The following is a 121,896-nucleotide window of genomic DNA, read 5'->3' as shown; positions in this document are numbered from 1 at the left end:
AAGCTGCCACGCATTCCTTGTGTCACAGAGGTCACCAGAGTCCCGAGGGGCATGTCAGCAACACCTCCCATGGCAAAAACCAACTTCACTTCTTTCTGCAAGGTAGGATTGGGTCCAAATACCTCCAAGTTACTTCCCAAAATGTGAAAGATGCTGGTGTAGGTAACCAATTTGTCTGTGCGGGTGGACAGGCCTTTTTGTCATTCCCTCTTTCCTTCCAGGACTGCAGCAAAGATGCTGCATGTGTTTTCTTCCTGGGGAATTAGACTTCAATGATTTGGGAAATGCAGGTCTTGAGAGCTGCCTGCACAGAGAAAATGGGTAATTAGAAGCATGTGCTGTGCTGTGAGTGTTCCAGGGAGCTGTCTGGGCCAGAGTGAAAGGCTGGATTAGCACAGTGTGACAGCACTGTGCAGATGCAAACCTGGGGTGCCTTTAACCGTTCTAACCTCATTAGAAACTTAGTTGAAAACAGAGGATATTTATTCATAGGGTCTCCAGTTTTGGTGATTTTAACCCTGGCAGGATCTTAGATGAAGATCTGTATTTATATATAACTTTTTGACCAGCCTGTTGCCCAGTTATTATTGTAAGTTATTATCAGTTATTTCTGAACACTGACTTTATAAAAAGTAAAACTAAAATATTGGCATTTGACTCCAGCTGTAGGAAAGAAAGGTTATGGTTTAGTTAGGTGTCACCTAACAGCAAATTAGCCTTAAACCCAAATCTATCTAATATGTCCTGGATTGTAGATGGAAAAGGACTTCGGGTTCATTTCAAGATGCCTGTTAGATACAATCCATAAAGCAGAAAAAAGTTTCTAGGACAGTGTACATGAAATAAAATTGCACTTTTCATCTGCCAAGTCTTTCATTCTTGCTCTGTTTAAAATTGGTATTGTGGGGAGGTAGCAAATGACTTTGTGATGTGTTTCAGCCAAACATGCTAGTGGTTATGGCTGAGTAATGGGCAACTTTAACACTGATTTATTTTTTTTTGGTGGTTTTTTTTTTTTGGTGAAGGGGTTCTCTGAGTTTGATGAAATACCCTGTAAAATATTTGGTTAAATAGAGATGTCACCTCCTCTTACAGCAGAGATATGCTTTGTGCTTAGTGCTTTCCCTCATGAAAATAATCAGCATGTAATGCTAATATTTTTAATATTAGATTCTTATACAGAGGGAAGAAAGGAATTCTGCTTGTGCTACTCTAAAGATCACTCAAGTATGATCAATAATCCATTAGCAGGAATCTCTGTTCCATTTAACACCACTAACAAGTTTTTCCATCCCTTCCAAGTGTAAAGCAGGACAGAGAAGTAATCTGGAAGGTTAAACTGTGGAGGAAGTCAAAATAGCACCAAAAATAGCTTAATCTAAAGGTACTTAGCAGAAACCACATCTAAATCAACTGTATTTTTAATGTCTTGTAAGGCTGTCTGTGTCTTCTGTGCAGGGGAATATCTTCAGTAAATAGTGGAGTATCATAGCCATGAGTGCAACAAAACTGCTTTACAGAGATTTACTGCACCACACTCCTTGGAGAAGTGTGGATTGTATCCAGCCTGGAGGAGCGAGTAATGACAAAGGATGATACAAGTACTTCAGAGTTTTTAGCTGTGAGTGACTGGCAGGATGTCCAGCCCTGATGATTTAATGGATTAACTTGGTGAATTGGGGACCATGAGTTTTATCTAGTGTTGGTATGGGATTATCACTTTACTATCATTTGGGACAGCAATTTAAGGTCAAATCCCATTTTTCTCTGCATCAAGAATCCCACTATGTCCTTATGCACAGGAAGAAGTGTAGGAAAAAGATATCTTCCTATGTGTGTTACTGTTTGGCACAATCTAAAATATATCTAATGGCTTTTGCTTTTTTTTCTAGACTGAAAAATCAAGTTTGAAAGCAAACCAACAAAAGAGGCATTCATGGTTTGTTTTTTAAAAGCCACACATTGTCCTATCTTATTCAAAGCAGAATTTTTCTAATAACCAAATTCTGAGTCTGTGTCCCAAAGTTATGCAATAAAAACAATTGTCAGATCTATTATGATAGTCTAGACTAGACACAAAAGGGGAACTCTGGGGCAAACATGGAGATTTTCTCACGGAAAATGGCAGGAAGACTAAAATCTATTTTTCCTTTAAAAAAGTAGTCCAATCTCTAACCTTTCAGAATAGTTCAGTTGTTTTCTTGGTGGGGAGAAATGGCTGCAGTAGATTGTTCTAGAAGAAAATGTGCCATTGTCAGCCCTCCTCTGCTGGGTGGGTGATAAGGGCCTGTAAAAGCCCTGTGTTGTCTCCCAAGCAGTCCAGAAGCAAGGCTTTTCCTCTCCTATGTGGATCCTTGTGTGTGTGAGATAGATTAATGGCTTGTCAGAGGAGCACAAACCAAGCTATGGAGTTTAGCTGGAATGAAATGGTTCTGTTTTCAGAAATCCTCAATGGAACAGATTTTCTAAATGGGAAACAAAGGCATCGCCTCAGCTGTGCTGCCTATAGTGGCGACCAAGGAACAACATTGCAAGAAGGGCCTGGATTTTTTTGCATCTTCCCATCCTGATCCTACACTTCCCTCTGCCTCCTGACCCTGGTGGAATGAGGTGCATGTAAGGCCAGGACTGCCAAAGCAGGAGAAGTTTCTGTTTAAAGCTCACTCTGCAGAACAGCAGTAATTTGTGAGCTGGAGCCCATTGCAGATACAAACTGGGTCTCCAGGGGGATGGGAATTTGTTCATGTGTGCTGGTATTTGGGTCACAAGCCTGATGGAAGGGGACAACACAACCCATCAAGTTTGGGAATGGGAGCTGTGAAATGTTACAGCAGTGGGGTCATCCCTTGTGGCTTCTGGTAATTAGATAAAATTTGCTGATTAACGAGGCCGTAGTTTCACATACGCTTTAAGCCAGCACTGAAATCTCACCTGACAAATGTGATTAGTTTTAACCTGGATATGGAGCACTGTACATGTAGAAAACATTCTTTCCAGTAGGGATGGGTATGGAGCTAGGATTAAGTGGGAAGGAAGGTGTAGGACATGTATATTTCTGGATTTTGAGAATACAAAAAAAATTGAGGGGAAAATAAGACAATGAAATGTATCCTCTTGCTTTTAAAGATTTTTATCTTTTCAGTCTCTCTTACTCAGACCTTCTGCTGTACCTTCCATTTTAGGTTAGGTGAGGTCATTCCCAAGCCAAGGCCACCTGATCTCAGGTAGTGATGTGGTGTTTGCTCTCCCTCCTTCATACTGAGCCAATTGAAGTACAAGGCAGTATGAACCCCCCACAAAAGTAAACAGCTAAAAAGCCAAATTACATTCAAATACGCATAAAGTCACTTCAGATGCACAGGGAGATTTCAAATTAAAAATCTAAAATTATGAACTCAAAATCTTTGAGTTCAAGGGGTGTAATTTATTTTTTTTTCTACAATGCATGGTCTAGCATATTCTAATTTGGGCAGCACTGTTTAAAAGTTCATTAGTTTATGTAAGTAATTAGCAGGCTGGCTTGATGGCATAAAGATTAAACTAAAGGTACATATTGCTGATCTGTGGGATAGATATATAACCCATACAAACAGCATGCATGGATTGCTGGTTTTTTCCATAATTACTACAATGGTAACACTGAGAAAGCCAATAGGAAATAGCTTTTGGATATAAAATATTAAATGTATCTCAAGGCATGTGAGGGAGACAATGAAAATGGTAATCTTAATACGGTAGAAACCATGAAGGAGACAGTTCTATACAGGATTTAGTCATTTTCCCCAATTTTTTATCTCTAGTGACCTCAATCTTTTTCTGTCAGTTCCACCAATCCTCTAGATGGAGTGGGAGTTGGCACTTTTGAATATTTCTTCCTCTAATAGGAAGAGAGCAAGGAAAAAGAGCCTAATTACTACAGTGCTGCTGAAGGTAAGGGTTGCAGAAAATTACTTTTTCAGTAGCTGGGCAGGGTTGGTGGCACTCACAAGTTCTGGGTGCAGCCCAGTGATCAGCAGAAATGTGATGACTGTGTCAGAAATGACACAAATGTGTGGTGATGAGGCAGGCTGGAGGTCAGGAATCCAGGGAGTCCACTCGAGTCAGGCACAACAGGGACAGGACTGAGCACAGACCTCAGGGAAGAACCAAGGAATTCAGCCTGAGCTGAAATGTGTCAGTGGCCAGAGTGTGGGATGGGGGTCTCAGGGGAGGCTCTTCAGGGCTGTGATGTACTCAGGATTCAAACAGACTCTGAACTTCTCCAGATAGCTTTTATTAGCAGGATTGCCTTTTCTATAGGGGGGAAAAAAAGCCTGCTTTGCACTTGGATTAAACTTTAGCCACTTTAATTTTCGCCCCAGTAGATCTCCCTGTTACAGACAGATGAAGCAGTGCCAAGTGCTCTCACTGAGAACACCTGAACAGCACATTCTTTGTAGAAAGTTTACCCTTCCTATTAATTGAGGTTAATTGTAGCCTTGCAATTGCTACAAGAGGAAAAGAAGAGAGTTTCTACCTCTGAGCTATAATTTGTATTTATAATTTTTTTACTGTGATTGAAGGTACAACAAGTTTTAGGTAGTTGAAGGCACAGTCCACACTCAGAATCAAAGAATGATGACATCCCTCCCAGAAAATTTACCAAGTCAGAAAATAACGTAGGAAAAAAGTCTCGTAACGTCCCTACGAAGTGAGTGCTGAGAAGTCCCTGAACTCTGACTTGCTTATGCTCAGTGCATAAGAAATATTTTTGACCTGAAACTGTGAAGTCAAACATGTTTGCTACAGGACCACTGCAACAACAGGTGAGATGGTGGCCTTGGAAGGCATCCAAGATCAGTGTGTTTCAGGGAGCAGCTGGCAAGGCTCCAGAGAAATAGGTTTTATTCTGCTTTTGGGGTGCTTGTTTTTCCTCTGCAGATTGTAGCCAGCATTTATCAATTAAGTTATTTTGCATTTATTTTCATTGTTCTGAGACAATAAATTCTCAGTTGCAAGAGCTGCTAAAATACTCTAAGTATGGCATTTATTTCCCTTCTTTGACTGGAGAAAAGCTCTTTAGTTTGTAATCACTCTTTGAATAGTAGTCTGTGACCCAGGGAAGCTAATTTCAGCAGCAATAAAGGCTGTGTCTTTTGTGCCTTCAAAAAATAAAATTTTAAGGACCTTGGAAAATGTTTGGAACTTGACCAATCTGCAAATTCAATATGCCTATTTCTGTCTCCCAGCATTGGGAGAAGGAGCCCCTAAATCTTCTGAGAGACCTGGAATAGCTTTTATTTTTAAACTATCTTCCCTTTGCAATGTAGTTCATATTTCTTTTGCTAATAAAGAGAATTTTACTGAAGTTTTGGGAAGATAATAGCCACATGACTTACCTCTAAATCTTAATGTGTGACATTTCTGTGTCCTGGAGGGGTCTGTTCAGCCAGCTTTGCAATTAAACAGCCAACAAGAAGAGTATTTTACTGCTGAGCTGAGTAAATCATCAGCTCCATCATCTTGCATCTAAAACACTTCTGAATCTAATAATTATTTTTGTCAGCCAGTCCTTTGTGCTTTCCATCTCAGCAACACTCACTGTCAAATAGCAATTTCACTTGTTAATCCTCCTCCTGTCTCCTGCTGAGGTTGTCTTTTTGGCCTATTTCAGATCCAGCATGTTCCTTCTTCTTTTGACAACGGGATTTGAGTTTTGTTCAAACTCAGTTTTTTCCCCAATTGCTTCCTTGGGGGGGTTAGAAAAAAAAAAAAAAAATCTGGTTTATGGAGATTCACCTATTATAAATCTGCCCTTAGATTGACTCCTGATGCAAAATTCCAACTTGCACTTTGAAGCAAGGTGTTAGGGATGTTGATGTTTTACAATTCACTTCTCTGTCAGCAGCGTTAGGATCCTGGTCCACAAAGTTCCAGGTGTGTCCTGTAAATTTGGGTTCATAGTCTCAGTGCAGGTCTAGCCAAAGTGTTCCTATACTCTAAGTGCTTCCAGGTTATCCATGCTCCAATCCATTTCTGTGTTTGTACGGACATCTTCATGAGGTACAAATATACTCTTGGTGCAGCCATCAGAGAAATGTCCACTGCTACCACTTCCCTTGACTCCTGAAGATGCCCAGTTTGTCTGGTTTAGTTTGTTCTCTGCTTTGTGCCCCCCTCAGGAAATCCTCACTGACAGGATGCCTGGTTGGAAGCAAAACCTCATCCCTGTGACCCTCCTGCTGCTTTGGAGAGGAGCAGTGGCGGTTTGCTGAGTCTGGAAACACATTTCTCTTATCTCCAGGGCAAGCACAGTGACTGTTGCCTGGTTCCACCATGGAGGACTATCAGTGCTGTTCCATCTTGGTTACAGACATGACTAATCCCTTTTACTACTTTTTATTTTTTCCCCCAGAGCTGCCAATTAAGCTTTTTCTATGATCATTCTCTAATATAAATCAAATGGAGGTGGGTTACTATAAACAGCCCTACTAGTAGGTATTCCCAGTGCAGCTCATTTCAGCAGAAGTGTGCTACAGAGAAAGTGTGAGTTAGGTGGAGAGGCAGCACAGAGCTTCAGGCAGGAAGGAATTCACATGTCCTGGAGACAGACAGATATTTGCCTTCCTGTTCACTTTATCTCTGATTCCCTCCTCAGCCCTTTGTGGGTTGATCAGAACTGTGAAGGCTGCTATCATTGCCTTCTTCAGCAAACCAGCCCTTCAGAGCAGGAGCAATTCCATTCCATGAGTCTTCCATGGTGAGTTTTAAGATGATGTACATGGTGAAGCTTTGAGTACAAAGGATGTAACCGGTATTTGCCACCACCAGCTTCTCTAGGATCTCAATTCTCTAGCAGCAAACATGGCCAACAATCACAAGAGACATTTTTCAACTTGTTACTCCCAGACAGAATCCCAGAATGGGTTGGGTTGGAAGGGCTTTAAAGCCCATCTCATTCCAACCCCTTGCCCTGGGCAGGGACACCTTCCCCTAGATACCCTTGTGGATATCTGAGCTGCTCAGGAATTAAGGCAAACAGCCCAGCTGTCCATAGCAGCAATAAAACTGAGGTATTTACCCTGCAAAATGAGGTTGTCACAGCATTGCTCTGGGAACATGACACTAAATTTCACGAAGTCATGTGGCTGTGCCAGTATGATTTCTTTACAGTGGTGGGCAGGTCTGTTATTTCTGGGTTTATCTGTAAAATTGTTGCCATCCAAACCTTGTCTTGTCAAATGTTCCAGACTAAATTGTTGTAAATTTAATCAGTTGGGCCTTACACCTTAATCTGGGATAAGCAGGGTTTGGTGTGGAACAGTTCTTCCACTCCTGGCTGAATATTCCCTGCTCTCCCCTTGCAGCACATCTGAGTGTGTGGCACAGCCTGGCTTGGGTCAGCAGAGAAGAAACCTGCCCAAACCAAATTTGCCTTTCAGATCAACCTGTTGAGGTGATCTGCACAATCACTGGGTCTCATGAGGGGTGGGAGAGGGAGAGGCAAGCACTGCCTGGTGCTTTGCCTGCCTGGAGTTGTCCTGGATTGGAGGAAAAAAAATAAGATGTTCTTCCTATGAGCATTTTGGTCCAGGAACTCCTGGCTTAACGCAGAAAAACATTCTTGCTTTTATATTCCACCCCATTAGACCTGGCTGTTTCTTTATTTTTCACAATTATTTGGTACATGACTTTCTAGTAAAAAATAATTAAACCATGAATCTTCACCTTATTTACAGTTTTTCTCATGTTATTAAGCTGTAATTTGACCAAGAGATATGAACATAATTTACCATATGATTGCATAGCTTTTAATGTGTGCTTCTGCAGTGAATAGCAGCTATTAAGCTAAGTGGTTTGCCCTGTAAAATGACATGATGTCATAATATTTCTCTGAAAATACAGAATTAAGTATCATTAAAGCCTATAATTAGGTAGCTATAGGTTATATTTGCAACTTCAAAAATGGAGTCAGGCAGCCTGATTCCTCTTGCTGTAGTATTCCAGGAATTTTGTCAAAACTGTACAAGAGCAAGTGGTGTGCTTTACAGAACATGAACTGCTTCCCCAGCCCTGTATTTCAGTGTAATTCCCTTTTTCCTCTCTTTCCAGGAACTGGGGCTTTTCAACATGTTTGTAACAGCAAAGCAACTGCTCCAGGAGTGTGTACGTTCTTTTTTGAAATAATAAATCTCATTTTAGTGTCTATTTTTCTTGTTCTTCAGAAGTCATGTGGATTTCATAGATGATAGTGTATGATTGATCATAAACTATTATTTTATTTTTTTTTTGCTTTAGACAAATATTTAGTCTTCTTTTATCTTTGTCAAGTTTTCTTAAAGCTTTTGACAGGTTTTATTATTTACTGTTTGTTTTAAATCTTTATCTAGTTCTAAAATAGTTACTTTTTTTTGGTGAATTGAACCTGATTTGTATTAGTTCTACACCTTTAATTTATTTTCTTATTTTAAGGCACAGGATATTTTAGCAACTGCTGTAGTTAATTGATGTCTGGTGTTTCCCCTCATCTATATTAACTTTTACCTGTGAAGGTATGCAATGTACCTACATGGATATAATATAATTTTTGTTCAGTGCTATATATATTTTAAGATATTATTATATAATATATTTTTTATTTATTAATATATATTAAGGTATATATTAAGAAATTTACATTTATATTTTTAGAACAAACTATTGATTAAAAGCTTGTAACTCTTACATTGGGGGGATGTATCACAGCACTGTTTTGAAGCTGCCGGGTGATTCTGTCCCTCTGAGGCATGACAAGGACTCCGCTGACGGGTGCAGTGAAATAAATGCTTTGTGCCATCTACTGGTGCCGCTGGGAGCTGCGGGTCAGCCCGGGCCGGAGTTGTGACGGACTCAAGCGTGCAGTGTGGGAAAAGAAGGAAACTCGCTGTAAATAAGCAGAATGATGTTTATTATTTTATGTCTTTAAGTGCTAACTGATGTTAAACACGTACTAATTAACTCACGCATTAACCCTTTTCTAACCCCTGCCTTCCCAACCGTGCCCTAAAACTTTATCCCTATTTTTACAGACTCTGAAAACATTTTGTTTTACAGATAGGTCAGTCATGTTTTAACGGAGTGGAGCAGTTCAAGCTGGTAGGGTGCACTGTGAATGTGGTTTGTTGAGACCTGTTACTCTTTCCATAATAACTCCTAATTACAATATATGTCATGATCACCTATAATGAAGTATAACTTCCTCGAACACTTTCTCCCTTATGGGTTTTCTCTGGTGCTGGTTCCCTTGTTAAGCCTGGAGTGGCAAAGCTGCTGGGATGGGAGACTCCAGCCTAACTCAGTGTGGGGTTAAATAAGGCCTTTTAGCTGAAACCTCTTTGTATCCTACAGCCTCATAATAGGCTATTGTATTTTCTGGGGTTTTTATAAGGCTCAGATGTCACACTCAATTCTTGGTTGTTTCACTACCATCAGTGTTATCACTGGTGTGTTTAATACATTTGGTGTACTTTGTGATTGTAAGTATTATTTGTTCTTTCTTTGCTGGTTTTTACTTATATATCTCTCAGGGGCATAAAGAGTGGATCCACAAATGCTCCAGCAAGCCTCTAGTTATGTTTGTTCTATGTAAAGAGAGAAAATACAAGAAATTATTAGCAAAAATACCCAAAAGAAAATTTAAAAAAAACTCCAAGAAAATCCAAACCTTTTCCAGTTTAGAATATTATGTGCCTCTGTATCATGTTCAAGGGTCCAGATACTTCACTTGCTTACACACTGAAGAACTCATTCCCAGATGAAGTGTAGCCTGCAGGAGAGACACCTGGCCTAGAAATGAGGATTCTCTTGGCCTGCTTCAAGTGAAACACAGTTTACCCTGTCCAGAAGGGAGGTATTTTCCTCATTTGCAAAGGGCTTTTAGATTTTTTTTGTTAAAAACACTGTATAAACAGCTGTATAATGCATTTTTGTGCTGGTTTTGATACATGTAGCTACTGACCTAATTGTATTTCCTTTGAGAAATTGGATGGGTGGGATATTAAAATTCTTTAATTTGGAATTATCTAAATGCATATGTATGTATTAAAACATGTTGCCTGCTACAAGTACAGGTACAGAAATCTATACAGGAAATTAGTTTGATTTTATATTTCACTTCAAAGTGCAAATATCAATTTAAGCAAACAGTACTGCTTTCAGAAAAGTAGAATTTTAGCCAAGTATGAACAGGTGAATTAAATACAATGCTATAGAAAGGTATTAAAATACTCAGCTTTTTAATATATAAATTTTTTCTTCTCTTGCAGGTAAATGCCCCAAACAATCATCTTTGCTTTTTTTTGTGACTAATTGCTATGCCTGGGAAAACAAACTGCAGTAAGTGCACAGTAAACATGAATTTTTAAGGGGGGAAAAATAGTTAATTATTGCAACAGTGGAGCTACTATGATCAGAGCAGTGACTCATGCAAGTGAAGCATATAATTGTCCATGTAATTTGTTTGAAGTCAGCTGGGTTCCAACATTCTTGTTCCTGTGTGTAGCTGCTAATTTTTCTTTAGTTATTTTCCCTTCAAAGTCTGCTGGAATTTGCTGTGAGGTTGTTTTTTTATATTATTGTTAGAAAGATATCAAGTTGTGTCTGACAGGCTTAGAGGGGAAAAAACTGCTGCATTTCCATGTCCCCAGCTCCTATCAGGAGCAAGGCTGAAAATGATTCCTATAAGACTCTGGCACATCTCACAATTTTATTGTTTAAACCAGAAGAAGCTCATGATATTTATATTCCTTATTCCCTTTTTAATGACTTTTGTTACTACTCTTACACTCTGTCATCTGTAAAAGGCTGTGAATTTGGGTTAGAGTCACTCCAGTGGGAAGTATTGTAGACTGGAATTCAAATCTAACCTACTTTGTATTGCTGGAAGAGAAGAGCACACTTTTACTCTGGGCAAGCTGGAATCTGCTGCTTAGGATTGAAGCAAACTTTTACCTTCTTTGATACACTGAACACACTTTGTCTGCAGCCTCTAGGAATCAGGAGAAAATGGCTGTGGATGATCTAATATTTGCAGGTTTATATAAACAATTTTTAGTTCAGATCCTGCTGTATCCCAATAAATTAAAAGCAATGTTTTAAAAGAAATTTATACAAATGGGGAGTGCTTTTCACTAATAACTTTGTTTCTCCTAAATTCCAAATATATTTTCTGTTCCTCTGCATTTTGATCCTAAAGTCACTCTAGGACACATGGGTAGAACTGGCACAAGTCCCACAACTCCCAAATGCCATGTGTACCTATACCTGTAAGGTTTTTATACAAATCCCACACTTTATGGGCTTGTGTCCATGCAGAGCACTGTTATCTTGCTTTTGTTCCCAACACAGGTGAGTTGATTTCAAGACAATGTGATAGTAAATTTTCTTTGTGACAGGAACTGGCAGGTTCTGTTTAATTCCAGCAGCAGGGCCCCAAGGTCCACCATTGCCATAAAATCACCTGCAGAAGGATTTGGGGCTCTTAGCAGGCTTTCATCCTGCTGAGACAAGAAAAGAAGTAACAGCCACCAGTTGCTGACCTAGATTAGTCAGCACTCAGGTTTTTTAGTTTCCAGAGGACATCATGATGGAGACAAGATAAAATACTGCAGGGAGGATATGTAGAGCCTATTGGAATGACTCTTAATGCCTTCTATCATTTAGTCATGAGGTTAAAAAACAAGGAAAATTTCCTTTGGGAGGAAAGGTTGATTTGATAATACTGGTATAAAATAAAAATTACTATCAGTGGTGAAAATGTGCTCTTAGAACAGAATCAGTACTTCTGGGCCTTATGGGAATCATTGAATCTGGTGATACAGAGTCCATTAATTATTGTGGATCACTAACAAGTAGGAAAGTTTTTCTGGATACAAGAGTTCCACCTTGTATCCACAGACAAAACTCTGGGCTTTGGCAGGTGGTGTTCATCCTAAAGGAGCTCTGTTGGAGAGAAGGGATGGTAGAGCCTTGGATTGCAGGAAGTCTCATGCTGTTCCCCCTGAGTAAAACATTCACGGCTGGAACTAAAATCAAATGGAATTAATCTCTCAGGGTTATGTTTTGTGTCTGAGAACACAGTGAAGGCAACACACTGGCCATGGTAAAGCACTTGATACTCTTCTACTGCATAAAACTAAGCAAAAGCCGAATCTCTAGGGCCTAACAAGCTTGGATCAACCTCCCGAAGCCTTGCATCAAACCCTCCTCTCTATCTTGATGTCTTCCCTGACACTCTGCTCATTAGGAGCAAACTCCTCCATCCCTCCACTGTGAAACTTGCACTTTATTTTTTGCTGCCTTCTGTACTGACTGTACAGCCCTGCTTTTAGCACCAGTAGAGGAGTGATCCAGGCTCCTCCTTTGACCTCATATGGCTCCTGTTCCTGCTTTACCCAGCCAGGTCTTTCACATGCCTCCTATGGCACTGCCATCCCTTTCCATGTTCCAGGACCACAGGGAGCAGACAGCTGGCCTTGAAATCCCAGCAAACTCAGAGTCAGGCTTCTCTCTGCTCCTGGAGTTTATAACCTTAAAGGAGCTCAGCACAGGGTCCAGCCCTTTGTGCTTCTGAGGAAGGATTGTTATGTTGGAAGGTGAGAGAAGGAAAGGTGGAGGATCACAGAGGAGTGAGCATTTTTTCAAGGCAGACATCAGATTCTCTTGTTCTAGACTTGAGAGCAAAGCCCTCTGCATGGTACAGACAGTGCTAGGCAGAGCCTGGCTGCTGTCCCTGGGGGTCTGGCAGAACAAGGAGCAGGAGCTGGATTTCTCACAGGTCAAAAGAGAAACTTTGGTGGTAGGAAGAGCAGGAAAGGGAGAAGTATGTGTATCCTTCCTCCTCAAGCAGTCTTTTAAACACATGACAGATTATTAAAAAAAGCTGTGTGAAGGTAAGACATTGCTACTCCTTCCAGCAGAGGTTTTGTGTTAGGGCCTCAGTTTGCAAAATCAGTTTCAGGTCCACATGTGGCAGTTAGGCCAGAGAATTGATGAAAAGATGCCTGTTCTCTCAGTGTTGTCTGTGCTTTGCAAAATAACAGCCTGAGAGCTTGATTCTCCTTGCTTTATGGTAAACACAGCACAAACTTCACTCCAAACTGCATCAGGGTCTCATTTATTTGCAGCAGGAACTGTGTAACAAACCACCTCACTCCCCGATTTCCTCTCCTGCTGGAATTTTCACTTCTCTGTCCCACCGGCTTCACTCCCGGCTTCACCCTGGCTGCTGGAATGTGCTCGAGCACGGCCCAAAGAGAGGGGCTGAGCTGGGAAAGGTCAGGGCAGCCTGGGGCACAGCGAGGAGCCGGCTGGGCAGTGGAAAGTTACAGCCCTGAGCTCCTGCAGGAACTGCCCCGCTCCTTGGGAAATGTGATACCTGCTCGGCAGAGTCCGTGCGGAAAAGGCTGAGTGCTCTTCTTCGAAGTGCTCCTCTCGTTTGAGGGGAGGAGGGAGTTTAGGGTGATCTATCATGTGTCTTTACTAGAGGAAATTTGCTTTAATCCCCCTAATCTAAATCTGCTACTTATAGACTGCAAATATTTGTGCTTTAACAGTATTCCTTTACTGAAAACTGTCATGATCCCAAGCATGATAATTCTGCATAAAAATGATAACAAGCATGACTCAGTATGAGAAGAGTGATGGACAAAAATAGAATGGGACTGAATAAGAATTGACCTGTCTTTATTCCTTCCCTGTCTATTGCATCAGAGCCCAGAAACGCAGCTGGGCAATAATATTTGCTAGCAGCTGTTAGTGTTTCAGAAGGATATGCAGTGGAAATCAGTGGTAAATCCCAGTGTAAAACTGTCTTTCATCCACAAGAAAGAGCTGTTTGTCTAAATTTCATATGGATGAATGTGGATGTAATGTGGAATTTGTCTTTCTACTTTTTGTAGGAACTCATTCAATGGCGTTTAATTTATTTTACATCACATTCTAGTAACTGGTATAAAAAAAGATCAGGGTGAAGGTTCATGACAACAGTCCAGCTATTTGGCACAGGTTTTCTGTAAACAAATCAGTGAATTGTTCAACCAGTGTGAAGTAAGAATTCCCCAATGCCTTCTGAATGAATGTGCTGCAGTTACAAGGAGATTTCATTAACTAATGTGAACCTCCAAAAGAAAATGTAGTACGAAAAGAAAACCTTGCAAAATGCATGTGGCAATTGTAGCTGGAGCTGTGGGTCATGCAGCATGTTTTGGGTCTGGTTATTTGGGAAGGATGAATTTTTCCTTACTGCAGACTGACTTTTCTGCTTATATTTCAGTAATGCCTCAAGTCTGATAAAACAAGGACGTGACCAGGAACTTATTGGTCTTGGGAACCCTGTGATACCTAAAGCAGCAGTACTCTGGGCTGTCATGGACCTCAAAGTGGTTTGGCCATTCTGTTTAGAGACACACACAAATATAGATATATTTTATAGTGTTTGAAATACCAGCATGTTTCTAGAAACTTTTATCAGAAAAGATAAGGGTTGGAGCTATTCAAAGTTTATTGGACAAGGCACGTTGTCAGTTCAGGGTGACTTTAAAATACAGGGCAATCTGTATGAATCTAGGAAGTGCATTACTCACTGATGACTAAACTCTGACACTGCACAGAGACAATTCAGAATATGAGTTTAGAGTATCACTAGAGATGTGATTTACAATGCTGGTCAGAACAAGCTGATAGCAGCCATGAAAATGAAACTATATAGATAAGCTTTGGTAATATACCCCACACGTATCTTGCAAGCTGCTGAGCATTTAGCACCTGCTTGCTACTGTTTTTCACATCCCTTCACTGTGAGAGGCCATGTGTTAACACAGAGTCTAGCAAATGACTCAGAAATGACAATCTTATGCAATAACTGCAGCATTTCAAATGTTGCTTTGATGCTTTTAGTGCTTCTAACATTCTGTTCACACAGGAAGTCAGGCAGGCTGGTTTAAGTGACTGCCCAGCTTTGTGGTAATGGGAGCAAGAGAACCTCTAGACAGGAATCCAGCTCCAAAACTCTGTGCTGTCCATGAAATTCTCAGCTTTAGGTCTTCCTCATGAACTGCTCCATAAAATACCATGGTGATAAGGTCTGTGGATTAAACCAAGTGACCATATTGAGAAAGGGCTGAGACCTACATTCCAGCCTTGTTCCTGATCACTTGACTGGACATGAACAGCTTTTCAGGAGCTTTTCACCCATATCAGTGAAAGAGAGAAAAGCAATGTTCTGAGCTGGATCTGTGTCCTCATTTAGTTAAATATCTAATCATGCACTTTTCCATGAAGACTGGGGTAAAGATGACATTTGTCACTTCATTGAGACATCTCAGTATGTTCAGGAAAGTGTCTGTTCTGAGAAACTTGCAGGACAAAAAAAGTTCACACACAAATTCTGCACTTGGGAAGCTTCCTTCTGTGTGGAAATTCTGTTCTCTAACAGGAATTAGAGTTATCTATCCAGTTACCTCATGTGGAAAGAGAACTTTTGCTCAACAGGCAGATGGCTAAAACGCAAGGAGAGGAATCTCCTTGTTCTCAACATCCTTCTCTTTTTGTGAGCTATACAGCCAAATTATTCTTCCATTTGAAAACTTAGTTCTCAGTTCTGGCTGCACCTGCACCACCACAACTTTTGTGTGATATTAAATGAATAAAGGAAGATATGTCAGACTTGCAGCATACAACACTTGGAGGTGACACTGAGACATGAGTGTGTAGTTCATTAATAAAGGCAAGTAGGAGGATGATCTTCTATTGCTCTTTAGAATACCTTGGGTAGGCTCTGAGAAGGCAAAGTCTTCCTTTTTCATAAAGCTTAAACAGTTCTAGATGCCTTTAAGACAAGAAATAAGCAGCAGGTGAGTGTTGCTTTTCCTGTTCAAACAGACTCCCCTTGAGATGCCAGGGATTGTTTGTGATGACTCTTTCAATGGGGCTGCAGAGCCAATATTAGCCCAGGCTGCTCTCAGAGTGCCTTGGATACTATCAGTGTCCATGGAGCTGTTCAGTGTGAGCCTGGCAGGGTGGCAGTGACTTGCAGGGCTTGTTTAGCATTCCTTGAGGCTGCAGGAGGTCAGCTCCAGCACTTACAGAACCCACTGCAGTTCACAGTGCTATGTTTTGGCCATGGCTTGTGCTTAAAGTCCATCCCTGGCCAGTAAGTGGCCACAGATTAAAGGAATAACACACTGGTAGTGATTAGGAGTGCTCTGTGACCTACTTGGGACAGCAGAAGGGATCTACCATCAGGCTCAGCTGGAGACTGTAAAAAATGGATTGAATTTATCCCTGTAGTCAGCCAATGGTATGGGAAAAGAAATCTTGCTGAAGGCAACAGATTGTTTCAAAGTTAAAAAAAAAAAACAACTACCAACAAGCTATATGGATTTGGATGGACAACTTTGTCTCTTAAACTGGACCCCCACACCGAGAAAGCGCAAATTTTCCTTTTTACTGTTTTAGGAGCTGGTAACTATTTTTTTTTTTTTTCCCCATTTGACTCCAAAATTAGTATCTTGACTTTGGTGGGTTTAAAACAAACAATTGGAATATGTGTACTTAGAGCCAATTCTATAGTTCTAGGAAATGCAAAGTTGGTTCATATAGTTTGAGCTTCCTGTAGGAATAGAAAATATTAGTCCCCACTACATACAGCAGTGTATGGCTGTATTGAAATTGGATTTATTGTTCCCTGAGCTTGCTGGGTCACAGTGTGTACCACAGTGCTCTAAATATCCTCCAACTTAACACTGGGGTGGTTGCAGGGCAGAGAAGGAAAAAGAGGAAGGTCAGACATGTTCTGCTTTGATAAACCTGACACAAAGCCTATATGGAAGAGCCAGTGATTAAAAGGATCCTGATTAACTCTGCATGGCCCTGTGGTGGGCCTGTGAAGGAGCAAAGCCTGGGGTCTGTCTTCTTTTTAACTGGTGGTGCCAGCTGGAACTTTTCTGTTAACTTTAGTATTAGATCCCCACATGACTGTGGAGTTTGATGTTTAACTGTATCATGTGTCCCTTCTAGCAAACTCTGAAATGACTGAATAAAAGTATAGCCACACAGGAGTAATGGGAATTTTGATTTTGTTGTTTGGGTTTTTTGTTGTTTTTTTTTAAGAACACTATAAAATCTTTTGCAAATTGTGAAGAAATCCGAAGTGCTGCATGTGAGGCTTTGCTGCCACTCTTTTCAGCACAGGGCTGATATTCTGCAGCTCTGGGCATTGAGTGACTCGACATCCTGGGAGAAAATGCTGTCCTGGTCAGGGGGGCTGCTCCCTGCATTTAAACTGAGAGCTGCCTGACCCACCCAGGTCATTTTTTATTGAGATTACTCTTGGTTCTAGCAGAGTCAGCTTCCCTTTCTCCTGAGCTGGCTGTAGCACAGCTACCAATGACCATTGTCATCTATTAACTTCATTTTTGGGTGAAAAGCTAAAGAAAGCCTTAATCTGTGTTCATGTCTGTGTCCTGGCCTGAAATGTTATTGAGCCTGAGATTAGCAATATGTGCATTTTGAAAGCAGTGGGTTGAAGGCCCAAATTATGAATTGCAACATTTTTAGGCCCTTATTAAAAATATAACCCAGCAATTTCAAGGGAAAACAGCTCCCACACCAAGCAATGCAACTGTAGGAGCCCCATTTGTGTGTATGTAGTTGGATCCAAGTAAAATTAAATCCAAAGTGGCAGTGGCCCAGGATGAAACTTGATGCTAGTTGTACATAAATAGCAGAAGGACTGTCATATGACAGGCTATAATCAATAAAACATTCCTGTTGGGACTAATCTGCATGTCAGGTGTCCTGACTGGGATGGAGTGCTGGCATTGCTGTGCACCCTGAATTAAGAGTTGTTCAGGATTTATTTCTTACAGAAAATTAATTTCTATTTCTTTTCACTAAAAGATCTGGACCAAGCAAAGGAATTAAAGGTTCTGTGGTGTAGCTGCTAGATACTGTATCTATAGCTCTGATAAAATTATGTGTGTAGAAGTGCATTCTTTGAGTAAAATTGACCTTTTTCCCCCTAATAAGAAATTTAAGATCTTTTGTTTTGCCTAATTAGAAAACAGAGCTCAGCCTTGGTAGATATTATGCGTGGGTTTTTTTCTTTGCACAATGTCACATGTCTGGAATTGTTCTGACACAAGTGTGTTCAGTAGATAAGATTTTTTAATTTTTTTTTTTCAAGGAACAGTTTGGTGCTCTTTGTGATCACAAATAGCACATTGAGAATTTGCTGATTTTTTTTTTTTTTTTAGATCCCTATTTCTAATAATTTGCAGCTACAGTTGCTTGTAGCTCTAATACTATAATTATTTCTGAAACTTGACATGTAGGGAATTTTTTTCCTTACTAAAATTGTGTAGAGCTGTATTAGAATGATAATGGGAAAAAAGAAGTGGTGGCTGCAAAGGAAACTCTAGAACCAGGGTTAAGGGGGAAGGTCTGTTAGAGGCTAAAAAGTGCCAGATGTGTGATTTCATTTAAATGAAGAGGAGGAACTAACCTAAATAGAGGTGTCAAGAAGATGGGCACCTGAACCAGAGCCATAAAATATTCTGACAGAGAACACTTTGTGCTTGTGGGAGTTCCACTGGCTAAAGTCAGTGTGATCAGATTTATTTTTTTAAAAATACCATCTTTCTTTTCATTCTCATACAGATTTTTTGTTACAGGAGTTTCCTACAACAAAGTTCTAGTCTTATTGTGTAAGTGCTTGGAGGGCCAGGGAATTGTATGAAAATCTGTACATTATGAAAGGATGTTGCAGGAATTTTCCTCCAACTTGATAAGTTTTAAAACTACCAAAAGGAATAAATTTTAGTTCTCTACGCCAAATAATCAAAAATGCCTGCACAGAGAAGTGGCTCATGAGATGAGCCCTGTTAAGAGCTGCCCCTTCATGTGACGATTCCTGCTCTCCCCTGGCTGTGGAGATGTTTTTGGCATCCTGCAGGTTTGGGGCTTGCTGCAGCTCCCAGCTGACAGCTCCATCTGCAGCCACTTCTGGCAGGAGGCAAAAGTTTTTGGTAATTAGGACAGAGTGAGGCAGTGCAGGAGCTGTTGTGCTGTTCTCTCAGAATATCCAGTGTTCTCCTCTCTTCCCTGTGCTTGTTTTTCCCTGTTTCACAAGGGCTGGGTGAGGCTCTTTTGGAACAGAGCACAGATGAAGGTCCCTGGGACCTTGAGCTCTTCTCAGAAGGGTACAAATGAGGCTCGAAGGGTGCTCTGACTTGGACCAGGCAAGAATTTATCAGGGATTGGAAGAATCCTTGGGGATTATCCAGCTAAATATTTAGTTACTGAAGAAAACTTTCTGTTCTCATTTGTACCACCATTTATCATTTTTGCTGCTGAGTCCTTTATTTAAGACTAAATTTATGAGACCTTCTATTAGACCCAGTTTCCATTTGTAATCCTGAGATATCAAAAGCAAAAATTTTTTTTTATTATTATTATTGTTGTTTTATTTTATTCCAGGCAATGCTGCAATCTCTTCCCTGGCCCTCGGAGCACAGTGCCCCACATCAGGTATTATTTACAACTTCCTTCTCATCCAACCAGAGAATCCCTGAGCTTTATTTCCTCATTTCCCTTCTCTTCATAGTCCATTTTCCTTCTCCACCTTCTCACATTGCTGTCCTGGCATTCTCTTGCATGTGATATTTATATAGTTCTTAGCTGTAAAAGGATTTCTTCTGGAGCTAGAATGGGCTGGGAATTGCATTACACTCCAAGGTGACTTTCCCTGTAGTTACAGCTGTGTTCCCTGTGCTAGCAGGCACCAAAGTCCTGGCTCTACCCTGCTCTTGTCATCTGATGCATTTTTCCTCTTAAACAAGGAATTTCCTTGAAACAATTGTTATTTTTAGCCTAAAATCACCTGACAATTTCTGATGTCATGTTGTGATTCAGCTCTTTCATCCAAACAGGTGAAGAAACCGTCGCTGTTTCACCACAAAACTGTTGGTGTTTGCTATTTAGAAGTCTTGAGCTTCTGGAATTGTCACAGAAATCCTGGGATGAAATCCTAATATAATTCTGAAAGAGGAATACAGATTTAATTAGTGTAATTTGCCTTTAAAAGTTTTCCCTTTCATGTGATAATCTGATTAGAACTGAGGCACTGTTTCATATTTTATTAGCCACACAGGAGAGGTTTATGCCAGGTTCTTGCCTCATGTTTGATTCACATGTTTGTGAACTGTTGGTAACTGGGAAAACATCTCAAAAGGATTATTTGCATGGACCTTTCTGAGCCCCTGTTTCAGCATTATTAATATTTCTCTAGAAAGAAACCTTTTTCTAAAGGTTCAGAGGCTTTATTTTGTTTGGATAAACACGTAACATTTCACGTCATTTCCAAAGTGCAGCAAGAACATTTCTCTCATGAATTTTTTTTTCTTTTTTCTTTATGAATTGCCATGAATAATGATGGAGTTGTGACTCTGCAGCTCAGTGTCAGTCCACTGCATAAACTCACCTGGGCTATTGGAGAGGTCAGGGTGGTGACTGAATCATAACTTTTTTTTCTTTCTAGGGAAGATTATTTTACAAATTTCAAGTAACATTTTCAAGCTGGTTTAAAGAAAGCATTTGGGTTTGAACCTTAGATAAATGACAGGCATTTGACCTCAGGTGCAACCCAAACATAAACAATACTTGAAGTGAGGGGGGATCAAAACTATATTAGCTTCAACTTGAAATTATTTACATTAGTACTCACTTCTTCACGGTGTTGCATTTTTTATTAACCTGCTTTGTCTCCTTAAATTTCTTTGTCTGGACAACAGAACATGGTGAAGAACATTTTAGTGGAGTTACTGGAGGTGATGGGCCTGACTCAGCATGACTGAAACTTGTGAAGAGTGATCATCTTTGTAAAAGCTAGTCACAACAGAACTGAACAGAACAAATCTTATTTGGGTATCTAAGAGAGATGAGAATCCCTCTGCCCAGGCTACAAAAGTGGTACCACTCCATGTAGCAGGGAAGAATTCCATAAGATCCAGAGTTATTGTGTGTGTTTCTGGTTGAGGCCAGTGATATGGGTGTGCCCTATCCCACAGCCTTTATTGCAGGCACTGTGAACTTCTTAAGGCAAGAACAGAGTGTTTGGAAAGTCCTTGGCATGTTATGGATCCTACTGGGAATAATAATAATTAGGAAAAAAAAGATTTTTTGGTTTTTAGCATGAGGCAAACTTCTTGTCAAATGTGCTGGGGAAAGTGCTGACAAATTGAGTTAAAATACGCTTACATTTGGTGCGGGATCTGAAAGTGTTAAACCTTAAAAAAGTTTTTGTGCTGCTGAATTCATCCTTCAGGGAAAGTCACTGGGAGGTTGGGACCTGTTGCTCAGCACAGAAAGAAGCAGAGCACAGTAAAGTTTTGAGCATCTTCTCCTTAGGCCTCGAAGCTCCAAATCCTGTGAGAAGTTTGGGTTTTGCTGAATGATGGGGTGATAATGTTGCATTCCCTGCTCAGAGTGCACCTGCTGGGGCTGGCATTGGGATATGGCTGGGAAGTGGAGAGGAATCCAGAGTCCTGGGGATCTTCTGGCTCCTCTCCTGCTTCACAAGACATTTAGAGAAGCACATTTTCTGCAGCAGTAAGGATGGCACGTGGGTGGAGCTGTGCTCCCAGGAATGCTCTTGGAGCATGTGGGATGCTGGGCTTTGTTTTCCCCTCTTGCCTCGTTCTTCCGGTGCCCACAGCCATTCTCAGGTAAACAGGGTTGTGATTTCTCTCTCCCTTCTCCTGTAGAACTGGAACATGTGTTCCACTGGGCACTTTCAAACTAGGTTAAGGGGTTGTCTGGTGCTGAAACATCAAAATCATGTTGTGACCTAGTAGGTAAAAGTGGGTTTTGAGGCAATGGTGTGATTCCAGGTAGTTCTTGTGGAACAGAACTGAAATCAGCCCCTTGGATCTTCCTCCTCTGGGAAATTATCTGTTCTAAGGTTATGCCAGCCAGTTGTAAATGTTGCTACTTGTTCACATTACCCTGCAATTCCTTCATTTTGGTCTTCTGCTTGGCTGGGGCTGCTGCATAGTTCTGACACAATTGGTTGCATCACAGCAAGGGTAAGGAAAAAATATTTTCAGATGTCACCAATCACCACATTGGTTCATACAGACCTTAACTCCCAGTCCTCAAGTGCTGCCGTTTTTGACAAAATAAATGGGGTGTGTTGATAGCTGTTCATTTATACACAAGTTTGTGGTGAGAGAATGGGGGAAATTTTGTGCACATCAATTTTAAATCCTTTATTTTAGCTCTTATCAAACAACAGAGAAAAGGATTCAGGGGAATAAAGTTCTGTGGAGGGGAAAAATACTGATGGTTTGAGGTGTTCATTATCCATAGATATGACTGTGTTCCCTGCTTAGTGCTTCACTTTCTCTATGATTCTGAGCCTGTAAACCTGATTAATTTTCACACTGAGAACTGGAGCATGTGTAGTTTATAGTTTTATATACACATTTTATAGCATGAGCAGTAGGTTCCCTCCAGCTTGCTTTATTAGTACTGTTTTTCGCATGGCTGGAGTTTTCTTCTTGTAACAGATAATCCCTTCTGAGATGAGTAATGACACAGAATATTGGAGTGGGTTTTTCCCTGAGCAGTCAAGGACAAATCAAAACAAAAGAAATGTGAGCAGTCACACCCAGTGTTGCATATTTTGATCATTATATACAGGGCACTGCTCTTGAGAATACACTTGGAGTCAGTCTGTTATTTTCAACTTCACTGCTTTTGATGTGGCCAGAACTGGATTTAAGATTTTTAGTATTTATCATGTGTAATATCTCTTAAACACCAGTTTAAGGGAGATATTCACACAAGAAGTTCCCCTGGTGTTCTGTGTGTGCACATCTTTGATTACTTGGAGGTTGGGTCCTTATGCTGTAAGGCATTGAGGTGCTGAGCATCCTTTTTTTCTCCAAAAAAGAAAACCCCAACAAACCAACTTTCATTATCACTTTGCAATAAATAACTTTTCATATCACTTCTTAAAAAAACCCCTTTCTTCCTCCTGTTTGATTTTGTCAAAGGCCCAATTAAAAGTGGCATTCAGTGGTCACATTTTGAGATCTATTTAGGCACAGAAAGACACCTCAGAGAGTTTTCAGAAGTGTTTAGTATTTGGAATGTTTTCCCACATCCAGGTCTCTTTTCTGCTGCATGGAAAACAACCCCTGTTGAGAGAAAAGAGCAGCTGAATTCCAGTGACTCTCTCCCTGGAGAGTGTGAGGCTGTTAGAACTTGTTCTCAGTTTCAGCTCAGTAATTCAGTGTTTACTTCCCTGCTCTCTGGGATCCTGAGGAGGAAGTTCATAATATGGGTGTAATTTGAGTACCACTCTCTAGTCCTACTCTTTCTGTCAAGACTGACAAGAAAACTGCTTTAGATCATGGAGGAGCTCTCAAATTCATTTGGGCTCCTGTGCAGGGATACTCCCTGTGTTTATTTAACAGCATTTCGAGTTTCCAAAATAAATTATTTGCTGAAAGAACCTTGAAATTTGTCTGTGATAAACGTGAACCTGAAGACTTCCCCTGAACTATGTCTAGCATGAACTTTATTCACTGTAGGGATCATGTTTATATAATTGAAATTTTTGACAAGATTTTTTAGGATGTAACATTTTGTTTCCCATTACATGAGCAAAACAGATTATTGATTATGAAAAAAACTCAAGGTTTTGATTTACAATTTGTTTGCTGCTTCATTTTTTTTTCATTATTCAGTATCCTACATTTACAAGTGTTTAGCAAGAACTGAAACACTTTAAATGAAAGATTGTTCATAGAAGTAAATAAAATACTGGCAGAACCTTCCTCTCACGCTGTCCATGGGTGTGTCAGACAGTATGCACATTTACCAGATTCATTTCCATCAAGATAATTAATTGCAGAGTTTTGATGAATTGTAGTGTGACCAGAGATGGTCAGTGTTGGTAAATATTACCAAATTTGTGAGGGTTTTAATTATTATTTGGTTAAAAATACTAAGAGTTCATATTAAGACTGCAGTTCCAGGAATTTGGTGATTTTTTTTTCCCCCCCAAACCATGTATCTGGCATTTGTTATTTGTCCTTTTATACTGACAGTGTTTATAAACAGTAATGCATCTGTACAAAAGTGTGCACTAAAAATAAGTCATTAAGGGTTTTCAGCCTTCAACTCTTTTAAATCAATGCTAGAATAAACTTGGCAGTAGATCACAGGTTTGTTTAGAAGATGAGGCTGAGAATTACCTACAAAATTATCTCTTTAGCACTACCCTTAATTTGTGGGTGTGATTTCTAGTGTCAGTAGACACCAATTCTCTTCTCTGATTATGTGAGCACAGCTGAAAGGTGCAGCCAGGAATAGTTGGTTAAAGGTAATGAAGACTTCATGGCATTTCATCGGGGGTTTGTGGATAGTTGCTCTGCTTCTCCCAGAGGAACCACAGGAAAGCATCTGAAGTTTTGAGAAACTCCAGAATTCAGGTTTGAATAAATAATTGCTCAACAATTAACCCACAAATATTTTGCTACATGTCAAACTTCCTAATTACCAGTTTGCCACACTACAAAGCAGACTGGCAGCCTATCTGAAGTACTGGAAAGGCTCTGAGCTTTAAAGTTTTATTGTATTGGGATGGTCAAACAGAGCCTTTGTGCAGAGCTGTCACCTTCCCTGGGTTTAGGAGTTCACAGAGGTTTGAAATTTTAAGGTTGGAACAGCTGCTGTAAAGTTGGGTGATGTCACACTGAGTGTTTTGGATGTGAAAGCCCTCTGAGCGTTCAGAAGCCTCTTAAATGTTTGTACTGTTCAAGCTTTTCAGAAAAGCTGTGAGAGCCTCATTAAGGAGCTGCTACTCTCTGCTACAGAGGAAGTTTTGCATGAGAGTGGTGAGCAGGACAAACAGCAGCAGCTCTGAGGCAGCTGTGAGCAGCCCCTTTTAACCTCATTGCAGTGTCACTTACACAATGGCCATTAATAAAGTTAAACTTTGACAATTGGAACACCGCTTGTTTCTAAAAATGAAGAATTAAATCTTAGCCTAATCTGATCCCCCTGGCTTTTTTATGCCACACCACCCTCTGGCTATTGCTGAGGGGGACTCCTTCTGGAAGAGCAGGCATCTATTTTAATTTAAACTTTTATATAAGAAGAAAATACCTCAAATATATTTGTCTTTACATTTTGGTCTTTAAACAGAGAAATCTACTGACGTGTTGTAACTTTACCTGGTCAGCAGAAGAATTTATTTTGCCATTGGCTGAAGAACTGTGCCTTTGCAGGGTGGCTTAGCACATCTTGCAAACACTTCACTTTCACCTTTGCTTGCAGCAGCAGTGTCAATCACTGCAGCCTGTGAAAACTGCATGGAAAATTCCTTCCAGTGCAGCCGTTTGGAAAAGATCCCTTTCCCCTGCAAGCAGAACAGATCCCATTCGTATCCTGGAAGGAAGGACTGCTCCAGAACAACTTGTCTTTGTTTCAATGGCAGCTTTGAAATTTTTTGAATTTTCAGTGGGGTTTCTCTGGGTTCTTTGGGCAGATTTATTAGTGATGTACAAACCCATTAACTTTTGTTTTGCCGTGACGTTGCCTGTATCTACAGCCACATGGAATCCAAGAGCTTTGTTTGCAGTCTTGGATTCCAAATAATTCTGTGGTTTCCAGCATCCTCAGAAGCCAAGGATATATAGAATCATTTGGATAAGAGGGGAAAAAAAAAATAAAAAATCACAAATCAGCTATAAACTGAAAGTGGCACCCAGTGGTCATTTAGAAGTGATTCTTGAATATTTACTTTGTGGTAATAGGCACTGGGAAATATTTTTTCCTCTTATGCTAATTTACTTATTCTGTTTTAAAGCAATAAGAATCTAAACCCATAAGAAGTTACTATAACAACAGTGACATCTTGTTAAAATAATCATTTTAGCAGTGGGCCCAGTGGTGACACAAACACAAGGACTCCTTATTTTATTGGAAGAGTTTTTTTGCACAGAATCCTGCATTATTTGCAGCATGTTAACTCTGTTCCAGACATTTTACATCCTACCTGATAATCATAAGTTGTGACATGAAAGAAATACCAAAATAACTGCAACTCTGACTCTTTTTCTGTTGATCTCATGAAGGTGTGTGCTCAAGTCAGCCACACCTGATCATATTGCTTGGGAAAGCAAGGGAGCAGAAATAAATGCCTCAATTAATCATTGTAGAAAAAAATCCAGATCTGTAAGCATTTTGCCCAAGTGAGGAATTGAGGATTAAACCTCAGGAGCAGCCAATGCTTTAAACATTTCAATGAAAAGGTCATGTCCAAGTGGCTTGTAGCCAATATCACTTATCCTGGCTTTTGTATTCCCTGTCAGTCACAAAGGGGGAACACACACATGCTGGAAAAAGGTAATTGTTGCAGATTAAAGCCTCATGCGAAATGAAAGAGCCATCAAAATTCTTTATAGTTGCTTGGCATGAGTTCTGATAATGCAGAGTTCTCTTTTATTAGTATTTTAAAATGCAGCCATCTACCACAGACTAAACAAAAGTCCCCCAAGACAATAGGAGCAGCCAGTGAGCAGAGTGTCTGGAACTGCTGTGCACAGCTGGAGCTGGCAGGTGAAACACAGGCACACAAGTGCTTGTTCAAATAGGAAGATTTAGATTTCTTTTACTTTCCCCCCCCACCCTGTTTAAGACCACCTCATATTTTAGCTGCAGATCAGATTTTTTTTTTGTTCTGCCATATTTTAAATCTATCTACCAGGCTTTATTTTACAGAGAAACATCTTTTTCTCTTGTTGAGAGAACAAAAAATGCCCAATTCCCTGATGCTGCATGGCTGTTTATCACAGAAACTTAAAAAATAATAGTGATTAAACATATTTTTCATGAAGCTCACACGCAACAACTATTTTTGACACATTGTATGTGGTAACAGCATTAAGACATTTATAAAAGACATGTAGATAATTTTCTGGAGGGTTGTGCTGGAGTAAGTTCCACACCAAGGAGGAATACAGGACATTTTCTTGCAGTCAATAGACATTGTGCAGCTTTACTTCTTGTTCCACTTGAATTTTTGCACAGGTGTTGACCTCTCTGTGCTCCCTGTTTCAGGTTCTGTTGTTCCTGGTTGAAGTCAATGGGTGCTCTTAGTGCACACAAAAAATGCAGCCCAGGGAAGCTTCCACCTGCCCAGTCCTCAAGGAAATATCAGATGGGAAGAGGCCTCCTAAATTCAGAGGTGATTATTTTTGCTTTGATGCTTTTTAGTGCCTTTGTTGGCATATTCTGATCAGCATGATCCCAAAATAAAACTAATTGAGGCTGACAGATGCTGTCACACATTCAGCGTGGATGGAGTTCACTGAGATTTTGCAGCTTTAAGTTACCTAATACAGAAAAACAAAAAACAACTCTAAAACATTATCAGCAACTGCTTTAAGTGAAAAAACCCCAAAATGTTATGCTCAAGTATGTAAACGCAAGATATTCTCTCAACAAAGCATTGAAATAAAATGCCAATAAGAAAAATATCTTAAAGAGAATGTTTTAAAGAAATCACAAAAATGTCAGCTGGACTCAATTTTTCTGCTTGAATTTCTGCCAAATCATTCCAATTTTTGTCATTTCCCTTTTTTTTTCCTGAGCACTTTTTGATTCAGACAACTGTGGAATTTCCTGTTCTGTTTTTGTTTTGCTACTACAGCTAAAGCAGCCAACAGCCAAGGTCACTGTAGAAAACCAAACTTTCAGTAAAATTTGAACAAATACATTCCCTCCCCATGTCTGCAGTTTCTGTTCTCTGACCCATTTCCTTTCGTGGTGTTTTGGTCTTTCCAGAGTCTGCATGTTCACTCATCTTCATGTTTCTTCTTGACCACAGTGAGCCTGTTTTCCTTTGCAGTGCCTGTTCCAGTGGGGGATGTGTATTTTTAATTATCTGCTGTCCTTAGTTGAAGAGATTTGTCCCTGCACTATATAAGTGTACTTCTGCTCGGTGAGTACCCATGCACAGCAGTTTTATTAAAATGGTAATTTGCTTTCTCCGAACATTTGTAGCTATCACTGCTACATCTGTAACAGAAATTCCTGGGTAAGAGCACTTGAAACTAGTCCAGGGTTGCTTTAATTTTTGAATTGTGCCTGTGCAGAGATCAGTTTCAGATTTTAAAGAACTTTTTCTGTAGATACTGAGATTCATTTTTCCTGACACTTTTCCATAGCTAATGCCCTCAGCAGTGGGAAATAAGAACACAGTATGATGATGATAACAATAATAATAACAACTTATTTATTTATCCTTAAGACACAGTTCTTTCTGTTTGTTTTCAAGATGTTTTTCAAAAAATAAGAAGACCATCTGGAGAAGATATATTTGTTAGTAATATAGTTTAAATATGGATGTTTATCTACCAGTGTTAAAGCAACTGTTGGGAGGAGGAAGCCTTGAAATGTTTTTGGTTCATTACTGACTTTAGGCTCCCCCAGAATTCAGAACTGATCCAAAGCCCTCAAATCCTTGGGATCCCTTCCTATAGCCTTGGTATATTTTGGAGAAATTTGCACCCACAATGTTCTCCCTTCCTGAGTAAGGGCAGATCTGACAGCGTGTTTGGGAGATACCAATGCCCAAATTTCCTTTGTCTGGGGCTGCTTGGCCAGCAGCATCATTTATCCCAGTTCTAGGGGAGCTGTTAAGCTTTCTGTGGGAATCAGAACTCTCCCTCTTACATAACACCAACGTTTTGTAAGAAGAATTATGAAAAACTGGGCAAAAAATGCACCAAAAAAGCTGCTTCTCCAAGTTCTGGTTGTAACTGCTTGGAATTAACAACAAGGTGTTGTACTGGATTCTTGGGCTTTATCAATTGCTTGTAAACAACCTTAAGCACTTGGTGCTGAGGAATCAAAGTGTTCTTCTTTTAGTGCTATTTTTACACACAAAAAAGCCTCTATGATAGGTAGCAAAAGGATTTTAACTTCCACTGGATGTGTTAGAAGAAGAAAATACCTCTTAAGCCACCGGTTGCTGCCTGTATATTAATGCCGAGCAGGTTATTAATGCATGCAAGTTAAATTCATATTCTGTATTTGTTGCTGATGAATGATGCAGTGATAATTGTGAGCTTTTGTGGAAGGGGACTTAAGTTCTTGGGGGCATTTCTGTCCATAGCTGAGTAGAACTGCAGATTATGCAAGCTTTTCCAGTTGCCAACAAAATGATGGATCAAGTTCACAGCACAAGTAGCCCGTGAAGCAGAGCAGGAACTGCAGGAGAATTATCTTGATACCTGCAGGTTACAAAGGATCTGCTTTTTAATAAAAAAGTGCAAAACCTCTTTGAACTCTTGTGCCTGTAAATAAATCCCCTGAGCTCAGCAGGGATGTCTGGGAGATTGTGAGGACTGGGCAGGACTGGCGTGCCTGGGGACGAGATGTGATTCCCCATATCTCAATCGGGGTCAGCAAAGTCAAATAAGGGAATGGGAGACAGGGAGAAATGTCTGATACTTCAGGCATGCTGCCTGCCAACATTAAGCAGAGCTGCCCTGGAAAAGGATTTAGTAATTTGCCCTGCTGGATTTGAGATCCAGTGTTTCACTGGAAATTGGAGCGGTTCATTCCTTAATCAGGATGTTTTGAGTGGAAAGTGTTCCCCCTGTACCCACTAAAGTCATGCAATAGGAGTTTTGCTGTAATGACTCTAATGAGGCTAAGATTTGATTGCACATCTTCTAATCCCACATTTCTGGGCTGATTCATGGCTCCATTTATTCCTCTGTGACCTTCTGGAGCCTGGAGGAGGCAGATTTGGCTTTTTGCCATATTTGTCGGCATTAGTAAAAACAGCATCTCTAAAACTTCTTGAATTCTGGGTAGTTCAACAGAATATTTTAAGCACAAGAAATCTGAAAAACACTGATGTGCCTAAATCATTCTGTCATTTAAAAAATGTGTAGTTTGAGAGCATTTTGGTGTAGTGTTTAGCTTGAAAGATGCCGCTAAGAACTTCTTGGTGCTTGGTTTGAGGAAAAAAGACTGGGAAGACAGATTGCAATCCTGAAAATTGATGAGACAATTGCATAATTAGGCTGTAGTTAATAATTGTTTGTCAATAGGCATTGTCTTAATTACAAAACCTGCCTTTAAATTTTGGGCTTGCAGCATTATTTTACCTGATAGTAAAATAAATGGAGCTGAGCTTGATTTAGGTTTGGTGCTTTATTGGGCTAGGATAGATGAGATGCCTGTTCCTGAAATATCAAAGCAAGAAGGTGTCTGAGATCTTTGAAAATAAAACTGTAGGGAGAAATTAGAAGGAAAAGCTGTGTGAATGACTTAAAATCACAGTCAATGCTTGGGAAAACTATTATTTTTCTTTCTAGTAGTCTTTAATAGCATTTATACTGTATTCTGAGGTACAGTTTGGTAATTTGAAAATGCCAACTTTGTTGTTTTATGGTGAAAATTTTCACTCTTCAGTGACAAATAATTTCCCCTTTCCCAGCTTTCTTTTTTCAACCAGGAGCCTCGTGCAGCTCACTGCTGTCTGTGAAACTTTTGTAACCAATTCTGAAATTCTTCAAAGCACACTCAAATCTTGTCAGCCCCAGAGCTCTTTGACAGGACAAAAGATGCACATGCAGGAGAGCATAAGGTCATTTGATCAGTGTGCTGCCTTCTGAAGGGGTGGGTGACCCTCTGAGGGCTGGGCTGAGGTGTGAGTGCTTCACAGTGAGATGAAATTTCACTTTATAACTCCTTGAGGATACGTGGATGTTTTAACTGCCCCTCCCCTGCCTTGGGTATCCTGTCCAAACCTCATGTCTGCTTCTGCCGGGGACAAACCTGTTCCCCACTGCTCCTGCCATTGAACAGAACAATCCAAGGGATGTGTGCAAGCACCTGCAAAACAGGCAAGTCTTTAGGCTGACTTGGGTTGGGTTTGAAATAGGTTCAGCAGAATCTGCCACCTTAATATGTTGAATTCAATAACACAGAAAAATTGCAGCGCCTGGAAAATTAAAAGCTTGATCTCCAATTAACTCCTGTGTGTTCAGCATCAGGCAAGAAAAAAATAATCCAAATTAAACAGCACCATGTTTCTCATCCAGAAAATTTTTGACTAGAAATGCCATGAGCTGATGTTTTGAATCATCACACCAAATACAGGTCTGCATGTAAGGCTCTGGTTGGGCCAAACTCCACATTTCAGTGAACTGCATGTTAAATTGAGGGGTGTTTGTTCTGAATTTTTTTCCACATATTGAAATTACGCTGCCTTTAAATTCTGTATCTTTAACAGGGAATTCTGTGTCAGTAATGAATGGATGAAAGTGGGAAGTTTGAGGACAGCATGCAACTAGAGAGGCACAGACACCTTCTGGCCCTCTTCAGGAAATCTGTCTTGTCTGGTACAATTTGGCTTTTTGAAACATTTTTCTAGTACTTGTGGGCTGAAAGGGATTTTGGTTACTGTATCTGGAAAACGCTGGGATGAAAATTACCCTGGAAAGTCCTTCTAAGACCTTTGCAAGTAAAGTTTTCCTTTGTCATATCATCAGAAAATGCTGTGTAAGAGAATGTTTGCACCTGCTGTGTCTCCCATAACTGTCCTGAACTCAGCACTGGATTTTGTGTTCCTATTTTTAAAAGCCATCTTGCTAAATAGGTACAGAGAATGTTCCCTCTGGAAGGGGAAGGGAACAGCAGTGCAGCATTAGGGGAGCACTGTGAACTTGGTGTGCCTCATATCAGCTGAGAGAGCAAAGGAGGCAGATAAGAGAGCTGAATAAATTAGCATGGGTTTTGTGTACAAGATACTGACTTGCAACTCTGGCAATGTCATCGAGGAAAAACTCTTTTTTAAGTCTTTCATGTAGTGTGAATCACCTAAGGGAGGGCTGGAATCCTCTCTGAAGGAATTTATCTTACCCACTGCTTAAGATGGAACAGATAAACCTAAGGAAAATACCTTGCTTGGCTTGCAAGCATTGGAATAAGCGTCTGCAGAAAGAGATGGCAAAGCAGGGATATTGCAAGCAGACTTGTGCCTGCTGCCTGCCAGCTTTGGAGTCCCTTTATAGAAGCTAGCAGCCTTGCCTGGAAAAAGAGCCAAGGAGTTGTTACAGCTTTGGAGAAAGCTGGGAAAACAAAGAGAAGGGAGAGCCACGCAGAGCTCCTGTTTGGACAAACTGCATATGATTGGGCTGAGTGTGTTCAGGGAAAGAAGTGGGGAAAAGGAGTTACAGCTTAGTGCTTCCACCCCCCCTCCCCTGCCTTTTTTTAATACGCGTTCAGTGGTGATTCACTGCAGGGCTTGTCTGTGCTTAAACTTGCCTGCTTTAATTAAACTGATCATTTAAATTGATGTTAATACCTGAGTGTGTGCAAGCACTCAGTACTTGGGTTTTACAGAGCTCTGTGTGCCTCTGTAAAGTACAAAGCGGATTTAACCAGTCTGATGAATATTCCCAAATGTGTTTGGAGAGTCTAAATTACCAGCAAGCAGTTTTTCCCATTCTTTCACTCTGTGTGTGGGTAAATGTTCTGTTTTGGGAAGTGTGTTGCGCTGACAGTTCATTTGGGATTATTCATGACTGCAGAGATTCATTCTGAAACTCTGGAAGTAGTAGGAAGTCTTTTTGTGTCTTTATCTTTGAGTCTTTTCTTGATTTATGTTGACTTCTGGGAACTGGGCAAAGATACTGGCCTGGAATTCCAGGGAAAAGGAATTGCTTGCTTACGTTTGTTTGACATTTTGTAGTCTGTGTGCATATAAAGGATCTAGAATCTGTCATTGATTTCTCCTCCAGCATGAGACTGGCAAAACTGCAGCTTGCTGCTTGGCAAAATGCTGATCATGATGTCAGAGCACGCACGCACACACCCCATTTATATATATATATATATATATATTGAAAAATGGAAGTGGTAGCTACATTAAATGAAATGGCTTTTAAGGGAGAAAAGCAATAATGAATCTAAATAAATGATACAGAACTCCTCTAAAAGGATCATAAAAATATAAGAAGGTAGAAGCGTAGGCTGTTTCAGTGGTGTGATTTAAGAGTACAAATCCATACGAGATGAAATATTTAGAGCTGGAAACTTGTAGTTGCAATAAATATTATCAGGTGAAAACAAACGTGGAGAACGTGGAAAAGTTCTCACCACTTGTATTTGTAATAACGTGGGGGAGTTTTATGCCTATTTGTCCTGACACTCGTGCATGTATCTGGTGTTAACTAACAAAAGTACATTAAAGTACTTTATAGTTCAGCTGCAGGGTGGCAGATGCACAATAGAGTAGGAGAAAAGGAGCAGTGGTAGCAAGTTCTGGGTGGTGTGAGTGGAATCGTTCCAATGTGAGAAATACTTTCATCTCCTCTATTAATTTGACTGGAGGCTTTTATTTGCTTTTGTTTGTTGTACATTTAATGAGCAGGAGGGAAATTGAGAGGAAAGCAGCTGTGAAAACTATTTCATTTTTTAATATGAACCAACCTAAGCTGTAGTCTGGGTTTGTCTGCCACCACCATCAAAAATAATAATTTTTCTTTTGGGTAAAGAAAATCCCCAGCGGGGCTGTGTTCCGCAGGGTGTCTCATCCAGCGAAAAAGGCTTTGGAAAGGATCTCCACGCTTTACTTCCACACGAGGTAACTCGGAACAGGACTGGGAGCAGACAGACCTCAGCCTAGATCGTGGAATGCACAAAGCAGCTGTTTTGCCTATAAATAAACCAAGAGCCTCCTCTCGAGTGAGCCTTTTTTTCCCAGATATGCCATGGAAATGAGCTGCCGCTTTAACTGCTGGTGTTTAGAGTTTAAGTATGTGGTAGTAGCAGCATTCACATTCTGGTGTGTGAAAGTCACGCTGGCATCAGGTTTCAGCCTTATCGCGTTGATAATCACGCTGTGGTGAAACCACTTGTGCTGCAAGGGTTAAATCTGTCAGCCTTTCTCTTCCTAATCCCCCCGAGTGCCACAAGGCTATGTTTTAGGTAAAAAGCAAAACTCCGCTGCCGTTCATCAAAAACATCTCCGTGCACCACTGATTATTTTTGTAAATTCCTACATATTTTTAATAATTTAACAGATAATTTTACTGGGGGGTGGGGTGTGTGGAATATCTATTTGATCTCCTGGGCTGGTTGGCTTGCTTTCTTTTTTTTTTTTTTTCTCTTCGGTTTGTGGTTTGGTTTTGGTTTGTTTCGTGTGGCTTTTTCCTTCTTGTTTCTCCTGTGAATCCAGGGAGAAGCAGCAGTAGGAATTGCAGGGATCTTGTGGGCTGGCTCAGCGCCCGGGGACAGCCACGGTGACCAGGTGGCTCTGGTGGCTCTGCTCAGCCCTTGGCACTCGCCACCACCAGTGACTCAGGTTCCTGCACCTATTGAATGCCGTAAATCCGCCCTTTGGTTACCCCCAGAACAGCAGGCTCCCACTTTGTGTTCCCCTGCCTCTGATCACCTGTTCCCAGGCGGGTGTTCCCACTCCCGCTGCATCCGCGCAGGTGGGAAACCAGCGGTTTTCCTCCATTCGGAATAAAGCAGGAGCTCGGGATGGAAACAGCCTGGCAAGAGGAGAAAGCACCGAGAGCGTTCGATCCCCACGGGGCAGAGCCGCAGCTCCCGGATCCTGGCGGGAGGGAGGAGCAGCCGCAGCGCCGGGAGCGCAGCGACTGCTGCCGGCCAGGGCTGGCAGATCCCGCTGCCTTTCCAGGGGCTGGCTCGGGGCCACGGCTGCAGCTTCTGTCAGCTCCTCTCCTGATTGCTCGGCTGGGAGGGAGGCGAGAAGTTTGTACCCTGAGTCCCTTCTCTCTCCTGAGCGGCAGCTGCACACCGAGGATGGCACAGCGCCTTTTAAAGGAGCCTCTCAGGCAGTTTTGGACACAAGGCACGGCTCCTCCTCTGAGGAGCTCTGAACGCCTTCACACTCTCTCCCTCTGTTCGCTCCGAGCTGTGAACGCCCCCTCTTCTCAACAGGATAGCCAATCCCAAAAATAAAAGAGGAAAAAAAAAGTTTTAGTTCTATTTAATAGGTCTTGGAGTTCTTGTATTTCCTTTGTTCCTTCCGAGCTTTTGCGCTCACTTGGAGGAAAATTTGAAGGGGTGGAAGTAGATGATCTTTAAGGTCCCTTCCAAACCAAAGCATTTTATGATTATATTTCTTTGATTTCTCTGTCCAAAATGGCAATCCAATTCTTCCTTCTCTGCCTTAAGAAAATCAACCAAACCAAAAATTCCACAGTTGATGTTTTTCTCAATTGAAAACCCCCAAACAACAACCGAACAAAAATAAAAACAGCCACACAAACTACACTAAAATACTAAAATACTTTAACCATAGTGGCTGTTCACACAGGCAGTTCTAGCCAGGTATTAGTTCTAAATTTAATATTAGCTCAAAGAAAGTTCTTTAAGCTTTTCTTCTCAGTTTAGCCACTCAGATCCCAGAATGCAGTTTACATGCTGACAGCCCGGTTGTTAATAGAATATCCATTCTGTTATTTCTCTGACAAAAGAGCCCCTCCTTCTCTGATACAACCTCTTGTGTCAGAGGTGTTAATGACGGTACTTTAATAATTACAGTTCTGCATTGCTTGAAAGGGTCTTTCAAACAAATCTGCTCTCCTTCCAATAGGGAGAGGCTGCAATGGGCCAAATTTCTGCCAGCACGTTTTTGCTGTGGGAAAGGGCATTTCTGAGTTCTCTGCAGCTGTGTCCAGCCAAGCCTCACTCGGGACAGGCTTTTGCTGGGGCTGGCAGCTGTGGCTTTCATTGCCACATTGAATGCTCTCCCTGCACGGGGTGTGCACAGGGAAGGAGGCAGTGCCCAGGCTGGGGGCTCAGGGGAGGAAGGATGCTCTGTTGATAAGGTAACAGGCATCTGCAGCCTCGGGGGAAACTTGCCAAAACCTTTCTCCAGTAACTGCGGGGGATTATCTAAAAATCAATAATAAAGGCGGTCACCAGGGAAAAGGAAAATACATCTTCAAGGGAAGCCAAATTCTGTGAATGCTTCATGAGAGCAATCATGGCAGGATCTAGGGTAATTGTGAGGCAAATCAGATTGAGGAAAATTGTTTTAAAAGGGACCCTTAGCTGACAATAAGGACCATATGTTCTTTCTTATCTCTGCAGAAATAGCCACCTTGTTTAGCATATTGACCCATGTGAGTAGCTGCCACAGTCTCTATTTTTAGCATCTACAAACATGTAGTGAAAATAATAAATTGTCCTGTATGAATACGTTAAATCAGTTTTTGTGGCTTTAGCCTTGTTTCACCTCTACTAGGCTGTGAAGTGTGTCATTGTAACCTGAAACACGCAGGAACACTGGGATAAATTTCCTGAAGTCAGTGGAACTCTCTTCTTTTATGCCAGGAGTGATTTTGGCTCATCTGTTGCTCCCTGTTCTTCCTCCCAGATGGGCTGGAGTGATGATGTCATCTCCTCTCACAGCACTTTAGAACACTAATTTGGTTTGTCTGTGTTTTAACACTTTATCCTTCCAGAAATTGCTCTGAACACTGAAATCTTGCTTTGTCTGCAGTGCTGTTGCAGTCAGGAATATCAGCGATCAAAGGAAGCTCCAATTATGTCATTTAATGCTGCTTTAATAATTGAATCTGGGTAGGACTTCAGAAACACTGACTTTTGTTTTGTTTCTAGGGGCAGGGTTTGTACTCAAGTTACTTCATTTTAGTGTTCAGGAGCATCATACCTCAGGATCCCTGAAAAATATAAGAGATACATCTACCTCCTCATAACTGGTGACCTGTAAGGCATTTTTGTGGCCTTTTAAAATTTCTGCTTCCACAGAATAAGAATTTATAGAAAGTTAGGCTGGGTGTTTTAGAAGACATCTACATGCTGTTAAAAAAAACCAAAAAACCATCAGTTTATCTCAGAAGGAGCAAGGAATTGTGGTTTATTGTATTTTTTCATGACTTTGTTCTGGCAACTGTATCAAATCCAAAAAATTCAGTAACCAGCAGTGTGAAGATCAGCTTCACATCTACCCCTGAGTCTTCCCAGACCTGTGACATTAGTACTCCTTCTTTCCTTTGCCTTTCCTCCCTCTCTCCTGTGCTCATTTCAAAGATTATTAAATAAAATCAATTTCAGCCTTCCCTTAGCTTAATGCTTTCCAATTTTTCTCTTCCCTGGCTCAGTGTGTCTCATCCTACAGGGATATTCTTGTCTCCATTTTAACCAGCTCCTTGCTTCAAGTGCTTTCCTGAAGTCCAGACTGATGAGAAAAGTGATTCTTCTAAATATAGGTAATAAAATAAATCTAATCAAAGGCACATGTCTGGTTAGCTGAGAACTGGCCTTTTACAAATTAGTGTTATGTTATATTGGATTAAGATTCAATATTCATTTGGCTGGGACACTTCCCTACATTTTTGTTCTGTTTTTGTTGAGGATACAAGTTTGAGAGCGTTAGGAATTTTTATGCAAGGAAATTCCAAGCTTTCTGCTTCTGACTCTAGCAATTCTTTATGTAATATTGTAAATATTAGGTGCATTAATTTCCTTCTTAATTGCAGAACTGTACCTCATGAATCCCTAATTTTATTTATTCAGATTCCTTAATTTCACATAGGCCTAAATTGCACCTGGATCTTGGCAGCCAGACAGCTGGGTAGAAAATTACTGATACAATTTTAACACCTCAGTCTTTGACAGAGGATATTGCTGGCCCAAAGGACTTATTTTTTAATTATATTAAAAGAAAACTTTGAAATGCTTGTTTGTTTGCTGAAAGCCATATTGCAGTAAGGAGACCTGCAGGTGAGGTGTGAATCTGGGCTTTGCCATTTCCCTAATAGCAGGAGTTTTAATAAAACATTAAAGCATTGATTAAGAGGGTACTGTTTCTATTGAAATGTGCTGTTCTTAATTCCTTTTCTTTTTCCCTTGGGGGGAATTAGTCACGCTGTAGTATTTTTCTGAAGTAGACAGTAAAAACACTGATAAAATCAATTTGGAATCAAGGCTAGGTCATTATTTAAATTTATGATACTGTGCCTATAAGGCTTATTTTTAATAAGAATGTGACTTTTTCTGCCTTAACCACTTAGATTATAAACTCTTGGGAACTATTTTTGCACTGTAATTCCCAGCACAGCCTCGGGCTCAATGGTCATGAGGTGCTTCTGCTCTGTGGATGTGATTAAACCTGGTGATTTTGTCATATGCAAACCTCTTCCATGCAGCAATGAGAATTTGGATTAAGATTCCAGAAGCATTTATTTCATTTGGCATCTTTTCAGGAGCCCAGTCCTGCTCAGGGTGCTGTCAGGAGCAGTCCCATGGAACCACAATTTGGGATCTCTTAACTAAGGAAGCAGAACTTGGTTCTTGGATGATGATCCACTGATGATGGTCCTGACAAAACACTTCTTTATTGAAGTGCTGCATTCCTTGGGCTGCCTAAAGCTTTAACAGGAAGTGCTGTAGAAATAATAAGATCATTTATACATCTCCACTTCAGCATTCTCAGCTCCAGGTGGTTTTCCTAGTGTACTGATCCTACCAGTATCAAAACTTACATTTCTCAGATTTTTTCCGCTCCCCTGGAACCTTCTTTTTATCACTTCTTCTGACTACACAGGTATGTCAGTCAAGTGAGATGGATCAAAAATCAAACTATGGAGACCTTCCTATTTCAAGGTAGTGCTTGTCAGGCATAATGTGTTGGTTTTTTTCTGTGTTCTTGGCAATGTTTTTATGGCAAATTGTGAAAACTCATAGGTTTGTGATGGATAGGTGGCTTTACCAGGTGAGTTCACCCAATTCCTAACTGAAACTTATTCATGAAGAAAGTCTTATTGACTTTGCCAATAGAAAATCACCTCTGTAGAGAGTATAAATTATGGTTCCATAAGACATATTGGATTTTGTTGTTATTGATCTGATGAAAACCTGTATTGATCTTCTGCTATTTCTGTTTTAGCTGAAGAAAAACTGTGCACTTTATGCTCAGAAGGATCCAAGAGTAAAGAAAACTTGGAAATTAAAATGAAAGAAAAGTAATAAAGCCAAAGTTTTTGCCATTACATTAATTGTAATTAAATTGTGGTTGGTAAATATGCCTTTTGTCCTTCCTAGAAATAGCAAGCAGGGGCATGTGCTGACATGCAGCTTGTGCTACATCTGAAGAGTGAAATTCTGTTCACTTCAAACTGCTGTTCCTGACTTTTACTGCTACAAAATGAGATTTATAAAAGCTCCATAACACCAAAGTAAATGTGAGGCTGTTTGTTACTCATGAGGAACAAGACTGCCTAAAAATTCACCTTAATTCTGTTGGTGCTTATTAATTTTATTTTGTTTTGCTTCTGGGGCCCACGTTGATCTGTTACAGAAATCCTAGTGTTTCCTTCATCTTCTCCTCAAAAATTAAGAGTTATATTTCCTTTTCTGCTTTTATACCTGCTCTCTGTTCATGTATAAAAGAGAGAAAAAAGTGGTGTTTCTTCTGTTCCTCTATGAATGCTTCTTAGAGAAGCAGGTTTACTGCTTAAGTGAAGAGCTCTAAAATTGTGTGTTTAAAAGTTTTACTTTTGATAGTACTAGAAGAGAGTAAGCTGGCCAAAAAACCCCAAATTAGTTACCCACTTCAAAAAAATCCCACTTTTTAGTTATGTTTGAGATGAAGTGAAGTGTTAAGAGAATATAGTATTGATAGTATGGATTATATCTGCTAGGTATATTTTGCTTTTTAATAGATATTCTTAGATATTCAAACATGGCAGCTTGCCAACATTTTCACTTCTTGATGACATCAGTGGTAACAAAAGGCCCATCGTTCATTATTTATTTGGTCTGTTGACAAAACTGATTACTTGGAATAATACCACTGAGTTTGTCTCGTGCTGTGAATCCCACCTTAATAAAATATCTCTTCAAGGAATAGGTGAGGTGAAAGTCAGATGTTCCTTCTTGAAATGTTTGCAAGCTTTCACATCCTTAAGAAAATATTTTCTCCATCACATCAAGTAAGTCTTTTTGCACAGTAGGTGCCAGCTTTGAACTCAAAAAGAGAGTAGTAAGTAGATAGTGTGAAACTTAATTATTTTTGTGCCCAGCACTGTCTTCCTCTTTAAGACTGTGCTGTGCCCCTTGCAGGGCTTTGCCCACATCTCCTTTAGGTGTGGCAGTCTGGAGAGGGGAATGCTCAGTGCCACAGGCTCAGGGTTGGTCTGTCCATGTCTCAAGGGATTTAGCCCTTTAGTCCTTGGGACCAGCTTCCCTCTAATGGTTGGGATGCATCTCTTGGTGGGCTTGATCCAAAACAAATCCAGTTTGCGTTTTTCCAGAGTACTCCACATGCGCGAGGCCTGTCTGCCCAACACCTCAGTGAGTATTGGGAATGTGGATGGATATTGTTTCTGCTTTAGGGATGGAGGAGCAGAAAGTCAAAGTCACTGTCCTGCCACCCCACAGTGGGTCAGAAGGAGAAGCCTGAATCCCTGTTTTCCTGCTCAGTGGATTCTGAGTAGTCACTGCATCCACCACCTTAAACTTTGTACACCAGGCCCCCTGCTCATTATAGAGGAAGTTCCTAACCCTGTTCCCTGTCTCCCCTTTCCCCCACAGGTGTTAGAGCCATTCCTGAGAAGGAAACAACAAAAGAAAGGAATATTTTAAATCCTAAAACACTCTAGATGTCTGTGAGTGAGACAATATTAATTATACATGTAGCTGTGTGTTTAGAAACTCAATAAAACTCTGCCATTTCTCAGTGATCCAGAAGAACAGCTTGTTCTGTAAAAGGCATTTTCTAACTATAGACAGGTATCAATTCCATTATTGACTGGATTGATTCCTTCCCCTGCTAATGCATCTGCTGTCCTGATAAGGTGACTCTGACCTGTAATTTTCTCTTCTTTGGTGGAGGGGTTGAAGAAAAGTTGTGTTTTTTCAGGGTGCTGTCAATGTACAGGAGCTGCTCATCAGTGCTTTGAAACATCAGTTGTGAAAACAACTTGTCATCCCCAAAGTTCCCTCAGTTCTGGTCACTTAAGCAACACACCACTCTATTCTATTTCTTCCAACAGCCAGATACATTAAGAGAATGAAAGCAGTCAGTCTTGGATACTCCCTGATGTTATTTTTGTCTCTGACTACAGAATTTCATTTATTCAAAAGCTGACGAGTTTTATGTCTTTGTGGGGATCCCCCCACTGGAATGAACTCCAGGTTCCCCTTGCCTGGGAAACATTTGCCAGAACTGCTGATGTGATTAAGCAGTTGGGAGGAACTTCAGTGCAGGTGAATTCCAACCTTTGGAATTCCTTGAGGGAATGGTTGGAGTGAGTGTGAAGTCAGTCTTGGGTTTTTTTAAACATGGTCTAAATTTTTTTTATTATTTTAAAGGATTCCAGAGTTTTGAAGATGCTTGTAAATCATCCCAGCAGGAATATTAAGCATCATAGTCTTAAGAGCATTCTCTTGGCCAGAATATTCCCCTACAGCTCTGGGGAAGAGGAAAGTTGGGAAGGAATGCTAATGGAGAGACAAGAAGTGAAGAGCTGCAGTCTCCAGCAGCCTCAGCTGAGAGGCACAGAGAGCTCTGAGTGTGAAACTTTGCCGCAGATCTGGAGAAAGATGGATCTGCTCTGTATCCCTCACAGCTGGGGGAGGCACTCAGCCTTTGGACATGGTGAGTGCTGTGGCTGCCAACAGCTCGCTGCTTCAGGATGGAATCAGCTCTGCACTTGGGCAGAGCCAGGGCTGGGGAAACACAGATGGGATGTCATTAACATTAATGGACTGGCTAAGGAAGAGTTCTGCATGCTGACAAGATAATGTACAGCTTTAATATAGCAAATTTCTACAGCTGGTGGGGACTCTGGTGCCTTTCTTGTGGAACGTGCCCAGCTATAACATTTATTTTCACTGTTTAAAATCAGTCCTGAGGAAGATGTGGGTGAGATCCTGTTCCCTGTTTCCATCAAAGCACCCACTTCTCTGACAAGGACCTGACCTCCCACCTCACTTTTTCAAATGATTGCTCAGACTCCTTCTGCTGAGCAGAAAATATTTAAACTGTTGTTCAAAATGAACGCTTATCAGGTGGTGTCTTTCCCCCTTCCCAGAGCAGAGCATTAATTAAATTGGAGGACTCAAGGGCCTGTCTGGAAGGGATTCTGGATGGAGAGGAAGTGCAAACCCAGAGGACCAACATGAAATGCATCCAGATGTTCTTCTGAAATGGAAGAGTTAAAAATCCAAGCTCAAAAGGACAAAGAAAGGAAAAAAAGGAGAAATCTTGACTCTGGAAAACAAGAAGCTGCTTATCAGAGGAGATGTGGATGTGTGATGCCAGGGTGGGGCAGTTTTCTCTTCAATTCCTGTGCTTCCTCTGAGGTGGTTTGACTTTTGAAATATAGGAAAGAAAAGTGACTTGTTTGTTTCCTGCACTGGGAAAGATGGAATAGGAAGAGGGGGCAGATTTTGCACCATTAATGTTGCAGGAGTAGAGGAATTCCCTGTCTGTTGATATTCAAAACAGCATGAAATGGCTTTTTAACTTTTTACTGGGAAAACTAACAGGGATATCAAAGGACCATATTAATTAGGAAAGAAGCAAGAAGCCTCAATATGAATTTTGTGTTTGTTTGGTGTGAAGAGCAGCACTATATTGGTGGTGGCAGTGAAGATGAGTTCTGGAGATGCAGGTAAGATATCCTAATGCTTCCATGCTCTCCAGGGATGTCAGTTTGCAGATCACAGTTCTGGTCTGGGGCTAAGGGGAATGGATAGATTAAAAAAAACCCGGAACTCTAACATGTCAGATGCTGAGAACTGAGCTGTAATTCCTGTGGAGTCAGTGGCAGGGATCTTCCTGGGAATAAGTGCTTGGAAATGCTCTGTTAAGTGCTTTTCTGCCACACATCCTTCTCCTATGAAGCTGGGATCCAGGCCTGATCAACAAACAGCTGGTCACTGAACATCTGCCCCAGTGAAAAATGAGCAAGTTTATCCAGAGAGCTCAGATGCTCCAACAAGTCAGCCTCACTTTCCTGACCTGCAGAGCCTTCCAGTGCTCTGGAGCACTGGAGCATGGTTGGAATTGTGCTCTAGGAAAATGTTACCCCTGCAGCAGCTCTGTTAACCTCTAGCAATCTCTTGAAACCTGCAGTGCTGGCCCAGGCAAACAAAGCACAAGCTGCTGTAGCACATTTGTGCCAGGGTTTCCTGATTCCAAGAGCAGTCAGATATGGCCTAAAATGAACCATTGTTGTAACAATGACAAGAGAGGCTGGGGTGAAAATCATGTTATTTCCTTTGGAAAGAAAAGAGTTCTATTTTTAACTATTTCTCCCTTAATCTTACTATTTTGTTCTACCAGTGTTTATAGTAGAGAGTACAATACCTCTTGTTGTGATTGTTCTTTGTGTGACTGGGATATAAGTAGATATTCTGCAGCAAATTGTCTGGGATACAGAGTCCAAAGAGATTATGCTGCAGGAAGTTCTAAAAAAAACCCCAAACCCTTACACAATCCCCCACTCACTCCCTCCCTCCAAAAAGCCATAACCCAAACAAATAAAAACCCTAAAAGACTGTCATAGTTCCAAAATAACTATAAAAAATGTGTGCTAGGCTTAAAACAGAAGTCTGGGGGAAATGATTGTCAGATCCCTCGGTGTATTTGAGAACTGATTTATGTACATTAAACAGAAAATAAGAAACACACACTTGGGCTGTGCTTGTGTGTTCTCACTGAGATAAATGAACAGCTCCTCTCCTTCTTTGCTTCCCCATCTTTATTAGCAGTCATCTGATCTTCCCTCCCCTTCTGCATCCACCAATCCTCACCAAAATGAGGAAAGAAGAAAGAAAGAAACAGAAAGAACTTCTGTTGTGGTCTGGAGTGTTTTCCTGAGATTATTTCTACTATTTCAGCAAGCTCAGTAGAGTTACTGAATGCTCAGAAAGACTTTTTGATCTGGACTGGACCAGCCTTGGATTCTTTTCAACAGTAAGTAGCCAGGAGAGAGGAGAGGGACTGCTCCCTGTCACCTGAAACAAACTTTCAATTCATTTCAAACAGTTCTTTGAAACCACAGATTGGTAAGGGATAAAAAAATTCACAGGTACTTTATCAAGTACGTCCTTCTGCCTCAGCTCTTTGTTCTCATTGATGTATCCACAGCCATCTATGCACAAATTACAAATAATTTATCAGGTTATAATCTTTTCCATATTTTGCAGAATGCTGCTTGAAGGAAACAGCAGAGCTGGAGGCTTGTGTTGAGTGGGTGATGTATGAAAGGGGCTTTTGGCAGTGAGTTAGGATGGAGCACAACTCACAAATAAAAGGGAAGCAGATTTTCAGCGTTTCTCTGCCATTGTTTAGATAATGTGTTTTACTGAGGTTTTGACAAAACTGGGATTTAAAGAAAAATCCCCAAATCTAACCCCATCATGGAAACTACCTGCTTCTTGCAAGATGATTTGCCTAAGCAGACAAATTCCAATGTGCAGCTTCTTTGGGTAATTTTGTGCTCTGATCTGAGAAACCTTCAGGCATCTCATCTACAGACTTGACTCTTTTATCCTAATATTTGGCCCTTCCAGAATTTCTTTTGCTTGAGGAATTCAAAGCTTTTTACAGACTTTGTAGAGTTTTCTTTGTGAAGACACAAGACTTGTGAGAACAGGGTGGAAAGTAGGGAGAGTGCTGGAAGGTCCTTAGGTACCTGGATGTTCCCCTCGTGGTTTCCCTGCCCCTTTGGCTGCCAGCAGTAGCAGGGAATGGAAATTCTTTTGGGATGTGGCAACTCTGACTCAAAAAGAAGAGTTCTATTCCACAGAACCATCTTCCAGGGTGAATTTTATTTTCATTTAGTGTTAAATAGAGTGCAGTCACAGGTAACCAGTGCAGAGTTCAGCTGTGTGCCCTCGAATGGATTTTGGAATTTTCCACATTTTGGAAGTGTTGGCTCTGCCTTAGGGTGGGAGTGCAGAGAGCTGAGTTGGGTGTGGTGCTGCCAGCGAGGTGTCTGAGAGAGAACTGACTGTTGCATAAAAATGAACAGCTTTTTCCTAGTTACCCTTTCCACAAAGTTGAATATTACCCTGTTGTGTGGCTGGTTGGAAACTGAGGGCTTTTTCTGGGCAGCACTGAGCTGCCTTTCAGTGGGAAAGGGAGGAGAGGGAGCTGTGGGAACAGGAGGGGCTGTGTGCCAGCTCTCAGGGTCAGGAACAAGCTGGAGCAGGCAAACAGGTACCCAGCCAGCTCCACGAGCAGAGTTAAACTCAGCCTCAGCTTGTTAGGCCTGAATTAAATCAGCATTAGCAGAGCACCAGGAGAAGGAAGGTTTCACCAGGAATAAGCTGTGGGTCTGGTTAACAAGCAAGGGATATAGGGAACTCTCACTGCCCTGGGGAGTCTCATAGGTTTCAGTATCACAAACTTTATGAACCCATTGATAGGTTAGGGTTATCCCATGTGTTAGGAGTGGATGTTTTGCAGTGGCACCACGAACAGCCTGTGTGTGTCAGACAGGTGAGCTGCAGCACTTTGGGCCAGAATTCTGCTGTGCAATGTTTTTGGTTAGAAAACTCCGAGTTCAAAACCCCAAAGTGGTCCCTTTCAAGTGCTGTTGCCTCACACTCAGCTGTTTGTGTGGCCCCTAGTGTCGGATGTGAGTAGCTGGGATGGTGCCCTTGGCAGTTCCAGTGCCTTGGGGATAAAGGTGTTACAGGATGGAGATCCCCAGAGCAGAGCTTAATCACAATGACACACACTAAAAACTGATTTTTGTTTGCTTTTACTACTTATTACAAGCATAATTTGTGTGTCTTTTACCCATCTTAGAAAATGTGGGATGGCACGGAACACACATTAAAAAGTGTGCAGCAAGTTAACCTGACAACCAGGTACACCTACAAGCGTGGAAAGCTGTGCCTGAAATCATCTGAATAATTTGGTTTGTAACAATTCATTATCCTGGCAACCAGAATTTGCTGGCTGTGTTGGTAGTGTGGTTGTTAGAGCTAATCAGCAACCTGCCTAATCTTACTAACCTTCTTATTGTAACCTGCCTAACTATTGTGTAATCTGCTTATGGCACTAAGCCCTGACTATTAGTAGCAAGTTTAGAGCTGTGCAGGTGCAAATATTCTTGTTTTCAGTCCTGTTGACAACTGACTTCCAGTGTTTGTGCTGGTGAAATTAAACATGATCTCACGGTGTTTATTATCAGAAAATAAGATTATTTCTTGCTTGTTCACATCTGCCTCTGTGCTAAAGCCACAGAAGCATGTGAGGGATTGTTCCACTGGCTAATCCTGGGATGCAGTTCTGTGGGACACGGATCATAACTGGCCAGAAGTGATGGGGGATGTCCTGCTGTCCCTGTCACCTCCTGACCTTCAGCCCCTACGAGTCTCTTCATGTCTGGGTGCTTTGCCTTGTCCCTGGCACCCCTGATTTCTCTGCTCCATCAGATTGCTGTGATTTCAGTAGTCAGGAGAGACAGGAATTTTTCTGGTATTTTTAAGTCTCGGTTCATTCCTCAAATACCTGGAATTCCTATTGAAGAAAGAAGCAATTTTGAGTTTTGCTGGAGTATGAAGGGTTTTTGTTTGGTTTTTTTTTCCTAGAGTCAGGTAATTACCAAAAGAGATGTAAAACTATAATTCGACTGAAGGGTGAGGAGGACAGACACCAAACTATTTTTAATTTTATCTCATTATATCTAATTTACCTGATTTCATTATTTTATTGTTTGTAAGCCAGCAGCTGCCATATCTTATAATAATGGACCAGACAGTATTCCTGGAGAAATGTATTCTGTATACAAAACTCATGTTTGACTTCAAGCTGTGAGCAATGGGACAGACACACTGTTAGAAATAATTTTTAATAATATATCTTGATCTTTAGAGTGCCTATTATCTGCCAAACTCAGGCAAATGTTTTGCTTGCTGCCATTGGAGAAGCCTTGAGGATTCTACATGAGACCATAATTCATTCCAAAACAGGGATGGCTTTAAACATTTTCTTCAAGAATTTGAATTCTTTTGTTACTCTCCTTATCTGGAACAGCTGTAAAAGGTAATGATGTAATAATTTTTTCCTCAAAGGAAAAGAGAATGCAACCTCCTTGGTGTTGTGATAACTACGTACAGGAGGGGATGGTTTCTAGAGGAAACAATATTGTAAACACAAAAAAATGCTTCAAAAAGCCCAATATCCAAACTTCTGGCTTCTTATTTCAGAATATAAATATAATTCTTATATAGAAACACTATTCTTGCACTTCAGAATTATTTCATACTACAGTTCACATGCAAAGTTACCCCCTTCTTCCCATGTGGTATTTTTAATCCTTTTTTCAGATACACCTTTCTCATTTTCTTTGCAAATTTTTGAGCTTGTTCCTACTTTTGTGCTGTGGCCATTAATTAAAATATTAAAGACAGAATATTCAATAATCTGTGAGAAACTTTCCTATTCCTCTCCCTCCTGCTAGGTGGCTTCCCTGAAAGCATAACTCATCAGCATTTCTCCTCTAATCGGCTTTGTGCCTTAAAATGCTTTATTACACCTTTGGATTTTGATTTTCATGTTGAATTTAGTGGGATTTTTTTTCTTTAAATGTAATTTTGGGGATTTTTCCAGTGCTCTCATCCTGTTAGTTATTCTGGTTAAATCTAGTTAAATCTTCCTCCTTGCAAAAGAAAAAAAAAAAAAGGAAAAAAAGAGGTCAAATCATGACTTGGTTTTTAGGCCAGAATATTTTTCATCTCCTAACAGGTGTACATGGCTGTCCTTTGTTTGAAATACTTTTTACTGCTGTACTTTTATTCACAAAGTTTAATTCACCCTGACCCGTCTGTCTCCATTTCTGTCCTGTCATCTCTGATTTTTCTTTGCTTTTTAATTCCTTATTGGAATGTTTATCCCTTTATGTTTGTAATGCAATTTCTGAACAGCTTTTTTTGACTTTAAATCTCATTATCCTCCTCTTCTGAAAACCTTTGCTGCTCCAAGTGATTTCCGTAAGTGGTTCTTTTAGTACCTCAAGGTTTGATCTCCCATTCAGGAGGATCTTTCTTTTCCTACAAAAAGGTTGGTTTCTTTAAGATCTTTTCCTAGTGATTTATGTCCTAGAAATGCTTCCTGGAAATCTTGGGAAACCACAATCAATTGGATCTCCTTAGTTCACACAATTCTGGTTTTCTTTTGCAGAAATGCTAAAAAAGCTGAGGCATAACCTCCAAAAGCTGTCCTAACTCTTCCTGTTTATATAATATTTATCATGTTCATTAATTCTGTTGTTATTATTTAGGTTTATATTTAAAATATTTAAAAATTTGGTGACAATCTAAATTATACACAGGTCCCCAACTGTGCTGGTTTTGCTAAACCCACTACACCAACTCCTTCTAAAACCTTAAAAAAGCATCGATTTCTCTACTTTTTTTAAGTTCAGAGGAATTTTAGTGATATTTTTAATCCCTATCTTAGTAGTTCAACAATTACATATTTGTTCTGTGAGAACACTTAGACTGCTATCAAATCTTAGAAACAGGTTTGACTTTTTTTCCCCTTTGAAATCACTTCAAACTATCAGGGAAAAAAACCCCATAACTTAAGAGCTCCTCTGCCTTCTTTCAGAAAAGGATTTGATTTCCTAAAGAGACACCAGTCATATGTGATTAGTAATTTTACAGCTCTTCAGAATTACAGAATACTGACAACCACAAGCAAACTTCCTTGTGGAATGAGAATTAATATTTTCACAGACATTTTATTCAAGTTTAAAAAAAAAAGTTTAAAATTCACATTTAGTTATGTTCATAAATAAATAAAAGTAAAAATGCTTTAAAAACTTCCAAACACGGAGAAATTGTGTGATAAAATAAGGAAGAAAAAATAATAACAGATTTTTTAGCAAGAAAGTCAGTAATAGTAGGAGAAGTACTACTGATATAAGAAAAAAACCAAATCCCCAACATTTTTTGTGAGTTTTTTTGTGGAGTAGCTGAAGTCCTGAGTAGCCAGTGAGTAAGAAGAGGTATTAAAGCACTTCCTTGCATAGTTTCATACAACTAGAGTTACCTGAGGTAAAAAGATTCCCCTTTTCCAGGGATAAAATGGCAATTCCTGCTCCAAAACCTCCCCTGGCTTTGCCTCACTAGTGGCCAGTCCCTGAAAGAAGCAGGCACTCACATTCAGGCAGAGACAGCAAATGCAACTTTGCGCCAAAGTGGACACAGAGGTATTTAATTAGGGCAAGACTACTGGGTCTTGGTTTTTAATTTATTTTTTTTATTATTTTATTAACCTCTTTGCAGGTGTTTCATGAGGTTTTTGCTCTGGTTTGTGGGTGGAGGCTTTTTTCTCTCAGTTTCTCTCAGTTTCCATGAAAATTTTGTCTGTAAGTTAGTTTTTTTGATGACATGTTAAGAATTAAGCACCTGATTGCCATTAATTTTCTCTGGAAATTGAAACCATACTCTGAATTTATTCCTTTCTTTCTTTAAATCCCACTCAGTAATTCATATTACTTTGAGAAGCTGCTTTGGGTTTTAAAAGGTTTTTCTGTCCCAAGAACAGAAAATTCACTTATCTCAAAAATATATTATCTATGAGCAATAATGTTAACCTTTTACTATAAATCAAATTTATTTTAAAATCTGAGCCCTAAGTAGTTACACAGCACACTGTGTAATTTATTATTAAACAATGAGGTTGCAGCTCATTTTAAGAACAGAGATGCACTGATGTCTCAGAAGAGTGTAACAAAGAAGGTTAATACAAAACTAAATTATTTTCTTGGTGAAAACTACTAACCTGAGCTTTCTTACTGGAAAACAAATGGAATTCCTGCACTGGCAGGGTTTTTTAAGCTAAGAGGTAAAAATTCACAGAATTTTGGATGTGTAGCAAAGCACCAAGTTGTTCTCCCAGGCAGCAGGGAGAGGTTCCTGAGTTCCAGCCTCTCCTGTCACTCCCCTTCCTCATCGCTGGGCTTCCCCTCGAAATCATCGCTCTCATACTCCTCATCCTCATACTGGAAGGCACCCTCAGCTTCAGGGTCTGACTGAGCTGCTTCATCGTGCTCATGGGACCTGTCAGACCCAGAGCTGGCTCTGGACTCATCCTCCTCCTCCTCCTCCTCCTCCTCTTCCTCTTCCTCTTCCTCCTGGGACTGGCCCCGGGATGGGCCCGCCTTTGCTTCCTCTTCTTCCTCCTCCTGGGAATGGTCAAGAGACAGGCCTGCTTTAGCTTCCTCCTCCTCCTCCTCCTCTTCCTCCTGGGAGTAGCCAAGTGACAGGTCTGCCTTGTCTTCTTCCTCCTCCTCCTCCTCTTCCTGCTGGGAATGACCAAGTGATGGGCCTGACTTTGCTTCCTCCTCCTCCTCCTCCTCCCTGTGCCAGCTGGATTCAGGCTCCAGGACATCAGGGCTGGCTCTGGCCTCGTCCCCATCCTCCAGGTCACTGCCCTGCTCATCTGGGGTGGAGGTTTTGACACCTCTTCCCTTCTCTTCCTCCTCCTCCTCCCAGGACTGCTCAGACTGGGGGTTGTCACCAGCTGCTTCCTCAAAGGATTTCCTTTTTTTCTTTTTAACCTTGATGATGCTGAAAAGACAAATTGCATGTGGGGTTTTATTTTGTGGGAAGATGCTTTCCAGGAGGTGTTAAACCACCTTTGTGTAATCCAGGATAAAGCCTGGTAGTCTTGGCTGGGGTGGAACTGGGAAAAGGGAAGGGGGGACACAAGAGTCTCTTTTTATGCTAGAAAGTAACTCAACAATATTGTTCATATATTCCTTTTTTAAAATTAATTTCTTTAATTAATTAAATTTAATTTCTGCTTCCTTTTAAATCATAACATCCAATAGATATTAAAAACTATTTTTAATAAGGTTCATTTAAAAAATTTAAAATTTAAAGGTGGTGACTTACAGCAACCTGCCAGAATTTTTGATGAAAGGAACAAACAAGAAATGTTTCTCTTCATTTTTCTTTGAAGTGCATTACATAACACAACCAGTTTGGTTAAGTAGCTCTCCTCTGTTTTACAAAATAATATTTAATTCAGGAAAAACAGTCAAAAATACATACTAATGCTAACATACCACATAGTCAAATAATTCCACGGGAAATACTGAAAATCATTAAAAAACCCTTAAATCTACACATGAAAAAAATTCCAGTTATTAGATATATAGTGGGTAAAAAGAGAAAAGCCTTCACTCATCTGTACCTTTGTCTGAGAGCCACAGAGGTAAAATCTCTAGGAGTGGAGAATTGCAGTGATTTGGCTGCTCCTCCTTTCTTTGAAACAAACTCTGGGCAGATCCCCAGTGCTTTCAGTCTGTTTGAATAATACTTTTCTGCAGCTATTCTGGCATTTTTCTGTAAAAAAAACCCACAACGGTTAACTGTTATCTTTTGCATTAAATGCCTGGCTTTTGGTACTTTTATTTATATGAATCCTCTGATTCAATTGCAGCTCACAAGTGGAAATGATTATTCACTGCAGGTAAGAATGGAAAACAATACTTGAAAATTTTACACCAGATTTTACTTTTCTGTACCATCAGTGTTTGGTTGTGGTCAGAGTTCCTCATGTTGTAAGTGAACCTGACACATTTACAACAATTCTCTGTTCCCTGTGCAAGCATATCTCAAAATTACTGATATTTATATGGAGATGGGGCAACAGAGATTGAAAGGGAGAAATACTGCCCTGAAAAGTGTTTTTGAAGTATCCTCTAAAAATGTCAGACTACAAATCTCTTTTTCAGTATCACTCCAGATTAATTAGTAGTTCAGAAACAAGGCAACCTGAGTGACTCTTTCAAAAAGCAGCGGCATTTGTTTCACTCTTTCTTCCATTTCTCGCAATTCTTTCAAATATTCCCGCCTTCTCTGCTTCTCGTTGTTCCTAAAGGGAGCAGAGAAATCATTATTAATTTATAGTACAAGGAATAATTTTGTACAGCAGTTAAATTGCTCGTAACAAATTGAATCTTGTCATACTTCAAGATACATAAAAGGTCCTGAACAATTCATCTCTGAAGGAGTCACTTTGGCTAAGCAGAGGCAGGCCCTGGCTACTGGAGTTAAATAGAGGCTGAGTTTGGATTCTGGGGGATTTTTGGTAAAAAAATTTGGATACTTAGGGTTTTTTACATGCTGATTTCATATAGATCTTCCAGCTGTTCTATGCAAAATTAAATAGAATACACCATAGGAGAATAAGAGCATTAAATGAAAATCAGTATTTTTAAAGTCTGATGCTGAGAATTTTGCTGCTTTAGCAGTTGATCCATCAGAGAGAGGTGGCCACGTTCTGGATCATGGAACACTTTTTCCTGGGTCGGTTTGTCAAGGACCCAGTCAATAGAGCAGGACAATGAACCTGTTGATTCTTAATTGAAATGATCTCTGGGATCACAGGGAGCACTGGGTGATCCAGGTGGAACGGGCTGTAACCCCTCCTCAGCGGGGGACAGGCAGCCCTGTGATGTGCCTCTGAACTGGGCACATCTGGCATTGCAGGTCAGGCACTTCAGGGTGAGGATGAGATCAAGGGGTGGCATTTTACACTTCTGCTTCCTCCAGCCTCTCTCTCTGACCATCTCTGAACTCCTCACCACGCTGGGAAGTGAACTTCCATGTTGCTCCTTGCTTTGAAAGAGCACTGACAATGACAGAGCTCATTGCCCAGCTGTGCTGAAATGAGCATTATCAGGTTAAACACTTGCACCAGGGGAGTCACCTGGCTTTTTACACCCAAACAAGAGCTCCTGAAATCTGATTCAACTGAGCACTGCAATGTGAAATTTGCTGTTGAACACACTCAAATCACATCTACAGTCACCTACTGTCTCTTTAAATTCTCCACCTGCTCTGACTCCTGTTGTTTTCTGCTTCAATCCCAGAGTCAGCAGATCACGTGCTCGAGGGCACACAGATTATAAAGCTCCTGTTATTAACAGTATGCCAGGCTACTGGAAATTAGGATTTGTGCTTGCTGCCCAGGCATGAAGCAACAGGGGCAGAGCAGTCAGTGCCTCTCACCATCCCCACATAACAGCACCTTAAATTGACAATACTGCAGCAGCACCGCCGTGCCAAGCCAGATCACAAACCTCACAAAAGGCTTCTTCAAACAGGATTAATTTTTCTTAGGATTAGAAAAGCAGATAGGGTTAAATTAGCCCCAAACATGAGGCAAAGCAGCAGTCATGGGGTTAGAGCTGTGTCAGAGCTGGAGCCATCTGGAGTGGCAGCTTACAGCACTCTGAGAACGCCCTGGTGTTCCTCCCTGTGGGCTCAGTCACACACAAACAGCTTTTGCACTGCATCTCTACTCCAGGGAACCTTGGATCCCATTCCTCCTGAACACCAGCAGCTCCCTCAGTCCCTGCTGTTACACTGTAAAGTTAAAATATTCCTGCTTTAATTTCCCTCTTCAGTGGGGACCTGCTGGGGACAAAGAAGTGAATTGTTAAATGTTCACTGCAGCACCAAATCTGTGCAGTATCCAGCTCTGCAAGGATATTCTGTATCCACACTGTTCCCTTTCCTCTCCATTTTTATAACCTTTTCCTCTTTAGCTGATACATCAATGGAGAAAACACTGTTACTGATCTAAAATAATCTAATATGGAATATATATATATATATATATTTCTACCTGCTATATATTTCTATACTCCGAGTTCAATATAGGCTGGCAACAATTTCCCAGCTGAAATGCTAAATTTGGCCACTTTTTAACCAGCTGTTTGCACTGTGTTTAATTTATCATGTGTAAGTATCTAAACTGAGACTATGCTATTTTTTTACACATTGTATGTTTAACATACAGTGCAATCCCAAACCTCTCCTTCTCACTGCTGAATGAGGTGTTCAGGATTCAGGGGAATGCAACAAAATACCTGAGTGTTTTTAAGCTGGTTTTAGACATCTGAGCTAGGCTCTGATGTGGGTCATTGGCCTCAGCCCGAGCCATCACAATTTTCTGGAATTTTTTCGTTCTTTGTTTCTGCTTGGTTCTGTTCCTTTTTTGTTGTTCTTCCAGCTTTCTCTTTTCCTCAAGGGAATTCCTAGTGGGGAAAATAAACTAAGGCTGAATTAATTTTCAATCTAGAGCAAGACTTCAAAGGAAGCTTTGGCAAAGATGATTCCAAAGAGAAAAACAGGGTGAAAACAGGGTTGCTATGAGAGGACAGAAGGTATGTGCCATTTTAAGGGATTCAGGATATCCTGGGAAACAGCAGTCATTTGTCTTCTTCTTAGGGACATGCTGACAAAAATGCACTAATGTTCCTTTAACAATAATAAATACTAATTAAGCCCTGTATTTAAATATTTTAAGATTTCTTTTATAAGCTTTTATATTAGCAAATTAAATCCTATATTCACCGCATGGAAGAATTAACTACATATGTAGAAGTATCAAAAATAACACCAAATAAAATACCAAATATACACTAATACCATAAAACCCCCCTACTTTTCATGTACATAGAAAGCAGAGCATCTCTAAGCAGTCACCTTATGGCTTGTAGCCGTTGTCTCGTGGATTCAGTGTTTTTGGGAGATTTGGATTTTCCTCCCAAGAGAAATGGGTTTGCCCCTGACTGCCCCATCTGAGGTTTCCGTCTTGGAGAGGCAAACGGCCATCGTGTCTCCTTCAATTTTTCTTCATCCTCTTGAATGTCCTTTAAGATCTTGTCCTTTTTTGAGGGAATGTATGAAGTACAAAGGTCGAAAGGCTCACAGACCGTGAGGGGTTTCACTTTCTTTTTTTTCAGGAGGCGTTTCTGGAATTTCTCATGTAGGAGTTCAAAATCGGGAACGCTTGGTTTGACCTTGGGTTTGTGTTCCGGTCGCTTTGGTTCAGTGCTCTTGTGTTTCTTCTTTTTGTTGGTCTCTTTTAAGGCCAGTCTGCTGTTGGGTACAGATGAATTCTGTAGCAGTTCCTCAGCTCTCATCCTGATCCTGATTTCCCTGCAGAGCTCCTCCTCCTTTAGCCTGTCATTGAAATCCGGACTATAAACACATTTTGGGACTGGCTTCGCTCTGAACACTTTGGTTTTATTTTCAGGTAGGGAAATGTCTTTTAACTGCATTTTCCTCATTTCACTCCTTTGCCTCTCTCGCTCAATGAATTTGAACGGCTTTTGGGAAGCCAGGAGCTTGAGTTTGCACCTCTCCTTCACAGACCTCCTGCGCTCCTCGTTCCGCTGCACGATGTCGTGGTAGAGCGGCAGGAAAACGGCGGCAGGCACGGGATTGGCTCGGAATTTTTTCTGACACTCTGCTTCCTCCTCCAGCTGCTTCTTCAGTAAGTGATTTTCCAGCTCGATCTGTGACTTGGATTTGATGTTCTGCTCTTTCTTCTGAGCTTCTCTGATGGTCATCTGGAAAGGCTTGGGCACGGTGACTCTAGGGGACCACACTTTGTGTTTCTTGCGCACCTTCCTGCCTGTTGGTGAGCTGGGCAAGCTGTGCTTGGCACGGGAGATGTAGTCTTCCAGACAGAACCCATCCCACATTTTTTCAATCTGCTGCTTAGCAAATGAGGATGATCCAGTTTCACTGCCGTTTCCTTCAAAGGCTAATTCTTTATCAGACTCGTCGGATACGCTTGAGCCCAAGGGATCACTCAAGTCTGAGTCTGAAAAGGATTTGTGTAGGTTAAGAGGCTGATATGAACTCTTGTCCCAAGTTGGCCTTGAAAATAAAGGGGAAAAAAACAAACTTGGTTTGAGCTAGTCCAACATCGATGCAAAGCCGGTGACTTCCACCTAAGGAATCATCACTAGAAACAAGAATGAGTGGCTGAGAGGGGAGAGAAAAGAGCAGCTCACAGGGCACTCAGAGCAGATCCTGATCACCAAGTCAGCACCTCCTGACTGGGAAAGGCCCTGTGCTTTCCTGGATGTGCTGCCCAATCCCTGCTGCACACCCACCTCTAAACCTCACAGACCATTAGCAAGGTAATCAGCATTTCTATCATCAAAACTGACTTTTCTCTGATTATGAGAGATGGGGAGTGTAACACTTTCCAGCCCAGAAACACACCCTGCTGTTTTACAGCTGCCTGCAAAGCATTTGGGAATCTTCAGCTAAAAAGTGCTCCCAAACTCACCTACAGCACTTTGGAGAGGCGTCATTGCTCTTATCCAATGTTTGTACTCCTTTTAAATACAGTTTGTTCTGATACATACTTTCCAGTTTTGCCATGGTCTCCATGTGGGCATTCTTCAACTCTTCCAGCTTCAAGTAGTACTCTTGATTTGAATTGTACACTTTGGAAAAGTCTATCCACTCGTCACAGTCTCTCTTTGGAGGGCTGGTCTGCTCTCTGCTGGTATTTGAATCCAAGTCAAAGCCATCCTAGAACAGATGTTTGTAAATTTTTTTTCTGCTAGAAGGAAGTAGAACAAGGTTCTTAATATTGCTTTATCCTAATTAAGTCTAATGAATGGTAAAGTAACACAAATAGAGATACCTGTAAACAAATGTTAATGTAGAAGTACATGGAATAATCATATTGCATGTTAATTTATATCCTAAGGGTCCTATTTAAAGCCTGTAAAATTTCCCTAGTCTGCCCTGTAATCAATATGTTTATAACAGGAAATATGATCAAAAGGACTTACCAAAAGAAAAAAAATTAAGTGTTTTGTAAAGCATAATTTTTCCTTGATTACTATGCAGCTTTAAAAATGCCTTTATTTACAGGCAAACAGAACCTTCTCTGCCTCCTACTTCCACAACCACTCTAAAAATAAGTCCTCAGAGATATGGTGCATAAATGTTTATTCCATTTCCATAACTTACTGTGAAATGAGAGGGATTCTGCACAGCTTATATTTCCAATATTGTTTGGCAGTTGGCAGCTGTGTGCAGTTAATATTCTTTAAGTATTTTTAAAGCTTACACAAGGCAGAGAAGTTACTAAAGCCAGGTTAGTCAAGCATCACAAAAGCTTCAATTTGTTCTAAGCAGCATGTTTTAAAAAGTAATTTTTAAAAATGTTTCTTTATAAAAAATTAGAGTACTACTTTTCCACACAGGGGTATTTTAGTAAGCTTTGACTTACTAAAACAAAATAAAAGCATCTCATTTATGTTTTGTCAGGCTTTTACTGCAAAAATATCTTTAAATATTTTTTCCCCAGCAGTGACCGAACGCAGTAGGAATTACGGGATCGAAGCAGCGAATTTAAAGAACCTCCAGCGCCAGCACCTCCCTGAATCTGCCGCTGCCACCAGCGTGTATAAACCCAGTTTCTTTTCTGGATCGCTGGAAGGACCCCGGTCCCTTTCCCGGGCCATTCCTCCATCTGCCGCGGTGCCACAAGCTCATTAGAGGATCTGCAGCAGGGCCATCTGCCAGGTGTCCCCGGTGTGTGTGCGTGTCCCCGGTGCCGCAGGGAGGCCGGGGGAGCGCGGAGACCCCTCTGCGGATCAGCTCCGGCTGCAGCCGCCGGCCCCGCGTTCCCCCCAGCCCCTCCCGGCCGTGCCCGCGGTACCTGCGCGGCTGCGGGCGGCGCTCCCCGCTCGTAGAGCGCGGCGGGGGCCCGTGTGCGGGGGTCGAGCGGCGTGCGGAGGCAGGAGGCGGCCAGGAGGGCGGCCCGGTGCGCCTCCTCCATGCCGGGCATGCCGGGCATCCCTCCCAGGCGGGGCCGGGAGCGCAGGCAGGGCCGGGAGGCGGCTCCCGCTCCGCCCCCGCGGAGGCGGCCCCGGGGCGCGTTAACCGCCCGGCCCGAGCCGCCCCAGCCGGGCAGGGCTGAGCCCAGCACCTCCCCTCCCGCAGCCCCTGCGGGCTTCTGGACACCTTTTTGCAGCATTTTAGTCGGAACCGCCAAGGCTCGCTGGCGAGACCACGTTTTTCCCAACCTCAAGTTATCAAAAGTTTCTGCCATCCTGAAGCTTGTACTTCAGGTAAGCAGTTGCAGGGCAAGGCTAAACCGGGATAAGCAGGAACATTCTGTCCGAGGAATATTCTCTCCCAAACCAGGTTAAACAGCGGTATTCTGTCCTAGGAATATTCTATCCTAAACCAGGATAAACAGCGATATTCTGTCCTAGGAATATTCTATCCTAAACCAGGATAGACAGCAATATTCTGCCCTAGGAATATTCTATCCTAAACCAGGATAAGCAGGAATATTCTGTCCTAGGAATATTCTATCCCAAATCAGGATAAGCAGGAACGTTCTGCTTCTACAAGGAGGCATTAATGCTGGATGAACCTATTTACTGTAGTGAAATTACAAATTCTTTTTGTGATGAAATCACACAGGATAGTTGTTGTTTTTGTCAAGAATTGTAGCTCTGTGATAATGGGGGATGAAAGATTTAATCAAAGTACCTAAACTAAGAGATCATTGTTGGATGTGACCCTGTGGGGTAAGGCACCATTTGCAATTTTAAACAATCAACGAATAATTGATGCAGAGCATTAGTGCCTTAAATCAATTGTCTAATGTATTAATTAGTACTTGAGTTATTCTGTTTGTTCTGCTTAGCAAGTTACAACAACAGCAACATGGTGGAAATTTACTCAAAAGCTCCAGCTCCAACCAATCATGAATGGAAATGTGAGAAGAAATGGAAGAAACACTCTCCTTTAAACATTAAGAGGAATGAGGTTGTTTCAGTATAGCAAGAAGAGAGATGAAAGGGTTAATTCAAAATGTCAGGCTAAGAATTAGAAGTTGGGAAGCTAATTTGCATTATTATAGAACAGTGTACTTTTGACTTCTCAGCCAGCTTTGGGAAAACCCATTTATTCTGGGATCAGGGGGAAGAAACTGTGAACACCCTTTGTAGGGCTCTGGATCATGTGATGGCATCAGGAATCCCTGCAGACATCAGGAGAGCAAGGAATGGGATGTGCTCCCACTGCAAAGATCCTCCTCACCTCTAGCCTGGCAGCACTGAGGACAGCAACACCACTCCTTCAGGGAAAGCTTTGGGAGAAGCAGCTCCAAGGGTGTTTTTGGAATGTATCACAGATGATTGTTTGCCTTAAACTTTTTAGCCACGAAGAGGAGTAGAGAAAAGCCAATGTCCCAAAATGTAACAAATTCAAACAAAATTATACAGCAAAGAGTCAGGTAGACTACTGCATGTTTATTGATAAAACAGCATTTTCTTTTTGAAAACAAACTGTTTTTAAAGTTAAACCTGATCAAAGTACATCAGTCTTGGTGGAGCTTAAGACAATTCACACAGGCGCTTTTGGCGAGGAATCCATATTCCAGCTACAGGGCAGGAGCTCGAGGCCATGGTCCCCACCTCTCTGCTCAGCTTATCCTCGAGTGTTCACCTGCAGGGAGGACACACAGTCAGGCACAAGAAATCACAGGATACATCACAATTCCTTCTTTGTTTAAGGCTTTTAGTGACACTGATTCCTTGCTTTATGGTGCTGTATTTGTCATGGTTTAGGGACAAGTATTTATACTGCGTTTAATTTCAGCTGCAGTTATTAAAAGGCTGAATGGTCTCAAGTAGCACACAAACTGAGAACACACAGTAACTGCATTTTGAAGCACAGCAAATGAATGACAATATCCTGGTGCTTGTGAAGGAAGGATAACCCAAAGCACGATGCCAGCCCCACTCACCACATCATCAATCTTGAGAATGCTGCGCACGGTTTCTGTCGCCAGGGTCAGTGCACTCAGAGACACCAGCAGAGGCTGCACCACCAGCTCCTCCAGGATGTTGGAAATGCCACCCTAGGGGAACAAGGAGCCTTCACTTTGTGCAAGACAGACTACAGTCACCTTTAGCATGTTTTCTTTTAGCAGAATCCTGAGGAAAGTCAACTCCTAGACTATCACAGGGCTTACACCTGTAAGAGGGGGGCATTACAACACTCATCTTTTCTCCCCAAGCATTTGACATATCCAGTCAAAATGAGCCAACAGGAAAGGTCAACAGTGCCAACTGAGAAAAAGCTGTGGTGCTACTTCTGACTTATGACCACATTCCACTGCAGATCCTACTGATGGATCTATTGTTGTAGCTGAAACACTTCTGTAAAGACATGAGATGTTTCTTGTCCTGTGGATACAGCATTTAGTATCTGGTACTATCAATGCTCAGGGTGAGCTCTTGTGAGAACAAGCTGTAATTTCCCTCTTTTAAGGAGGGGATTTCCCTAAATTTTCCCTAATTTTAGGGAGGCTACCACTGTGAGACACCACCTTGCTCTCCCCTAGTCCTAGGTTAAGCATTTCCCAGGTACTCTAACCCCTCCTTACCTTTCTGACGTTAATGCCAGCTGTTTTCTCTCCTTGGGCATGTCTGTTTCTGAGCTCTGTAACTGTGGAGATGGGATTGAGCCCTGCATTCTCAGCCAGGGTGGAGGGAATGACCTCAAGTGCATCCCCGTAGGCACGGACACAGTAGGACTCCATCCCCTTCAGCGTCCGGGCGTACTCGGTCAGCCGCAGCGCCAGCTCAATCTCCGGGGCTCCACCGCCAGCAATCAAAGCCCTGAGAGCACAGAAACGAACATCAAACCTCACTCAGAAGTGCACACACAGTCAGGCTTTGTGTGGTGCTAATTAACCCAACTGAGACATTACCTTTTCTTCACTAAGCACCTTATGACACACAGGGCATCGTGAATGGAGCGCTCGGCTTCTTCCAGGACGAGTTTGTTGGATCCACGGACCACGATGCTCACAGTTTTCCCAGGGTTTGTGCAGCCTGTAATCTAAAACATAAAACCAAATACTGACACTGGGGAACAAATGAAAGTTTGGGACAAAAAGACACTGCCACTGGCACTTTGGAATTCTGTAACAGCCCTGATGCCTGGCCAAGCAAAACCACTGCACTGCCAGAGTCAGTGGCTACTCAGAGCTTAGAAATAGGTACTTAAATATAGTAAATTCCATAGTAAAAAACATCAAAGGTACCAGTTATTAAAATAAGAGACAGATATTGAGTAGGTATTAACATTGTTTCCCTCACCCACCTTTATTAGTTTCCCAGAACCGTTCAAGTTGACCTCCTCTGCCAGCTCAGCAGAGCCCAGCATGTCAGGGGTGAACTGGTCAATGTGAGCCACAGGCTTAGTTCCAATTGTCTGAAAAAATAATGGGAAAAGAAATTAATCCAGAGGCTGACTGCAGAGTCAGCAAGTACACTGCATGTTGCTCTTTTGCAAGGGACAGTAAAATGCACAAGGGACTGTAGATTTTACATTTGTTCTGAATCTTTCTATAGAAGTGTGACTGCTCAGCAGAGCAGGAATATTTTTTACGGAAATGTCTGCTCTTGCATTATAGTCAAAACATGAAACCTGTGAAAATGTCACAATAAACTGGCCCTGGCTGGACAGATAGTTTTGGGGTAGATTTTAAGCACTGCTGCTCATTTATATGACCCACCTTACCTTACCTTACATATAAACTCAATGTCCTCTCTTTCAATGTCTTTAACCACCATGATCTTAACTTTGTTCAGAAAATGGAGGGCCAGGTCACTGAGAGCATCCCTGAAAATGAAAGGGAAGGAGTCAGGTCCCAGTGCTCACATTCTTCAGAGTACAAAGTAAGGATGTCATCAAACTCAAAATACAGCCAGTGCTGGTGCTTTCCAAAGCTACTGTTACTCTGCCAAGCGTGACTGTGTTTGGCTGCAGTTTTCCAAACAATTCCAACTGTGTCCCCAAGCACCCGCAGAGAGCCGGTGCCTGGGTATCAACGTACCGCAGGATGGACTTCTGAATGAGCAGCACATTGCACCCAGCCTTCTTGATCTGCTTCACCAGGTTCAGGATGTAGGCTCTCTCCTCACGCAGCACTCTGTCCATTTGAGCATAATCAGAAACAACGATCTGGTTGTCCATCTATTTCAAATAAAAAAGAGAAAAGCAAGTGTCAAAATGTGCCATGTTCTTCAATGTACGATGCTGTCATTCTAAACAAAGAAGCTTCACAGCAAAATGCTGTTAGAAACACTTCAGCTAACACTGAATTAAACATAAACATTTTTAAACATAATTTAAACAATTCTTTTTAAACAAACTAATTTTTTTTAGGACCCAGTAGCCCTTTGCTCTAGCTGTGGCACAGAGTTGACCCCACAGTATCTTACAAAAAACACCTTTTATTCCATTTGCTTGTCCCATGTCCTAGAGCATGAGGCTTTGCTCTAGCCACAGTCTGACTTACATCTGTCTTTGGAGCAGACAAGCAGAACTGAATGAGGCCAATTTTGGCTTTTTCCACTCTGGTTACGCCGGTATTTGCCACTTTCTGAGTCAGGACGAGTCCCTCAACCAGTTCACAATCATCAATTGTGCCTCTGGAAACAAACACAACCCATTACTGGAGCACTCTGGGAAACTGAGTTCACACAGACAAAATCTTTCTAATTACAAATTGTTCCTTACCCCAACTTCTTAACAATTTTAATATCTCTGAGGTCCACACTATTGGCTGTGGTTGGGTCAATCACCTTCATCACTGCATCCACGCTCATTGGAGAAAGTAAACTGGAATACTGACACACAACCTAAGGGATTGAACAGTAAAGAAAACATGGTGAGAGACCTCACACTGATGAACAGCAGTTTCACAACAATCTTGTCATTGTGTTTCAGTGTTTGACATCAGAACTTTGAAGCAAAGATGTCTTAACAAGGCATCTTCTTAATGGCTGCTCCAGGGCAAGGACAGAGCAGTGATGCTGGGGGGAAAACCCACACTCAGAGATGTAAAGGAAATGGAACTGCTCCTTCTTACACTTGACAAACTGAAAGGCCTGGCTGGGCTGGAGCTGCCAGTGCAAGTGCAGCTGTACCTTGGAGTTAAGGGAAGTTGTTGCACTGTTCAGCAGAGTCTCCCTGTCACTGAGCTCCACAGGCTGGGCCATGTTGGTCAGCACCTCGATACCTTTATCCAGAGCCTTCTGGAATGACTCTGAAATGATGGTGGGGTGAATTCCTGTGCAAAGCATAAAAAAATGCCTGTTAGACAAGCCATGCTTGCAAACATACTTATTTTGTTTTTTCTTCACCAGCTCTTTCCATTTTAAAACTCCAGGTACTCAGGTCAGAGTAAATTTAAGGCATTTCAGCAGAATGTTCTTCACTGATGTATGACCTCCCTTCTTATTTTCTGCTATTAAAACCGAGGGAAAAAGCTGTAACATTCCAAGGGATTTGTCCTCACAGACAAGACCTGCACATCTCCCTACGATCCCTGAAACTCTTTCTCCAAGTTCTCTTGGCATTCCTAAAGCTGCTGATGCCCAGGAGGAGGCTGACCCTAATTCAATTTCAGATTTCCAAAAACTGTTTTCTCACAGTCCTGTATGAAACTCCCCAATTTCCCTGGAGTGTGGGATACACCCTTTATCCTTCCAAATGATTACAGCTACTTTAAGCTTCATCCCACACATGGCAAGAGGACAAAAAGCCTTCAGTACCTACAGTGTTAAATGAATGTTAAATGAATAGATTTACCTTTCTGAAGGAGTCTGGAACAGGCATCCAAAAGAGCTCCAGCGATGACAACGACAGAGGTTGTGCCATCACCAGCTTCAATATCTTGTGCTTTTGACAGCTCTACTAACTAAAGCAGAAATTATTACAGAAAATAAATACATAGAGTGCTGTTAACCCACACCCAGACACTTCTTTGGCCAGAGCACAGCTATGGTACAACAAGTCACTTCCAGAAGCAAAGCTTTCTTTCCTGTATTTAAAACTGAACACGCCTATCTAACAGGTTTACCTCTTCCTTCCCTGGAGGAGGGTCACAGGAAGCTCATTTCCATCTCTGATCACAACCAAAACCAAGAATATTGAACATCTCAAAGGACCAGCTATCCTCAGACCACCTGGCCATATCTTCACTCACTCCCTTCTCTCCTAATGGTTTGGGGCATGAGTTTTTCCTGCTTAAATGACAGAATGGAGGTTTGCCCTACATTTTTTTATGCCTTAAAACATGTCCAGAGAGATCGTGCATAAGGAACACTGGGCAACAAATAAAGGTTTGTAACTTTTAAGCACGTGCCACAATAAAAATAAATGTTTCTGGAGCACAATGAACAAAATTTCCTGCTCTGCCACTATGCTGGGTAATGCTCCTCAAATCCAGACAAAAATGGAAAAGAAACCACTCACCATTTTGGCTGCAGGGTGCAGAACCTGCATTTGTTTCAGGATAGTGGCACCATCGTTAGTGATTGTCACATCTCCCTTAGCATCCTGAATCTGGGAATAAAGGGCAGGAAAACAGTTCCAATCAGCAGCTGCAAATCATTCATTTGTGCCTCAAAATATTTTTAAACATAATTTTCAAAACCAAGATGTCCATTTAGTTCCCACTTTCCCTTAAATGCATGAAGCATGGGAAAGAATTAAGGCAAAAAGTGGCATCCTCTATGAGACACATTGAACGTACAGCATTTCCAGTAAGCTTAATACTTTGAGAATTTAAACCACAAAGTTTACCATTTTATCCATTCCCTTTGGTCCAAGGCTGGTTCTAATGGCATCAGCAACAGCTGGGAAGAGAAGAAAACATTTGCAAGCTGATCTAAAGAACTACAAACACTCCAGCATTTAAACGTGTTTTCTAAAAAGAAAATTCCTCCCACTTTTCAGCAAATCTCAGACAGATTAAAGGATCCCAAATAGTGGAATGATGTAAAATCAGGCCTGATTTCCACAGTTCTTTATTTTTTTAAGCAATCAGCCTCTGAGCACTTGATTGCAGCCATTTTAAATCTGGGGAATCACAAAGGAACAGAACACAGCTCGCAGTGCGGCCGGGGCTCCTGTCAGTGACAGCATCGCATTCCCTACAGGCGCCGGCCCATCCCGGGCAGCTCCCAGCCACCAAACCCCCGGAATTCCTGCTCGTATCCCTGAGGCACGGCCCGCCCGGGGCCCAGCACCGGGGCATCCATCGCCCCCCGCCCCAACCGCGGCCCACGCGGGGCCCGGCCCGGCTCCCCCCGCGGTCGCCGCACCTTTGCCGGCGGCGATGTTGCTGAAGCGGATCTGGGAGGGTTTGTCGCGGTCCTGGTAGGCGCCCTTGGCCCTGCCGCCGGCCCCGCCGGGGGCTCTGCCGGGCGCGCTCTCGGGCATGGCCGGGATAGACCGGGATGGGCCCGGGATGCTTCCAGAACGGGGCCTTCCGGCCTCGCGTCACGCCGGGCTGCCCGTCCCGCGCCTGCGCGCTGCTCAACCGACCAGCGGAACGCCCCCTTCCAGCTGCCTGCCGGCGAATGGCGAGGACGCCTATAAAAGAGCCGCGCGCTCGCTTGGGGGCTTCGGGGAGGTTTTCCCGCCTGGCGGGGCCGGGCTTGTCTCGCGCTGCGCTCGTGGCCGCTGGGGGGCGCCAGGGCGCGGCCGCGGGTTCGCGCCCTGAGGGAGGGATGGTGCGGGATGGGGCTCACAGACCCCGGGATTCCACCCTCAGCCCTGAGGGAGAGATGGTGCGGGATGGGGGTCACAGACCCCGGGATTCCACCCTCAGCTCCCGGGATTCCGCCCTGAGGGAGAGATGGTGCGGGATGGGGCTCACAGACCCCGGGATTCCACCCTCAGCTCCCGGGATTCCGCCCTCAGCCCTGAGGGAGCCGGGAAGTGAGGGAGAGATGGTGCGGGATGGGGGTCACAGACCCCGGGATTCCACCCTCAGCTCCCGGGATTCCGCCCTCAGTCCTGAGGGAGAGAGGAACTGAGGGAGGGGTGGTGCGGGATGGGGCTCACAGCCCCCGGGATTCCACCCTCAGCCGTGAGGGAGACAGGAACTGAGGGAGGGATGGTTTGACTCAACGCCAGGCGGCCCCGGCGTTTCATTTTTATAAATCTCGGTGTGTCACCTTGTAGCTTTTCCCTGCTAAGTCCAGGACCTGCTGTGCCATCCCACCTGTCCTGGGTAGGTTTTGAACACCAGTTTTTTTCAGAACCCTTTGCCAAAAAGGGGTTTAAACAGCACCTTTGTCACAGGTGAACTTAGACAAGAGTGAATTACAGGAAAAGAACAAATACAAGGTAATTTTTTTGTAACAGCCTGAATTTGCCATGTGTCTGAGAGGCTCAGCTTGTATCTCCACTGTAGAGCTGTAGGCTTTACCATCACTAAAAATAAAGCTAGAGTTGAAAAATAGCTTATACCTATTGGATTGAGCTTAACTACTGTGTTTCTATAAGAAGCTCTTGTTTTGTTTGGTTTTTTTTTATTTTACATTTCTGAACAGCTGTTTAAGTTATTTTCTTCACCCTAAACAGAGTACAAATGTAATGCAGTTCAGATGCAAAGCATAAACTTGAATCCACAAAGTGAATTAATTTTGTATTGTGTTCACGGTAAAACACAGCAGCTCAAAAAAATCTCTGACTGAAAGGAAAGTGCCCACATAGTACCTAAACCCTATAACTTTGATGGCATATCTTTGTCTGGGTATGAAAAGTCGGGGTTTCAAGTGCTCCTATGTAAAGAAAATTATCCAAGAAATGTTCCCTTTCACCAGCAAAGTGTAAAAAACAGGCAGAGAATGGGACCTCTCAAGGCTCTTTTCCATTTTCAAGTTCCTGTAGCTGTACCAGGAGCTCATTGCAAGTGAAACACATCCTCGTGGTGAGCAGTGTTCCAGTGCCAGCAACAGCTTTGTATGGTCAGACATCAAAATTCAGCATTTGGACAGTTGTCAAAACAAATAAATAGGGAAAACATGACTCTATCAGTCATGTTTTAACATCTTTCAACCATTTTTAGCAGTTGCTTTTGATTTTTTTTTTTTTTTGCTGGATTTATTCACCTTTAAAACAGCTGAGAAGAGGATTTGGAAATGGACGATCTTTGGCTTTTTATATTCCATTTTTAGCAGGCAGAGAGGAAACCAATTTTTGTATAAAGGCAGAGAAATGCACACCATGGTCATATACAGGGAAAAGGTCTACCTAGTAATAGTCTGGATATGTCTGGATTTATATCACCTCTAAAATGATCCAAACACACCCTAAATGGCAAAAAATCACTGTGAACTCTGACCCTGCTCTTAAATTCCACCAGGCAAGGATGACAGCAGTACCAAATCCTGGATATTTAGCACTAATGCAGTGTTATAGCTGGAATCAATAAAGACCTAAGCTTTTAAAGAAGCTGTTGGGGAAGATTTAGGTTGTGGTTGGCCACCTCCTTGTTCCCTCAGGTTAGGGATCATTTCGAGTTTGTTGTGGTATCCCAGGAAGTTCCTGGTTTCTCCTGGGTGTGTATAATCAGTGGCACAGGTAAATCCGAGGATATTGTGTAAATTTGGGTGGTGGCAGATGTCATTTCTCTGGTGCTGAGCTGGGCTTTGGGTTTGGTTTTGCCACAGCATGCCACAAAGGACCTGAGAGGAAAACACAGAGAGACTGTGTGCTGTTACCAGCAGTTGTGCTGCTCAGAGGTGCCCCAGGGCTGGGAGCAAGAATTTTCCAGGATTTTGAAGGAAATAAAGGTTAGAGCTGGTGCTGTCCCAGCCACCCAGCTACACAGGGCTCTGTGCTTGGCAGAAGCAGCTCCTCCAGTGCTGAGAATCATTGGAGTCAGTTCGTGCCGTTGCTGGGTGGAGCCTGCATTCTGAGTTGGTGGGTAGTGAGCTGCTGAGCTAAGTTTAGAGCTGCTGTGGTCAGTGGGTTCCTTGCTAACAATTTTGGTCTGGCATGATTCCTTCCCTGAAGGGTTTTGTCAGCCCTCAAGGATGTCCTGGATTTGAGATGTGTTGTCTGGCTAACTTAGGGGGGTTTTGTTATCCACTTTTGTTATCCTGCCACTCTCATCTGCCTTGTTCTGTGTCCAGTATGAGCTCCCTGGCCATGGCTTGGTTTCATCTGAGGCCCTTGCAGGTGTGAAGGTGGCATCAGATGGGGACTGACCCAGAGCAGGCTCTGGGGTTTAGGACTTGTCATGTCAGGATGGAGGCTGAACTTCCAGCCAGGGCTGAAACCCAAGGACCAAATGTGTCATTAGGTCACGTTGAAAGCCAGCACTCCCTGAAGCCTTTTGGATTTGTCTTAAGAGCCAAGTTTAGACTTGGAGTTGCCTGCACTTTATATTGTTATATATCCTTACCCTCTTATCATAATTTCTGGCTGTTCTGACCCTTTCCAGCATCTCCAAGAAGCAAGGAGACAATAACAAGTCCCACAATAAACATCCCCATGCAAGATCCTGGAGTTGTAACGGAGTTCTTTAGCTTAGTTTCTTGAAAAAAAAAATGGTTTGTATGCTTTGTCCTTCAAATAGAACTTGAACCTAATTTTGACTAAATGTGGTAGAAACCCTGCATTTTCTGGCTTTGTGTGACTAGGCAGCTGCAGGAAGAAGTGAGATTTTTAGTTAGAGCTGCACTGAGGACATAGCTCAGTGCTTTGGGGGTGTTTGTTGCTGGCACAATTGTTCCTGAAGTGGAGGATAATCTTCCAGGGGGTCTTTTTTGCTTTTCCCTGGAGATGACTCACCAAGAATCCTCGAGGCAGCAGTGATGGCAGCAGAAGGGATGAATGCCACAAATAGGGTGACATCATTTCACCCCATGGCCTTAGATAAGTTATTAAGTACCATTCCTTAATCATGCTCTGATAAGAGTGAGTGGCTTCTAAACATTTAATAAATGCAATACTCAAGTCTTCCCAGCATGAAGTTTTTGCATGAGTAAATTTTAGTTTTTCAGAGAAGAAGAAAGTCTCTACCTAGAGAATATATTTTTCTTCTATCTGGAGTTTCATGCCAGAAGTTTTGGCTTGTGGTGCCTGAGGCTGAGCCCTGCAGGAGCTGCCAGCCCTGCCTGCATGGAATGGCTGCATGGCTGCTTCCACCTCCTGGAGCGGACACTGAATGAGGGATTCTGCTTTTTATGGATTTTCTTGGGATTCTTTTACTTGATTTCTTCTGATTTTCTTTGTTTCATTCCTGCTCTGGACTAAGTATAGCAGAGTTTTTGTCCCTTTCATCCTCCTCCATTACTTGTTAATATTTTCTGAGGTGTTTTTCTCCCTTATGTTCCTTGAAAAAATACAATTTGACATCCATACATGGAAAGGTTGCTCACACATCCTTTTTAGCAAAGAATCTAGGAAAAATGAGGACACATTTTGTGGGAGGAAATGCATGCAGTGCTATACAAGTATTACCTTATTACTTGTACTTGTAGGTAATGTCACCCAGCACAGAAGGGTGAGGGATCTGCAGCAGCACAACATACAGGGCTGGCCTCTGGTTTGGGAGGGAAGGAAAACACTTTATCCATAGTGATTTTGTTCTGCTAAGATATCAGTGTAAACATTGCTATTTAATTTTCTCTAAGTGCAATGAATGCCATCTGATCTCTGCTTCTAAATCTACAAATTTTTTTTAAAAAAATAATCTTACTTTACTACACTTGTGGACTGACTTTCCAGTTTTTCCAGGCACTAATTCCCTCCTTGCTCTTACCAAAAAAAAATTAAATTTTTCCTTTTCAGTGTCAAGTTGGCAGAAAAGTTCCTGGTCATAAGGCTACAAATTAGAGGCAGGGACGGAAGAGCTGCTGAATGAGTTTGTGGGACTGGGACTGTTGCTGCTGTGAATTCAGCACTTTTCCCTTCACACAGGAGGAGGTGAGGACACACAGGAGCACACTGGTAGTGTTAGTCAGTGACCCTTGGTCTGCAGGATGCAGGTGGAAGCTGTCTGGTGAAAGAATGAGTATTTCTCTGTGGGAATACCTGGGGAGATGATTCCCCCCTCTCCCTCTAGATGCCAGCAGAGCACTAGCCTTGCTGTGAGGCGTTGCCTCCTGGATGTATTTCAGAAGAGTGTTAATTTGTAATGCTGCTTGATCACTTTTTAGAGAGGTTGGGATTAACGGATTGTCCTGTTTGTTCCAAAGAACAAACTTTGCATCCTTTGGAGAGCTGATGAAAAGAAGAAGCACCTGGAGTTTAAACATGTTTTTATGAATATCTGTTTCTGCAAATACAAAACATGTTCTCACCTGTGATACATCTCTCTCTATTTCACAGGTAAAGAACGAATCACTGGCTTCTTGGCAAGCACCATCCTGAGCCCTCAGAGGCATCCTCGTTTGTATCTCCACATAAAGGTGTTGTTCCAGAGATCCCTGTGGAGGAGTATGGCTGTTCCAGGGCAGTGCTTGCTGAGGGAGCATCGTGGTTGAACTTGTGCATCCTTCCATGAAGAGACTGATGGAGCCTGGGATGTGGTGTGAGCTCCCTGCCTTGGGCTGTGTCATCTCCCAGCTGGCCCATTTAGCGTCTGTCACCCCTCTGGCCTGTGTGACTGGAAAGTGGGATCCCTTCTGGTGCTGAGATGGATCAGGCTGAATCACCTTGTCCTGCTCTCTGGGCTTTCCCACATGCTGGCTTACAGGCATGCCTGCTCTCAGGGACTGCTTCTCTAATGGCATTTCTTGCACCAAAAGCAAGGTGTCCCTCCCTGCTCCCGCACCGCCAGCAACAGTTCTGGCCCCAAAGAGGCTTTTTTTTACCTGTATGGAGGGGACCAGCTCCATTTCCCAGGGTGTTTCTGCTGGGAGACTCTGTGAGACTCAGTGACTGATCTTCAAGTGCTGTTAGAGACAGAGCATCATGCACTTCTGCCGTGACAACCAGGGATGCACCCACAGGCACCCTTGGCTGCTGTGGACTCTTTGCTTGGACTTGCTTCTTTGGAAAGAGGACAAACACAAGGGAATGGAGAAGGATCTTGATAAGACTGTCTTCCAAGAAAGGACATAGGAAAAGCTACACAAACTGTTCAAAAACTGTATTTCGATGCTCTCTGCACGTCCCCCAAGTGATCTTCCTCTCAGAGAAACAGAATAAGTGGAACTGCACAGCAGTAAGTGAAGTATTAGTTATATATTTTTTTATATTTTGGCTTTTTATAGCTCTTAAAAATTGTTTCAGAGATGTTTGGATATTCCAGTCACGCTGCCAAAGGTTTATGTCTTTGAAGCTGGAGTACAGATGGGATTTGCTGTTGGGTGCAATCAGGAAAAAGGGGGAGGAACAAGCAGGTGGAGCAAAGCAGGACAGCTTCTTAACATGGCTTTATTGGGAAAGTTTCTGTGCAGCCCCTGGGTTGCTTTGTTCCCCTCACTGCCCCAGTCCTGAGCAGCACTCTGAGAGCTCCCTCCACTGGAAAAAATTTAGTTGGTCACTACTAAAATGAATCCTGGTGAAAATACAAAGTGGTAGTAGGAAAAAAAAAATAAATCTGCATTTTGAAGCACTGATACTTCTCATAGATGTTGATAAATACAAATCCCATGTTTTTGACCCTGCTGCTACATCCCATAGATTCCACTTTCCACCTGTGGAAGGGTTGAGGGTTACTAGGCAAGAGAGGGGCACTGCCCCTGGCTGGGGCATCTGTGCTTCAGGATGGTTCATCAGCTCAGAGGGAATTGGGCTGCTGAGGGTCACTTTAAGCTGGAACAAGTGGGGATTTTGGGAGCAGGACTTGTATATTTGTGTGGCTCCCAGAAAGGGCACTTTAAATGGGAGGCTCTGATGTGTTCCCTTGGCTGTGAAATTCAGGAGAGGCTGGATGGAGAACTGATTGGAGAAATCAATTGTGATGGACTTCCTAGTTCAGTGATTATCAACTGCAGTGTGGTAAAGGGTAGTGAGATATGTCCTCTCAATATCTCATTTAAAATGATGTCCTCTTGCTTTGGACTAACACATATTTAAGTGGGAGCAATCTTTATTTTCAGTTCCAGTATCTTTTTTTCCTGCCCTTCTCTGGAGCTAATCTTTGAGACAATATAAATTGCTCTTCACAAATCTCTTATTTTGCTTTGTTTCTGGTAAAACCAAACACCCCAACCAAGGTCTCCTAGAGTTATGCTGTGCAAACACAAGGGAATATATGATCTCTGCCCCAGTTTGGCATAGTGAGTCTTTGGCAATTTGCTCACTTCAAATGACAATCATCTGTACCTGTTTACTAAACCCTCCCAGAAAATGCAGGAAAAACCAGGCCAGAAATAAGTGGGAAAACCTAGCTTCAAACAGAGGAAGGTCCAAACTACCAGAATGAGAAAATAAAAGAGATTTTCAAACTGAAAAGGTGACACCATCCTGTCTTCTTCATTTGCATTTCACTTCCATTGAGAGTTTGAATCATGGGCTCAGGACAGACATGGCAGGAATTTGTATCTGTCCAGTCAGTCATTCCCAGACCAGTGCTGGGGAGAAAACAAATTTCCAGGAAAGGTTTGTAAGTCCATAGTGGTGAGAAGGCACAAGCCTCCTGCTGCTACATACGAAATGAAAGCACTTGGGACATCAGAGAACACAACTACCATAATAAAAACATTTCTTTACTATGTTGAAAGTTCATTCTAAAACAACAAAAGGAGTTAATTTTTCAGGCTAAACATTGTAGATGGTAAAGACAACACCAAGATCCATGTCTTTAAAAAACAGAGTATAGCTCTGTAGCTTTTATTTCTGTAATACTGAAAGCATTAAAAACCCCAAAAGAATAGAACTTCTACACAGTACAGCACCTTCCCCTCAGAGTCCAGGGGGTTTTATGCACTGTGTTTGTACAGCACTGTACAGCAGCAGGAACAGGCAGCTCCTGGAACTGAAACCTATGGGGAAACATCAGATTGGGACACCTCCTTGAATTCTAATGGCATCTCAAAGTTGGGATTGTCAGCATCTCTTATTATTGTACAGAAATTGGCACCCAGGAGTTCATTTGAAAGGTGTCTGCAGAACTGTTTGCTGCTAGTGCAACAAAAAACTAGGGTTTTTCAGGTCTCAGCAGCACATGCATTAAATTGCTTCATTACTTGGCTCTTTGCCTCTGTATGAGGTAAATTTTGGGACAGAACATCCTCTCTGCTTAAAATCCACTGGGAAGCAAATATTAATATGCTCCCCTCGGCCGTTCTGTGGGTCACTGCTGTACTGCAAACCCCCCACTGCCTGTCAGCTTGCTTTGGAGGCTCAGTTGTGGACAAACTCATAAAAAAGTCAGAACAAAACAATTACCTCTGTCCTCAGGATCCTGCACAACCTGTGACTACAATTAAATTTCATGTTTCTTTTTCCTGAACGGGTTAGGTTGATGATCTGCATCCACTGCATTTCCTTGGAGGAGTTAGAGCTGCACAGCACCTTGTCACTGAGCCCGCTCACTCCTTTCAGCTGCACTCTCTTCATGGAGAATACCTTTAAAAAATTGAACCCCAGCTCTGCTCTGTGAATAAAAGCAGTGTGTCTTGCTCAGCTTAATGCACCTTGGATTACAGCTCTCATCACACAGACTGTGCTCATGAGAGATACTGGAGGCAGACAGCTGGCCAGGCAGCCTCTCACTGTGTCAAATTTATGCTACTCCATTTGTAGGTGATTACAAAAACAACTTTTCAAGGTTAGTGTCCAGGCTTGCTGCTGCTTAGCACAGGAACAGGAGTCCAAAGCCTTTTTTCTGGTTGACTACCTTCATTATTAGTTTTTCTTTTTGTTTTGGTGCTTTTCTCTCCCTTAGAAACGTCAGGGTTATGGAATCTGATGGTTCATAGTTTTGCTGAAGGACATTTTCAGAGTCTCACAAAAACACGCCAAGGTGATGGAGATAGTGAACTTTGAATGCGTAGAAGAATCACCCAGAGCTAATTAGTTGTTTGTACTTTTAAGGGATAATCAAATGCTGGGTTCTTGTAGGAGACTAAGTGTGTACCATACTGCTCACTCTGAGGCTTTTTACATGCCTTACACAGGCACACAGACAAAATAATTGTGGTAATGAGAAAGAATCCACTTGCTGCAGACAGACCAGCAAAAACATACTTGTAGCTGGGTTTTGTTTTAAAGCTGGTGCACGAATTACCTGGAATTTCCTGGCCTGTTGTCTGGCTTGACCCTGCTTTGTTGGAGGCAGTCACACAGATTTGGTAAGTGGTGAATGGTAGCAGGTTATACAGAGTGTACTGCCTGGCTGTGGGGTAGATGTTGTCCATGACAAGCTGCCTGTCATCGCTGTCCTGGGCACGAATCATCAGCTCATAGCTGTGAACAACTGAATAAGGGGCACACCAGCGTACCTGTGCAGAGCTGTCAGTGATTTCAATCACCTCTCTGAGCCTGGGTGGGTCTGGAATCTCATCTTCCCTCGACGTGCCGGGACATGAACACTGGGATATGTTCTGGAGTTCCCTGCATGGCTTCTGCAGGTGCCTGCAAGGATTGTAGTCACAGGCGATGTGCACTTGTGGGCCTTGCACCGGGGTTTCCTTTGCTGCTTCTTCGTAGTCATAGTCATCGATGTAATGTGGTGATGGCGTGGTGGGTGCAGGCTCTGAGTGGGCACTGCTCCTTGTGGAGTTCAGCTGTGGGGGGCTCGTCTGGGGGGCACCTTCCTTGGCATGGGTGGCAAAGGAGTGAACGTGGTGGTTGGTGGTGTGGGGAACTCCTGTTCCTCCAGTGGAATAATCACTGGTGGTCTGGTTGAATTGCCCTTCCTGAGGGAATGTCGTGTCAGTTGTTCTGAGCCCTCTCTGTAGCTGTTCTGTTCCAGCTGGACTTGTGGAGCTGTGATCTGGGGACTGAGCAAAGAGCTCTTGGAGGAAAACTGGGAAGGAGGTTACAGATGCCAAGGAAGGGGGATTGCTTGTGGATTCAGAAACTGCCTCCTCCTCATGGGAGGAACTGTTGGCTTTTGTTAGGATCAGCTCCGTTGTGTTGGATGCTGCAGTGCTCATCACATCCCTCTGGATTAGGGAGCTGGTATAAGTGTCTTTGGTTAGCATTGGGTTGGATGCTGCAGTGCTCATCAGATCCCTCTGGATAAGGGAGCTGGTATAGGTGTCTTTGGTCAGTGTTGGGTTAGGTGTTGCTGTGCTCCTTACATTCCTCTGGGTAAGGGAGCTGGTGTGAGTCAAATCTTTGGTGAACAGAGCTGAGTCTGTTGTTACTGTAGCAGAGGCATCATCACTGGTGAAGCTGAAAGCATCGTGATTGGGAAGGGCTGTGTTTGAATCAGGCAGTGTATCATTGCTCTCTGAATGGCATTTATCGTAGAGCTCCAGCAGTGAAAAAGATGTTGGAGGTCTGCCAGAATCTTCCTGGGATGTGCAAAAAGTCTCCCGAGCCCTGCAGGGGGAAACCAGAATAGTCAAGATCCAGAAGAACATCACAGGTGTCTGTAGGCTGCTTGGACTGGAATTGATGACCTGCTGTCAAAACAGTCTACGTTAGTGAGAATGTGAAACCTAGATCAAAACTAGATTGTCTTTACAATAGTCTGGGCAGATTTCCACAGCACTGACTGTGAAATTTAACTGGAACTGGCTTTTTGGTTTTGTAAGGTGCAGGGATATCTTTTGCCCGAGGGGAAGTGTCCTTTGGTACAACAATGGCTGTGAACTTTAGCAAAGGGCATCGGGATTCAAGGCAAGTTGTCGTAAAGGGTCAGATTTTAATGCCACAGTAACAGGGGAACACATGCAGAGAGATGTAACAGGATTCCAAGGATTCTTAATCCATCTGGTTTAGGCAGTGGGAGGTGGGACTTTTCAGTGACTAAGATCGAATTCTTTATTTACTCAGACACTGAAGTTTTGGTAAAGAATGCAACTGCTAAACCCATCCCGGTGAAAAACTAATTTCAACAACCTAAACAATCTACTTCCCTGCTCTCTGAGAGATTTGATGACAAATCTTCTCGGTGGCCTTTCAAAAGGAAGAAAGACCATTTATATGCAAATATTTCTTTTAACTGCAGCTTATTGTAATTAGTCTGTAAAACTGTAGGGGAGCATGAAAACAATAGGTGAGAAATGGTGCTATTTGCAAGGGGTTTTGTTGACTGGTGGTGGTGATGTAAGCGTTTGGAATAGCAGGGTTAGAAGAAAATAATTCGTTAGAGATATTCTAAAGTTTTCCAGTTACTGCTCCCAGAGCAGGTCCATCAAGACAGCTCATTTTCTGTCTTCAGCTTATAGTGAAATATGGTCCAAAACAGAAAATATTCTCCCCTTAACGTAGAATCCACAGCTAATAACACTTAATGCTTTGTCCCTGAAAGGGACATTATTTTGCACTTCTGCCTCTTGTGGAAGGGAAGAACACACAAGGAATTTGAATCACTTAGTGAATGGTGGTGAATGTCTGCCCCCCAAACAACTCTGCACATTGCAGTTGCGTCTGAGGAGCATTACTTGATCTCCTTGAGCTCACTTACTTTTGCAGAACGACTTTCTTGGGCTTGGACAGCAGCCAGGAGAGCTGGCAGTTGCACAGCAGAGGATTCCCATACAAGTTGATGGTGGTGATGCCATCCGATGAATTGGTGTTCCAAGGATTAAAGGAACTCAGGTTACAGCTACAAGAGATCAAATGCAGTAATTAAAAAATGCTGAGCTACCTTAAACAGCTGGAGTGTGCTTAGTATCCCTTATCCTTAGTGTGTGTAAGGCACAAAGCAATATTCCCAGTTCCCTTGGCAGTAACCAGTTATTAAACCCACCATCCTGCACTCTGCAGGCTCAGAAGATGCTCTCTTTTTTTCTAGGATTTTAACAGCAATTTCTTTAAGTTTGGGCATGATTTTTAGGGGTATGGGCATGATACTTTGGACTGGTATTCCTGCAAGTGTTGGAAAGTGCTGTGTAAATCCCATAGGGCAGAGTCAAGGGGGGATGGGTTCCATAGGGTTTTTGTTTTGTATGGGTTTATGTTCCTGAAATTGGTTTCTAGGCACAGCCAGTGCTCTAGTGTTTGTTTTCTGATATGCTTGTATCTGGATTGGTATTATAAAAATGTTTCAAAGTGCTTTCCAGATTTTTTCCTTTGTGCTGACTGCTCTGTACGCATTTTACCTGCTCTTTATCTTTTGATAAATCACTTTTGGACTTTTGTTCCTCTTAGTATTTCAGGTATGTAACATACCAAGAGGTGCTACCCCTAGAATGAGGACTAAAACATTGCATTCATCCTTGCAGAGCAGGGGACCCTCAGTGAGCTGCTTCTCCTCTGATGGGATATTGCCACTGTAGGTGCTGGAAGCCCAGTCTGTATCACAGGTGGGATTCAGTGGATCTGTGCTGATCTAAACAGTGCTGGGTGAATTCATCCATAGGCCAGGGAGATAAGGCAGAGGAGAGGGAACACAATGGATACAACCTCAAGCAAACAATTAATTGTGCTATGAGTCCCATGCTGCTCTTTGAGCTGTATCAGCTCTATCAGGCCAGATCACAGGTTTTACATGGCAAAGACAGCAAGTCCACACCTCCTTCCTAAATCTGATAACAAAATGTTTGAGTCAGTGCCCAGGCACCACAGCACTGTGAGGCAAAGGCAGCATTATGTGAGGAAGGACAAAAAAAACCAACTCACTTCTCAAATGAGAGATGGCTCAGATGAGGAGCACTGGCAAACGTCTCTGTCTGCACAAAACCCAGGGAACGGGAGTTCTGACACTGCAGCTCTTGGAGACCAGGTAGAGACTTGAAGATGTCGCTGTCAAGGCTTCTTAACCGTGGCATGTTGGTCAGGTGAAGTGATCTGAGGTTGGCCAAGTCTCTGACCCACTCTGGCTGAACTGAAACAGAAAAATACTTAAACCTATTGCCTAAACAGAGCATTCCTGTGGATTTCTGCCTAGAAAAAGAGTTTGAATTCATAGATATAATGTATCTGTCACTTTCTGCAGCTATTCTCTTTGGGAAAGGAATAGAACAAAAGTCAATACATCAGTGTATAAACACTCATGCAGCTGCATTTTTGTAATAGTCCCTGCAAGTCGGGCTGTCATAGGGCAGGGGAAAAGAGGGAAAAAAAGGACAACAAAGCTGATAAGAGATATGGAATAGATTTCTCGTTGGGTGAGATTAAATGAACGAGGATTTCTCTACTCAGGAAGGTGGTCTACGAGGTCCTGACTGGTGCAAGAAAGGCAAATCACTTATTTCTCCTAGCACAGGAAGAAGAGCCAAGAGGCATGAAACAGAAGGAGTAGGTCTTGTACAAAAGGGCCTTTCCATCCCATGACTCAATAGGATAATTCACTACCACAAGAGGGATTAGGCAAATTCATGGAGGAAATTTGGTGGTGCAGATGTTTAATGTGAGTTGAAGTGAAGCCTCTGGCTTGAGGAGGCCCTGGCCCTGCCCCAGGCTGAGCAGCTGGGCAAGGCATCTCACATCTGTGTGTCTCAGCACCTCAGGTGTAAACTGAGGCTGGCAGGGGAGGCCGGCAAAAGGGAAAAATCCTCCTGTGGATTGTTCGGGGCAGGGATTGTCTCCCCCCTCAGCGGAAGTATCCAGGCTGTGGATGGCACAAAAAGCCTCTCTCTGTGCTACTTCAGTGCAGCACTAAAAGCTGAGTGTAGCTGTGGGGACAAAGAAAGATTTCAACAGCCTGTTTGGAAAGAAACTAATTTCCTCCTGTGCTTCCCAAAACTAATCCCGGGGCTGACAGGGGGATGACTGTCAGTAGCAGACAGTGGGATTAGGATGGAAGTGGGTGACTACACTGGGATAAATCGTCCTGTCTCATGGTGTTTGGTCTCTGCCCTTCCTTTGGGAGGCTGGTTTGCATGAGAGTGCCTTGCACGCTTGGACCAGCTGTTTGCAGCTTTCAGTGTGGGGTGTTCCCCCTGCACTCCAGGCTCAGCCAGGATGGGAGCCATCGTCCCAGCAAGGTTTCTGCTCCCCTGGCCTGACCAAGCCCCATGCCTACAGTGGGAAACCCAGAAACTTACTTTTCTCAAAAAAGGTCCTGCTTAGATCAAGCACGTTGATGGAGTTTCCAGGCCTGTTCATGGCCTCGTGGGGATCTGTGCTGATGGCAAAAGCAGAGTCCCTAATTCCTCTGCTGTCATCCTGCCCAAGCAGTGTTGCAGAGAGGTTCAAGACCTGCAGCTGAGGGTAGCAGGAAAAAGCCAGTGGCTGGATTTCCATCAGTGGATTTCCAGCCAAGGACAACCACCTCAGGTTAGGCAGGGCAGAGCCGTGGCAGGATGGCACAGATGACAGCTTATTAAAGCTCAAGTCCAGCTTGAGGAGACTGCTGAGGGCTTCAGATCCCCACCTCACTGACCAGAGGTGGTTGTGCCTCAGCGAGAGGACATGCAGCTGTCGGAGGTTTGCTATCTCTGTGCCGTTCACCTCTTCCAGGAGGTTATTGCTGAGATCCAAGGTCTCCAGGGCCTCTGGAAGGCAGACAGGAAAAGCTGTCAGGCTGCTGTTGGTCAGCTGCAGAGTGATCCAGGTCTTGTTCTTCCGATCCTCACAGGACATGCTGGTAAGATTAACATTCTTCCAAGTGTCTTCCTGAGCCAGCTGGAAAAAGGTGGTGACATCCCTGGATGCTGCTCTGCTCACGGGGCCTTGTGCTGTGGTCCCCAGCAGCAGAAGGAGAATGAGCAAGGGCAACAACATCCTTCTCCAAGGTGCCTGCAGTTTGCAAGGTCTGTTTCCTTTTTGTTTCAGGAAGGGGAAAACAAAACATCAACATTTAGATTAAAATTCTTCCAGGTATCTACAAACTATTTAAAAGAAAAACAGTTATAAGCCCTTTCCTATTATATTTGGACAGTGATAAGTGATAATTAATAGCTCTTTTGTAATTGAACCTAAGTAAACATGTTTTTCACACGTGAATCCTTGGGGACAGAAGTATCATGCAGTCTCAGTCATGCAGGAAGCATGAACCGAGTTGTATCCCACACCAGGACCCTCAGTGCCAGCAGGCTGTCCTGCATAGTGTCCAGTTTGGCCAGCCCAGTGGGAAGAGTTTTCCTGTGGGGTGATGCCCAAACAACGGGGTCAAGCCTATGGCACGGGACTGTTTCCTGTGATATTGTGCAAAGCAAATCAGTGGATCTGAGGACAGAGGAGAGTTGCCAAACTTTAAAGCACAGGATCCCAAACTGGGCTGAGTTGTGTTGGAGTGGGCAGGTAAAAGTTTCTTTCCTGTATTTGGAAGTACTTTCGTTAGCAAAACCAGGGACTTGTGTGGGCTCAGCCAGGGCAGTTCTGTCCCATTCTGAGGACGGTCACAGTGGGGACCCCACAGGGGTTTGGGGATACTGAGCAGCTGGCAGTGCCCCACAGCCTGTCTGCCAGGCAGCGGCAGGGCTGTGCCCTGCTGGAGATGAGAGCTACAGACAGGCTGCACAGCCCAGCTGCTGGGAAAGGATGCACTGAAAATGCAGCTCCCGAACCACATGTCAGTGGAAGTGGTCAGAAATCGAGTATGCTCCTGGATCAGGGCCCTAAAGGCCTGAGCGCCAAGAAACATGTTATTTAGTGTTACAGCTCCGTCCTCCTCCCAGCCCTGCTTTTGCCTTCGTAAAAAAAAATGTCCTTAATGACCTGTGCGAGGTCCCCACAGGTACTCTGTGTCAGAGGAAGGAATTAACCCCAGCCCCAAACCCGTGCTTTTTTAAATGAGCTGTCTTTTGTGCTTCCCGGCATCAAAACGATCATTCCTAGTCCAGAAATATATTACAGTGTAGGGGATAACTGAAGCCCCACGTATTATAAAATATCTCCGACCTATTCCAAAGTTTAATTGCTCCTTGCTGTTCCCTGAATGATGCCAGGTCTTGCCCAGACTGTTACCCTTTGCTGCCATCCCAGGTTTGAAGTAGGGACCAGTAAAATAGCATAGACCAGACCACCAAAGTAATGTGTTGTGTTTGCCCGTGTCGTTTTCGTCAGATGGAACCGTGCAAGAGCCAAGCAGCCTCAGGGCTTCCCGGTCACCGCTGGATCCCCTGCTCCGCAGCACTGGGAGGGAGAGGATGGGAGGAATTGGGCTGCCGTATTCCAATCTTAGATTTAATCTTAATCCTTGTATCTAAACCGCATCCGCTTGCACGTACCTGTCCTAAAGTCCTGGTGCCTCGTGCCTCCGCTCGGAGTGGCTCCGACTGCCTGGCCTTGATTTTATACGCTTGGTGTGACTCAGCCGACGGCGTGAAATGCCTCTTTTCTGTTCCCAGCTTTCCCTGCTCCCGGCTCTGCCCACAAACTCAGGCGAGGTTTGTTCCAGGCTCACTCCCCCGCATCCAGCTTTGAGAGGGGGCGGCTCCGGGCAGCTTTCCCCGCTCCCTTGGCCCTAGCAGGAGGTGGGTGGGAGGGCTCTTATTTCCCAACACTCAGGCAGGGCTGCTCCTGCCTGTCTTTGTCCAAGCAGAGGGGGGTAAAGGGAACAGATCAGTGTCAATAGTCCCAACTCTCACGTCTTCCACTAACGGGGGGAGGGAGACGAATTGTGCTCCTTTGTTGGCAGGTCAGGATGATGTAAAGCTGGGGCTCTGCCTGCTGACATGAGCTTGGCTCTCTCTTTAGGCGCCAATGAGGGGTTTCAAGTGTTTAAATTTCTAAGACTATTGCTCTTGGGGAGTAAATCCTACAAAAGTTCACGCAGGACAAATTACTTTTCTAAGGAGGCCCTTAGGATATGTCAAAAGTGAAACTCTCACCTGCTCCCGCAGAGAGGAATTCTCTGCCGATGGAGAGGGCGTGGATGTCACACATTCCCCGTGTGACAGTCCTGGGAGGCCGCTCTTGGTCCCGCTGTGCGTGGGTTGTGCTCTCCGTTCTGCAGCTGTGTACCACATGGCTTGGGAGAATTCCCTTCCTGCTACTTCTCTCATCCTTTGCTGGATAAGTAAAACTGACAACATAAACCATCTCCCACTGAGAGACCTGCCCTTGAGCTGGGTTTTTCAGCATTCCCACAATTCAAACAATAATTAGGTCTAGAGCAGAGAATAAAGTCAGAGAAATGATCCCAGAAAGGGATTAGTTGATGGAGACTGTTCCAAAGTAAAAGCAAAAGGTGGATGTCCTGTTGCTACTGTAGGACAACTAATTGTTCAAATTTCCATTAGAACAGTAGTCAGCGCTTTTCCTTTATCGAGGCAACAACAGACCCCTGACATGAAGGCAGCAACGACCTGTAAACTTTGGTGCTAAAGTGCAGATAAAGGTCTTGCTTGACCAAAAACCTTGAGCCTGCAAGTAAACTTTACGCAGACCTTATCTATTGACCGCGTGGGTTATTATGTGCGTGGGGAGAGAGCCTTGAAAAACACCAGGACATCCACAGAGCAGAGATAGGGGCTCCCAGTAGGACTCTCTGGAGCCATTGCGGTTCCCTTGGAGGCTGGGCGAGGTGCACATGTTGTTCCCCCGTGGAATGGCTCCAGGGCAAGATAAATGGTTTCCTCAATGAGGGGCTAATCCCACCGCTGACCCTGGAGGGGCGGCCGGGCCCGGCACGTGCGCGCCCGCAGGTACCTTCAGAGCTCTGCACTCGCTGCGGTTCAAAGGGTGAAGTGGAGCAGGTTACAAAAATCTGAAGAATTTGGTATAAGAGGAGGAAAGTTCAGCTCCAGACAGGCCGGTGGAAAACCTTGCATTCCCTCTGGCTTCGCAGAGCTGCGGCTCTCCTCTTTGGGAAGCCGAGGAGCAGGGAGGTGGCCTGGCTTTGCCCTGGGCTATTAAATACTTGTGTTTGCTGCCCTTAGCTTAGTATTTACAGGCAGTGGATTTTTATTGCTTATTTTAGGGTTATTGGTTATCTTACTGATTTTAATATCTTACAAAAATACTCCAGGAAACTCCGTGAGCCAAAAGCTGCCTTAATTTGAATGAGTTCATCCTTACTGACTTCATTTTAGAGACTCATTTGAGCAGACTGTCAGACTGGGAGAGCGGCTGCTCGTTTTGGTGAAGGTGGAAGGGAGGTGGAGGTTTTGTTTGCCCAGAGGCCCTTGATTTCTGAGTGATAAAGAGAACCTGTTGCAAGGGGTAGAGCACCCTTGGAAAACGAGCTTTTGTTATTTTTATTTTCCATCGTTGTTTCTGGCTTTTTGCATGGCCAGTTTTTTTTGTGGCAGGTATTGCATCTTCCCAGCTCTTGCTTAGCTGCAAACTCCCATCATCTGAAATATTTCTGCTATGGTGCTACATCTCAGGCAGCTGCCCAGGTACTGGCAGGTTTCCCAGGGCAGGCAGTAGCCCTCAGTTCACAAGTTTCTTTGAAATACCTACTAACAGCAGGCATAGATTTCCCCTTTGTGAGTCACTTTGGCTTGTTCTCATGTCGCCTTTTATTCTTTTTTTCCGCTTTTCTGAGAGTTTCAGTGACAACCTGAGGGAGCGGTTAGCAAAGGCAGGCGTTCCTGTCAGCCTTTTCACACGCTGATGCGCAGAGAGCTGAAGCAGACGCCCCCTCCCCGGGGGCGATTCAGGGCTGCACAAAGCCCCTCTGCCCGCAGGAATTCTCAGGCTGAGCCCTGCATTCCTTAGTGACACCAAGATAAGCAGAACTGGGGTGAGCAGAAAGGTGAGGATGGTACCAGGCTGTAAAGTTTAAGAGGTGAATGTTTATTACTGGCCATGATCCAGGTGATGTTTAACAATGAAAATATCTTGAAAAAAAATCTGGAGAATGGCTTTTAAAGCCAGCAAATGAACTGTTTCACAGGTCTGCCCACAGAGCAAGCACAAGCAAGACATTTTCCCACAGAGAAAGGAGAGAGTATGGAAGAACAGGATAATTTAGCCTGAGGTTTGAGAAAACTATGGGGTGTGTGTCTCCTAACACAGGATGAAGGCAATGGTGAAATCCTCTACGGAATTTGATGTAAGAGCAGCAGGATCCTTCTGACATCGGCAGTGCTTTACCCTGACCTGGCTTGGGTTTAATTAAGCACTGTGTATAGAATAGGGTAGCAGCTGAGCTGAGATATGAGTTTCCTAAAGGTTTGTTTTCATCTAACAACATTCCTGTCCAGGATTTCATCTCTGTATTGCAAAACTCCAGGGCAGATGCCCCTGTCCTGCTTTCACTCATTCTGGGAAACCTCTCCCACATCTGGCACTGTGCAATTAATAACAGTTTCTACAGCCCACTGAGCCCGTGGTCTTCAGCCCTGTGCATAAATAGTTGTGATGAGCTCAGGAGAGCCAAGTGTGATCAGGTTATTGCACAAGTAAGGGAAGCTGTGGAACCCCACGTGCATTAAGGGAATGTCTGGAGCTGGCTGGGACGTGCTCGGTGACATGGGATGAAAGATGACTCGAAGCTGTGGCTGGTGCAGGGGTCAGGCAGAGCAGGCTGGGCCAGGCCTCCTCTCAGGTGCTGCCCACCATGTCCAGCCTGGAATTATGGAAGTGCAGGAATGCCCTGGGTCATGCCTTCCCACTCCTACCTCTCCAAGGAGCCTTCCTACTGAAATCCCTCCTCTGCTTGTAGGAAGGGGAGCTACAGTCACATGCAACACTCCAAGCCACCGGATAAAAGCAGTTTCCTTTCCTACCTGTTCCTTACCTATTGTGAAAAAGCCTTGCAAAGTGAGTGGGGCAAGGAGAAGAGAGTTTCCTGGAATGACCTAAGGAAATATGGAGAGAGGGCATCAGCAGGGGATCACTCTCTTAAACCTAAAATGGCAAAGGATAAGGCTTACAGCCAGCTGGGATGAGCTGGCAGAACTCCTCCTTGCAAAGCAGCAGCGGAGGATTTAGTCGAAAGGCAGTGACACATGAGGTAAGATTGAAGGAGGGGCAGGAAAGAAAATGGAAATATTTGTCTAGTTTTTCTGAAATCCCAGTAGAGACAGTTTGAACTGCAAGTGAACATGCTTGTTTAGCAATGAAATGAGCCACACACTCATACTAATGAGAGCTATGCTCAGATTTCCCGTCTCTGCATTCCTGTGCTCAGGTCACGTAGGCAAGTGCAACAACAGGGTCTCCATGCAGCACTCCGAGACAAGCTCTGCTCCCAGAGTCCCAGGCATGGGCTGTGCTTCCCATGGAGACATCCACAGGAATCTGGCATTGCTCACTGCCAAATGAGGGCTCCCATGCAGGCATGGTCAAGATCCTCACTGCGAAGCCTAAGTGGAGCCTGATCTGGAAGGCTGCTGTCTGTGGAAGAGGTGCTGGCACTAATATGAGCATTTAGCTCTCCCATGGCACACTTAGGCAGGCTTTAAATATGGCCAGTGTTTGGACTTGGGTGGATCTCACAACATGAGGAACATACTTGGCTTGTGTCAAGCAGGTCACAAGTGAGTTCTCTACTGAAGGAAACTGAATGGTCCTTCAGCCTGTGCAAAATGTGCTGAGGAGAGAGAAGAACAGAGGGCTGGGAAGCAGACCATATTTTTATCTTTTTGCAAATGTAAAGCTGTAGTTTGAACTGCACAAACAGAGTGATTGCACTGAAGCCCATTGACAGGGGCTGGGGAAAAGCAGAGCACATGGCATGAAAATCAGGGCTCTCAGTTTCCAGTAATGTTTATGAATTTATGCAGTGATTTCTGCAGCATCCCTTTATGATACGACAGTACCTTTCCATTGTATTTCTTCAGATATGTGAAACCAGTTTTGGTTTGTCCAGTAGTTTCATGAATTCTCCCAGCTTTACTGTGTCCTTGCTTTACAGGGTAATACTAAATTTCATTCACTTTGGTGGATGTGTGTGGCTCCTTCCAGCAGGCAGAGCTGCTGGCTTCAGATCTGGTTCCTCAGAGACATCCCCAGCTCCTCTGGACAACCTGTGCCAGGGCCTTACCACCCTCACTCACAGGGAAGAATTTCTCCCCAGTATCCAACCCAGCCCTGCCCTCTGTCAATGGGAAGCCATCCCCCCTTGTCCTGTCACCGTGTGCCCTTGGCAAAAGTCCCTCTCCAGCTCTCTTGTAGCCCTTCCAGGGGCTCCAAGGTCCTCCCAGAGCCTCTTCTCCAGGCTGAGCACCCCCATCTCTCTCAGCTGTCTCCAGAGCAGAGGGGCTCCGGCCCTTTGAGCATCACTCTCTGCATTCTGCATTACACACATCACATCATTTCTACAGGCTTTCCAGATCCTCAGCTGAACAGCTTAGTTCAGTGAGATGTCACAGTGAAACAGAGTAACAGGGACAGAAAATAGAAACACTCACACTCAGAGGCCTCTTTAATAGTTTTAGGTAGTTCCTAAAGCTTATTTTTCAACCAGATAAGTAACAATGTTCCTCAAAAGTTGAACCTTTTGGATCTAGTTTTGCCAAGATGAATGCTCTGCAGCTTGTCCAGCTTTCAGGATTCCACTTCAGTGAATGAAGGTAGACACGGGTACTACATTTTTGAGCAACTAAGTAATCTCTACAGGAGTTTCGATAGCTTAGTCTGCAGGACTTTGGAATGTTTTGTGTTCTCAGGGCAAGTGTTAGACAAGCCATGGAGCTTTAAAATAGGTATTTATTCAGCTTCAGTTCTGATACATGCTGGGATCTTTAACAATGGCCAGTTTAACAATGGAAGTTGCCTGGCTGTAACAGAGAAGAAAATTCACTGTACCATATCCTCAAGTTAAATGCCCTGAATGCTTAAACAGATTGCTGCAATTAAAAATACTAGATTAAAAAAAATGTCCAGTAGCTAGACACTGTTTATTTAAAAACATTGAGCTGTACAAAAGGAAAACAAAGACAATTAAATTTTCTCAAGTATTGATGATGGAGTTGCCATACTGCATCCAGTGACCTTAGCTTCAGTATTTAAAAAAAACTATCAACAGTCCCAGTCATAGTACTAGACTGACATGTACAATAATTAGTAGCCAGCAATTAACAATCAGAGATATTTTTGTTTAATCTCTGGTAGTCTTAGCTATAAGAAGAAGCAGGCAGTGGGAAAAGAGTTTACTTCAACTCATTCCTGACCTCCAGTTAATTTGTGGAAGAGTTCTTCATCCAGTGTTTCATTATGGTCCTTGGAACGTGTTGACAAGAAGATGTAGCCCCCAATATATTCATGGACGATTTTGCAGTCTGCACTCAGGCACGTGAAAGCGATGGACACATTCTGGTCAAACTCGATGGCAACCTAAGGAGAACATGTGGCAAAATCAGACAGAGATAAGGTGGGAAGAAGGAGAAGTGTGAGAGCACAGCTGGATCACAAATACCATGACAAAGCACTATCTGCTCCTGCTAACCAAGAGTTCTGGGTCTGCTGGATGCTCAGGGCTTTGGCTGCTTGGTTTTGGATTTGCTGCTGCATCAGGGCCCTCTTGTGGTGAGATCTTTGTGCTTGTTCAAGCAAGCAACGAAATCTTTTAGCTTTTTTCCAATGGCATATAAAGTGAACGCTGGGAAAAGCAGGAATGACACTCCCAACTCTTTGTCTAAGGAATAATGTTTAATCTGTCCATTGCTGACCTTAAATCAGCCTTTGGGGTCCCGGTTTTGGTTTCCAGCTACCATTAGTTTTAAAATGCAGCAAACTGTGGTCAGTTGATCACTGTGGATTTTGCCTTTTTTGAGAATGATTTAATATAAACCCAGCAACCTGACCCAGAATTACAGGCTGTGGTGCAGGGAGTACTGCAGGAGAGCAGTGGGGAGTGTATCCGATCTCTCCTGGTTCCTGCAGATGGATGTGTAAAACTCCTTAAGCAGGAACAGTTCCCAGGCTGCTTCAATTTACATCAGGTCACGCTGGTTCCACCCCAGAAATCTATAATTTATAGAGCTGGATGCAAACTTTGAAACCCCAAATCAGGCACCACACATTGACACAGTTGCAGGCTTTGCAATCTCCATTCGGGATTTGAAAGACAAACTGTAATAGTCTGTAATAGAGACTGAGCCACCACAATGTAGAGTATGATGCATTAGAGTTAAAATGAGATTTTTACTGACAGATATAAACAAATATGCTGGTATTCACCTTGGAGTCTCTATTTCATCCCATTAAAATCACGGACAACTTGTAAAGAGTGAGCTTGGTAGGAACCTTTAAAACTGGCAATCTTTTAATTTCTGATTTTTGACTAGAGACTCCACTAAGAAAAACTGCAGACAGCTTGTTTAATCACATGTCACAACACGTTCAAAATCTCTTCACTGAGGTTTGAAAATATTTTCTGAAAGCATCCTTGAGTGTGTGAAATGCAAGGACTGAACACAGAGCTGTTCCAGGTTTACCTGGCGAATTTCCCAGTTCACATTCCACTGCTTCATGTTGGAGAACCTCCACGTTGTGATAGGATCTCCTGTGGCCATGTCTATCCGTATCAGCCTGTTATAGGACACCCCAAGCACATCATCCTTCTTGCTTCCCTTAAACCTGAAAAAAACCCAAAACCTTTCAGCAGATCTGCTTTGCAATGATTTCTGGCCAGAGAAACATTCCAGCTGCTCTCCTCTGGAAGTGCAAAAAATGTGGGAAAAGTCACAATGGCCTGGGATTGAGGAGAGCTCGGACCCATCTTTAGAACAGGATTTATTATAAAGCAAAAGTGTAGGCTGGTGAGCCATGGTGTAAGATGGAAAATAATCAGGAAGGTAGATCTGGCTGAAATCTTTCCAAATCATTGTTTCCTGCTAAAAAAAATACTGTTCTTCCCAAATGCATGAACTTGATTATATTTTTACTGGAAAAAATGCCAACAATAATTTTTGTTGCTTTATTGCTTTTATGTTGAAACATGTTCCTCTAGTTATATTAACCTATATTAACCTAAATTATATAATCAAAACAACTGATATATACATGTTTCTGAGTATAAATCACATTACAAAATTTCTGAGGCATTTTAGCATTTCAACTTTTTTCTGATTAGAGATGAATAAATAAGTAAATAAAGCATCAGAATCTTTGAGGGACAGATTTTTTTCACTTGGGAATGACTAGGAATAGATTACCCTGGTAAAGAAACATTCTTCCTCTACCTTCATGCTGAAAGCTGAAAGAAATCTCATCTGCCAGTTTGAATATTTTCAGTATTTCTAATAGTTTATGAACCTTCTCTCTTTAGATGTAACTGGACCTTAAGGAAAAAATGTGACCAGGACACAATTTGTGCTTTGCATAATGATCCACTGAGATACTGCCCAGCAGTTTGTAGCAATTCACCACTACAAAATGCAGTTTAGGTGTTGGGTTTATTTGTGTTTTTAACAGGATTAATGCTGACAGATGGGGCAAAAAATCTGTACCTGTGTTAGTAAATTCAACAGGATCAGGGAGCATTTTTGGGCATGGAATTCAGGGAGAATTCTGGCTCCAAACAAGTAGTGCTCTCTCAAGTGACTCCCAGGTACAGTTTGGAAGCTGGAATATCCAAGGATCTCACAGTTCATGTGAGGCTGCTGGATTTTGGGAAGTCAGAATTTAATAGTGCCCATGTGGGCTGTTCTGTGCCAGCTGGCCTCTGTGCCAGAGCACAGTTCCCAGCTGGTTCAGTTTATACCACAGATGATTCCGAGCTAGCCCTGGAAGTGGTGCTAAGCACAAATTAAGGAAGGTGCCTCCAAGTATGGTTGTGTCAGTGCTTTCCAGCTTTTTGGTGTTTTGTCAAGAGAAAAGGCTGCAGGTCAGATCACTGCTGTGTCCAAGGAAGCTGCTGTGAACACAATGGGACCTTTCATGTGCTCACTGCTCTTCCGGATTAACCTTAAAAAGGGATAATTTGCTGTTTTCTTAATTAAATACAAAAGAAATCACCATTCTATCATACAGCAATGAACAAAGGTCAAGAGTGAACACATCCTGCAAGCCTGAGAACACCAATTAGACATGCATTTTATACATTTTGTAGAGTTTATGACAGTAAGGGTTTAATGCTAGTGAGAGGTTTCTTCAGGCTAAACCCAAGAGGTCTGTACAGATGTAATGCAGATTATGAGTCCAGGATTGGAGCTACTGGGTGCTACTACTGTAGAAAAAACCAGCAGTATGGAAATCACTAAAATTAAAAAAAGTTGGGGGGGGGGGGTGGGAAATAGAAAATGTTTTTGGAACAGGGTGTCAAGTCAAAGAACTTCCTGCAAATCACTGAGCATGAACACGTTACAACAGCTTGACATGACTGAGAGTGCAATTACCTTACAATGTAGTAGGATAAACCAAACTCAGGGAGAGACTGCCAGGCTTGGATAAAACGCAGCTTGGCCTCCACCAGGGACATCTGGGATACATTTTGGTGGGCTTCCAGAATACGGGCAGTCAGCTGGGAAACACAGGAAGAGAGAAAGTTTTCAGCTGACTGGAGAATAAAAATCCTGTTGCTTTCACTAAATCAGAAATCATGAGGTCTGATGCTGTGTTCAGACACTTTGTTGTCACTGTTTGTGCAGACACAGCACAGAGGGCACTTGGGGACACATCCCAAGGGCAAAGGGTAGAATGGACAGCAAGGTTTCAGGTTTGGGTTTATGCAGCACTGCCCTGGCTCCATACACTGCTCTGGGGACCCTCCTCAGGATGGGCAGGCTGAGCTCTTGCACAGCAAAAGCAGGACAAGGAATTAGGTGGAAGGAAAGACTTGAAGGGCATGAGGACCTGAAGACCCTGTTGATTCAGATGCAAACAGTAGCTTGCAGTCCCCAAAATCCTTCCTTTGTTCCTCTGAAGAGAGTTTCAGGAACAGTGTTACCAGGAGCAGAACATCATGGGTGACTTAAGCCAGGGTGTGGATGTAGGAGACATACTTGGAGAGGGTGCCAAAACACCTGTCCCTGTGTTCAGTTTGAAGAAAAGACCTCTTGTAAAGGAACAAATGATTTTTGCAGGGTGTTGTACTGCATGGATTCCAAATGCTGCTTCCAGCTGCATCCCTAAGCAACCACCGGAATCACCCACGCCCAGCCATTGAGCCATACTCAGGATACCTGCTTGGACTTGAATTTTTTGGTATAGCGTGGTGAGACGAAGCATTCAGGTTTCATATCTACATTCTCTGGCTCAGAGGCAGCCTGGGAACACATGGTCCAGTTCTTCATCTGGAGGAAGGAAAGGATCTTTTGGACCTCGGGCTGGTAGGAGCTGTCGGCCATGGTTCTGCCCTTGGAGGCTAAAACACAAGCAGCCATCCACCGAGCGTACTGATCCTCCTGAAACAAAGATAATTGTTTGGTACTGTTCTTCCTTCCTGATTGGACTACTTCCAATAACACCTTGGTTTTAAATTTTCTAAGAAATCCAGTACCTTGAAATAGATTCTCTTGGAAATTAATTGCATGACTGGTTTTCACCTATTGAACACCTCTTACATGATTTGATCTGATACATTTTGATAAAATGAAAACTAATGTGAAATCCTTATCATGCTCTCCTCATCTGAATGGGGAGAGCTCTAATTAAGAAAAAGAAAACAAAATCCAAACATCAATTCTCTGACAACATTGGAACAAAATACTGTAACTTCTTTTTATTTTATTTTATTTTTTTTAGATAGTTTGTTCTGGCTTTTTTCCTACCAGTTTTACTTGGCAACTGATGATAAACAGATTACTTACTGTCCTTATGTCACCAGAACAATTACGTATTTGTTAGGCCACCACATCATTCTTAAATTTTCTAAAGATTTAGATTATAAACTCTCTGCAGCATCCTCATTTTTCTATTCAAATTCTAGAACAGGACAATCTGCCATAAATCTTGAATCCAAATTTTCTCTTGTCTTTTTACTCACGTTATCACATCTTAAATGTACTTCATTCATGCCATCCGCAACAGGAATTAGTAATTTGATTCCAAACTTCTTCGCTGCAACATTTACATCTGGTACAACTTCACATCCTGGATCACAGGGAATCAGAAGGAAATTGATTTATGTCATTATTATGTCAGTAACTTTAATTACTGCTTTAACACTAAGGAACAGTACTTCGTGTTTGCTTTACTTTGAGACTAGGGGCCAACACTTTTGAAGCTTAGGCCCTAATGAAAGGGTTTTGTTCCAGTTCACTGTCTGGTCTGGCTTGCCAGGGTGATGAATGCTCCGAGCTCAGGGAGCACGTGAGTCAACGTGGAAGTGATGGGATGTGAGTGCTCCCAAAACCTCAGCCTGATCTTAGGAAGCACTCGGCACTTAAAATGGAGGGGAGCTGGTGGGAGAGGCTACTTGGTGAGGTTCCAGCCACCTTGGCTGTTTGTCCCATGCATTCTCTGACCTACTGAGGATATGCAGACTGGGATGCAGAGCCATTTGTTCACAGGGGTCAATCTTCTATTTCAAAGGTTTCTTCTAGGATGAGTCCTGGCCATCACTGATTCCCTGATGCTGAACAAAGGATGTTCCTGCAGGAGCAGATGTAGATGGAGGCTGTACAGGGTGCTGGTGTCTGTGTGCATACCTGGGGCTCCTCTTCCAGCAGCCGGTTGTAGCCATGGGAATCCCCATGCACAACACAAGCGAGGCCCAGAGAAGCTCCTGCAGCTGTCCCTGCACAGCAGAATGCAGGGACAGCCTCTGGCATTCCTGCCCATGGCGTCATCCCTGATCCTCTGCTGCCAGTGTGGTTTGCCAAGGACATGGGGGAACACCCCCACTGAATGCAGAGTGAAAGTATTTGGAAATAAAGCATCCCACAAGTCACATTCCCTACCTGACTCATCTTGAAGAATTCAGTAGTACAGGGGATTTTACAAATCAGGCTCTGATAATCTCAGCTCAGGTTAAACTATTGACTCCTTTCTGTTTAAGCCTCTTCTGCAGGTGCAGTCTGCCTGCTGAAGAGTCTCAGGAACTGAAAAAGCTCCCAGACTAAATGCTGCTGTGAGTCTAAATGCTGCCTTCCTGAGTCTAGCAGGGATTTCTTGTTTTATTCACAGATGCAACAGAAAAAACAAAGAGTTCTTACCTTTTAGGTTTAATTTCTCAATAGGTTCTCCCTGTGCAGATTCCTTGTTTTTAAAATAAGATATTGAAGTGTCTCTGAAGACAAACCAATATGTCTTGATAGCTTTGAGTGCCAGCTTCTTGGGCCTACCATTAAAAAAGAAATCTCATTTGTTTATATCAACACATACAAATTGCTAAGTGCCTCACAAATATTACAGAGCCTCTGAAATTCAAGGTCATACCCATGTCTTTGGTTGGATATGACACCCTGTGTCAGTGAGGAGGTGGGAAATGCCTGGATCCAATCCAGGTTATCCCAGGTATGGATGTGGTTTTTACTCCAGATTTTACCCATCTATGATTTTTCTCATTTATTTCTTCCATTACTAATAAAAGCCATTCCCTTCTAACAGACTAATTTTTCCCATGAACTCAGTAATAGAAATGTAAGCCTGATTTATTAACATGAATTGGCATCAGTTTTTCATAGTTCCTTATCTTGAATATCTGCACCCATAAAACCAACTCATATTCATTATAAGGAAGCCGAGACCAGCTTTTTTTGGCTTAATCTGAGTATTATCTAACACAATAAAATTGTATTCCTTCACTAAGTTTATAGAAGCTCTGTAGCCCTCTGGGAGAGAAAACCAGAGGTATTAGCACTATTTGAGTAGAGAAATACTTCACAGCTAGTGACAAAGGTTGTCAATGAAGTGAAAAAGAAGAAAAAAGAAAAAGAAATTCCAGTATTTCCCTTTAAATCTAAGAGGATGAATAGATTATAGAAGAATATAGAACTATCTGGAAAACAGTGATGTACTATATATCCTCTTATTATATGTACCTCCAGACCCTTCCTAAAAATCTGAGTTTAGAATCCTTTCTAGAAAATGGCACTTTTTATGTTTAAATTAAAAAAACTCATATTTTCAAAACTACCAAATAAATTTGGCTTTTAGTTTTCCAATCTAGCTACATTCTTCAAAGATAAGGGACTATCATTTTTTTAGACAGATAAAATTCTTTTCTATCCCTGAAAAAGTTGCTGAAAACTTTCTAGAAAGCTTTTTCTTGTTTTTGAAAGAAAAGGTTGCAATTCTCCACAATACTGTCCCCATGTGAAAGCAGCATTTACTGTGGTGCACACTGTGAATAAATAGGAATAAAGCTCACCATAGGAACAGTAAACAATAGGACACACACAGCTTTGCATTCAGGTTTATAATTAATCAAATAATTACAGCCACGAAGTATTGTTGTTTAAAGAATAAAGTTTTACACCCTACATGGATTCTACAATACTTTAGGTTTGGTAAGTGATTTATCGTTTATATAGGAACTTTTTCATGATGAAAAATAACTGCTGAATGCTTAGAAAAGCAAACTGCTCTACTGCTGGGGAAAATCAAATAACCCATTGTTAAAAGCCTTAATTCCCTTTCATCTTAAGCCACATTCATAGTCAAAATTCCAAATTGGAAATTAATAATTAACAATTGTCAGCAGTTAACAACAGTTAACATTTTTCAGGTGCAGTTTTCAGTTCCCAGATTAAAAATACCATCTGTCAACGAATGAATCTGATAAATATTTGTACAATGGAACACTTTATCTTTCTAAAACACAAAGACTGTTTTGTGATAAAAGGCATTACAGACTTGAGGTCTCCATAGTCATTTAAATCACCCATAAAGCAAGATAGTATATAATGGGATCACAGAAACTCATTTTGATATTAGAAAAAACAGACTCTGTGTTTGGTGAGAAAGGGGTAATTTGGATGTTTCTTTTGTTTAAAAAATACATTCCCTGGGGTTACTTTCAGAAATTGTTTTCAGGGAGAACTGCAAGTTTCTTCTGTTTTTTTTTTTTCTACTGGCAAAAAAAAAAGTAAACGTGATTGAAAATAAAACTTAGGCTCTTTTGTTTAGAGATGATGACTGATGTGCACTAGGAAATACAGACAGCAGGATATTTTAATAAGTACAAATATTGTTACCCAGCATCCCAGGAGTGGGAAAGATTTGCCAAGGAACATTGTCAGAAGCAGGAAAAGAAAGACTGGAAGAAAATATTAGGCTGGTTAGACCTATCTGGGGTATTTGTCAATTTATAACTGTCAGATTATTTTATTAAGATTGTTACATTGGAATGAAAAACTCAAGGGATCTCTTGTAAGGTTAAGCTTTTGGTTTTGTATGTTTTATTATTAATTTTAACAACTCACCTAACTAGCTTGAGACTATCAGCAAGTTTTGGGATGTCTGTGATGTCCTCCTATCAGGAATAATTAGGAATAATTTTAGTACAATGCACTCTGTAATCAACCGTTAAAAAAATCAAGAATCAGGAAGTCTCAAGAGAGTCAACAGATTTGGCACAGCAAAAGGAATTCTGGGATCTCAGAGGACATACCAAAATGTTACTTTTATTTCCACCTTCCAGTGTCACTTCCAGATTGGAAAGGGCAGCTTCTACTTCATCTACTTCTGGTTCACAGGTGGAATCTTGTGTCTCTGATGATAATGATAACTTGCTTACATGGTACTAAAATAAAACATCAGTATCCAATAGTCAGTACATCAATTATCAACACACAATCACAGGGTTTGAAAACAGATCATTTGGTCTCCTGGGTCTTGGGTAACTGTGTGCAGTTCTGCAGGAATCAGGGGGTGTTCCCAGGGAAGCAGCCATGCCCACTGGGATTCCTGTGCAATGGCTGATAATGGTTTCCTATTTTATTTATCAGTGTTTGTATTCCTTTGCTGAATAATTGCCCCTGTTCTGGGAGGCTGACTCAGTGCTACATTTGGATCCCTAGTCCTGCCATCCATAGAAGGTGGAAACTTGGAAGCAAGGTTCTCTGGTGTTTTGCAGTGACAGGCTGTGAATTCTTGGCAGCTCCATTTCTATTTAGAAGGAAGGAATCTATTATTAATGAAGGTTTGTGCTTTATTGCCTATGGTCAGAGACTAAGCCATGCTCAGTCATGTTAAATTTCCAAGTACTCCATGGTGTCCCTCTCTTCACATTGTGCTGTGGCTTTTTTCCTGTCTGTTGGGAAATGTCCACATGGCGTACACATGGTACATTATAGGAATTTTCAGGAAGAAGAGGTGAAGGGATGGTAGCTGGTATAGGAAGCAACACCTCATACTAATACTGATATCAAAGTTACATTCTGGTTGCAGGTAATGTTAGTAAAATGTTTCCATAATTGTGTGAATAATGGTGTTAGTGCTGCTACTGAGTTTAGTTTCTTTAGCTGATGGATGCTGCTGCTTTTTTCTCACCCCAAGAGCAGACCCCCAATCCAAGCAGAGCTTCTGGCCTGGGCTCTGTCCTAGTCTTGTCCTAACCTGAGCCTGCCTCTTGAGGGAACAGGTTTTGCAATGTGGCTCAAGTACGTGCCTGTAGCGCAGCGAAGATGAGCATTTCTTCCTCCGTGCAATCGATTTCCTCCAGCAGGATGGCCCAGCGGGCTTGCTCGTATATTTGGTTGATGCGCACTGCGTCGTACTGCAGGAAAGGGCAAACACTGCTCACTCATCAGTGACCCCCAAGGCACAAACTCACAATCAGCTGCAGCTGATCTAACGCTGGGCTGAACCGCCGTGGCTGTTTCCTTCCTCCTCCCACCTCTGCCATGTTCCCCTCCTTGCCTGGTACCAGCTCATGTGATTGTGTGCACGGTCCCAGGGCTTGCTGAGCCAACAGAAAAACAACCAGGAGCCCCTGGCTGAGGCAGAAGGTGAGGCTCAACATCCCCTTTTGGGGCAGGAAGCCTTGGACTGGTGCAACCAAGATGTGAAACCACACGTGACACGGCTGACTCGAATGTGACCTGCAGAACTCTCTTGTTCCTCACTTCCTTTCTTCCTCTCTTGGCTTTTTCAGTTCTGGTTCTGTCTTTGCACTGGCTTGAGATTTGCCAGATCTGCTTTAATTCACTATCTGGTTTTTGGATAGTGATTATTCCTTATTATGTACTTGATTAATAAGCTGGAGTGACTCACAGCAATGTTCAAGCCCCAGAGCTGGTGAAATGTAGGTGATGGGAGGGTAAAGCCTGGAGTGTGACCTCTCCCAGCAGAGGTGAGATGTAAGGTAGCCTGAAGCTCTTTTGGGTTATTTCATCCTATGGCTTCAGGGCTGGCTAGGGCAAAGAAGGGAAATGTTTGGGCTGCTGAAGTTGAGACATGTACTTGGATTTTAGTGGGGGTGCTATTTCACCCAAAAACATGCCAGATAAACTGAAAAATGCCCTGATTTCTTGTGAGGGCTTCAGCCCAAAAAACCTGTGAAATTCAATGAAGGCAGCGCAATATGAATGTCATTGTTAAGGCAAATTCCAAAATCAGGACTCCTTACATCACTTAGGATACTGCTAGTCGAGTTTTCCCCTTAATTTTTCCTGTTAAAAGAGACTCAGAAAGTAAATCAGCACCTCTGGAAATAGGGATACTGCTTCTGGTGCTCTTCAGCTCCCATCTTTACATTTAAGATCTCATTTCACTTGAGAAACAGTGATTCAGTGTCCAGAGGGTAAAAGTGCAGCCGTAGCTGAGGGGAAGAAGCTGAATTTGATCGCTCTGAAGGACTTGTTACAAATTCCAGCTAAAATTCTACATAGAGCTATATATATTCTATATTACTGTATAACTCCTTGACATGAAAGCTGGCAAACAATGAATAGCAATAAAAACAAGGCTCTTACTTTTGGATTCAAATCAAAGAAAGTGTAATATTTAAAGCGTAGAAGAAGTTGATCTTCCTCCAGAACACCTTGTTCCATAAGTGATCGAGATGAATCCAGCCAGCTGTGGAAGAAAACAACCCACAGATTCATCTGCACAGGAAAAACCATCACACCTGCAGAGCTCCAGTGCAATTGTGAAACAAAAGTGGGAACAAACATCTCTAATTCCTCTAAATCTAGGGAACATTCATGTAACTCAAAAAGGTGGAGCATTCATATAGACTTCCAACATCCATTTTCTATGTATATACAATAAGCAGCGTTTACCTGTGCACAGCTCAGTCATCTATTTTTAATGCAAAATGATTGAACTTATCCACATGTCTCTTTCCACTGTCTACTTAGAGCCTTTGGAGTTTGCCATCCAAACTGTCCTTTAGCTGTGCCCACCGTGCTCAACTGAATTTGCCTTCATGTAACAACAGACTTTAGCCCAGAGCCTGCACAATGACATCATTCCTCATTTTGAACCCAAAGGATGTCAGGAGATGCACCTTACCCTGCATTGAGTTTGGCTTTGTCAGCCAAAGTCCGTGGCTGGTACATCTCTGCCAGCATCTCCGGAGAACAGGTGGGATGACTGAGGGCCAGGATGCTGCAGCTCTGCTCAGTCAAGGAGCCATCACTGAACCAAGTAATTGTGGAAGAAGCTGGTGACCCACTGACAGGATCATAAATGGGTGTCATGGTTTTACTGTATAAACCTGGATTGGCTGTAAGTTAAGAGTATAACGTTATTTCCATGAAAAATGCTCCTGTCCACTACTTTCTATCATAAAAACTGAACTCTTTTCTTTCAAGACAGTCTCCTATCTCTCCTGTTTTCAGCTGGCCTTGTCCTTTCACAGGTAAGGTGACCTCAAGGACAGAAATGCTCTTTCTTGCTCTGTGAGATCTCAGTTGTGTTGGACATGGGAAACACACGGTTTCAAGCCTTTATTCCTCATTTTCCTTGCAGGCTGCCAAATTTCATGATTATTTTTCAAAGGGCAGAAGCACACCCTGTGTGCAGGGCCACAACCTGTTTTCTAGTGTGGAAATGTAAGGAAAACATTTCTAGAGACAAGAGGGAAATACTGACATTGGAGATTTCTGAAGCCACTGATTTCAGGCCCACTGTGTCTCCAAGACCATCCTACGTGAAACTGGCCTCCTTTGCATAACAAAGAATTTCTTCCTCTTTTTGACTTCCAGTCAGAACAATAAAATCCTATTGATTTTTCATTACCTGGTAATCCAGAACTCACTGGAGAGTTGCACAGGTTTAAGATATCTTCTGTAGCTGGTTCTTTGCTGTTCTTGTCTTTTTTCTTTTTCTTTTTGAGTGTGCCTTCTGACTGCTTCAACAAAGAGAGTTCTTCTGACCGTCTGATATCTACAAAGGCAGTTTGGGAAGTGAAGCAAGATGATGACATCCTAAAGAGCACCCATGGTTGGTAACAGCATTTCAGGAAGCTTCATGTTGCAATCTGGACTTTATTTTTAGCAGGTTGAAAGTAGTAGCTGTAGAAAATCCACTAATTTTATAACAAGGCCAAAGACTTTGGGCCGTAAGAGTGAGTTTGGACAGGATTTAAATCTTCTTTTGTAGGAAGTGTAACTGCATTTTAGAATGCCAGGAAAAAGCTCTTCCTCCCTAACAGCTCTGCAGTCACCTATAAGTATAATAACCTCTGTGAAATATCTAAATTATGAATAAGCAGAAACCACTGCAATTGAGGTTGATGCCTTTTATTATTCAACATATTTCTCATACAAGATACTGTCTTGGTTTTCACTGTTCTCTAATGCACTACTAATTCAGCCAGTCACAAACCTGGCACTTCATTTCTGAAAAACACTTTTACCCTGGGGGAAGTGAAGACATTTTTGACAGTATTCACTCATTCAAAGTTACAGTGTTTCTGTACTGACTCACTCTGGAGGAAAAATATAGGAATATTTAATTTGGCCAAGTGCCAGTTGGACAATTATGGCATCATTATATCAGAGCTGTTAGGTGTAATAAAGACACTACACCTTTCACAATCCACTGCTAGGAGATGAAATTGAAAGTGGATCAATATGAGGCAGTAAATTCCTTCTGAAGATGAGCATGTTAATGGATTAAGCTTTGAAGATCTAAATTAAGATGAGGAATTTAATCCCTATTTTACCCTAAACCAAAGGGATTTTGAAGACTGCTTGTGGATTCAACTGATTCCCATTGATGACAGGCACACATCGGGCATGCTCCAAACTCTGAACTTGGAAATACTCCATTATTGGAAAGATTTCCCCCAGTCAAGACTGGAGGACTCAGTGCTGTGAGACATTCATGGGCTGGGGTGGGGTTGTTAGGTATACCCTGACCTGAACAGATCTGGGCATACAGAAGTTTTGAACATTTAAAACACACTACATCTGAAGTGAACACATATAACAGGCAGAGTTGGATATCATGAATGTTTGTGAAAGTAGGTGATAAATCAGTTGACACCAGTAAAATTGCCTGAGGTGATGGCTGGTGTAGGACATTGATTGGTGTAGGACATTGGTAAAATTGACTGTGGTCATGATGGCATGTTGTAGGACAATCTCAAACTCTTAGTCAAAATGCTACAGAATAATCAGGACCAAGTCCTGCTTCAAGAGGACAAGAAACACATTCCTAGAAAGTTCTGACTATTCAGTTATTAGCCAGCTTTGATATCCAGTACTCCTGCAGCTCATGGGACACGTTCCACCAGAGACCAAGAACCACTGACGTGCACTGCATACTGAAACCCTCACAAATCTGTCTCAAATTCCTCTTTCAGCTAAACAGTTTTGAGAGGAAGGACTTTACATCAAAACAAAGTCACCCAATGAAATGCTCCAGCTTAGTTGCCAGAGGAGATTTGTCATTACTTACTGAGCATTTTGCAGATGTCACTGACAGCTCTGAACACCATGGAAGAGAAGCTGACTTTCAGTCTCACAGTCTTCATGTTTGGCAAGCGAAGCCGCAGCATTTTGTGCTGAGTAGTGAAGATCAGCTTTGCATCTGCTTGCACCCCACATTTATCCAGTGTCCAGTGGGTTTTCAGAAGCCAACATTTTTTTTGCTCCCACCAAAAAGCATAGTCTGACCAATCTTGTGCTATTTCTAGGAAAATACAAAATGGTTACTAACAAACTATAGAGCAAATATACAAAACACTTGGCTCAGAAACAGGTCTCTGCAAACAGGAATATTTCTTTAGACTAAAGCAGCAACTACAGGTCCCAATCTAGACTCTGTTTGCTGAATTCTTGTGGCAGTCACTGGGAATCAACTTTGTTTTCCCTGAAGATCTAACCTAGGTGCTGACTGTGGCGCTGCCTCGGTCCTGTGGATATCCACAGGGAAAGAACATCTCCTGAATCTGGTGCTAAATATGGTGCAATACACAATGGATTGTGCTGGGACAAGGACTAACAACAAAGGGGTCTAGTTCAGAACTTGTCAGGGCAAGCTGAAAATCCTCCTACAAAATGTCCTGTACACCCAGATGGGCACAAGCTCTTCCACAGCCTCCTGGCAGCAGCACTGAGCAGCTCATCTCCAGAGTGTTAAGAACCAGCTCTGAGTCCATGGAAGTCTTGGTTACACGCAGCTAAGTAGCAGCACGTGCACAGGGAAAGGGATAAAGTATAGCTGCTCTCAGTTCCATGGGAATTCCAAGATTAGATGACTTTCCAGATATCAAAATATCAAAAATATCAATATCAAAATGCCTCTGTGTGATCTTGGTCAAGCTGTTTCAGTCTTTCCATCAATCCTTGTTCCTCATCAGCTCCATGAGGCAGAGGCTATTCCTCAGCATGTCCATAACACAGCAGAGCCCTGTCCTGTTTTGGACTCCCCTGGTAAGAGCTGTGTCTCAAGAGAGCTGCTGACACAAGTCAGTTACAGATTTGCTTTAAATATTAATATAATTTTTTTCACACCAGATGAGTATTTAAAAAGAAATTACTGTGAAAAATTATTCTTCTGACTCAGTGGAAACTCTGGCTACCATCAGCTTCTGGCTGAACCGTGTGTCTGAGTGTGCACAGAGGGTGACAGAAGTGACCTCAGATTCTCTTCCTGTGCTCCCTTGCTGTGCTTGTACACAGGGGATTTTACTTTTAATTTCCTAACTTTGACTTGGCCAGTCTTGACTTTTCCCAGCTCTTCCCTACTGTATCTATGCAATGGGTAACATAGCCCAGACTTAGGCTGGAATGCCACAATAGCACAGGAAACAGGAATTTCTGAAGTGCCTTTTAACAACTCATCCTCTCTGACTGCCATGGACAAACAGGGTACCACCCACCTCTCCTGCCCCCCAAAGCACACACCTGTAACATCCTTCTGGAGAGGGAGTTAAATCTTTAGCCTGGTTTAATTATTTTTGTCTAACTGAAAGGCAAACCCAAAGTTTTGTTGGCACTATGGTAACACAGGGGGTAGAACACAGGGAGGGGTTCTGACCACAAAAACCCTGAGTCTGAGAACCTCCACGCTCTGTGCCGTGACACAGAAGTGAGGCAGTACCATTTCAAAACACACAGAAGCCTTTCTTCATAGAGGGAAAGCTGCACATACGGCTCAGTAACTCTGTGTAAATTAAACAGGTCTTTACTCACTGATTTGTTCTACTAATTTCAGCATCAGTCCTCCAACATGAAGGTCTCCTGTGACCTGTAGTAAAAACTCCTTTTCTACATCTTCATGTTGATGATCAACTGTCAGCAAGAGGTCCCAGGTGTGTGACCCATATTCAGTTGAGGAAACCATCTCAGGAAAGGTCTGTGTAAGCTCTGCAAAAGCAAACCAGCCAAACAAACAGGATGTTTTTCCTCCACTCTCTGAAACAAATGCATTTCTCCATAGTCTCAACATCATTCCATGCTGCCAGGACTTTGCAGCAGCCTTGGATGGAACTTCGGAAGTGTTATCTTCTTACCTCTGAACTAGACTCTGCTCTTGCGATTGCTCTTGCAAGATAGGAATGTGGGATTTTTTGGTTTTATTCTGACTTTGCCACACCCCCAACCCAGACGCCTCGATTTGGGTAGAGACAGCTCAGTTTTAGGTAGGTTTGCCCACCATCCAGTGCTAATCTGCCAGCCTGGACACTGTAAAGCCTGCAGTGTGGGTGGGATCTCTCCAGTGAACCATGGCATTTTGCTGACTTGTACACTCAGGGCTGTAATTTTCACTGCAAATCAAAGTTTACACTTGCAGTTCTGCCAGCTTGATCCCATGGGACCAAATCCAGAGAGTAGTTTTACCTATTTGGGTACATACAAGGGGAGACAGCTTTAGTGGCTCTCTGCCAGCACTATCCAGGCACAGATCTGCAGTTCCTGCTGACTTGCACAGGGATGTGGGCACGTGTCCTTCTCAGCAGGGTGAATCGTCTGAGATCCCACCAGGCTCCTGCCAGGACAGGTGAACAGTAATCATGCCAAGACAAACTAGAGAAGATGCTCCAAGTAGAAGCTTTGGTTATCATCAGCTGGGTTCTGCTGTAGAAAGAGCTTGTAGGTGTAAGGTAACTGATGCTGCAGGCAGGATTTGTGATATTTAACCAGTGAGAGAAGGCACATGAGCTCTCAGTCCTGAAACAAACCTTTGTAGCTAAGGCATAAGCACTAAAATGGATGAAATCCATTTATTGCAAACTTTCAGCAACACACAAGAACTCAGGTCACAGACTGTTGCTGAAGGGGCTCTACACAGACTCCTTTTAACGTAGAAAATAACTAAGCCAGCATGGATGTAACAACGTTACAGGTTGTTGCAGATCTTCTTAAAAACAAGTATTTTGTAATTTAAAACCTGATGTCAATGCCATTGATAGAAACTTTGTTATCAAAGGGATAATAATAGAGATAGGGTGGAAATGACAAAGTTGACTAATATGGAAAGTGATTCCAAACATAAAGGCAATTAAAGTGTATATGTTAAAGATTAGATTGATTTCCCCTTAAACAAATAACATTATAAATGAACAATCTAACCAGTTCAAAGCCATCCTTTTGGAGGGAAATCACTTTCCCAGTGAGTTTCACTGGGATGGGACTGGGAGTCTGTCCTGAAGTTCCAAAATTATAGACACACATAGAGAGCCCTAAGTCAGAAAACTGCAGCTTCATAACTGTGTGACTCCGAGAGGCCAATTCACACTGTGGAACAAGCACTGCTGTTAATTGGGTTCTTACATGTGCCAGCCTACACCTATACACCAGTTACTAAACCAACAAGGCTTGACACTTATCCAAGAAGTTTGCTTGGCTTGCCTTGGTAAATAAAGGCATTGTATTGGACACTGGGAACACTGGCTCTCCTGCCTCTGGGATAAAGGATTTTGAACTTGTGCTGCTGTGTGCCACATGGATTTATGAGCTTAGGTATGCCCTAGACCAGGGGGTACCCGTGGAGGGGAAGGGCTGTGGCTCTCCTAAAGCATCCAAGACCCAGCTCCCAAGAGGGTCTCCCAGGCAGGTGAGGCTTTCAGCACAAGTGCAGTACAAGGTGCACACGACAGCTGTCCTTGCAATGTATTCACAGCAAAACAAAAATCTTGACTTTAGAAAAGTCAAAATTCCCCTAGTCGTGCTCTTAGGCATCAATAAACAACTTCAAAAGTAATCTGTAGCCAAAGGATGAGAACTATGGGATTTTATTTCAGTAGCACAGGGGTGCAATCCAGCAGATGAACTTTGCTTTTGCCCACTCTTGTTCCACTGTAAATCATTATTGTTACAGCAAAGCAGTAGTCTCATCTGCCCTCTTGGGCCAGTGAAAACATTTAGGAACTGATCTGGATTTTTTGGGCGTCTTTTTAAATATGGTTTCGCTTCCCAATCTAATTCTACACACAGATACCTGTGCTGACATGGATGAAAATGAGCAGCCCAAGGGGTGGGTGAAACCCTTGCTTTCACCGGCTTGGAAAACCATGACCTCAGAGCACTAATCCTGGCACCCCATCATTCCCTAAAGCCGCGCGCTTCCCCACTTCCTCTTCCAACCAGCAGCTTTCAGTTTGAAGATAAGGCAACACAAACACTTGTAAATCTACTGGAGTACGCAGCACAAACAAAGCCTGGTCTCGAAAACGGGGCAAGCAAAGCAACGAGGACAACGAACCCCTCAGTATTAAACCCCAAAAGAACCCAAACTGTCAGGGCTCCACATCTTACAGCCTTCAGGTCAAGCCTGGATCTGCTCGGGAACGCGCCCCAGCTCCTGGGCTCCACGTGGGAGCTGCAAGGCCTGGCACGGGTGGATCAAACAGGCCAGAAACGTGTCCTCAGGCCACTGCTGTCTCCATTCGGGATTTCTGCAGCGCATTTTGGCCAACGCGGCTATCGAAAAGCAGCAATGGCTCTACAGATCGAGCTCTCGGCAGATTTTAGCCCTTTACAGCCCCAAACTTCAAACGCTGAGTGGGAACGGAGGAAGATGTGAATCGTGCTGGAGCAACGTGCTAACGACGCGGGGTTAAGGTCGAGAGGGGTGAGGCGATGTTACCCGAAGTGTCTCTGGGGCTGGCGGTGCCTTGCACAGCTCGGAGGGTGCCCGGGGGTCCGTCCTGCAGCGCCCACGCCAGCGCCCCTTGCACTTTGAGGAAGTGCCGGGCGGCCGCGGCCCCGCGGAGGCGGCGCCCGCGGGGGCCCGGAGAGCGCCGAAGCGCAGCGAGAAGGGCTGGGAGAGAAGCGAGCCCGGCTCTCGGGCACTGCCGCAGGTGCCGCGGGCAGCGCAGAGCCGCCCGCGGGTGCCCCGTGCCGGGGGCGCTCCGACATCGCCCCGCGCTCCCGACGGGCGCCCCGCGCTCCTCACCTGCCGTCCCCGCCGGCAGCGCTCCCCTCTCCTCCCGCGCCCTTCGCCGCCACCTGGCCTCTGAGAGACGGCGAGGGGAGGAGCGGCACCCCCGGGGGAGGCGGCCCTTCCTCCCTTCCCCTTCCCTCCGCCCGCGGTGGGAGAAGGCGGCGAGGAGCGCTGTCCGCCCGCCGGGTGATCGGGGTCACCCAGAGCCACCACCTCACCGGTGACCCCAGGCCATCGAGCAGCTTCAGGTGTTGCTTTTACAAGTTCGAGGTTACCCGGAGAAAATCAGTTCCGGGGTGCAGTGGCAAAGAAAAGAAGGGTGTGTTTGTGAGGTGGGGTGTGTTAGAAGAGGCACAGCATAAAAGTGGATTGAACCGACGGGAAAGGGGCAAAAGCTTCTCCGCGAGCCAGATTTCCGCAGAAAGCTCTTCTTGCCTTGAGCTTTTGAGTTACACGGTGGTACAAGGACGAGGTAAAACATGGTAGAAGAAACAAACCAATGACAGAAAAGAGAAACAGAGAGAATAAAGGAAGAAAATCTTTCAGATTAAACTCGTATCCTGGAAAAAGACTGCAGAGATATAAAGGATGAATCTTTAAGGCACCATGGGCAACAGTTACTCTCGTGAGAACAACGCAGCTGTGAAGCTGTCAAACCACAGATAGTATCACAGGATATTTGCTCCCCTAGGCTCGCTCCCTGAGCTGCTCTGATCATCTCTTTAGATTGTCTATGCATGCACTTGTCATATCAGGCATCCTTGGAGACAGGAACTTGAGAACTCATGAAGACTTTTAGGGCTTTCTGTCACCTGGGGGCACACAGAGGCCTTTAATCTCTCCATCTTGACCCAGCTGGGACCAGTTTCAGGCATTCTAGTTAAGCTCAGGCTCAGTGGGTATTTTGTCTCTGCCTGAGGCCATGTGGAGTAACTCTACTTGTGCTGCTCCTTGACACTGTTTTGTCTCAGTGACTTTTTAGACCTTTGTAGGACAGCTTGGTAACCTGCTTATTGCTATTTAAATAAAGGTACCTGTATAGATGAGCAAATAGCTTTGTATGGACCATGGGGTAATATAAAATTCAGGTGTGAGTTACTTTAAATAGTTGAGAAAGCAATTGTAAAAATTTGAAAAGTTCTTAGGCCAGAATATTCTGGTGTGTGCTCCACAGCTACATGAGCTTGTACTTTTACCTGGCTAGTTTTGCATCCTTACTTATGGGGCTAGGATGTCAAACTAAGGTTTTCTTCCATTCAGCCTAAGCAGAGGTCCAGGGAAAAATTTAAACAGCCAAGCCTGCTCAGCTCAGAAAGACATCCTTGGGTTTTGTTCTCTAAACAAATAAAGCAAAATCACAAGCTCTTGATCAAATTGGAAAAAAAATAGTACTTGGGAAAAAATCAATAAAAACTAAGATGGTTGCCAGGCCAGTCAGTAAACATTGCCTCTTATCTCCAGGCTGGTCCAAATCCTGACCTCTTCTAAGTGTAAGCACTATTTCCACCCCAGCTGCTGTGAGTAGCTAACTTGAGAGAAGAGATTGTAGAGTTTGATGTCAGCCTAGTCCTGCTGTACCAGGAGGGCTGGGGCTCATGTTCCGTCTGAAATGCCCTGGGACTGCTGGAAAAATCTCTGTCACCTACCTGCCAGATCCCCTGGAGAGGGAAATGGACTTGCTAGATGAAGAAAAGAAGATCTGGGAAAAAAGCCAGAAGATAAGGAGGTCGGGGTAAGTTCTCTGTGAATGTAGCATAAAGTGTTGCAAGAAAATAGGTGGGTTTTCAGTCAACAATGATCATACCCCCAGCATCTGAGGCAGTGATGGTTTACATCTGAAGAATTGCAAATTAGGGAATGTTTTGGAGGCAGTGTGTTCATTTTCAGTCATCTCTCAGGGGGCTGAGGAAACCAGATTTGGAGACTTGTAATTCTCTTATCCTTTGAGAGGTGAGTTGGGAAAACTGTAATTGAGCAACAACTTTTCCAGAGTTCCCATGGAAAAGGACAGGAAATGAAACCTCCATTTGCAGCTTCTTAACAGTTTATATGCTGAAAGCCTCCTTTGGTCACAAAGGATAACAGGTAGTGTTAATTTATTTGGGTTACTCAGTTAAGGCTGAATGTGATCTGTTTAGAGTTTGATTCCTTTTCCAAAGGGTCTATTAAACACCTATAGCTGAGAGTCTCTTAGTAGACAAATATATTTTTGGGAGCATGAGAAAGTAACTTGACAAAGACAGAATAATAAATACTGAATTTTTGGTAAAATGTTTATTTCTTATTCCAATATACTTTTAGTAGCTTCTCTGTAGTTTTCTTAGGCCAGTGTTATAAATTATCACTTGGTGATAATTTAATCATGTAAGACTGGCTCTATTGTGTTAATGCTCTTGTTAACAAATATGAGGTCTGGAGAAATGCCTTCTCTTTTTTCATAGGCCTCTGTATTTCTGTCATGATCTTTCATTAACTATAGGAAAAAAAAATGTCCAGTATTTAATTTTGGGTGCTTTTGGGCTCACCCTAGTTTGTAGATGCACGTTTTCCAAATTCCCATTCCACTCTAACTTGCCTTACTTAGATTCTCTGCATTCTCCATGCAATTGCTGTGACAGTTCCTCCTTCTCCCAAAGCAGTATTTCCCACTCGGGGTTTGCCAGGCAGTGCCAAAAGCGGATCTAGAGCAGAGCCACGGGGGGATGGGGAACAGCAGCAGCTTGTTGCAAGTGCTGCATTTCCCCCACATCTCTTTGGACACTCATTAACTTCAACTTTTCCAAGGAATTACTTGTGGGAGTGCCAAGAGTTTGGGGGGCAGTTGGTGAGTTCTCAGTGTAGGAAGAGTTACGTAAAGAAGTTTGTAAAATATTCAAATGCTCCTGCAAGTACCTGGCACTTGTAAATTTACTAAAGCCTTGAAGAAGCTACTGTTGTTGTGCTGAGTGTCTGGGCTTAGGTTGCAGGTGAAGACTAAAGCTGAGGAGAGAATGTCAGCATCATGCTCTCATATCCTACAGCTGGTCCGTGGAGACCTTTGTTCATATAATGGCATCAGAACCAAAAAGGGGAGATGTAAAAGAGTGGTGCCCGCTCTCCCCATGGAAAATTTGTTATTTTGTGATGTAATTTCTGAAATCTATGCTCAGCAGACAGATGATTTTTATTGTGCTAAGTCAAAGTATTTTCCTCTTGCTGTAGGCAAAGAAGTAAAGTGTGTGTCTCTGTTTCCCCCCATTACTGACAGAGTGCAAACCCTAGCATGAGCACCAGGTATTACTGACAAAGCTGTTGAGAAAAGCTGGTCTGTACCACAGAGGGTCTTCATGTTGAAAATCTGCTCTCTGATAAATGTCCACAGTGAGAGGTGGCAGTACTTTTTATCTTCTGGTATCCCTTGCCTGTGCTGCTGGTTGGTGGCACCAACAGCCATGGTCTAAATATCTGAAGCTCTGGAAAAATTCAGTTCCTGTAAGAGAAAATCTAAGTCTTTTAAGTGGTACTTGGATTAAGAGGAGCAATAAAAACCTCTTGATCTCTTGGTTTAGGAGAGTTGAAGCTGCTTTTGTAGATCTGAACTGGGGTCTGAGGCTGATGCACTGGGCTGCACCTTGGTACAGCACAGGTAGCACTGACCCATCATGAGTCAGGTGTTGGGACTCCTGAGGGTTTTTAAAGTTTGCTTTCTGTCTCTGGCTGGCTCATGCTTGAAAAGCACCTCATAGAAAAACACTTCCCTGCCTGGTGCAGAGGGTGAGTCAACATTGCTACAAAAACCCCCTTCCTTAGGAGGAACTGAGAAGGGTGAGAGGGAGGGATCAGGGCAAAGCCAGGAGGGAACTGCCCAAAAAGGACCATCACAGTGAGCATGTTCCCCAGGCAGCTGACTGGTGATACAGACCTCTGTCATGCTGCTTTCAGCTGAAGCAATGAAGCTTTCCAAAGCCATGGTTGCAAGCAGAGCTGTTTTTTCATGACCAAGGATGAACTCATCCTACTATTCAGCCTTTTTACCTTCTTTCAGTCTGGTGGTTACAAAATAGAGCAGGAAAAAAAAAAAAAAGTGGTTTAGACTGTCTTTTAGGCTTTTAAAAAAAGTGGCGTGGTTGTCAAACCTGTTACGTGGTGTAAGACTTTCAGAAATTCTTGGTGTTACCTTTTCTGTGCTCCTGTAAATCCGGGCTACAGGGAGATGGTACCAAGCTAATTTTGATTATTTTCCTCTTAAATATGTATCTGCATGGGTAATTAAAGGAAATACATTTTCTTTCTCCACCCTTGGAGCCCAAGCACCTGCTGTGAGGCTGTAAAAGTTACGAGTTTAAAGTTGCTATGCCTGGCTGTGTACATAAAACTTAAAGACTACGAGAGACAGCATTGAATGAGGGCCAGTGGGTTGAGTCTGCATTCCGATTGTGGGGTGTTTCTTGTGGATTCTGTGTCACATCTGATGGGAATGTCTTGTGATTGTAATCTCAGCTGTAGGAACAAGTGAAGAAAGAGTCCCAAAGGCAAGGTACTATCCTTGGCAAAACAGGAATGAGAGAGGCTGGGTTCAAAATAATTGTCTGATCACATGCTGTTACTATAACTATTTTCTTTAGGATACTGTTTCTCAGTTGGAGTGACACTCTGAGATATTATCTCATGCTGGATTGAGGCTATTTGGACAGGAGCTTTTAAGATAAATAGACTCACCTTTGTTTGACCTCTTCAGTTAAAAATTGCTCATATTAATAGTACCCTAAGTAATTTTTCATCCTTTTTAGATGCTTTAAATATAACAGCTGTACTTACATGATCTAAACGAAACTGAAAGTTCTGTGTCTGTGCAGATGAACTAGTATTTTGCCCCGAGGAGACTGAAACTGAAATGGGGGGCAGGGTGCAATGTAAAAGCGGCCTCACTTCATTCCCAGCAGCAGCAGAATGGCTGGAGATTGCAGAGTGGCTCTGTTCTACATCAGCTGTTTCTGAGCCGCAGGTGGCAGGGACAGAGTTGTACAGGTGTCCCCTGCTCCAGCCCTGGCTCTGGGTCAGGCTGGTGGGAACCAAGCGCTGCTCCCTCAGGGCAGAGTTTGGGAATGCAGCCCAGAGTATCTCCAGGGCTCTGGTGCAGGTGGGATCTGTGCTGCCTCCCAAGGAGCTCTGTGACCTGCTCCTGCCATCTCCTGACCTTTGGGCCACAGCCCTGGAGAGAGCAGAGCTGTTCCTGCCACAATTCTCCCTCTGCGTGGGCCACACAAGCGTGCCCTGGGGGCTGGATTAGACACGTGGGGCTGGGTTTGGTTTCGAGGGAAGAGCTCTTCCCTGCTCCCTACAGCCAACTCGTGTGGAGGAGAAGGCAGCACTGAGTCTGAGTTATGCAATGCATTAGCAAGCTCGGGATGCTGCTGTGAACGGGGGTTGTGCAACCTTCCTGCATGAATAATGCCTGATGAAAGCAACGCAAGTGCTCTGTTGCTAAAGACAACATCTTTAGTTTCCATCCAAATTTGCAAATATACTTTTATTTTTTTTTTTTTTATGCTAGACCCAGCCTTTTAAATATAGAAGCTTTAAATAAGACTTCCTTGTGTCTATTCCTGCACCTAAATCAGCATTTTGCAGAGGCTGAGCAGCACCTGGAGTTCCCCTAAGGCATGTGACTTGTGAAAGCTGTAGTGTAATTAACACTCTGAAAAATCATGTTGCAGATTCATGTGCCTAAGGGTAGGGTTTTTCCCCTTGTTTTTTCTTTTTCTCTCCCCCACCCCTTCCAGTCTCTGGTTGGATTACCAACTCTTACAATTTTATTGTTGCCCTTGTGTTAATTCATGTTTCTTAGAGCTTCCTCTCTAAAAGCCAGGCTGGACTTTGAGAACAGTGAGGAAAACCTCACAATATGGATTCAGGTATGTTCCAAACCCATTAGCAAATGTTTTACTGATTATTTAAAAACTAATTTGATGAAGAAGAGAGTCTTGTCAGGGTGGAGATCCTTAAAAACTGGTGATGTTTTCAATCCTTGAAGTACTGCTTTAAATATTTATTTAAAAAGGAGCAGTCTGTGAAGATGCCTAAAACAGCAGTTGTTATAATAGTGGTGTTATTTCATCTCTTTTCTGGCCCTGACCCAATGTTGAGTTTCTTGCCTGTGCTTGCTGAAGGACCAGTCATTATTTTATTTGCTGTGACAGAAGAAAACTCTGATTTCTTTGTAAGACCAAGAGTTGGATACTTTAATATGATCCTTTAACTGCTTTTTTTCAAAGCTGGGCCGTGTTTATTATTGCTTTGCAGTTAAAGCTGAGCACTGATAAAAGAGAAACTCCCTAAAGGCAAACTTCTCCCTTGTCCTGCCACACTGTACACAAACCTCATCGAGTTCAGCTTTTTCTTCTCTACCTGTGACTGAATCACATCCTGTCGCTCACCCATGCAGATCTGTCTGAGGACTGAAGAAATCAAACTCAGCAAGATGTGGTCATCTGAAATACCAAGGGAGCTCCGAATGTCCCAGGTCAGGGGCTGGAAATAATGGGTATCGTGAGCCTTTCCAGCATCCCAGCTGTGCCAGGCATCCAAAGGCATCCTGGTGCTGCTGCTGGGATACAGACAGATCACAGGCTGGCTGCAGAGGTACTTTCACATTCTAAGGTTTTACATCTCCACGGGTCACAGGCAGCTGGAGCTTCTGCTGCTGTAACATCTCCATAGCAACGCAACAGCAACAACAACAAATGACAACAACCGGGAGCAGCAGCGGAGAGCAAACAGTTGTGCAAGAAGCGTGAGAAACTTGGGTCTGGTAACAATTGTGGCTGTGTGCGACCAGCAGATGCCACTGCAGCCCCGGGAACGGGGCCTGAGCGCTGTAACTGCGGCACAGGGGACACCTGGTGGCCTTCTCGGTCCTCTGAGCTGATGAGAGCTTGTGCTTTGCCTCCTGATACAGGGGGTGTAAAGGGCACACTTGGGGAAAAACCCCCTTACAGACACATCTGCGTGATTAACTCTTAGGGCAGGGAACACTCTTCCTATGTAGGACTCTCTGAAATGGTTGTTCTTCCTGTCTGAGTTTCTTGCCTCATGATAAAGTGAAATCCATCGTGGTGTTTCTGCCCCTGCATGAAGGTGTGCAGTTAATATTTCCTCCAGGTCACTGTTTTGGGCCCAGCAAGTGCTGGAGGTTTCTGTCCCAACCAGTGTGCTTGGCATTGTATTCAGGATTTCATAAACACTGGCTATAGCATGTTCACAAAATGGTGTGAGCAATCTGCTTTCTTTCGTATAAAGATGATATCCAGGAGAAAAGATCTTCCATTGAAATATTACTTAATAAAAAAATGAAATAATGATAAATTTTTTATATACATTTTTTTTATTAGTTTTTTGTTGTTGTTTTTGTGGGTTTTTTTCAGGGAAAGCAAATAGCAGCAGCCATGCAGTTTCTTCTTTAATTCTAACTTCTAGATATATAGAAAAATATATTTTTAACCCCCTTGACTGAAGTCTGTCTGGAGCATTATCTATTTAAAAGGTGTTTCTTGTTATTCATATAAACCCCACCCTCATCAGAGGCCTTAAATTGCTGGGAGAACATTCTGGGATTCAAACTGGTGCAGCTGTACTGTACAGATGTCAGGAGAGTTTGAGGATGTGGTGGTGGCAGGTCTATGTCATTTAAGCTTTTGTGTGGGATTTGTTAACAGCAAAAGAAGTTGGCTGTGGTATCAATTTGTCTTTGGGCTTTTACAAGTTTTTTATAGCCTGCTGCTGCTATTCCAGCCACTTTCCTTCACGTGGAAGTGTCCCCCTCACCATCTCTATCAGACAGGTGTGTGCAGGGTTCTGGTGGGAGGAGCCCTGCTCTGAGCACCCATAACCTGTTCAGGCAGCCTTCAAGGGGCCCCCCACCAGTGGGTTCTTCATTCCTACCTGAATTCCTCTTAACGTGATCCCTTGTTCCTAAGGGTAAGATTGTGTATTCCAGGCCACTTTGAAAAAGCACTTCTGGATATGAGTGGTCCTGTTGTGACTCTTGCTGGACATTCATGGATCAAACCATGAGTGACTTTTACCTTGGCTGACACTGAAAAGGTGGATTGCTGTTTTGGCTGAACAATACTGTAGTTCAAGCAGTGCAGATCCCTTAGAATTTGAACAGATACCCTCTCATCCTTACAAATATACTCCCTTTTGTAAAAGTCCCCCTTCACAAGCTTTTAAGATCTTAAGCCATGAGCTGCACTGCTCTAAAAATTAAATTTCATCCCAATATTTTAGCAAAGTTGTTCTGTCTAGTTTTGTTATTTTACTTGCCACTTTGGTTTTCTATTTGAAATCTAAGCACTTTTATGCAATCAAGTTGTATTGTTAGTCTTTACCGTGTAGCTGAAAGGAAGGGAGATACACCTTGCTGAAATGGATGGTAACATTAATGAGTGACTATGTGAGTAGAAGAAAGGAAGAAATATAAATACAAAGTATCTGGAGAATGGGATCAAGGGTTGTGGTAGTCTTTCAAGGATTTGATTAAACTGGATTGAATGAGGATCTTTTTCCTCCAGAAGAAAGCACATGAGTCTGTTTAACAAAGGAAGAGTAACACAGTTTAAATGAAGCTCTTTTTTTCATAGATAGATCTTGAAAAATCTTTTGTCTCTCTATGTGGCTTCTTCTAAACTGATTACACTAATGTGGTTGTTTCTGTAATTTAATTATCTCTGCACTCAATGAGAACAAGTTAATTAAAAGTCTCTTCTTTTGTTGGCTGAAATGTATTAGTTTTTCCTACGTGGAACTTCATGGCTTTTGTTTTCTCCTTGTGTCACGGGCTGGTTTTGTTCAGTGCAGCTGTGCTCTCTACTGCATAACAACTCAATATAGCTGGCTTTGTAGCCCCTCCTTTTTATGGGCTGGACAAAATTACCTCCAGGGATTTGCAAATGTAGGTCAGTAGTGTAAAAACCCAAGTCCCACTCCTATATTAAAGTTTGCTCCCAAGTGGGAAATCAGGTTATCTTCAGCAGGTTGGATTGCAGACGCTTTGATGTTGGAAGGCTGAGCGTGCATGCAGGGAAGTCGCTGGGCTTCTAAGCATGGTCCCGGTAGCCTGGGTTTAGAAATCATATTTTGCTTATAACCAGAAAGGTTTTTATTTTAGAAAGCTCTTGGGATATGAGCTTAACCCTGGGCTACGGTAATGTCAGGACTGAACAGGGCTGGGCATAGTTTGTATTTGGGTTGGTGGCGGCCAATTCTGCAGAGCTGCGTGACTCAGTAGCTGACACACTTCCTCCTGGGTATGAGTGCCACAGCACGTTGGTAGGAGGTGCTGCATGCTCCATGAGTCATTAAACCCAAAGCACTGAATTTTTCCTGGTCATTAAACATCACTTGGCTGCCTTGGTCGGAGCGCGGCTTTTGCCTTCTGACTAACCCGGCTCCAGCTCCCTCTCTCGCCGGCAGTCAGGGCTCATCGTGTGCTCTTTGCTTTCCTGCTGAAGTGCTGCAGATCCCTGGTGCTGGCACAGAGTATCTGGTCCTGTTTTGTGCTGGGGCCATCCATGCACTTCAACAGCTCCGAAACCAGAAGGGCAAATGCAGCCTCACCTAGTGTGAGGTGTCCCTGCCCATGCACAGAGCTGGAAATAGATCATATTGAGAGTCCCTTCCCACCCAAACCATCCTGTGATTCTGTGAGATAATCAGACAATATAAACTGGATGATTTCTTGTTTGTCAGTGCATGCAGGACCAGGGATCTTGTGCTGTTATTTTTTTTATCTCCTTCTTAAGATAACTCCTTGGAGTGAAATCCACCAACCTGAAACTCAAATATTTCATGTCCATTTCAGGAATTGGCAGGAGTTTCCCCTTACCTACAGCAGCATCCAGAGGAGCTTTGAGCTTTGCAGGTTCCTAAGGACCTGCTATACCATGGTAGCCACAGATGTGGCTCCTTGTTCATCCATTACCTGGAGTGAGCTGCTCCTCATGTCCCTGCCATGACAGGAGTGAAACATTTGCATTGTACCTGGCAGATGAGCCACATGCCAAGGCCAACGTGACTTGAGGATATTGTATCAGTTCTGTGCTAAAATGTTCTTTATAGGCAATGGCTCTAAGCTTGACTAGAGGTGTTGATGGTCAGGTCATAACCTGGAGCAGGGAGCTCTCCTTTCTGACCCCTGCAGATCTGCAGGACTTCTGTAGTTTTAGGAATTGCAGGTTCTGAACTGATGAGGATGAAAGAGGGAAAACACAGAAAGGAGAAATAGGCAGTCATTCTCCCTGAGCCCTGGATAATTTCTGAGATCTGCATCTACTCTAATTTACCATCTGTGTGGATTCTTGGTGGCTTTTGGAGATGTCATTTCTAGGAAGTTTCATGTGGTAATCATGAAGATTTGTAAGCAAAAATTTTCTTTTATGTTATGTGTTGTACCCTGCCAGCTCTGACTTTCATTTGAGCTGGAGAATTTTTGGAAATACCCAAGTATGAAGGAAATGCCTGTCCTTTAGATACGAGTAAAGGAGACACTCCATTTCTAGGTGAATATCCCACAATCTTTACAAACATCTTATTTGTAAAGGTTGTATTTTGATAAAATATTTTAAAGTTACTTTTGCAAGAGCCACAGTTCTGTATTTATTGGAATTTTGACTTACTGAGTGGATGGCCTATTTTTTTTTGGTATATCAGACAAGGGTCTCAGTAAGGTTTCCAGCACAGAGATAAATGGGAACTATTATTTCAAATATATTCTTTCCAATGTTGATTTCAGAAACAAAAGCTTAGAAGGAAGTGCCTACACAGAAAATGTAAATCTTAGAGCTGTAATTATTTTAATCCTCCCCTTAATTTTTTTTCTGGAAATTAAGGTGACTGTCATTCCACTGTTTGGAATCTCCTGGTGTATTGTAATCACTTGTTGCCTGTTGTCAGATGTTATTCAGTGGCCATCCAGTACATACCTGCTTAATCAGAGCCTCTAAAGGCTCTGTTATATTTCTTAGAGGAGAGGTGAGCAGTTAATAAGTCTTTGACAGCAACAGGAGTCTTGTCTTAACCCACTCACTAACTCAGTACGTGGAAAACTCCTCAAAGTCTTGGATTCAGGATTGCTTTTAAGTGGATACCTGCAATAATATTTGCAGCTCACACGCTGATTCCATGCTGTGCTTGTTCTGCCCTCCCTTCAAGGACCTGATCCAAAACCAATTTTGAAATGAGCAGAAAGTCTTCTATTGATGTTGTGCTTGAGAGCAGATCGTGAAGAAACTGCAGAGGAAGCGATAACATAGTGGTGGGTCATGTGTCTTGTGTCTGCTGTGCTGGGGAGCTGATGTCATGTTTATTAGAAGCCAAGATCAGAGTTCACAGGCTCAGGAAATGTCTGCAGAGTTTAGGAATGGTTTGTAACTTCTATCCCAATGACAGGTTTATTTGGCACTTTTTGATAAGTGGCCTGTTTGAAATTTCCTCTCCAAGTAAGCAATTTGTAATTCCCACTTGAAAGGGCTACTGTGGGGGATGGTGATGGGGCCATATTTGAAAACCATTTATGGTTACTAACATCCTGGCATCTGTCATCCAGGAGTCCTGTGCCTTTATTGTTTTGATCTGTCCAAAATGATTTCTTTATACAGAAACTGGAAAGCTTTCTTTGTGTCCTGAGCGCTGATAAAAATAGTCACGGTCCCTTAAAACATATAAATAGAATTGGTGACTAAATTAAAGGATCATTAGAAATAGTTCCACAGTTTTCCCATCATGAAATTTGCTCAATTATTTGGGTCACCTTGTCTCATTCAACCTTACAGTGCATTTTTCTCTATCCATTGTCAAAATATCATCATCATGGCATTCAAATTCTGCCAGTTCTGTGCCATTGCACTGATTCCCAATCCTCATTTCCTGAGCCCAGTTCCTGCTTCCATAAGCAACAATGCAGTTGGTTTGCAGGTGTTAGAGGTTTCTTCCACTGATGGCTTCTATTGACTCCCAAAGAAAGCTGCGAGAACTCTTGTTGTACTGGTGATGTAGCTGCAGTCCTTAAAGGATGTTAACTAATGGAAGCACTTAAATAATTGGGATTGTTCAGCCTGGAGAAGAGAAGCTTCAGGGTGACCTCACTGTGGTGGCCTTCCAATACCTGAATGGAGCCAACAAGAAACATGGAGAGAGACCATTTACAAGGACATTTAGTGACAGGACAAGGGGGAATGGCTTCAAACTGAGAGTAGGTTTAGGCTGGATATTTTAACAAGGTTCTTTTTTGTGAGAGTGGTGAGGCACTGGATTCCTCATCCCTGGAAGTGTTCAAGGTGAGGCAGCAAATTTAAACTTGGCTTTCAACTACTGATTTTTATTTAAAGAATTAAAGCAGGTATTCTGGGAAGTGTCACAGAAACATAAGCTCTTCAGAATCAGCACTTAGAGACATGGAGGAACCCAGCTCCACGGTGTTTAAAGAGTATTAGCAGGAGTTATGTTGTTACCAGAGCTTCTGAGACACCCAAGTCTCCTGTAACAGGAATACTCTGAAAATCTACTCTTTAGTACATGTGTAACACTTGGAAATAAGTCCCAGTCTACTGTGTCATTTGTGTGCTCTTGAAACCATCTCAGCTCCTTTTTTAGGGTAAGGCCTGGTTGGGAAAATGATGCCTTCCCTGTTCTGATGCTTTCAAAATCCAAATAGGTGGAAGAGACCTGATTTGCATGGAGGCACCCTGAGAAGCTGTAAGGTTGGGAGGACAATCTGGATCCCTTTTCCAAGCTGCTGCACTGTTTGCTCAGGTTTGGAGTCACATAGGCCAGTCTTGAATCGGATTCAAATTTATTTCTCGTCGTCAGAGGTTTTTTGCATCAAATATCCCTGACCTCTGTCCTCATCGGTGGTAAACCAGACAAGAGCATCCAAGTGGCACTTTGTGTTAGTCTTGATTTTGGTCTGTTCTTGGCTTCCTGTTCAGACTGTTCAATGCCTGCTGAGGATGATGTCCCAGAATCCCCGGGAAGGTGCTGCAGCTCAGCGGTACAAGGTGAGTCTGGTTCCTGCCAGCAGAGGACATTGTTGTTCAATAAATTTCTCCAGGAGCCTCTTGGCTCTTTAGCCTGATGTTTTATAGGGTTTTGATATATTTGGACTATTTGTTACACTTACAAAGCTTATTTTGGTTGAGAACTGAAAACTTTTGAGATTTTAGAACACAAATTGCAACTTTACTATTCCCCAGGTCCTGGAAGGAGAGAGCTTTTTGTCATGCCAGTTTTCAGCCAAGAATGCACTGCTCATCGAAGTGCTGCTGACTGGCACCAGCAGTGCAAGGATTGTGTGTTTTGGGTAAGTGATCAGCAGGAGGAATTGAAATCTAGGAGTACATTATGGATCTGTTATTAGTAAAAGTTTTACCTGCACATGAAGTATAAGAAAATATTGTGCAGAATTTGAAATTAAGGAGGCTGATGCTGCTGCAGAAAGTTTGGTGGAAAAAATTGGGTTTGTTCAACCATTTCCTGATATCAGATGTGGAGGTGGGAGCTGGGGAATCAAGCTGTTAGTATAAAGGGCCAACAGGAGAAATGGGAGCTCCCACAGACACAGGGCAGCCTCAAGCCATGTGCAGAAGAGAGGAGGAGCTCTGAGGTGGTGCTGAACCTGGAAAGGAGTCCTTGCTTGTGTGCCATAGCTGTACTTGGAGCTGAGAGCTTACATCTGGTCAAGTGTCTTCTCTAGGAGGTCAGTCCCAAAATTTAGAGGACTTTTGAAGGGCACAAATATCTTTTTTGCCAAAACCAACCCCCAAAATCCTCCCGTCTCCCCCACTTTGAGGGTAAAAATAGAGATTTAACCATTTTTTATTTCATCTGAAATTTCACCTGGTTTTGCAAAATAAGTTGCAGAATAAAAATAACGTGAAAGCTAATATTTGCTGTTTTATAAATGCTTCTGATCTTCACTGTAGCAGAAAATCCTTTAATTCACAGTTAAGTTTTAAAATGAAGGTGGGAGGGAAGGTTTTAAACTGACTTCAGCTGAAATGTTTTCTTGCTTCTGAGTCTGTTGAGCCAACAGGGAGGATTCACCTCTTTGGTATCAAGCTGGTGCACATCCTTTTTGTCCTGCTTCTCCTTCAGTGCTCCTGATGCCTGCCTTCAGCCATGGCTCTGTTTCTGCTGAACACTCGAATGAAGATGCCCTGATACCACTGCAAGCTCCTCACTGTGGTCTCCTATCCTAGACATGCAAACAGAGCAATGCTGTTTCCTTCCCTCCTGAGTTAGGGAAGATATTCTGCCTCAGCTCTGTTTGAAAGGACAGGGGTGTGTTGGACAGGCCTCGCTCTATCAGCTTCAGTTATACCATATTTATATTAGCTGAGGATGTGGCTTTGGGTTCTGATTGCAGTTGCTGGTTGAGTCAGAAAACCCCAGTTTCTCCACTGTGATGCTTTTTTTTTTTCCATTTGTTTACATGGAATCCAAGTGTTGGAGATGGGTCTTTAAACAGAAAAATATGATGGCTAAAAAGAAAAAATATGAATCTCCTTTCACAGGTGAAAAGAAAATGACAGGCTTACAAGGAAAGATGTGGTGAACTTCATCTTTGCAGCTTCCTTTTCCCATTTTCTACTGCAGAAGTTCAAGAGGGCTGTAAAACCTCAGGTTCCACAAAATATGACTGTCCCTAATTATAAGGTTAAAGGATTAATATTGCATACACTAATAGGAAGTGTGAGGAGGAAGTACTACCCTCTTGGCTGAACACCCCCTTTTCAATAAAAATAGCAAACTCCAAATTTATATTAGGAAATGTGAAAGTCCCAAGAGTCTCAGCGTCCTCTGAAGTAATTTCTTCCACTTCTGGGTAGTGAGCTTCCTATTTATTCAGCAACACTGTACCATCTGTGGGAGAGAGAAAGCCAGGCTGGTTTGTGTGGCCTCCTCCGCTGAACCTCAGGGAAAAAGCGACGTCTTCCGCACCGCTGTTTTTTCAGGTTTGATTTAACACTTGCACAGACCTGGTGATGGCTAAGGAAGAAAAATGCAGTTGGGGCTACTGAAACCAAAGAGTTGGCAGCTGTCATGCTGCTTTTAGGGAGGAAGCACTGGTTTTGGGACCTTGTTGGGACAGGTAGCAGGGCTGGGCTGGCCCCTCTGTCTTGGGCAGAGCCGTGGTTAAAGTCAGTAGGTCTCAGCTGATAGGGATAGGATTTGAAGTGGATGTTATAGTTCAGTGATTGAGAAGAATTAAAACCCCTAAGATTGATTTACTTAATGGACTTTATTATGTCACAGAGACTGGGTCATTTCATGGTGAAGAGAGGAGAATGCAAGGAGTTTTTGAAATCCCATTGTCCTTGAGTTTTCCTTGCTGAGTGGTTTAATGAGTGGCCAAAGGCACAGAATGGCTCTTGCTTCCAGCACCTATTGGAAGTGGCAAGTTCCAGATGAGACCTTCCTTTGTGATGGAATTGGTGTGTTCTCCCTGCTCACTGGGAAAGAGCAGGACACACATTGGTACCTGGTTGTGCTTAAGAGACTGGCTTATATATGACTGATGGGCACTTATGCCTTGAGCACATACCAACCACATCAGCTTTTGGATGTATAAAACCAGCTGGGGTGGGTATGACAGAGGAGGCAGGAAATGTATTTGCCTCTTCCATGTTTTTAAAGCTTTATCCCAAGCTACTGACCCCTCATTTAAACATTCATTTGCTTAATAATTTTATATAGCTTTGTTTTGCAGGTATGCCTAGTCTCTGTCTGTGTGAGACTCACACATCTGGCCCCTCTGTCCTGCCCTCCCATCTCCCTGCAGACAGCGTGTACATTTTATGCATCTCAGCTTTCCTCCTAATTCCCCAGCTGCCCCTGCTCCCAACACCCACATCTGGCATTTGTTAGTGGCAATTTATGGCATCACAGCTCTCCAGCCATCCACAAATGCAGACCTGTGCTATTGCTTTGTCCAGTTGTGTGACTTGGCTTGTAGGACACCTCCCTTAAGATCTGAGGTGATGGATCCTGATGCAGGAAGAACAAAGTCTCCTTCTTTTTTTATTTGAGGTATGAGATAAGCCAGCCAAATGGAAGTTTGAGAATAACATTCTCAATGTTTTTGAATTCTTTCTCATAAATTAACTTTAATAAGAGGGAATTTTAAAGTTGGGCCCTTAAAACAGCAAAAGGAAAAACTTTGAGTGGGCCTTAACCCAAGTCATTTGTTCTGAGAAGGGAAGGACAATTAGTAGCAGCAACAGCTCAGAGAAGGCTATGGACCAGCACTGTTGAGAATTGAGCTGGGTTTAGGTTCCAGTTCATTCAGCTCTTCTAAGCCCACATTTAACTTTAATCCTGTTAGTAATGCTGTGTGATGGTCAGGTAGAAGTTAAGAAGGTGTTGCTTCAGTTTTTCAGATGATGGTCCATCTCTGCATTAAGTACAGGCGACATTTCCTGCTCTTATGTGACCATTGTGCACTGGAGGATTCAGTGTTGGAGTTAACTGCTCATGCAGACAAGAAACTCAGCGTGTTCCTGCACTGTCAGTGTGCAAAGGTAAGACAGACAAAGGTGCCTTTGTGCAAACCCAGGGATCTTCAGATGAAAATCAGCCCCTTCGTGTGAA

The 121,896-nt window shown here is 42.9% G+C and overlaps 4 protein-coding genes and 1 long non-coding RNA gene across 9 annotated transcripts; 1 reads left to right on the top strand and 4 right to left on the bottom strand.

Moving 5' to 3' along the window:
* The first annotated feature begins 8,089 nt into the window (after positions 1-8,089).
* LOC131577594 (uncharacterized) lies at positions 8,090-44,012 on the top strand. The gene is made up of 8 exons (XR_009277249.1): positions 8,090-8,145; positions 8,725-8,904; positions 10,284-10,353; positions 27,148-27,274; positions 27,938-28,030; positions 38,999-39,074; positions 41,425-42,728; positions 43,828-44,012. It is a non-coding gene; the product is annotated as an uncharacterized LOC131577594 (long non-coding RNA).
* A 4,795-nt stretch (positions 44,013-48,807) lies between these two features.
* Positions 48,808-59,017, bottom strand: FAM161A (FAM161 centrosomal protein A). The gene is made up of 7 exons (XM_058835761.1): positions 57,233-59,017; positions 56,186-56,433; positions 54,586-55,767; positions 53,967-54,134; positions 51,865-51,964; positions 51,281-51,432; positions 48,808-50,652 (listed from the first exon to the last, which is right to left on the bottom strand). Exons 1-7 carry the CDS (start codon positions 57,965-57,967, stop codon positions 50,019-50,021), a joined length of 3,219 nt encoding a protein of 1,072 aa, XP_058691744.1. The 5' UTR covers positions 57,968-59,017; the 3' UTR covers positions 48,808-50,018.
* Positions 59,018-59,160: 143 nt separating this feature from the next.
* Positions 59,161-65,208, bottom strand: CCT4 (chaperonin containing TCP1 subunit 4). The gene is made up of 14 exons (XM_058835593.1): positions 65,055-65,208; positions 64,534-64,586; positions 64,204-64,293; positions 63,538-63,646; positions 62,874-63,016; positions 62,464-62,585; positions 62,243-62,375; positions 61,778-61,917; positions 61,467-61,563; positions 61,042-61,152; positions 60,647-60,777; positions 60,320-60,554; positions 59,678-59,791; positions 59,161-59,376 (listed from the first exon to the last, which is right to left on the bottom strand). The coding sequence occupies exons 1-14, from the start codon at positions 65,170-65,172 to the stop codon at positions 59,359-59,361; spliced, it is 1,614 nt and encodes a 537-aa protein (XP_058691576.1). The 5' UTR covers positions 65,173-65,208; the 3' UTR covers positions 59,161-59,358.
* Positions 65,209-72,515: 7,307 nt separating this feature from the next.
* Positions 72,516-79,485, bottom strand: LRRN4 (leucine rich repeat neuronal 4). The gene is made up of 4 exons (XM_058836718.1): positions 78,807-79,485; positions 77,440-77,644; positions 76,283-76,423; positions 72,516-75,192 (listed from the first exon to the last, which is right to left on the bottom strand). The coding sequence occupies exons 1-4, from the start codon at positions 79,483-79,485 to the stop codon at positions 73,713-73,715; spliced, it is 2,505 nt and encodes an 834-aa protein (XP_058692701.1). The 3' UTR covers positions 72,516-73,712.
* Positions 79,486-86,033: 6,548 nt separating this feature from the next.
* On the bottom strand, positions 86,034-105,369 carry FERMT1 (FERM domain containing kindlin 1). Of its 5 annotated transcripts, none has more exons than XM_058836645.1 (16): positions 105,283-105,347; positions 102,742-102,873; positions 102,078-102,251; positions 100,339-100,572; positions 98,674-98,820; positions 97,945-98,158; positions 97,404-97,506; positions 96,098-96,205; positions 95,099-95,230; positions 94,911-94,960; positions 92,700-92,824; positions 91,529-91,635; positions 90,726-90,947; positions 89,940-90,064; positions 88,038-88,179; positions 86,034-86,934 (listed from the first exon to the last, which is right to left on the bottom strand). In XM_058836645.1, exons 3-16 carry the CDS (start codon positions 102,226-102,228, stop codon positions 86,761-86,763), a joined length of 2,034 nt encoding a protein of 677 aa, XP_058692628.1. In that variant the 5' UTR covers positions 102,229-102,251; positions 102,742-102,873; positions 105,283-105,347; the 3' UTR covers positions 86,034-86,760. The 5 variants fall into 5 exon arrangements, with proteins under 5 accessions (XP_058692628.1, XP_058692629.1, XP_058692626.1 ...); XM_058836646.1 differs by lacking the exon at positions 105,283-105,347 and adding an exon at positions 104,974-105,257 and having other exon boundaries at positions 102,726-102,873; XM_058836643.1 differs by lacking the exon at positions 105,283-105,347 and adding an exon at positions 104,974-105,257.
* Positions 105,370-121,896: the final 16,527 nt, after the last annotated feature.

Source organism: Poecile atricapillus, chromosome 3 (genome assembly GCF_030490865.1).
Source record: "Poecile atricapillus isolate bPoeAtr1 chromosome 3, bPoeAtr1.hap1, whole genome shotgun sequence".
In the NCBI taxonomy this organism is placed as follows: Eukaryota; Metazoa; Chordata; class Aves; order Passeriformes; family Paridae; genus Poecile; species Poecile atricapillus.
Note: the sequence above shows the minus strand (reverse complement) of the source record. Positions and strands in the feature narration are given on the sequence as shown.

Excerpts from the sequence above, each read along its gene's own strand:
- FAM161A (XM_058835761.1), bottom strand. The coding sequence starts at position 57,967 with ATGGCAGAAACTTTTGATAACTTGAGGTTGGGAAAAACGTGGTCTCGC. Across the intron at positions 51,965-53,966 it reads ACCAGCTTAAAAACACTCAG|GAACAACGAGAAGCAGAGAA; the intron begins GTATTTTGTTGC and ends TGCTCCCTTTAG. Across the intron at positions 50,653-51,280 it reads TCTGTGGCTCTCAGACAAAG|CATCATCAAGGTTAAAAAGA; the intron begins GTACAGATGAGT and ends TTGTCTTTTCAG.
- CCT4 (XM_058835593.1), bottom strand. The coding sequence starts at position 65,172 with ATGCCCGAGAGCGCGCCCGGCAGAGCCCCCGGCGGGGCCGGCGGCAGG. Across the intron at positions 60,778-61,041 it reads GTTCTGGGAAACTAATAAAG|ATTACAGGCTGCACAAACCC; the intron begins GTGGGTGAGGGA and ends TTTATGTTTTAG. Across the intron at positions 59,792-60,319 it reads CTGGCATTAACGTCAGAAAG|GGTGGCATTTCCAACATCCT; the intron begins GTAAGGAGGGGT and ends TTGTTCCCCTAG.
- LRRN4 (XM_058836718.1), bottom strand. The coding sequence starts at position 79,485 with ATGTTGTTGCCCTTGCTCATTCTCCTTCTGCTGCTGGGGACCACAGCA. Across the intron at positions 76,424-77,439 it reads AGCCATCTCTCATTTGAGAA|CTGTAACCTGAGTTCCTTTA; the intron begins GTGAGTTGGTTT and ends GATCTCTTGTAG. Across the intron at positions 75,193-76,282 it reads AAGAAAGTCGTTCTGCAAAA|GGCTCGGGAGACTTTTTGCA; the intron begins GTAAGTGAGCTC and ends TTCCCCCTGCAG.
- FERMT1 (XM_058836644.1), bottom strand. The coding sequence starts at position 102,228 with ATGGTTTCCTCAACTGAATATGGGTCACACACCTGGGACCTCTTGCTG. Across the intron at positions 94,961-95,098 it reads GAAATAAAAGTAACATTTTG|GAGGACATCACAGACATCCC; the intron begins GTATGTCCTCTG and ends TATTCCTGATAG. Across the intron at positions 91,636-92,699 it reads TGAGAAATTAAACCTAAAAG|GATGTGAAGTTGTACCAGAT; the intron begins GTAAGAACTCTT and ends CCTGTGATCCAG.